Raw genomic sequence first — 117,597 nt, 5'->3', positions numbered from 1 at the left:
TCCCTCTAGTTTTGTCCACCTGCATTTTGGATTTCCTTCACAGGCTAACTGTACACTTTTCACAGTCCGATTCTTTTTGTACAGCAGAATAACTGTTTGGATATGTACACATATATTGTATTTAACTTATACTTTAACATATTTAACATATATTGGTCTACCAGCCATCGGGGGGAAGGGGTGGGGGGAAGGAGGGGAAAAATTGGAACAAAAGGTTTGGCAATTGTCAATGCTGAAAAATTACCCATTCATATATCTTGTAAATAAAAAGCTATAATAAAAAAAAGAAAAAAAAGTACCATCAATGTGTACTAGGTTAGTGATAGCTAGTACCAATATTATTATCTCTACAGTTTAGGAAGCCTCTCCAAAGAAGGTAAATTTTCACCTAAGGTTATCCAGCTAATGCTGAAACCAGGTTCCATATTCTTGCTACTATCACTAAGCTAGTACACATTGATGGTACTTTTGATGGCATTTTGGTTCATACCTAGTGATTAATTAGAACAATAAAGTGATATAGGCAAGACCAAACAAAAACATCACGTGGCCTTTGACTGCTAGATTGGGAGTCAGAGGACCTGGCTTTAAATCTCACTACTGCCATTTACTAACTATGTGACCTTGGATATATCAAATTGCCTCTTAAGGCCTATGTGTTCTCTAAAAAATGAGGGGGTCAGACTACATAACCTTTCCAAGGTTCATTCCATCCAGAAATGTATGATTCTGCATTTTTGTGTCTCTAAAGATAACTACATCAAAACATTTTGTACTTGCTAGTGACTTTAAAAATTACATCCCATCTCCCTTCAGGACACGAATCCCAGTACGGTAGATAATTTAGCCACACTACATATCTTTCTGTGAAAGTCTTTTATCTTCCTGGCAATTGAAACCTCGCAGAAGACCGGATTCTGCCAACAAGAGCAGTTTCCAATGTAATCATCCTTGCAACTGAGAATAGGGGTTAACTCTTTCTACCTAATAAATCAGTTCCAAGAGGCAGCAGTGAGGAATGTTTAGATCAATCCCAATTTCTTAGATCAAAATAAATTTTCACAAGACATAAAAAATGTTTGTTCATTCCTCCTAATAGGATCCTAAATGTGGGTGTCCGCTCCGAGAACATCTGTGGATAGCACAACTCCAGGGAACTTGGTGTCCGTTCTTCGCACAGCTCTGACGCCGAGAGTGACCTTGGCCTAGAAAAACTTGGAATTGGAGCCATCTCGGAAATTCCTCTCTCATTTTTTACTTCTGGCTAAGGCTTAAGCCATCTTCTAGGAGTAAATACACAGAACCTAGAAGAGGCTTTCAAACAGTCATTCTGTCTAATTTAAAAGGTTACCTGCTCTTCCTTAAAGTTATTTCTGTTCACCACTGGGGAATCTGTCTCTACCAGTACTTCTATATTTCCTTTCTCCTTTCCATTGACTAACACTCATTGGCCAGGTCTTCCAGATTTATTGCTAGGTGCTAATGACTTAGAGGAGACTGGTCTAGGGAAACCCTGAGTTTCTATGTCAAATCAGAAATTTCCCTCTATCTCCTTAGAACCTCAAGAAAACCAATATACATAAGAATAAATCCTGAAAGCAGAGATTTTCTCTTGAACAACACAAAGAATGTATTTAACTGCGAGGTTACAGCCGCATCCCTGTTTAGTTTGGGGGTAGTGGAAAGGACATTGGACTTGGAGTCAGCAAGAAATCTGGGTTTGAATATTGGAGTAGTCACTGACTGTGAGATCCTGAGAATGTCATTCCATCTCTTGGGTGATCTGTCTCCTCTGCAAGATGGAAAAGTTGAACTCATGATCACTAAGGTCCCTTCCAGCATGAAAACTGATCACTTAAGACCATGGAAATCTTGTATAGTGTCTTCCTTGCCGATGAAAACTTTTATTTTGGTTTATTTTGAAAACTGAGGACAAATCATTGAATGTATAAAGTGGGGCCTGATGTTAAAACAACAAAACCCCCAAACCCTCACCTCACTTAGCAGTTGCCCTTTTATGAAATCGTTCTCTAGAGTTTTTCAGAAAAAGGCCTTCTCACTAAAAAAACAAAAACAGTTTAAGCTTAGTCTTGTCTAAAGGTGGGTCCTATGAAATCAATCATCTTTTTTCAGTGCTGTGTTGTTTTTTCCCCTTACACAGAATGGAGAACCAAGGTCCTAACCTGGATAACTGGGGAGTGGGCAGCTGAGGAAGACCCCTTACTTTTATTAGGAGAGTGATGGGGACTGGATCTGTGATTTCATAGGAATAGATGACTCAGGTGTCAACTTCCTGTCCAAGGCAAGTTGTCATCACCTTCTTTGCAACTTAGAGTCTTAGTTACCTAGAACTATCAACAATGAAAGATGGAGTTGACCAAGAAATGTCTCCAAAGTGGGACTTCAGATCAGGTCTTCCTTGATTCAGGGTCAGCTCTACCCATTACACCTCATTACCTCTATTAAAATTATCAGAATAATTCAAGTGGGCTTCATAGATTACCAGAATAGCAGAGATTAGCACCTGAGTTTTCTTCCCCTTTGTTGAAAAGTGACCTGAGGGTCAGCTAGATGGTATAATGAGTAGAACACCCACCCTGGAGTCAGGGGCACCTGAGTTCAAATGGGATCTCAGATATTTAACACTTTCTAGCCGTGTGATCCTTGCTAAGTCACTTAACCCCAATTGCCTCACCAAAAAAAAAATTTTTAAGTGATCTGTATTCACTGTAGAACACTTTAAATCCTAATAATAATACTAGTTAATATTTATGCCACATGTTAAGATTTACAAAGCACTATATATATATATATATATATATATATATATATATATATATATATATAATGTCATTTGAGCCTAACAACAATACTGTGAGGTTGGTGCTATTATTAACATCATTTTACAGATGAGGAAACTGAGGCTGAGACAGGTTAAATGACTCCCAGTCACCTAGACTAGTAGTGTCTGAGTCAGGTTTTGAAGTCAGGTGTTCCTGATTCATACCCCAACGCTCTCTCTGGACACCAGAAGCATCAAACATAGCCCTTATGGGTCACATGCTTCTCCCAAGTGAGACCGGAATCAGATCAAAACATAACTGAAAAACATTTAACAAAATAAAATTTCAAAATACTAAACATAGATAATATTACATTTTAAAATTAAATCAACATGTGGGATTCAGAGAACCTTCTGGACCATTTAATGGCTTCCCTTTCTATTTGAGATTAACCACTGTACTCCACCACACTGTCTCTTCTTCCTGACTGCCTCCAGCAAAAAACTAACTGCATTTGATAAAGAAAAAAATTGCTCCATTTCACAATATTGTTAGATTTGTTAGCTAAATCGTTCCATTTCATCATCTACGCCCTAGCTTCTTAAACTGCCTATGACCCCCTATGGGATCTTATACTGAATGTGGGGTCATGAAATTCTGACTTCCTCAGTAAATGTTTGATTTGTGTATCTATTTTACCAGGGTCATGCAAAAATTTATCAGGCAAAAAGGGGTCATGAATGGAAAAAACTGAAGAAGCCCTGCTCTATGCCAAAGGATGGGCACTCGTTAATGTTTCCTTTGACCAACTCAGAGGCCTGGCTTGCCTTACATTCTGATCTTTTTATTTCTTCCTCCACCTCCTCCTCCTCCAGGGTACAAATGGTGATAAGGAGAGAGACTAGCAACATTTGCTGAAAGAAATATTATAAACTATCTTCTGGAGACCCTTGTAGAAACTGGAAAGGAATGGCCTAATTGGGGGGAGGCGGCATGTTTTTCTAAGAAGAACATTAGCTTTTCCCTGGCTCAAGACAAGCCTCTATAGACCCATAGCAACTGCCACCATTCTTTGCGTGTTTTCTAAAATGGCTTTGTCTGTTTAAAAGCAACCTGCAGAATGATAATGCGGGCATGCGGATGACTCTGTTTTAAGTGGTGCGCTTTTGATAGCTGGATGTGTGTGTGTTTCAGCAATGCTAATGCCTTTCAGATTTGTGAATTATAGGCACTTATGTGCATAATGAGCCTTGCTTCAGAGCTTCTGATTTTTAACCAGACTCACAGCTTTATATTCTTTTTTTAATTGACAAAAAACAGTTGGGCAGCACTATTCTAATGAAAGGAAATAGCCCTTAATTCAACATTGGCTTTATTGATTCAAATTTTTAAAAAAATTGAATCTTGGCTACAGGGGACATCTGTGGAGAGGCAGGAAACAGTTTTATCCTTTGTCTTTGCCTATACCTTAGAAACAGCTTATTTAACCCCTGATCCAATGAATTACTCGACAGAGATTCTTGTATTTGATTGAAATGTGTTGACACTTTTGGAAACTTTTCCTATCCTTTCCTGGCTTGAAGCCCCATTGTCACCCATTCTTGAAAAAGCTGGGGAGAAATTGAATCAATATAGGGCCATCTTAGAGTATTAGGGACGAGGAAGACTTAGGGATGGAATTCACCAAAGGAGAAATGGGATATTTTCCATCTGCATCTTACGCTCTTGGGCACAGACAGAACTGATATCTAGATGAAGACAAGATAGATAATGGTGAGGGGCAGGAAAACACCAATCCCTCGGTCATTTTGTGGACATCAAGTCATTCAATCAGTTTTATTTCGGTGGCTTAAATTGAGTTTTCTAGAGTTGTGTAGACATAGCCCAAGTGGTGGGGACTTAAAAATTCTCACCCACAAGGGGGAAATGAGAGATCACAGAGTGGCTCAACCCTTGAATGTGAACTCCAAATAGAAAAGCAGACATTTCAGTCTCTTCCTTCCAATGTTACAGATCTAATACACTATTTTTCATTTATTTTGAGTACAATGCTTAATAGATTTTAGCCTCATTTTTATTTTTCTCCATTAAAGAGAGCTAGTGTAAACTAGTAGAAAAGGCACTGGGGAGGAGCTTTAAAAGATCCAAGATCTAAGCAGGGATCCGTCATTGATTTGCCATGTGACCTTGATTAAGAACTTTGCTTCCGTTTCCTCCTCTGTAAAAAGATGGCTTGAACTTGGGAATTTACCAAAATCCCTTCCAGTTCTGACTCTGGGACTCTTTCAGCTTCATTTATAAATATGCCCCACGACTCAGAGTTGGTGATAGTGCCCTGAAGAACATCGAGTCATCTTGTGTGTGATGGGCCAAAGTGATATCATAACTAACATAAGCAAACTTTGGAGAAAATGTGTTTCTTGAGAAAACCTCCTAGCTATGTGACCCTAGGCAAGTCATTTACACTGTTTGCCTCAGTTTCCTCCTCTGTAAAATGAGCTGGAGAAGGAAATGGTAAAGTATTCAGGTATCTTTGGTAAGAAAACCCCAAATGGGATAACTAAGAGTCAGGTGAAATGACCGAACCGCAACAAAAATGGTGACAACAAAACATCAGCTCTTTGAGAGTAGGAATTTCTGTCTTTGTGTCCCACGTGATTAACAAAGTATCTGACACACTTAATATTTAACCTGTTAAACAATGAAGACTTCATTAAAGACATGGCCCCATAAAAGGTAGAACTATCTTTACTAGCATCACATTTGGGACCACAGTGTCTCCTTAATCATATATAAGTGAGTACTCTTGTAACTGGTGGCCTGTTGACATAAAAGCTGACTTTATGGCTTACACACACACACACACACACACGCACACACCCTTGAAAAGGGAGAGCAAACAGGTCTAGAAAAAAACAAAGCTGATGGTGGTTAGATGTGTACACAGTCTCATTCCCTGGAGGGAAGGGTGGGAGGTTCCAGGGTCCCTTAGGGGAGTCATGAGGCACCAGGAAGGGCAGTATCTAAAGTCAGCCTTAGAAGTCAGAGCTCCTGGGCCAAGAGGAAGGGCTTTGGAGATAAGGGATAAGGGAGAGGCTGAAATGCAGCAAAAAGAGAGTCCTATATTAGGAATATAAGTGATGGGGGTTAAACATGTCCCTTTTCCTGAGGGGCCCTGCTACCACAGAGTTGAATTATAAACCTGCAAAAACTATATAGGTAAACCCTGTGGCTAAGGTACCCCGTGTTTAAGTGAGCCTTCCCAGCAACCATAGGAAAACCTTTTATTTCTCATCTGGAAAATGGATATAATAATATGGGCAAAATCTATTTGCTTCTCAATGCCCCCCAGGGAACTCTCTGAGACTAAAAAGTACAAGATTTGCTGATCTGAAGAAGAGGAGTGAAATCCCAGGTTCAGACCCTCTCCCTGAAATACCCATAGGACATGTCTCACAGAAAGGTTATATATTATCATTCCTCTTTTATCTGTTCTGGGAAGCTTCCAGGGCTAACATCCTTCACCAGAAAATATCTTTTTACCTGTTGGGTTTTTTTTTCCTCCCACCCCAGCCATGGCCAAAATGAGTCCCAGGACTCGGTTGGCCCAGTTAGTAGGGATCTCAAAGGGTATCTCTGCAGATGTGAACAAGAATCCCTTCTCCAGCATTCTCAACTAGTCCAGTCTCTGAAGACTTCCAGAGAAAGGAAACTCCCTCCTTCCAGGGTAGTTCCTTCCACTTGGGGAGAGCACTAATCAAGAGAAGTTAACTATTATCGCTCTTGATGGACCAGACCTGGGAGACTTTTGACAGTGGATAGAATGCCGGTGGATAGAAGTCAGAACGAGCCGGGTTTAAATCTGGCCTCAGATGCTTACTAGTTGTGTGACCCTGGACAAGTCATACAATGCCCATTTGCCTCAGTTTCCTCACCTGTAAAATGGAGATAATACTATCATCTGTCTCACAGGATTGTCGTGAAAGTCAAATGAGTAAATAATTTTCAAGTGCTCAAAACAGTGCCTGGCACAGAGTAAGCCTTATATAAATGTTAGCAATTAAAGTCAGCTATATTCCCTATTATCTCAAGCAAAGAAAGTGAGGTAACCCTTGAAACACTTGAGCCTTATGCTATTCGATTAAGAGCTGTTTTTTTTGTTTCCATCCCCAACTTCCCTTTTTATCAACCATTTAAGAAAGAACCCTTGAAAAGTCTGGTTAAAACTCAGAGGTTCATTATAAGTAGCCATAATACTTGTAACATAAGCAAAGTTAAGTACCGTGAGGGATAACTTTTTTCCCTGACATGCATTGTTCTGGACTCCTTTGGCTCAGAGATACTCGGCAATTGATTATGGGAATTGCCAGTTAATTGATGCTTGGATAGTGGTTCCTTGTCTCATTCATTAGCTTTACTTCATTGGCACAAAGCCAAGGCTGCCAATGGTTGTTCTTTCAACTGAGATGGATGGTTTACAAGTGCTGGACTAGCTGAGCTTAGAGTCTCTATGAAGGATGGGGTTTTGTGTCGTCTTCTCTCACTCTCTGTCTGCCAGAGCTTCCTATTATTCCTTCCACCTCATGCCAATGGCACTTTGGGAGGATAGCTCTGTGCTATCGCAAGATCCCAAAGTACCTTCTGGTCATCAAAAAAGGTGTGCAATTTAGTTTACTGTTCAGACTCGGACATGTTTCATAGTCAACTATATATGGAGCATAGAATTGGAGGTGTTGGACCGGAAGGGACTTTAAGAGGTGATCAAGTCCCATTCGACATAGGGGAAATCTGAGGCCCGATGAATTGAAATGATTTGCCCAATGTCACATAAATAATAAGTACTTGGCAGATCTGGGATTTGAACCTGGGTCCTCTTTCCATTATTTCATCATATGTAGTGATCATTAATCAGAATGGACCAGTGCCTGGGTAACAAGAGATGACTCTTCCACTTTTTCACGCCATTTTGTTTTGTTTTTCCTCAAGTGTGGCTATTGTTCGGTCACGTCCAATTCTTTGTGACTCTGAGGTTTTTTCAGCAAAGATACTGGACTGGCTTGATGTTTCCTCCTCAGTTCATTTTACAGGCCAACAGGGTGAAGCGACTTGTCCAGGGTCACACGGTAAGGAAATGTCTGAGACCAGACTTCCTGACTCCAGGCCCAACACTATGCCATCTAGCGGCCCCTTATCTTTGTATAGTAGGGATTAATAAACTCCCTCCCAAAGTTGTTGTGAGAATCAAATGATCAGTATCTGTAGAGTGTTATACAAATGTTGACTGTTAGTATTATGAATATTATTAGTAGTAATAATAATAAATTAATGTAAACTTACTCTTAACAGCTTAGATCACATCCATACTCTTTCAGAAATGTGATCTAGTTACATTTTAGGGGTGGAAAAAGTCAGAGAATTACATATTTAGAATTGGAAGGAACCTCGAAGGTCATCTGATCTAACCTCCTTACTTTGCAAATTAAGGAACTTAGGCCCAGAAGGGGGAAACAATTTGCCTAAGACACAAAGTCTTCCGAATCTTGACTGATAAGTGGAAAGAAAATAATAGTACATTTTCTCTGGTTAAATCTTGCTTCTCTTAGCTGGAAAATGGGATAAGTTGCTAAATCTTGTCCTTTGGCTTCCTGAATGGGAAAGAGAAGACGAGGTAAACAACTATAGAGAACCAAGATGGAGAAAAGTAAAATTGGAGATAATCAGCAGAGGGAAGGCACCAGCATTCAGGGGGATCAGAAGGGTCTTCACAAAAAAAGTAAAGTTTTAACTGATATTTAAAGAAGGTAGGGAGACCAGGAGGAGAGAGGAGAATAGACCAGGTTGGGGGAACAGCCAAGGTCACTGAATCACAGAATATACCAAGAGCAGTCAAGACTACAGACTATGTGCTTTGTCATAGTTCCAGACACTGAGCTAGTAGCTGGGGAGAGAGGAGATACAGAAGTAAATAAGATACAACTCTAGTTATCGAGAAACCGAGAGTATTGTAGGGGAACTGATGACATGAGTCTTCCCTTGTATTAACAAAATGAAAAGTGTCATAAGATGTACAAGGTGCCATGGAGCTTCAGAAGAAGGAGAGAGAACTTCCAAATGGGAAAAGAAGGGAAAGTTTCATGTAGAAAGGAGTATCGGGGTCTCAGCTTGATACTTAGGATTTTAATAAGTAAGATGGGGGCAGGTCAAAAAGAGTTGCTATGAATATTTTGAGGTGTGTGTGTATTCAACCAGAATGGTTGAATCAGTTCACAGCTCCCACAAAGCATCAGTATCCCAATTTAATAACATTCCTTTCAACATTGATGATTGCTATCTTTTGTCATCTTTGCCAATTTGCCGGGTGTGAGATAAGACCTCAGAGTCATTTGCATTTGTGTTTTCTTATTACTAGTGATTTGGCAGATTTTTCTATATGGTTATAACCTCGGTTTCCCAGTAAGTCTGAGACAGGCTGCATGCTGACGCTTCAACATAGCTCTAGATCAGTAGAGAGAATGATGACGATTCGAGGCTGCTGTGCTTGAAGGAGGCAGACAGTGAGAGGCAATATGACTTCGATGGAAATCTTTGGTATAAGGTCACATGTGGTTTCTTAATGGGAGCTGGAGGTGGGGGTGAGGGAGAGAATCTGGGACTCAAAAGTTATAAAAAAAACAAATGGTAAACAGTGTTTTACATGTAACTGGGCAAAATATTAAATAAATAAATAAATAGATAGATAGATAGATAAATGAATGAATGAATGAATAAGAAAAATGAGAATTGGCATGAAAGCTTTGTGGGAGATGAGACATTTTTCTTTCTGTCTTTGAGAGGACAATGCATAGTGCCAAACATTCTCTTCAGGGGACCAACTCCAAAAAGGGAAAAGAGAAAGTGAGAATTGGGAAGTTTCAGACACATAGAGGAAGCCTGCTCTTCAACATGTCCCTGATTTCCAGCGTGCCTCCTTAGAGACTTCTGGGAATTTCTACTGGGGTGAGATGAGGCCCTCTTTCAGTTTGAGTTGACCTATCTCACTGGAGGTTTCATTCACTTGGGCATTTTAATCTGCTTCCTGTCTCTGGTTTCTCTTTGTTGTGTATTAAGCCTGTGCACATATTTTTGAGCTGTGTTCTCTGGCCTAGATATGATATAGCCATGCTATCCCCGCAGTATTTTATGGGGTGACGCACTGTATACTTTCATGTCGATTGCATGTATTACCATATACATTTGTTTTTTATTGTTTTCAGCAGTACTATAGATTGGTTACCTGGGATGCCAGGAAAATCACCTTTGTTGGGTGATTTTTTGGTAATTTTAAAAATGTTCTACTCAAATACCAAATGAGGAGGGAAGACACTGCCATATATACAGAAGACCATGAGAGAGAATTCAATATAAAACTATCAATTTCCATTTCAAGAAAACCTACACGATAAAAATTACACATTGTTTTCAGAGCTGCCCAGATTTTCCTTGCTTCCTTTTTATTCTGTTTTCCCTTTTCCCCCAAAGAAAGTCACAATGAAGCGTGACTATATATACATGAGTATCTATAAACATAAACATGTGTACACGTAAGACCATGCTATGCTTTTTTTCTCCTGTCTTCTATTTCTCTGAAGGTGGACAGCATCTTCTTTCATCAATCCAAGCCTTTCAGTAATTTTGTAAATCAACCAGTTCATCATTTTCTCCAGCACAACAATATTCCTTTCTGGATCCCAGCAGCATCTTCCTTCATGGGATCTTTGAGGTTAATTTGGGTATTTATAATAGTCATAGTAAGTTGCTCAAAGTTGTTTTTAAAACAATACTCCTGTTACTGCATACAGTATTCTCTTCATTCTGCTAATTTCTCTCTTCATTATTTTATGGAGGTTTCTCCATGGGTTTCTAAAATCACTGAGCTTATCATTTGTTATAGCACAGCAACACTCCATCATGAACATATACCATAATCTGTTTAGCCATTCCCTAATTGACGGGCATCCCCACAATTTCCAGGTTTTTTGCCACTACAAAGAGAACTGTTATAAATATTTTAGAACTTGTAGGTTCTTTTCCATTTTTCCTGATCTTCCTGCAACAGACCTAAAGTAGTAATTCCGGGTCAAAGGGGATAGGCAGTTTAATACATTCTTCTTGTTTTAAAGTAACAGCATGAGACGATCAGGTAGAGCCACGGTTAAGAAAGCACTAGACCTGGAGTCAGGTAGATCTGGGTTCAAATCCAGCCTCAGAGCCTTGCTAACAGTGGGACTCTGGATCAGTCACTTCACCTCTGCCTCAGTTTCCACAACTATAAAATGGAGGTAATAACAGCATCTCCCTTCCAAGGTTGTTCTGAGGATCAAATGAGATAATATTTGTAAAGTGCTTTGCAAACCTTCAGGTGCTATAGGAATGCTAAATATTAATGCATTGCTGCTTGTATTTTCGAAGTACAGCTAGGGATTTCAACCTTTCCCCAAGTGATTTTTGCCAAGAGACTGCAAAGTTTCAGCTTGAAGAATGTAACCCACATGTGGGACCTTTGGAGGTGAAAAGACATTTTTCATTATCTTTATGAGAATATATATATATATATATATGTATATATATATACATATATTACCAAGCATTTTTGAGGGCACAAACTCCAAGCAGTGGAGAGAGGCAGACATGCTGAAGATGTGTGTTGTTATTGTTTGTCCTTTGTTCTCAGAGAGGACCATGACATCAGAGACTGATGCTGTTATCTGCAAGTGAACTGGATTTATGGGGAGGGAGGGCCCTGTGAGGTCACCTACCTCACTTTCCCTTCCAGAGCCATCTGGGTCCAGTGACCAGTTAGAGATCAGAACAATTGGAGATGACCCTGGATGCAGTGGGAAACCTTGGCCTTTTTAAGCTAAAGTCTTCAACAAGAACATTCAACTTATCTCTGGGTAGGTAGCCCCCCTCCCATATACTGATACACAGCACCTACACCCTTGTGGCCTTGCGTACTTCATGTTGTCTCTGATGGGGCTAGAATAAGATCTCCATGTGTAGGGAAATCACAGCTCCTCCAAATGTCCTGCTTTTGAGCGTGTCTCTTTAAGGACTTCTGCTTGGATGAAACTGGAACCTCCATTAAAACCCTTTGGTACTGGCTAAGAAACAGAATAGTGGATCAGTGGAATAGGTTAGGTTCACAAGACACAATAGCCAATGACTATAGCAATCTGGTGTTTAATAAACCCAATGACCTCAGCTTCTGGGATTAGAAATCACTATTTGACAAAAATTGCTGGGAAAACTAGAAAACACTATGGCAGAAACCACAGCTTTGACCAACATCTAATACCCTATACCAAGATAAGGTCGAAATGGGTTCATGATTTAGACCTAAAAGCAAATTAGGAGACAAGGGATAGTCTATCTCTCAGATCTGTGGAGAAGGAAGGAATTTATGGCCAAAGAACCTGAGAACATTAGGAAGTAAAATTGGGACCTCTTTCTTGGTTTAATTTTGCTCCTAGCTGGAGAGACCATTCACTGTATATTTTCTGGTATATTCTAACCCTCATAACTTCTCTGGTTTCTACTTTCAAATTGCTTATATAAATGAGTTGACTCTCTATTCACTATCTATAATGGTCTTTTGTATAACTAGTACTTGATGGAAAGAAGTCAAACAGGGTAGTCTAAACTAAGGAATCAGGGAAGTGGTTTTTGGTTTTGAATCAAAATCATATCCCAATAAAAGCAATATTCAAGAGGGCAGAGAGATAGCACTGTAGGCCAATACCCTTCTCAGAAACTGGAAGAAAGAACACCCAAACTTGTAGCAGCCCTTCTATTGCTCCTCCTAAAGCAGGAATTTGCCTCGGAGAGGAGTGGACGCCATTCCAGAGATCTCCATCTAGACAACCCTTGCAGACATGAATACCTTATATACATACCTTACCTGGTTGTTGCTAGTTTGTCCTTCCTTAGGGAACTGTTGGTTCCTAATTTTTGATCATTCATCTATTGGAAGATGGGTTTTAGAGTAATATGTTTCTATGCATCTTGGACATCAGTATTGAGAGAGATAATTGATGTGAAGATTTCCCCCATAGTCAGTACCTGCTCCATTTCTTCTAGACTTATTGCTTTTTTTTTTTTTGCTCAAAGGCTTTTTAATTTTTTTGTAATCAAAATGGTCCATTTTACCTTTTATGGTAATCTCTCTCCCATGTTTGATTGTGAATTTCCTTCCTCCTTTCATTCTCTGAAATCTTTTAAATGCTCTAACTTTTAATATCAAATATTTTATATCTATTTGTACCTTCTTGTACCGCCTAGAATAAGTTACTTTTAGAAACCAAACTGCTTCACAAATTTTCTAGATAATTATCAGCCAGAGAGTTCTTTCCACAGAACTTTTTGTTCTTGGGTTGATCCAACTCTCGACACATTGATCATTCTTGGGTCTTAGTAATTGCGTCCTTGATCTACTTTTCTATTTTGTAATAAGTATCAAATACTTTTAATGATTGTTGCTTTTTTTCAGCCCCCAAAAAGCAGAATTATTTAATGTTTTTTTTAACAAAATAAGAAAAAACATAATAGAAAAAGAAAGACAGGAATGGAAATTAAAAAAGAAACATTGTCATGTGCCCGGCAGAACATCAGGGAAGATTCAAAATATTGTAACAGTAAATTTCCATTTCCAGGAAGCATATGTAATAACAGAAGAGATTAATTCACGAATGTCTGTCTTTCCTTTGCTTCCTTGTAGGGTTTTTTTTGGTTCTCTGCTGCATGTTTTTCACTTTTTTCCCCTTTCATTCCCTCCCCCACCTTCCCCAAGAAGGCTACAGTTAAGCATAGATACATACATACCCACATACATTCAGACATACACACACACATATATTTATTTATATACACATTTATTCACATGTAGACAAGCATCTAAAACAATATCAATATGACTGGCATAAAGGTAGATTTCTCTCTTGATTGAATCCTGTTTGACTTTGTCTAAGAGCAATGATTACTAGCCCTACTTTTTTTTTTTTCTAACAAATTCTACTCCTTAGCTTGCCTAGCTATTACTTAACCTCCCACACTACCCATGAATTCCTCCATTATCTTTTCCCTCTATCCTTTCCTTCCCTCTTTATCCCTTTCCCATTAATCTACATACCTTATCCCACTACCATGACTCTACATATCCTTCTGTACCCCACCTTACCCTTTATTCCTTGCCATTTATCTATACACCTTGTCCCACTGCCATAAATCTACACACGCTTCTATATCCCACCTTATCCTATTCCCTCTCCCCTTATTTCTCTATAGATTTTGGAGGGTGCTATTCCCTTCATGACATATATGTCTAATCTACTCTAATCTATTACATCTAATACATTTCTGATGTGAGTAGGTTTTCAGAACTATGAGTCCTCCTCCCCCACTCTAAGGCCCATGTTTATTCTTCCTCTGCACCTCATTTGTATAACATAATAACTATTCCTAACTTTCCAAGGCAGTTTCGCTTTTTGGAGTCTGATTATACTCAACTCCGCCCCTGATCTTTCTTTTGAGCTACCCAATTATTAATGTCAATCTTAAACATATGGTATCCATTTCCATGTAAAAATATAAACAACTTGTCCATATTAAGTTCCTTGAAATTAATCTTTGCTATTGGCTCTTACATGTCAAATTTCTTATTAAGTTTGGGTTTGCTTGAGACAAAGTCCTGAAAATCTGCAAGTTTGTGGAGTGTCCATTTTTTGTCATTCAATATTGTGGATAATTTTGCTGGATATGATATTTTGGGCCACAGATCTACTTCTCTTGATTACTGGAATATATGATTCTAGTACCTGTGATTTTTTTATTATGGCTACTGATAAATTCTGTACAATTCTAATTGTAGCTCCAGTATATTTGAATTTTTTTTTCTTGTAGCAAAATTTTCTCTTTGATCAGGAGATTTGAAATTTGGCAATAATATTCCTCTGTGTGTGTGTGTGTGTGTGTGTGTGTGTGTGTGTGTGTGTGCATGGGCTTTCCAAAGGATTACTTTGAGATAGTGATTGGTGGATTTTTTCTATTTCTACTTTCCCCTCATCTTCTACCACTCTAGGACATTTTTCTTAGATCATTTCTTGCATTATTGTGTCAAGGTTTGTTTTTGATTACAGCTTTAGGTAGTCCAATTATTCTTCTATTTTCTCTTCTTGATCTGTTCTCCAGATCTGTTGTTTTTCTTATAAGCTGTTTCACATTCTGCTCTATTTTTTCATTCTTTATCTTTTGTTTTGTTATTTATTTTTGGTCTCATATCTTCACTGGCTTCTCCTTGCCTAATTGTAATTTTCAAAGAATTATTTTCTTCTTTAAGACTTTTTATCTCTCCTTTTCTAGTTGGTTAACTATTTTTTATAATCTTCTTTTCTTGGATGGTTTTTATTTTTATATTTTAGTTTTTCCTCAATTTCTCTCCTTTGATTTTTAAAGTATATTTTTTAGTTCTTTTGTAAATTCTCTCTGGGCGGGTAACCATTTAACATTACTTTTTGGGGTAAAGGAGGTTTTTGTTGTTTTGTTTTGTTTTTTTTACTTCACTGTCCTCCTCTGAAGGTGACCCTGAATTTTCCCTATTCCCATAATAAGTTTCTATGGTTGGGTTCTTTCTTTGCCTGTTCATTACTTTTTAAAAATAAGAACTATTAGTGAAAGCCCCTCTAATCCTGGGTGGGGGGAGTTGGTGCCTCTGACTTCTCTTCAACTTTCCCTTCTGACCTGAAACCCCAAATCAAGACCTCCCCCTCCTGGAGGTGCCCACAGTCAGTGTTATCCCCATTTTCCTCTCCCCCTTCCCTGGTTCTACACTCACCAAGTGTGCTGGTTCCTTCTCATCCAGGGCCCCTTCTCTGCAGCTCAGCTGGGCCCGGCGTTCCTGATCAGCAGAAGCTCCCTCAGTCTGCAGAGACTCACACCCGAGACCCCACAGGCTGTCTCGGAGGTAAAAGTCCTCTGGTTTAGACTCCAGCCAAATCCAGCTCGCCCCAGGGTTCCCACTGACTGTTTCTGCGGAGTTAGCCTGAAGGTGTTTGCACTTCATGCTAATTAATCTCCGGCTTTCTTGGGGTTTTTTTTAGGGTTGTCCAGGGAGGACTGGAGTTCTACCCCAAGTCTTCTTTGTTTTTCACCTGTCTGTGTTCGCCCCGAGGCACAAATTTGTTCTGTTTGTGGGGGAAATCTGGAGAGCTTAAAATTTACTGATCTACTCCGCCATCTTCCCAGAATCCTCCACCATTGCTTTTTAATAGTTTCCGACAGAGTGATAACAATATTGCCTTGGCTCCTGCTTTTAATGTTATCGTTACCCTGGGGGGGTTCTCTAACATTTGTTCTAAAAATGAATGGTTTTTGTCAAGTTCTATGAAATAGATGTTTGCTAATTTGCTCCACACGAAATCTCTGGAGGCAGTGGGGAGCCCTATCTTGGTGCCACACCAGAAAAAGAATCCTTCTTTATAGAAAGACAGATGAATATCACAAGAGGGCCACGGAGAAGCCCAGACTTGACCATACAACCAACAAGGAACTCTCAGCATCCTCAGCAGCGAGGGAAGATGGACATCTCTTAATAGAAATAACTTCTTCATTTATCTGCTTCACACTAGAGAGTCTGCATCTGAGAGGATGAACAGAAACAGCAGCACTAGCCTGCCTTCGATCAGCTTGTGCTCCCACTTTCTCCTCTCTTCTTGAGCAGGGTGAAAGTCTCCTGATTCCTTCCAACCTCCTCCCTTCTTCCTGCCTGAGAAGCTTCCCAAAGCTACAGCGCCCCACTCTACCCCCCCAAATATTAATGTGCTAACTAAGGAATACAGTTCTAATTCAAGAACTATTAAAACAACTCTTCCTCTTCCCCTCCTGATTCTTTGGACCCCATGAGATCCTTTACCTCTCACTTTGTTCTCTCTACACACCATGTGAAAATTGCTGATGCCAAATTAACAATGCTAGCCTTGATTATCCCTTGTTGTCTGAAAGCATTTCTTTCTTTGAGCTTTTTCTTGCTATCTCTACTTTCTGGACTTTCTTCTTTTTCTTTTAGTTGTTGATGTTGGATTTTCAAAGTATGGTTTAACTCATTTTTGAAAGTCCTTTGAATTTTCTTACTTTTGCCTAGAAAACATTTTTAATGGATGATTAGTGTCATTTCTTTTTTAGGAAATGCTTTAGGGTATCAATTTTTTTCCTTCCATTTATCATAGTAGAGGAAAGGTCTTTTGTGATTCTGATTGGTTTTACTTGGTATATGAAGGCTTTCCCTTTGGATGATCGTAATAACTCCCATCTACAGTTTGGGGTCTCTGTTTGGGTTCCCAGCATACTTTGGTATGGTCAGCTTTCGAGTTCTGTCCGGCTAGCTTGTGTACAGGGGAAAGGGAACTGGGATTAGAGTCAAAAGACCTAGAGTCACATATTTTTTCTGTGACTTGCTACCCATGTGGCCTTGAGAAAATCCATCAATGCCTTTAAATGGGGATGGGGGAAAAACAGAGCCATAACTAGCCAGGGCTAGCTGAGGCTTTGACCCAAGCCTTTGGCAATGAGGAGGGTTGGGGTGGAGGCTTCTCCGTCACTTAGTAGCTCGGTGATCTTGGACAAGTTGTTCCCCATGGTGAGAAGATTCCTAGTTGTGGCTAGAGGAAGACTCTTTGGTGCTATTGACAAGGGAATGATTGTCCCCCAGTGTTTTGGAAAACAGACTTCTTTTTTCAGGATATCATTCAGTATTTGGGGTTTCAATTGTTAGGGACAAAGAAATACAGTCTGTGATGCGTGACAGAAGTAAAATCCAAAAGGGGGGAAAGCAGGGCAGGCAGGGGTGGATGAGGGTGGGCGTTCCCGCCTCTATTTTCTCTTCGAATTCTGAAAATTATTTGGAACGGAGAGAAGGCAGCCCAATGGAGCAGCTTTTCCTTCTCTGAATCCTGGACCACGTGCGTGCATTCCGTGGGCTCAAGCATATGTATTAATATGTGTTTGTGTGCCTGAATGCTGTCACATGTAAGGCAGAAAGACAGGGAAGCGAGTCACAAGTTGTCAGGGCTAAAAAATCCAGTTTTGTTTTCCCAGGGCCTCGGTGTGGGATGCCACCCCCATCCCCACCCTCAAGCCTAACCCCCTCTGTGCACCCTCATAATTCATCCGCCTACTGCTCCCAGTCCATCAGGTTCTGTCTTGACTGGGGCCTGCTCAGAGAGCTCAGTGTGTGCTGGATGAAGCCGAGGCTTCCACACGCTCCCCCTGCAAGACCGTGACCGCCGTGTCCTGACCCCGAGGACTGTAAGCAAATGTTTCTGGTTTACACTACTGCAGCAAATGTTTCTGGTTTACACTGCCGCATCTTTGCTCTTTGGCTGAGCAAAGCACAAAGGAAGCTCTTTCAGTACAGAGAAAGGAGGGTTGTGATATGTGGGAGAACAGAGAACAAAGGGCTCTCTCTATGAAGAGTTTCTGAGAGCTTGGAAACTCCAGCCCTAGATCAGTCTCAGAGGACAGGGCCAAGTGCAGGGGGATGGAGAACATGACTTCCTTGGGAACTGAGGGGAAAAGCCTCCTTCAGGATTCGCACCCCAAATCAAGGCTCTCACAGACAGGGCCAAGTACCTAAAAATCACTTCTCACAACTGTCTTGAAGTGGCCCGAACAACTTAGCCCGTAAGATTTTTAGTTGCAGGTTTGATGCAAACCACTTCAAAAGGAGGGTCCTCAACTAGAGATTGTCCTGCCTCACCCCAATTTCCCTTGTTTCGTTGATTGATCCATTCCTCGCCTGTCACCTTCTTAACCAACTGGGCCATTGAGGCCTTAGGCAAAGGTCCTTGAAAAGTAAGGCGATAGTGAGGGCAGGAGCTTTGGACAGAGAGTCTACCAAAAATGGGAAAAGGCCATCCTCGGTTGGGGAAGAGGTCAGAGGAGGAAGATGGGTGTCAGAGAGTCTTTGCCTTAACTAGATCTGTGAGACAAGCTCAGTCAACGGTTCCATGTAAGCCGAGGACACTCCTTCCGTTTGTTGCCGCCTGGCCAGAACTCTCACTGTGGAACCATGGGCCCCATCCCCCTGCTCGCCACCAAAAAAAGCCATCCCAAGCCACAATCGGGTCGTTCATCAGCCACAGTACGGATGAAGACATCGAACAAAACGATTCACTCAATTTCGTTTGATTGAGAACAATTTTAATTTATTTTCTTTAATTTTATAAAATTCACCTTGTAAGAAGGCTCTAATCATTTTATCCTTTATATATGTTAAAGTTGAAATTTTAAATCAGCAATGAAGAAGATACTTTCAGTTGATTAAATACTGTGTGGGGATATATAAATGTGTGTGGGGGGGTGTATACATATGAGGGAAGTTGAGGAAAGGTTGGTTATTAAGTTAAATCAAAAGAAAACTCAAGGCCTAGACTACTTTTACTTTCCTTATCTTGATTGGTTTCTTACTAAATCTTTTCCCTCCCCTCCCCCACACAGCTTATCTAATCTGGTTTGAAGAAATATTTTGTCCTTTTGAAGAGATCTCATATATCCATAAATGCTGCCGAAGCTACTTTGAAACAAAAAAAGAAAAAAAAGGAAGGAAGGAAGAAATCTCACACTGAGAGCTACAGTCCTGCATCAAAAACCCCAAATCCAAGTAGACCAAGAAAGAGAGAAGGGCCCAATATGCCCGAGCTGGCTGCCTGGCTTCCAGATGTTTCCAGATGTTGCCCTTTTGCCTTTAGAAAGGTATTTCATGTGACAGGGAGAGTCTGCCCTTCTGTTAAGCCATCTTTTTCTCTTCCCCACTTCCTTCTTCCTCCCTCTCTCAAACACCTTAGGACAGTACTAAATCACACCTTCCCTCCCCGGCTAGAAAGAATGAACAAGTTGATTCTGCAAATGGAGGTTGCCTTTGCACACCGCGGAAGGGCAGCTTAGCGATGCTCCTACTCAAAAGCCCTGCCTGTAGCCTTCCCTTTTGCACAGAGATGGCCATAATTCAATCGTACTCGGGATGGTTTCCGTCCCTTTTCCCGTCAAAGAAAAACCCCCTTACTCGTCAATTATTCTGCAGCTCTTTCAGGTGTAAGGTCAGAAGTGTAAAAAATGAGGAAAAAAATGGGAAATGTGACATTTCCTCTGGCCGGAACCAAATCAAGATCCTCAAGCCACCGATGGGTCACTAGACACACACCATCCCAGGGAAAGAGCACCATTGTGAAGGTATGACCAAGTGGAGGGTGTTGCACACGGCTGGTTAATGGGCAAGGGGGTGGGGAGGCATGCAGAGGCACGGAATCCAAAGAGTCAGCCTGGGTCTATAAGAGGGACATCTTAGGTTATACCGTCAGTCCGTTGCTCTCTCTGGATCACTCTCTCTCATGCAAACTGGCGTTCCTCTCTTACTCCTTGGAAACTACAGGCTTGCCTTGGGAGCTATTCTATTATCACGGTTATTTAGTGATAAGAGGCGAAGAGCTTAAAGTGGCTGGTTCCCTAGCAGTGTGCAAGGCCGACGGGCCCCTCGTCTACACGGATGCCGTAAGTGGGGTGGGATGAGTTAAGGCTTAAATATTCTATCATACCAGGGTCAATGCTCTCCTTTCATCGCTGAAAGGTCCTTGCTCTGACCCTCTTCTCCCAGCTGCGCTGCGCAGATTTGAGCAGATTTTCATGTTTACAGGGGCAATCCTCCCTTCTCAAATGGTAGTAAGAAGAGGAGAGAGTGCTCCATTATCCTGAATGAGGAGATCACTAGCCCCTATATAGGGTGATGAGAAAGTGCTCTCTCTCACTCTCTCTCTCTCGCTCTCTCTCTCTCCCTCTCTCTCTCTCCCTCTCTCTCCCTCTCTCTCCCTCCCTCTCTCTCTCTCCATCAATGGAAGGGCCTTGGTGATTCAAAGGCACCATCTGGTCCTTGGGAGATGCTTCAAAGTTGAACATTTCTTTGTGACAGGAAGTCCCTTTCTTTGCCATTTCCCATTTCTAGCAGGAAGATTTGGAAAGCCCCAAATGCTTAAAAGAGGTACAGAAGGGAGAGGACAGAAAATGGCCTCCAGCATCGAGTCTCTCCTTTCTTGTTATACTTGTTGATTATGAGGAGGGCCAGTCAGCGCTGAAGGCAGAGAGTTAAGATGGGAGATGCTGCATTGCCTGGCTGTGTGGTTAGAGCCCGGCTGTTAGAGAAAGAAAGGGGACTACGGGGAAGTGCAGGCCTGGACATTAGAACTTGGTGCCTCGGCCCATGAGTTTCAGGACAGCAAAGTTGTATGTGGCAGCGATCATGAAAGTGAGCTGTGGGGAGAGAGAGAGAGAGAGAGAGAGAGAGAGAGAGAGAGAGAGAGAGAGAGAGAGAATGAGAATGAATATGAATCATTGGGAAAACTCTCTGCTTTACCCAAAACAATGTGGCTCCTTTTTCCTGCAAACTTGGCTGGGATCTTCTCTGAGTCGCTGCCTTTAAATGGCCCAGTCCCATGTGTTCAAAGCATAGTGAAAGAACACTACACTCAGACCTGGCTCTTCTAAGAGGCTCAGCCCTCTGCTGTGTTACCATGAGCAAGTTGGGAGTGCTCAGAGGGCCTCATGAAATGGCTCGACCTCTTTCCTAGCCTTGTGGCACAAGCCCTAATCCTGATACTGGCGTTAGGGCCTGGTGGTCCCCACCGGCCAGGGCCCGCACATTCCCGAGGTGACATGGACCCGCTTCCTCTAAACTGTGAACCTGTGAGCTCCCCCAGACCTCCCCGCCTTCCTCCACATTCTCTTTCTCATTCCCATCTGCTTTTGCTGACCGATAGCACACAGCTCTCATTGTGTTCTAACAGCGTCTTACTAGGGCCCTCAATGCTCTTTCCTGCCTTCCGGCAAGTCCTCACCCAAGCTAGTCCAGGACATTTGCCAAGATAACGCAAAGGCTTAACTTACCAGGGAAACCAGGGTGGCTGCAGCCCCGATGAAGGCCGCAATAAACAGGTGGAAGGTCATTTGGAACTGTAAGGAAACAGCCAGCATTGAACACCAGGAAAGCAGCACAAGGATGGTCTGGTGTCGGCTCTCGTGTGCGTTCTGTATCCCCAACTACATGGGGACCTTTTTGAGGACATGCACTGAGCCTTCTTTGCTTTCCCCTGAGGAACATCCTAGGGTGCCCAACGTTGTCCCCAAATCCCTTCGTGCTCCCAACCCGGCAGCTCTTAGGCCACTCTGCAGTGCGCAGGAGCCCATTGCTGTCCCCCCTGGGGACCACCCCTTTTTCTCCTTCCTCTGAGTGTAGCATCTCTCTGTCTCCCAGCAGGGATTAAGAAGAAATTCTGAATTTTTTCTTAAAATAAAACAAAATCAAAATTCCTCAAAGAAAATTCGGGTTTGGTTTTGCAAAACCTGTGAACAAAACTGCAGAGCATGACAGCAGCAAGTTCCCTCGCTCCCCAAAGTGCTTCCCGTCTTTTCCCTCGTGCCATTTTGGCCCCAGCCTCCCTCAAGGACAGTGATTGCTTAGGTGCAAGGGGATTGGGGGAGAGGGGAAGGGAAATCAACTTAGCCCGAGCCTGGAGCAACTCAGATGAGCCCATGATGCCATTGCTGAGAACGCCCCGTGCCGACGGCCACAGGCGGGAGCCCTCGATGCCAGTAACCTCCATGGCCACTCACCTCCGCAGTTTTACAGATGGACAGAAGGTTGGAGCCGCACACCTTTCCGGGGAAAGCGTTCCAGGGGAGGACACCTGAGGGAGGCAAACACGGGTCACGGTCCATTCGATGGAGCTATGGGACCCAGAGAAAGTCTCCCACAGACATCGGTGAGTGCCCTGCCCCGCCCTAGACATGGACACATGCTCCCACAGAAGTCTCTAGGGCTTAGGGGCCTCCTTTGTTGTGGATATAGTCTTCAGCAGTAAGAGTGGGCTAGAAAAGTCCCATTATGTCCAAGGAAGCCCTACCCTAGAGGGAAAATTACTCAGGCTTCAATTTACTTGGGAAGGATGACAAAAAGATAACAAAGTTGCAGAAATGAATGTGCCTTCTGGAGCTGTTTTAATCAGCCTTAAACCCGGGTGGCCACGTTTCCCTGTCTTTCCTCATCCGTGCATCTGCCGCATAAGCTTCCTGGGGGGGGAGGGACTGTCTCGCTTTAGTATCTTAGACCTAGCAGATGCTAAATACCAGTTCAATTGTGCTTTCTCTGGTTTGTGATAAACTGAGTCAGATGGCCCATCATCCTCCTCGCCCTCGGGGACTGGCCCACCCAGCCACCCCGGGGTTTCGTCTTGACTGCCAGGCTGCGGTCTACTGGGTTCTACTTGCCATACATCCTGGCATCAGCACAGAGACTGCCTATGCTGGCTGAGGTCTTGCTGGGGAAGGCAATAGATTGGCAGGTTGTCCAGGTGTTGAAGTATATGTAGACGGGCACGGCGGAGCAGGCAAACACCAGCAGCCAGACAATTGTCAGGGCATAGGTGATGCCCACGAACTAGAAAAACAACCCAAATGACCGAGAAAAGGAGGTTACTGAGCAGAGGCACTCGCGAACAGGCTCGCGAGCCAGGAGATCCCTGAGTGGTGGGTGCCAGACACCCGAGATCTCCACCCATTGAAATGAAACAAGGTGATGTTATCTCCCTGGGGACCGTGAGTTAGAGAGGTTTGCAAGTTAGTTCCTGGGTAGAGAAGGTGCAAAAGCCCCAAAGCAGGACCCGAAAGAAAGCCGTGCTCCATCTCTCTCCCGCCTGAGGACGAGCCTGGAGACCGTTCCCAGTCAGGAACCCTCCTGGTCCCCAAACAGAACCCAAAGCCAATTGCACATCAAAGCTGGAGTTCACAGACAACTTTTCTGAGCCGAGAGCTGGCGGCTGGGGCGTAGCAGCTCCTTAGAGCATTGATGGAGAATGTGGGGACCCCCCCGACCATGGAGAACACGGGGACACCCCCCCCGGCCATGGAGAACATGGGTTCCAACCCTGGCCTTAGAGGGAGACTGTTACAGACTCTCAGGACTGAGCAATCTGCTCTAGTCCAACCCCTCTGAGGGCCTGAGAAACAGCCCGGGAGGCCAGAACTGCCCAGTTTCTGACACTCCTGCTAATCATTTCATCGCCACGATCCTTTCTTCAGTTAAATCGTGGGCGTGTCAGCACAATAACAGGTGTGAAACTGAGCCACTCTTGGGCCCTTGCTTCATTGAGCCTCTCCGAGAAAATGGCCTCTTAGCCTAGGAGGAAAAAGAGCATGCCAGCAGAAGACTCAGAAATATCTTGCTTGAGCAATCGCTTCCCAAGACCACCTCGTCCTTTTAGAAACTGATTTTGCCAGGGACTCGTGGGAAGAGAGGGCTGAAACGGCCCGGCACCGCGTTCTTCCGGACCCTCTTGCTCAGAGTGGCCACCCTCCCAGTCCTTGACAACCGGGTCTCCGCAGAGGGTCCGCTGTCAGGCTGGAACGCGGCCACTGACTCACCCCCACCCCTTGTTATTCCCAGAAAACCCTGATGATGATCACCTTGTCGGGATGTCCTAGCCATTTTCCCAAACAATGACACACCCTGTCCAAAGAGTGAGCTTGATGTTGGCCTCTGGAACCCCTCCCCTTCGGGCCCCCTGTTACCGTAGCGCTCAGGCCCTTGCCGCAGATGGTGGTCTTGTAGTCGCCAAAAATCTGTCGCACAGCCCCAGTGGTGTAAAAGCCCTCAGCCAACAGGAGGGCCCCATAAAGGAAGAAGAAAGAGGCGGTGCCGTAAATGACATACTGGAAGGCGTGGATCCTGGAACAACAGACAGGGAAGCGATGGGGGAGGAAAAGCCTCCTTAGGCAGGGTCCGGCTCCTCCCATGCAAAGCCAGCTCCGTGGTGACATGAAGAGATGCTCTTTGGAAGGATCCACATTTGCTCCCCATCCCCAGCAGAAAGGGGGGGAAGAAGGACAACATAGCCAGAGCGGCAGCGGCACCCCCCAGCTGCAGCCCACCGGCCATCCTCACTTAGCCTGTGTTTCTAAAGTGTCCGGGTGCTACTCCCCTCGTCTTAACCCTTTAGGGGTGCTGCCTCAAAAGGAGATGGCACAGGAGGTGAGCCAGATATGAAGAAAGGGGACAGAAGGAGCAGGTAGGTAGCTGACTCGCTATGATATCACCCAAAATAGACCCAAGGGAAGCTTGGGAGAAATGAGCTCCTTAGTCCCGGGCCTGAGCACAGCCAGGTGGCGAAGGGGGCATCAAGGGCAGCAGCCAATGTGCCTCCCCCGAGCCCATCATAACCTACCCTGATGGAAGGGCCAACTCAATCAACACTGCCCACAGCTAGCAGAAGTTAGACAGAAAATATGGAAGCAAACCAAAGGTAGGTGGGCAGCCCACTCTTGAGATTTCTTCCTCAGGAGGAGCTGGAAAGGTGGCAGCCCCTAGAGAGAAGGCTCAAGGGATCTTGTCTTGCTGAGCATCGAGTCCCTGATGGTCCAGCGGGGGCTAAATCTATCAGCCAGTTCCAGCCACAGTTGGGCTGGGGAAGAGGGGTACAGAGCAGATCTGGAGGAAGGACAAAGGGAAGGTACTTACACATTCATGAGATACTCATAGTCTTGGTAGTTTTTGGAAAAGTAGGTCTCGATCAACTTCTCTGTGCCGGTCAGTGCTTCATGTCCACAGCCACAGAACAGGGCAACCCCAAAGAAACACAGCCCCGTGGCCACCAGGGAAGCAAAGGGTGCCCCGACCATACATCTCGCACAACACTCTAACAAGCCTAGGAGAGAGGGGAGAAAAAGGTAAGGGTCTGGGGCAACCGGGATCATGCTGCCAAACCACCCCATCCTCTTACTCATAAACTCTACCGAGCAGCTATGTCGAGTCCCCAGGCTAGATCCTGGAAATCCCAGACTCGGTCAATGCTCTGGAATCACAAGAAACCCACATCCTGGTTTATCTCAGGCTGGAAAATAAGGTTGTGCCTTCTGTTTGAATACCAGCTGAACCAAGGGAGCAGATGAAGAATTCGGAAGAGCTTGGGAAGACCCACACGTGCTAAACCAAAACAAAGGAAATCGAACCCATGAAACAATATGCGGAACTTCAACTATATCAAGGAAAGCACTAAAAAAAGACATCCCAGCTTAGCTCAACTGGCTGCCCAATGACTCCAGAAGATGAATGAAGAAACAAAACTCCCGTTGAACTGCAGACCCAGAATAAGACAAGAGAAGTGACAACTTTTCCCCAAGTCCCCCCCAAAAAGCATCAAATACTAAAAAAGGAAACTATGCACAGAAAGAGCCTCAAGAAATCAAGATGAGCCTGGGGGAGGTTCAGTCTGCTCAGCCTCTCCTTTGGTTTCCCTTGGTTTCTTTGTCTACTCCAAGTATATCCTGCCCTCATAAAGCTTCCAGTCTAATTGGCGATTTCAAGTAGATCCCCAACAATACAAGGTGCTACATGAGTGGTACAAAGACTGTGGGAACTCTGAGTGAGTGGCTCAGTCCCTTTGGGCTCAATGGAGGAACTGGAATGTAAGCCGAGCCTGGAAAGGTGGGAGAGAAAAAGTGCCATTTGTGTTCCTGGAGATTTGTTCTCTCTGTGGTACAGAGAGGTAAATAACGGATGAAAGTTAGTGAGGTTTCGGAGAGGGGACTTGTTTCATCCATTAACTCCCTACTGTGTGTCAGGCACTGCTAGGCACATGGAACCCAAAAGCAAGCAGTCCCTGATTTTCAGAAGCTCCTACAGGGAGAGGGGACAGAATTCAATCCAAGGGCCATCTTTCTTCACACCCAGCCCTCTTTCTCCATCCATCCCTTCTCACCATCACGCACAGTTGGCATGGATTAGGGAGCCACATGAACCCAGAATGGCTTCACTCGGGATAATGTCTGCTCTCTTAGCTTAGGGAAACCAGGGAAGTTCAAGAAAGAGGAGATGACTATGAGGGGAAAAGACAGCACTGGCCAATGTGAATGGGATATCGCTCTCTCCGGGCCCAATGATTTCTCTAAATTTTGCATGGCTGCTTTGTTCCTTGTATCCTGGCTTGGCCAATCTCAGCGGCCAACAGACCACATTGCAGTCCTGTCCAAGCAGCTATAAAGAGACTTTATAAAGAAGGCAAGAAAGCATGAAATGCCTATCTGTGTCAAAGTAAATCTCCCAAACAAAGGGAAGCAGGTGTCTTGAAAAGACCAACAGTCCCTGATGGGGCTAAGCTTCCAACCAAGTCCCAACCAGAGCTAGTATGTGCATGTGACTCAATACAGGAAAGAGCTTGCTCCCTGCCACTGCCCTTGCCGTCCAGAGAGCTGTCGAAAAGAAGAGGCCAAGAAGAGGTCAGATGGGGAACCAAATGGCTGGAAAAGTCTCTGACCCACAGGGTCGGGACCTAAGATGGGCTTCCTCTTGATGGGACCCTGAAAGGCAGAAGGAAAGAACATGACTGGCTGCTCCTTCCCCCTACATCCAGAGGGGAGGGGAATCCATCTAAACACCATTTTCCAAGTCATATTTTGTAAAGCACGGAGTCAAGAAGAGCAAAGTTCAAACCAAGTTCCAAGTATTAGAGTACCTTGCGATTTCGAACAAATAAACCTGTCATGGATTCCTTTATAAAGCAAAGAAAACACATCTATTTGATCGACTTGAAGTGTTTATGTGAGGGATTTTCTTAAAATCACATTCTAGTAGGAAACTTCAGTGCAAATGTGAAAGTTGGTGGGATTGCCCTCCCTCACAGAACGAGCAAGGAATCATTGGGATCTTGGGAATGTCAGTAGTCCCAGGTGGGGCAAAGAATAGAGCGTGGCAGAGCTAAAATAGGCCTCTGACATCCCCGAGTCAAATGTCTTCAGTATAGAGAGGAACGGAGACTCAGAGAGTTAAACAGGTGAATTCTACTTCCTACCGCTCATCGGCCCTACAGCACTGGCTTGGACCTCAAAGTGTACTAAAGAGCAGGCTGTGCATGGCTAATGGGGAAATGTATTTTGCGTGACTTCGTATGCATAATGGGTATCATATTTCTTGCCCTCTCAATGAGTAGGGGAAGCTAGTGGAGGAAGAGGGAACATCTAAAACTGAAAATAAGAATTAGATTACATTTTTAAAAGTCAGATATGAATACAGAAGACTAGGCTATAAAACCCAACTCAAGCTGAAGTCATTACTCGTACTAGCAACAAAATCAGGTCCCTCGCTCTCTTCTCCTTGACTGCGGTGAGTGTGTCAGGATTGTGAAGATCGAATGAGATTACATGTGTAACGTCCTTTATAGAGCTGAAAGGGCTAAACACATGTGAGATTATCATCACCATTATCATCATCATTAATGGTGGGGATGGTGGTAGTAGTAGTAGGATTTCATCGGAGGATTCAGCCTCTGAGCAGTGACCCTTGCACCCGGCCCATTTGCTTGGGGCTAAGGGATGCTCTTTTTGTACCAATGTAAAAATAAAATGAAACACTTTTTTAAAAAAAACCCAATTCTTATCCCACTTCCCTGTGAGAGCTGTCATGGCCACCCCAGCTCCTAAGTCTCCCCCTTTTCAGGCTAAACATTCCCGGTTCATTTAACTGTTCAACCAATTCTTCCGTGGCCTGTATGCCCTCCCTACTCACCTCCTTTGGACATGATCTAGGTCATTAATGTCTCTTTTGAGACGTGGGATACAAAATTAACTACTACTGGGTCTGGACTGCGTCAGTCAACAGCTGCTGAGAATGGAGAGCAAGTTTAGTCAGTGAGAACTTTCCAAAAGAGAACTTTGACTGGCCCGGACCCTTATTTGCCCACACAATGTGGGAGAATGACAGAGAGATGGTGTCTCTTAGTACAATGACTCTTCTGCCTTTGGGAGCAAGGGAAGGTACGTCCTTATTCTTAAGTAATGCACAAGAAACAGCTATTCAAAAACGTGGAAACCCAACCAAGGAGAGACCCGGTCTGGTCATTAGCACTGGCATAAGGGACAGCATCAGGAGCCGCTGACAAATGAACAACAGCTCTTGCCACAAGCCATTTGCTCCGAGAGCCAGACTTCTCAGAGTGCACGACTAGCAGGTGTGCAAGGCCACAATCGGTGACTTGGGCTCCCAGGGTGAGAGGCCCCAAAGCACCCTTGGAAGCGACTGCGGAATTCACATGGGACTTTTTTTTTAAACGATTAAAGCAAAAAAAAAAAAAGTGAGTAAAACCAATCCCAGGCGGAAACGGGAGGCTCAATTACTCTACCAGCACTTATGACAGGCCCTCACTCGGGCTTGGAACTTAGAGCACGCCAACAGCCTCAATAGCCCTGCCCTAGTTATGTCCCCAAACCCCGGAGCCCAAATGGAAAATGCCAGGAATATGGGCACTAGAATACAGATTGTGATCCTCAGTCCCCTTACAGCTCAGGTGGCCATGGGCTTTCCTTGTGTACGCTTCTTAGATGAGATCCAATAGGCACAGGTCAGTATTTACAGGGTGGAAGCTCAGTCTGCTCTGCTCGTGTCTATGAGAGCCACATGTCCTCCACTTTAGACTCTTTTATAGTCAAGAACACTTTGGCCTTAAGAGCTTTCAGAAGAAATATTAGAAGATGTCAATTCCCCAGACATCTCCGAGTTACACAAGAAAACCTTTGACTACTGATGTACTTCGTGTACTATTATTCCCATTTTACAGATGAGGATACCGGCTCACAAGGGTAAAATAAGTGCAAAAAGGTCATTCAGCTAAGGAGAGATGGAATTTCCATCCAAGTCTTTCCCGATTCCCCATCTCCCACACTTTCCAGCACATGGGAACAGCTCAGGGCACAAAATGTCCTGACTTGAAGACGGGGACAACCATAATCGCATTACCCACATCCCAATGTCATTTGAGAAAAATCCTTTGCCAATTTTAGAGCCAGATTAAAATGTGTGACTCAAAACAACAATATTTGAAAAGTTTCTGACAAGAAGCCGTGAAGGAAATCAATGAGGTGTCTTGGCTCCCGCCCTCAAGGAGCCGATAGTCTTGGGAAGACATGGTGGTACAGTGGAAATAGTGTTAGGATTGGAGTCAGAACCACTGGATTCTGAACCTAACTCTGCACCCACTACCTACTCTGACTCAAGAGAAGTTTCCTCATCTGGAAAATGAGGGGGGTTGAACTTGGGGATCCCTGAGGTCCCTTCCAGCTCTAAGATTCTGTATTCTTGTGATCCTCTCTCTCCAGCTAGACTAAAACCTATGAAGACATCAGACAGTGGAAGACGGTCAAAAAGACTGGGCAGCTCAGTGCCGGCTGGGGATCGTTCCTGGGGAGCCCTCTGAGCTGGCTGGCCCGCTAGGTATAATTCAGAGTAAGCCGGTACTGGACCTGAACTACTTTCTCCTTGCTGTCCTGCACGGAAGTGGGAGGGCTGCTGCTCATAGCTACATTACCAGCTGATGTTTCCAGGGGCTTGGGAGCAGCTCCCAGACCCACGCCAACATACAAGGATGGGGTTCCACACGAAGCCATCGCCTTTACCCGAAGCTAACTTCCCAAGTCTTTGTTCCCCTCAGCAGATGGTGATTTAAGAAAGCATCAGAGGATGGAAAGACAAAGACAGCAAAAAGGAGCCTATGTAACTGCTAGCCCGTCCCTTTAGTCTGACAAAAGGGGAGACACAGGTACCCTAAACAGCACAGTTGGATCCATTAAGAGAGAAGCTCTCTCATTTTTAAGTTTCCGACATGGAAGCCGGCCTGTGCCCTTCACCCGGGGCCAACCTCAGACGGCCCTGTCAACAGAGCCCTCGCTGACAAGGGTTCCGGGTAACTGACGGGTCTGAGATGCTAGAGCAGCCGTGACTGGTACTGGGGACGGATGGTTGAGTGGGTTCTGGGAGTGACGTAACAAACAGCAGGAAGAGGCAGAGATAAACAATGAGCCTTGCTGCCAAGATGAGCCCAGTGGGACAAAGCCTTATCTGTGAGCGGGCTTCCTTCCCCATTCCATGTCTTCGCTCCTTCCTCCTCGGCTGCCTTTGCACCTCATTCGGGCTCCAGGGACCAAGAACTGAGACCTTCAAAGGCCATTTGCCGGGTGGGGATGGGGCCTGAGGAGAAAGTCTAGCAAGAACGTGAGGTTGGGGAATGAGCCTTGCCATTAGCTAGCTAGCTGAAGGGGCTTAGCCAAGTCCCTTCCTTTGTCTGGGGTCTTCTGATCTGTAAGTGAGGCAGGTGCACCAGGTGACCATCCACAACCCTGGAAGTTCTGCCATCTGACGACCACTAGAGAGAGGAACCCGTCTCCTTTGGGGCAGCAGCCTCTGGACCATTCTGCCATTGCTGGAGCACCACGGTTGGAAGGCGGAACGTGGTCCAACTCACGTGCTCTGGCACTGCCGACCCAGGAGACCCTGGCCAATGCCTCTTTCCTCCTCCGTAGGGAGGGAAGACGCACGCCATCCTTGGATCGGGCTCCAGTCCAATAAGGTTTGGGTCCGGGGTCCAAGTCCCCGCTCCCAGTCCCACCCTCCCCTGCCCCCCAAAAGTCTAGAAACATTGTCCTTCTGGCTGTCTAGCCCTTTTCTCTACCGCCTGCCTCAAGGCCACAGATGCAGGGAGTGAAAGGAACTTTCAAGAACATCCTTCTAGGTCACTTCTCTCATTCGGACGGGGAACCTGAAGCCTAGAGAGGGAATGACCTGCCCAAGATGCCATAAAGTGGGAACTGGCCCTGGGTCTTCTGCCTCTCATTCCAGGGCTCTTCCCATGCCTTCCCTGCCTCCTGGGATGAGAAGTCCCTCCTCCCCTGACCACTCCTTCTGGTGCCTATCCCAGAGCTCAGTGCTCATGTAACTTTGGTGGGCAGGAGGATAGAGAAGGGACAGAAAGGGCTCCTGAGAGCATAGTCTGCTGGTCAGGAACAGATCAACGTAAGAACACATTTGGTCCCTTTGCCATTCCCAGTTCCCTGATATCACTTGGGGAGACTCGGGGCTGCTGATGGGGCTGTTTGTACCCTGGTGGGCTGGGGTGTTGGCCTGAGACCTGAGCCTTCAGACACTCCTGCTGAGGCGCCCCCCCCGCCCCAACCATACACACACCGAAGCAACTCAAACTTCCTCCGTGGTAAACAGCAGCCCTTGGAGGGAAGCAGATGTCTGGTTACCAGGGTAACAGCCACTATTCTCAGACAAGCCTTTAGTCTTAAAGGCCGGACTCTGGGAGCCGAAGTTTTGTCGCTCCAAAGGGAGATTGGTTACCAATAAACACAGTCTGGCACTTCTCTGGCTCTCTTCTGCCCCGTGGTGCTCATCAGTCTCCCCCCAAGGCCAATCATCAGGACTTGCACTGATGTGGCTTTCTCAGGGGCCGGGACAGACGGACACGGCCCGGTAACGAGCTGCCTGGGATCCCAGCCCCAAGGGCCACCGGGAGGGGGCTTCTCAGATTCTACCTGTACCACGCCGGTGGTGGTTGATGAACGCGGCCCACCCCTGAGCTGGGTTCTGGGACGCCGTGCCTCTCCCCGTGGCCGCCCCGCTCTATCTGGGGCCGTCACCACTGCTGAAATCCAGAGCCAGCGCCTGCCTGGCAAGAAGCCACTGCGTCTTGCCCTGTTCGACTCCCCTGCTCACCCTCATCCCTTCCTATCTAGCCAGAGCCACTCGCCACTTCTCAGGCCCTCCTTTTCCCGGGCCCACGCAGCAAGTCCCGGGTTTCTCAGAAGCTCAGAAGTGGGATTCGAATCCAGGTCTTCCCCAACTCCAGCCTGATTCCCACCACACCACCGGGGCTGAACGGGCCCTTCTGGGTCATCTAAGTCAATCCCTTCACTTTCCAGCCAGGGGAAGCCAAAGCTGAGATCAGAGGCGAGAAGGGACCTTAGAAATGGGGCCATCCAAACTTCCTTTACAGGAGGTCATGAAACCCAAATAGTGACAGAACTGGGACTCCCCACTCCCCTGCCGGCCCGCTTTCTATTACATCCCACGACCCAAACGAGGCTCCAAAAGTGAGCCTGGGCACCGCAGAGAGTCCGACGGATGGAGCGCTCAGCCTGAAGTTAGGAAGGAGCTGATATCCAGTCTCGGACACTTACTAGCTGTGTGATCTTGGGCAACTCTTGTGCCACCTGCCTCAGTCTCCTCACCTGGAAGATGGGGGAAATGAAAGCATGTACCTCCCCGGGGCTCTTGTGAGGCTCCGAGAAGACCATATTTGGGAAGGGGCGCTTAGCCCGTGCCTGCCACCCCAGAGCCACCTGATTGAGGTCTGTTCCCATCCTGCGTGTGTACAGGAGTGGAGGCTGCTCTCTGGTGCGGATGCGCCCTTGCCTGGGAGGGAGTGAGCCACAGGGCAGCCCCCACGGGCTTCTCGAGGCTCCTTCGTCTGCCAAGCCAGGCAGCTGGGGCGCTGCCCACGGGCTCCCCAAGCCCAGTACCCAGCGGACCGTGCTCCTCGGTGAGGGAGGGGGACGAGGATGGGCCACCTCCGGGAAGGAGGGAGATGGAGGCGAAAGGATACGGACAGAGAGAGGACACGGACAGGCCCCTTGGCCAAAGTGCCTGGGAAGGGGGAGTGGATGCTGGGGGTGGGGTCCGGAAATGGGGAGTGATGGAGAAGCTCCCGGCGGCCCCCTCAGGGAAAGGTGCCGCTAACCTCCAAGAGCCAAAGTTCTGCTCCCCAGTCCCCGGAGCCCCCGTGCTCCGGACTGCCGGCCGCTGGCTGCCCAACTTCCTGCCAACTCACCCATGGCTCCGGACTCGGGACTCGGCCGCGACGGCTGCTTCTCTGCCCTCGGGGCTGCCTTGGCTCAGCGGGAAGAAGCGGCTGCTCTGCGCTCCTTCCTCCCTGCTTACTTTTGCACTCTGAGTATCTTTGTCCTCTTCTCCAGCAAAGAAAAGGGCTTTCTGATTGACAGCCAATCCCCTTAAAGGGACAGGCCTCCTTTCCTCCTCCTCTTCCTCCTCCCTCCTGCCCCCTCTCCTCCCCTTCCCCCCCCCACCCCGGGCTACTCCCTTCTGTTAGGACTCGCTGTGTCCTCGCCTCTCCCCCCATGGCTGCCAGCTTTGATTGTTTCCCTTTTGTTGCCAGCGTGATTTCCCACCGTGCTTTGGGAACGTCCAAAATTGGGGCTTAGGGGATGGCCGGGAAGGACGTCGTTTGGGGAGCCGGATGGCCAAAAGGAAGGGGGATGGCACCGGGGGAATGGGCTGGGTGGGGGTTCCGAGGACCAGGAGCTCCGATGCCCGGAGACCAAGAGCCAAACCCAGCAATCACTTAACGAGTAAACACCTACTGTGTGCCAACCCCGGCCACGTGCTGGGCAAGTAAAGGCAGAGGATGGGCAGAGCCTGGCCTCGAGCAGCTCCCGCTCTAATGAAAGCCCTGACCCAGGTAGGAGGAGAAAGGAAAAGGGGACCCCACTCAGCGTCTCAGAGACACGGACAGAAAGCAAAGAGGAGAAACTGAGGAAGCCCCACAGGGCCCTCAGAGCCTTCATTAAGCATCAACTAGGGCTAACACCGGCCCCGGAAAGGAGACAGTCCCTGCCCTCAAAGGGCTGACATTCTGGGGGGAAGGGGGCAGCGCCGGGCCACAGCCAGGGCAACACAAAGGTCTGTCCCGAGTCATGTGCCGGGCACAGGGAGAGCTTGAGCAACGGGAAGAACCAGGAAAATGGGAAGAATTGGGACCGGGCTCTAGAAGGTGAAGGGTGGCCCTTGAGCTAAGCTTTGAAAAGAACCAGGAAAACAAGGGGCGAAGGAGAGAAAGAGAACTCTGAATGGAAGGCACAAAGAGGAGAGACCAGGAGCAGTGAGGCAGGGCCGGGCTTGGGAGCTGGGGCTCAAGGAAGAGAGCCCTGGGCTGCGATTGGTCAGGAGAGACTTTGGAGCCAGACCCAAGTCCTGGAGACTAAACTGGGGAAGATTTGGTCCTGGAGGCCATAGGGAGCCACCGAAAGCTCTTGAGCAAGGGGTTGACACTTGCTTTAGAAACGGAAGCCTGGCATTTATTTGTGGAGGTCAGACTGGAGAAGGGAGAGGCTGGAGGAAGGGAGGCTACTGCAGTGATCTGGGTGAGAAGCCGGGGGATTCTGGGATAGAGTGGTGGCCCACAAGTGGAGAGAAGGGGGTGGATACCGAAGGGAGAGGGGATAGTGCTTGACAACAAACACTCTAGCCCCAGAGGGTGAGGGGGGGTCCTGGAGGGCTTAGTGGTCATCTCGGGAGTAGGTGGTCCTTAACGTGAGCTCCTCTTTTGTCTGGGAACCTTTCGAAAGCCTCCTCACCTTGGCCATTTCCGGGGTGGCCAGGTACATGCAGAGGCTGGCTGGGGAGGCCAGGTACGTGCAGAGGCTGGCTGGGGAGGCCAGGTACGTGCAGAGGCTGGCTGGGGACAGAAGGAGTCTGTGGGCCGGCCAGGGGAAGGAGGAGGTAGCGGCCCCCCGGGGTGCCGAGGGGACATTCTCTGGCTCCTTCCCTCCCCGCCCCGCGCTCACTGTTACTGCTGCTCTGATCTCATGACCACCCGGGGAAGTTCATGATGTTCTTCTCGCATTCTTGTTGGGAGTGGAATGAACTCTCCGGGGGCCGGGCCGGGCTGGCAGGGGCCCAGGAGGGCCGTGGCCTTGAAACAGACCGAGCTGGAAGGGACCTTGGACTGCAGCTGATCCACCCCTCTCATTTTACAGAGGGAGAAATTGAGGCCGGGGGGGGGAATCACTCACCCAAGCTTGCCTGCTTTGGAAAAGGCACATCTTTGGGTTTCGAGCTCGGTGTTCTGGTTCTGCTCCCGGCATCTCGCACACAGGCAGAGCCAGGAGTCCCGAGTCATCCCCAAAAGGCACTGGGGCTCATGAGCCTCGGCCCAGGCCTCTAGCCACCAACCAGATTCTACTGCTCGGGGAGAGTCCTGGGGTCCCAAGGAGCTTCCATTCTCTCCCGGGGGCCCGAGGGGCTCCCATTTTCTCCCGGGGAGGGGAGAGGATGTAAGCTGCACAGGAGTGTAGAGACGGTTCCGGAGAGGCATCCATTCAAATCCCGCCCTACCTAGCTGGGGCACCCCGGGTAGATGTTAGGTAACCTGTGCCAAGTTGCTCTGGTGGATTCGGATGGGGGGATGGCGGCTAGAAAGGGACAGGGTTCCCCAAAGCTGTGTCCAGACACAAAGGATCATCCCTTGGTCTCTCTCACTCTGAAAGTTCATAAAGAGTGCAGAGAGCAGCAGAGGGGGCTGGGACGAGGCCGCTTGGGAGAAGACGAGGCGGACGTCAGGAAGCGCCGCACCCGACTCCCCAGCCACGTTTCCCCGCCCCCCCCCCCAGCCATCGGCCCTCCCGCCCCGCTCCCCCTCGGCATCTCTGGCCTCTGAAGGCCCCGTGGATGCCAGAGGGTGGCCCCCTGTGTGTGCTCTGGATTTGGGACAGAAGGGGCCTCCCCCGGGCCCCGTGACGGCACAGCCGCAGAAACGCCAAGCCAGTGGAATGCGAGCGTGGGAGCTGGCAAGGGGGGCTCTTCCCGGCTTCCACACGGGGCTTCTCTCTGCCCCGACCACCTGAGATCCCTCTGGTGAGGCTCTCCAGAGCCCAGCTGGGCAACCCGGCACTGCCCAGGTATCCCTCCAGAGGGCAGTGCCAGCCTTCTCGGCAGCTGCTCGACGCCTGGAGCAGTGGGTGCCTCCGGAACAATGGAGGCTTGTGTCACAAGTGGTAAACACTTTGCTTCATGCAAAGCTGGGGCCAACTGATAGGATCTGGGCGCCCAGAAGAGCAGCTGCTGTTGGGGTGCACGCCTCTGTTCTGAGGAGCTCTCTTTCCACTGCTACCCCGTGGGAAGCCTCCGCCCTTACTCGGGGCTCCCAGCGGGCACGATCTCCCCACGGGGTCACGGGAGGCAGGCCCTCCTGGCCCACGGTGCTCGGCCCAGTGGCTGTTGCCACAAGGGTCCAGGAGAGGCGCTCTACCACTGTGAAGGCCCAGAAGCCTAATGGGGGACCCCGGGCTGCAGACACAGAGCTGAAAGGGCCCCTAGGGAGCATCAAGTCTAATCTCCTCTTTTGGCACAGAAGGAAACTGAGGCTCATAAAGTTTAAGTGACAAGCTCACACAAATTGTAAGTAGCAGAGGCAAGTCCAGAACCTGGCTCCCCAGGTTCTGGAGTCTGGAGGGAACCCTGATCTTAGCCGGGAGGAAATGTAAGTCTGTCATCACTGTTTGGGGAAAAACCTAGGAAATAGTTCTTGGACTGAGAATTATGGGAAGAGAGTTCTTTCTATGACTGTTCTAAACCTAGAGGCAGAGGCCTGGTCATCCAGCAATGTACTGTATGGGCACATCCTGTCCCGGGATCCTACGCCCTATGCCTCCTGGCCCTCCTGGCATGGGCCGGATTGGCTCTGCCTGATACCAGAGCAAAGGTTTCTGGGGGATGAGGAGGGGGCAGGATGTCTGTGAGGATGGAAACACAGGCTCTGGGAGCAGGGTGAGGTGAGAAAGTCAAGGGCACTGATGCTGGGGATGGAGCTGAAGGATAGCCCAAAGTCACATGAAGCTTTAGGAGAAGGGAAGGGGAAACTGATCAGAGAAGGGGAGACCGAGAAGAGAAGGGGAGACGTATCAGAGAAGACCAAGGAGAAAAAGGGAGACAGAGGAGAGAAGGGGAGACCGAGGAGAGAAGGAGAGACTGAGCAGAGAAGGGGATCAGAGAAAGGGGAGACTGAGGAGAGAAAGGGAGACCAAGGAAAGAAGTGGAGACCAAGGAGAAAAGGGGAGACCAAGGAGAGAAAGGGAGACCGAGGAGAGAAGGGGAGACTGATCAGGGAAGGGGAGACCGAGGAGAAAAAGGGGAGACTGAGGAAAGAAGGGGAGACCGAGAAGAGAAAGGGAGACCGAGGAGAGAAGGGGAGAATGATCAGAGAAAGGGGAGACCAAGGAGAGAAGGGGAGACCGATCAGGGAAGGGGACATTGATCAGAGAAAGGGAGACCGAGGAGAGAAGGGGAGACCGAGGAGAGAAGCAGAGACCAATCAGGGAAGAGGAGACCGAGGAGAGAAAGGGAGGCTGATCAGGGAAAGGGACATTGATCAGAGAAAGGGAGATCGAGGAGAGAAGGAGAAACCAAGCAGAGAAGCAGAGACTGATCAGGGAAGGGGAGACCAAGGAGAGAAGGGGAGACCGAGGAGAGAAGGAGACACCGAGCAGAGAAGCGGAGACCAATCAGGGAAAGGGAGACTGAGAAGAGAAAGGGGGGACCGAGGAGAGAAAGGGGAGACCAAAGAGAGAAGGGGAGATGGAGCAGAAGGGGAGACCAAGGAAAGAAGGGGAGACTGATCAGGGAAGGGGACATTGATCAGGGAAAGGGAGACAGAGGAGAGAAGGGGAGACTGAGTAGAGAAGGAGACACCAAGCAGAGAAGCAGAGACCAATCAGGGAAGGGGAGACTGAGAAGAGAAAGGGGAGACTGAGGAGAGAAGGGGAGAATGATCAGAGAAAGGGGAGACCAAGAAGAGAAGGGGAGACCAAGGAGAGAAGCAGAGACCAAAGAGAGAAGGGGAGACCGAGAAGAGAAGGGGAGACGGAGCAGAGAAGGGAAGACCAAGGAAAGAAGGGGAGACCGATCAGAGAAGCAGAGACCGAGGAGAGAAGGGGAGATGGAGCAGAGAAGCGGAGACCGAGGAGAAAAGGGGAGACGGATCAGGGAAGGGGACATTGATCAGAGAAAGGGAGACCAAGGAGAGAAGGGGACATGAAGCAGAGAAGGGAAGACCAAGGAAAGAAGGGGAGACTGATCAGAGAAGCAGAGACCGAGGAGAGAAGGGGAGACCGAGGAGAGAAGGGGAGCAATCAGGGAAGGGGAGACCAAGCAGATCCCTCAAAGCCCCCATGAGACTTGAGGGAATGGGCCCACCACTGCTCCCCCAGCCAGCGGCAGAGACGGGACACGATGCAACAGGGATCTCTGAATCTCAAAGGCTAAAGGCGGCCGACTCAACCCAACTGGTCCCCAGAGAGGTCTAGACCACGTGCCCACAGTCACGTGCCAAGTCAAAGACAGAAGCCGTTCTAACGGCCACAACATCTGCTCTGGGCCACCTCCGTGGGCTGCACAGAAGGGCCTGGAGTCAGAGAATGGCCAACAACAAGCCACCAGTCTTGTCCTGCCAGTTGCCAGGGACTATAAGCAGCCATTGTTTTCTCTTCTGGCTAGAAGCTGGCACTAGGTCTTCCCCTCCCAGACCCATATGGGCGCTTTGGCAAATCAGACCAGATTTTGGCTCAATCCTCCCCTAGCCCTTGGTCATTGAAAGGATGTGGCCTCAGGTAAACTGAGGTCCGGGGAAGACCTGCATTTAGGAAGGCCAAGGCCAACGGCCACATCGTATCCCAGCCATAGCCAATGTGGGCTTTCAACAGTGACCCCAGAAGAGGGAGGCTGGTGACCGTTCCGCCACGTGCCCACACTTGAACCCAGTTCCCTCGTGATGTCATGGGTCCCCTTGTAGAACAAAGGACAAAGACCACCAGCTACCGGATCTCAAGGCAACCCGATCCGCTTGCAGACGGCACCAATGGGGAGGGAGAAGAGGATTTTCCTAGCATTGTACCTTAGAACACAGGTCACGGGGGTCAGAGCTGCACAGGGCCCCAGATCACAAACCATTCCCTAACCCTCTCCCGTAAACATGCATTTCCAGTGGCGGTGGGTGAGCAGGGCTGTGACGGGTACTAAGAGGTCAAGAATGAATGTCAACCTCAAAGCTCACATACGAACTGGCAAACGGTCGGTGGGCGGCAGGAGTCATCCGTGTGCCCCCACACAAGCCATCTAGGCTACCAGCAGACGGCCACTTGGGCCGGGGTGGAGGCAGCCAAGCCGCCTGACTGCTCACCTGACCCTCGCCCCCAAGGTTTGTGACCTCTGCCCACCAGGGGCGTCCATCCCAGGGGTGGCAATCCCTGGCCCTTGTTAAGCAGGCCTGCCACGCATATCCTTCCCTGCTGTAGGAGAGGGCCTTAAAGGCCGGAGAGCCTACAGCTAACCTTCCTACCCAATGCTCTGGCAAGAAATCCTGGACCTTTGGGGTGGGAAACCCCAGAGAACACGGCCCCGCGGACAGGTGGTTTGGGGACGGAGCCTCGCTCAGACTCCACGCTTTTAAACAAGTGACCAAACTATGAAATTTCAATTAAAGTCTAGTAAAAAAATAAAATAAAAAGCAGTTGTATTCCTATCCAGGTCCATCCCCATCCACTATCCCTCATCCCCTACCCCAACCTACCCATGATTCCATGGGGGCAGGGAGTTTGTGGACTCTGGGTTAAGGAACGTTGCTCTAGACTACAATGGGAGGAGAATCTTAGCTAAAGATGTTTGAAAGGAGGGAACATTTTCCGGGCTGGCCTTTAAGACCCTGACGTTGGGGCTATTCTAGATCTAATGTTTGATAATTGAAGCAGGGCCTCAGCTTACCCCTGTATCGCACAGGCTTGGGGAGGGGCGTAAAACTCACAGAAACTGGGGCCCCCAAAGTGCACTGATGGGTCTCTAGTGGCTGTGACAGCCTGACCACAGTGTACAATGGGATGTTCTCAGTTCTTTGCTAGATTTTGATTTTGAGAACTAGGTCAGAGGCTGTTCCCCCTTTAGGGGACCCCATCTCTGGTGAGTTAATGAAGAGAAGGCAGGGAATGGGGGAATAGATAGTAAGCCCAGCCCTTGGCCCTTGGGCCTGCCCCCGAGATAGAGCCACCAGCTCCTAGATGGTAAAGCCCACTGAGTGGGCCCAGATCATCCCTCTCTTGGCCCCTCACCTCCTCAACTCTCAAGACCCTTCTCTGGGTGGAAGTGATGACTTCAAGGTCAAGTGTGGATCTCGGTGTCCCCACTTACAGGACGGCCTTTCCTTGTTCGCTATAGCTGGCCTTGCCAACTGGTACTGATTTTACTTGAGCGACACATCTTTGACAACCCTCTCCTCTGGGCCCACACGATCCTATCCTGATTCAGGCCTTTGTTGTCTCTCACCTGGATTACTGCAATGGCTTCCTCATTAGGCCTCCCTGCCTCAAGTGGCCCTTGTTTCCAACCCAACTGCCACACACCCACCCAAATGCTTTTCCTACAGCAGAGGAATGACCGTGCCACTCTTCACTCACTCTTTGGTGGTTCCCAAGTATCCCAAGGATCACCTGGGCCCTCTGCAGGTGAGAACACAACACCTTCCCCCGCTGACTTCCCGATCGGATTTTCCGAGACTTGCCTTCACACCAATAAATGTTTGTCAAGCTGAATTCACACGGTTTGTTCTAATCTGACCAAAAGGTTGACTGTTTCCTAATGGAAATGTCAAGGGCACCGAGCAACCTTCATGTACTTCCTCTTCACCTCCCCCTCACAGCTTCCTTCAAGGCACATTTCAGGAAGTACTTCCTCCCAAAGCTATTCCCCATCCCTACCTCCCCCTGCCCCAGTCCAAACCAGTTGTTAAGGCTTACTTCCTCCTGAAGTGACTCTATTCCTTTCAGGGAGGATAAGTGGCAACCCCCTTTCCCCCGTAGATTTGTGGTGGTGGTAGTGGAGTGCTTCCTTTTCCAAAAGACCCAATGGCATCATGGGTGCTGACTTGCCCATGAATTGGATTTAAAGAAGGCCGAGGAGCACCAAGCCCTCAGCCCCACTCTCCCTTCCACAACCAGCAAAGTCCACTCCAGTAAGACTGGCAGCAGCCCGGACATCCGGATGCTTTGAGCAGCTTGCATGTGTGGACCGAGTTCTAAAGGCCCCCCCACCCCTGCTTCACCCACCTCTGTGGCCACCCGTGGACCTGGGGGAGCCTTCATTTCAACCCGGTTTGGTCTGTCTCCTCAAAGGGTGACCGCTGTGCATCCTACGGCATCTTGGAGACACAGCTGAGAGTCGGGTGACGGGTGCCCCCGAGGCGGACGAGCGGCCCTCCCATCAGAGGTGCTGGTCCTTCCCATAAACCCTTGAGGGGAGCGATCCCCATGGTTCCATCTCGCTCCCCAGGTTCTCCACGGCCTCATCCTCCACTGGGTATCCACTTCTCCAACCCTACTGTGTGGGGGGCACTGAGTTGGGCCTTTGGCCAGGTGGAGAGCAGGGAGATTATCTCATGTTCCTTCAGAAGAGCCGAGCCTCCCTCCCGAGTACCGTGCGTGTCCCATCCGCCACCTCCTATGTTCTGGCTTTGTCCACCACCACCGCCATCCCTCTGCCCCACCCCCGGTGAGCCCGACAGAGCCGGAAACAGGGCACCTCAACACCTTGGGCTCTCTCTGAGACGTCCCCTCTGGCTACCTTTTTTCCTATTCCCTTTCCCACACCCCTTCAAGTCCTCGAAGGCAGGGGTTGTCCTGCTTGTTTTCTATGCCTCCTCGGTGCCCCCCACAGTGCCCAGTGTCCTATAAGCATTTAATTAAAAACAATAATAAGAAAGTGCTTAATGGCATGTGAGCAGCCTCCTGGAAGGCCTCTGGAGGCTGCCATGCTTGAAAGGCAGAGAATGGTGGTCTGAAGCTGGTTCTGCTGTTGAACCCCATGACCTCAGGGCCGGGAGGACAGTCCCGGCTTCCACATCATTCCCATCCAGTGAACATTCAAGCTTTGCATGTGACTGACAGGAGATACACTGAGGCTAATTTCCTAGAGGTTTATGGAGGGACCAAGCAGCCCAATCAGGCTGGGGGGGAGGGAAGAGGCAAGCTCAACTAGACCAGGCTCTGCTTATGAGGTGGAAGCAAGAAAGAGCCCCTTTGGGCCACTCCAACTCCTTTACCCTTAAATTGTCTCTGATGACTAGGAAATGGCTTTGACCTGCATCCAAACCCAGCGCCAGCCTCACCTTCCCTTTTCCCAACTGGGCAGCTGTTGCCCGAGTCCCTCCCCAGCCCTTCCTGAGGAGGAAGGAGTGGTCCTCCCAAAGGCCTGGCAGGAAGGCAGGGTGGGAGAAAACAGACGGGCGACTCACTAGCGCTGAGGTCTCGAGGAAAAGTTGGAGGAAATGGAGCTGATGGGCACCCACTGAGCCTTTAATGCACGTGGGCCCCAGGCTCCCCTGGGCTTGGGAGAATGGAGGACGAGCACCCAGGGCTCCTGGACTGGACAGACTTCTGATGTACTTCCCACAAAAATAAGCCTAGCTCCTCCCCTCCCCGAGCATCCTCCTTCTTCCTTCTCCCTCTCTCCCATCATCCTCCCCTTCCAGCCTGTACCACCTGCTGACTCCTAAGCCAAGGGAAAGAAGGGAGCCTTGGTGGGAGGAGAGCAGAGTGCCCACACCCCAAGGCCACAAGAGCTCCCACTGGTTGGACCCAAGGGGCTTTTCCCCAGGGACCCAACAGTCTGAGGAGACATTGGGAAAGGGCGTGGTGGCACGAACTCGGCCAGGGAACCAAGCCACGGCCTTATTTTTGGCAATCTGACCGAACTCGGCTTCTCCTTTTGTTATTTACAGACCTATTTCTGAGAAGGGTCAGTGAGTTCTAGCACAGAGAATTCTACCAAATGACAAAACCCTTAACGCTTACAACGCCCTCCGATGGCCACGGGAAGCAGGCAATGCAAGGATTATGCATTCCTTTCAGTCAGAAAAACCAAGGGTCGGAGAAAAAAGTGTCTGGCTCAGGCTCACACCATCAGAAGGCACACACATCCTAGGCAGGATTTGAACCTGTCCTGGTATCCGGTCCAATACTGCCTTTCATTGCAGAAACCCAGATGATGAGACAGTCTGAGCCCTATTGCCTGAGGCCCGGTTCCCTCAGAAATCTAGAGCCGGTCATGTAGTCTACATGTGGGGAAACTGAGACCCCTATGGTGGTAAATGTCATAGCTGGGATGGGAAGCACATGGGGTGAGGGACAGAGTGCTGGCTCTGGACTTAAGAGATGAAAGACCTGTTTCCTCTTCTGTAAAATGAGGTGATCGGGCTAGGGAGGCCACGGCTCCCGGCTCTAGCCCCTCAGAAACCTTGGCAGCCTCTCTCGGGCCACATGGGCTGGCAAAGTTTGTACCGGTGTCCTCGGGACCTGGAGGCCCATTCCTGGGGTGTCACAAAGTTTGCTTCAGAGGAAGCCGGAGGAAAACTTAGCCTTTGCTCAGGCAGTCCCCGGGCTGCGCAACAGGCCCCTCCCCTGGCCCCGGTGACTTACTTTTCTTGAAGGAAGACCTGGAAGAGTGGGGTCTGTGGACTCGAATGCTGGTGCGAGGCAAGGCCTCCCTGCCGCTGATGGGGGGATTGCCGGCCCTCCTCCTCCTCTCCGGCTTTGGATTGATCCTCATGTTTGGGGAGCAGTTAATCTGGACCTTGGACGTGGGCCCTGGAGCTCTAGGCAGGCTTGCACTCCTGGTACTCCCGCCCGGGCCGAAACACCTCTGTGCTCTCCCTCTGCTCTCCTGGCCCAGGTCCCTGGGTTTCTCCTCCCCCTGGTTCCTTCTGTGCCCTCCTTGCCAGCCCCACCTCTGATGGAGGGAGAATGAGTGGGTGGACAAAAATGCATCTGCCTGTGCACCGGCGCACTGCTTCCTGAAGGGCTGAGCTGGAGGGCCGGCCGGGAGAAGCACCTTGGGGACAAGGTGAAACCATGTACTTTCCCCGCTTCGGTGGCGGCATCTTAACCCCAGACTTGTGGAGCACAAATGGCCGAGAGGCTATTGCCGGAGGGGACTCGGGGTTCTCACAAGACCCAGCATCACAGATCAAAGGCTACGAGATGGCCGGCGGGGGGGGGGGGGGGGGGGGGGGGGCGGGGGGGGGGGGGGAGGATCCCATCTTCCTGTCCCCAAGAAGTCGCATCATCCTAGAGGCCGGCCTAGACCAGAGGGTCCCTCCAAAGATGGGGGGGGGCCAGTAGGGTCAAGATTGGTCAAGGTCGCTCTTGCGAACACTCCCCTAGAGTTAAGGGAAGGTGGTCCGGGAGGAAGACCAGCATTGGGCCATCCTCCACCCTACTTAGACCACAACTAAGAGCATGTGTAGCTCTGGGTGCCAGTCCAGGAGGGACATTCATCACCCACAGAGAGTTTAGAGGAGGGAGATCGGGACTTGGTTTATATTCCAGTGAAGGACCCCGCCACCACATCATATGACAATAGGCTCAAAGGCCTAGGGAAGAGAAGGCCCAGGGCAGACACAATGGCTGCCCTCCAGTATACCAAGAGCTGGCACACCAACAGGTTACTAGTGGGGCCCTTGTTCCTGTCTGGATTTTGCCGGCTGCCACCGAGGAGACCCCCCCCCAGAAATCCAGTGATTCAGTTCAGGGGGAGGAAGCCATCTGGCCAGGTAGGCACATTCAGGCTGGAGCCAGAGAAGACAGGGACCCACGGGGTGATCTAAAGGACTGTCCTGCAGAGAGCAGGGAAGCTGGGGGGCCAGAGGAGACACCGCCCCCCCCAGCTCAGGGTGGCCACATGGTTCTCGTCATCAGCTTCTCGGGCCTTCTGTGCTCTACCCTAGCAGCTCCCTGATGGGAGGGAGTGGGCATGTTTTGAACTGCCCCCCTGGGGGCCTGAGCAATGCTCCCAGCTTCTGGGCCACAGGAACCCTCAGAGCCCCTTCTATCGGGATGATCCCAATGGGACCAGGTAACAGTGTTTGCAACGTTGCTTATATTCTGGCAAAGGAAATCAAGGGCAGGGGGAGAGTATTACAGGGGCTGGGATGAGCACCTCCCTCCTGTCGCCTCCTGGGACACCCCCAGAACTCGCTAGCTTTGTGTCAGCTGCTCCTCCCAAGGCTGATTCATTGTCTCCAAATAGGTCCCCTCTGCTGCACACCAAGTGCCCGCTGCTGCTCTGGCCACCCTGTCTTTCTCAGGCAGCCTGGGCCGGGGGCCCAACTTTGAGCCCCACTCTCTCTAACCCAGAAGAAGGCCTGGGACCAAGTGAGGAGGAGCCCGGGCCACCACCAAAGAATGAGAGAGCGCTTGATCCGTGGACTGTAGGCCTGTTCTGGGAAGTGATCCAGAAAATGGAAGTCACCAACACCCACCTCTCCCCAAAGCAGAAAGAACAAATGATTCTTTCGTCCTGGCCACCTCTACCACCCTCCGCAGGCCCCATACATGAGAGACACAGAGACAGAGACAGAGAAAGAGACACAGTGAGACAGAAACAGATGCAGAAATGAGAGAGAGACACAGGCAGAGAGAAAGAGACACAGAGAGGAAAGACAGAAATAGAGAAAGAGGGAGACAGAGAAACAGAGAAGGCCCCTGTCCAGAAGAGAGTAACTAGTATGGGGAAGGGTCTGGATAGTCACTATCATGGAAGCAACTGGACACACTTAGCCTGAAGGAGGGGTGTGTGCATGCATGTGTGTGTGTATGTGCGCATGTGTGTGTGTGTGTGTGTGTGTGTGTGTGTGTGCGCGTCACAGGAAAGCAGCATCAATTATGTTGGGCCCCAGAGGGCCGGACTGGGAGCACAGGAGGGGGGTTCAGAGAGGCAGCTTTAGACTATATGTTGGCAACTTCCGGGCAATCAGAGCCATCCTAAGCAGGAATGAGAAGACATGGGGAGATGTGCATTCCTATGGGCTCAGGGGTATACATAAAGATCCCATTTGACAGATGTGGTCACCAAGGCTTAATGTGACTTAGAGAACTCAGAATCTCTGGCTCGCCGGGGCCAGTCTACACTCTTACCACTGTCAGCCTTGCTATTATAGTGTCCCGAGAACAGAAGTGATAAGAGGAAGGGCTGGAGGAACACAGTGGACAAAGGGACTCTTGCAGCTTAGAACACGCCTGTGGGTCTTCCCCGTTACAGCCATTTGCAGCGACACTCCCAGTATGGCCGATATCGCTGGGTACAGAGCTTACCCTCTAAAGCTTAACATGTCAAAAGGACGTGGAGGGGATTCGTAGGCAACAACACAGGGCCTCCCCTCGCAGGAGAAGATGGAGAGCTAGGATACGGCTGTGGGGAAAGGAGCCGAGCAGATGTGAGAAACCCCGGGGGGAGGGACAAGTAGTGCAGCCCCACCCCACACCCTGGGGAGGCCCTTTTTCTGGAATTGTGAAGGATTCTTCCACATCATTCACAATAGTTCCTTAACAAGGTAGAAAACTAGCCAAAGGTACTCGTCTGTTGCCTCACTGACCGTCGGGCCTCCATCCAATCCCAACGGAGTTGATCCATGAAGTTCCTGCCACTGAGCCACACCCTTGGATCTGGGCCTTTGGACGAAGGCTAGAGGAAGAGTCTGGGTAGAGAAAGGCCTGGGGGACTCGTACAGACTTAGTTCACCAGAGGGGAGTCCAATCAGGCACATGGCTCCTCTGGGGAGCCCTGTGCATCCAGGAACTGTGTAGCCCCAGAGACAAAGGGCAACTGAGACTGTGTCAAATGGAAGTACATCCGGGGTCAAGGTGAAAATGTTCAAGATAGCACCATGGAAGGTGTGTACCTGAGGTACCCAGGTGGTCCCGGACACTTGGGTGCTAAGGCTGGGGGACGGCAAGAGACACGGCTATGACGGTAACAAGAAGCAAATTAGACACATGGCCTTGCACTGGGACTGTGCAGCCGCACGGGGCTGAGGAAAAAAGGAGGGCAGAGAGCCGACCCTACTGACTCTTTCTCTTGGGGGGGCAATGAAGAGGCTAAGTCTGAAGGATTAGGCCGCTTTCCGGAAAGTAGAGCTCACCAGAGGATTGAGTTGCTTGCCTCTGGCACTGACTCCAGATTGTAGAGGGAGGGAGAGGGACAGTTACCATCCAGGAGGTTCAATAGGATTGGAGGATCCCATAGCTCCCTAGGATATGGGGTTTACCAGAGAACAAAGGGCAGTCGTCGCCACTATCTATGGTCTCGGGTGTGAGCCCACCGTGCTTGTCAGGTTAAAGAAAGCCTGTCCTACGCCTGACGTCTCGGCTTGACCAAGGCTCTCGTGTGGCTCAAAAGTCATGTGACGTTTTTGGTGAAGACCCAGGTCTATGTTACATTCTGATGTTCCTAAAGTAAAAACCCTGGAAAGAGTCAAAATCCTGGTTTTCTCAAGCAAAACCTGGTGGAACAAGGCCTGCACCATCAGGGAGGCCACATTGGCGTACAACATGTGCAGCTCCATCAACGAGAGGCTGCTCTGTGCCCTGAACACAAAACGTCCTCCTGGCCTCCAGTCCCAGCCTCCCTTTCCCCTGCCACTGAGTCAAAGGTTCTCAGACCCCTGTTCTCTGAGGGAGCCCAGTGTCTAATAGCTATCCCACTTCCCTTGGCGCTTCTTGGAGAAAGCAACACATTGCCCTAGGTTTCCTGAGTATTGGGCTCATCTTTCTCCCAAGTAAGGAAAGGAGGCAGCCCACCTCTCCCCCCCCCCCATCCCAGGAGGCTTCCTGGTATTTGCTTGTGGGGTCAGTTTTTGTACCCCCTGGATCTGTGAAGAGCAGGGTTCAAGTCCTGCCACTAGGACCAAGAGCAAGTCAGCTGCTGGCTCTGAGTCTCTATGATCAAGAGAATACTACGTGTAATCCATACTTCCCCGGGCCACTGCAAAAGCCACATAAAAGTGCCCCAGTGTGAGGTTCCCGGCAAACCTTCGAGTGCCGTGTAAATGTCAGCTCTGACTCATTTCCTTCCTGTATCTCCGGACACTCAGGGAGCGATTTCTCGGCCGTGGGTCTGTATTTTCCAGGACTCCCCATCTCTTTTGATAATAGGCTGCTTCTCCAGCAGCACCCGCTTAGCCTCTGTGGGCCGTAGAGAGGCTCCACTGCAGAAGGAAGGATCCTCAGGCCATTCCCAGAAGCTGGCGTAAGTCAGTAATCAGTCACTCCCAGTCTGTTCCCTCTGCTTTTGGGCCAGACTGCCACCCTCCTCTCTCTTTCCTCATCCTCCCTCCCTCCAGTTCCCCAGCCCAAGACTGGGAGCACAGAGCAGCCTGGCAAGTTGGCCCCAGACTTAGTGCGTCTCCTCAGGTCTCCAGACACTACAGCACCCCCGGCTGGATGTAGGCATTCCCTCTTTGGTGAAAGCGGGACAAGAACTAAGGAAACTGGGGTTAAAGGGGTCAAAGGGCTCGTCCAAAGTCATACGCTTGGCCCAAGCGCCCGGGGTGATGCCATCTGCCACAGGACACAGCTGAGGCCAGGTTCAAATAGGAAAAGAACTAGACCACGTTCTAGGAAGTGAAGCTCAGGTTCATTCTCCAAATGCTACCGAGCTGGACAAAGGGCAGGAAAATGGTGCCCAGAATGGACCAGATGGAGCCCTTTGGACTGTGGGGCACATAAACCACAGCAGATATCTTTACTTTTTTTTTCTTCTTCTCCTTCTTTTTTTTTTTTTTTTTTTTTTTTTTGCTGAGGCAATTGGGGTTAAGTGGCTTGTCCGGGTCACACAGCTAGGAAATGTTAAGTGTCTGAGGTCAAATTTGAACTCGGGTCCTCCTGCCTCCAGGGCTTGTGCTCTATCCACTGCGCCACCCAGCTGCCCCAGATATATTTACTTCTAAACCCAGAAGTTTGAACTCAGGCAGAAGCTGGACCCTAGTCCCAGAACATGTCCATGAGGCCATCCTTCAACAGAAATGCTCAAATGGCAGAGAGTGACGACAGAGAGAAGGGCCTTTGGTGGGTGCTTCCATTATCCCACTGCCCACCCATCCCTAGATGGGTGCAACATGGTATCCCACAGTCAAATTCTAGTAGCTTGAGGGAGAGCAAGGGAAATGGAAGCAGGACTGCTGCCAGGCAGTGAAGCCTGCCCGTGGCCTGCACAGGCCCAGACTTGTAGTTAATCCCCTGTTCTGGAAGCTCTTTGTGCCCAGGGACATGGGGAGCTCCCTCCGCCCAGAAACCCTCTGCTCTGGCTGCCTGATGGAGAAGCAAAGGCTGAAGGGAGGGGGATGCTGGATGTCGTGGACAGAGGCGAGCTGGGGGTTTCTTCCGGGTCATTCCCACAAACTATCCCTCAGGAGGACCCATCTCACTTCCCTCCATCCCTCCAAGGAATCTCTCTGGAAGAGGATGTACCCATCATCCCCAGGGGGAAGGCTGGGGAGCTCTGACAGCCAAGCTGGGGAGCAGCTGGGGCTCCCCATAATCTCTGTTTTGGTGCTTGGAGACTTTACTAAGGACGGGGGAGGAGGGAAAAGCCAACAGAATTCATCAGAACCAACCCCCAGAAACACTGAGAGGAGCAGCTCCCTAATCCTCCTCCCAGGGGAGGGGGGGTGGCTGCTCACCATGGCAACCAGCAAGCCTTCCACAGCCGCAGTCTGTCCTGCTGGGCATCTGAGCACCACTGAGGCGAGCTGCTCGGGCCGAGGTGCTTTCAATACTGGGCAAATTAAAGTGGCCCCGGGGAAGGGGAAGCCTGGAGGAGCGGGGGCAGAAAGGGGTTGTGGCAGCGTGGGTCTGGGACCCGCGGAGACAGGCTGGGGGAGGCGGCCGCAACCCCTGCCAAGAGCCAGCTCCCTGCTGTCCTCCCTGGTCTCCACCACCCCCCCCCCCGGCCTCCAGCGAGATTTCACAGGAATTCTTCTGGCTGTGTGGGCACAAGAGGCAGCTCAGAGCTGCCCAGAGTGCTTTTCTCCTTGTTTATTCACTAAGCAGGAAGAGACATCGAGAGCAACCTCCTGCACACGCTGTGGCCAGGTGCCCCTCACTGGCTCTCCTGGGAGCCCAGCCCTTTCTGGGGTGCAGAGACGGGTTCCCCAGGAAAAGCTCCCCCGGTCCCTGCCCATCCCCTTCACCCCAAGCCACTGGCCTAAGCCCTGGGGGTGTCCTGTCTGCCTGTACACAAAAGGACAGTGCCCTCCCTGGGCATGCGGCCATCTGCTGGGCTGGGCACCCCTCCAGATCAAATCAGAGGAGGAGGAGGGCCCCATCTGCTTCTTCTTAGTCCGGCAGATCCCGAGCTGCCACCGGAAAAAGACAGAGTGGGCTGGGGCTGCCGAGGCGCCCCGGGCACCGGCACACTGACTACCCAGATGCCCTCTGTTTGCTTCAGGAACCCAACTTTCTCTCTCAGATGGAGGAGAAATCCTGAGGAACTTTATGAGCAAGCATGGAGACTGACCTTGGGATTCGGGAGAGGAGGGGGTGTGCCAGGTCCCCCCTCCATTTTCAGTGCTCTGATGTCCGAAATTCCCCCATCAAAGCCTCTGTTGCTTTGGTCCCTGAAGAAAGGACAAGAGCCAGATCAACTCCCGCCTCGGAAGCTTACTAGCTGTGACCCCATGAGCACGACCTTTAAGCTCTCAGCTTAAACTATAAGACAGTGATACTCGTAGAGCCTTTTCTAGGAAAGCTGAGGCACAAATGAGATTATGTAGATGGTATCTTGAAAACTTTTGCATGGCTCTAAAGAGTTATAGAGAAACATAAAGTGTTATTACTCGATTATGATAAAAGCAAAAAGATTATTGGAAGGAATCATACAACAAGAGCCTGCAAAGAATGGGTGCAAAGATGCTGACTGCTGGGAGAAGGCACAAAAAGGAAGGGCCAGGTTCGCCAAAGCCAAACCCGGTTGCCTTCACTGAAGGGCTGGTGAAAGGGCACGGCCAATTTACATTCATTTAATCTTCAAGGACCCTTTGAGGAAGACAGAAGGATTGAAAATCATCTTGCTTCATCCTTTTGTTTGTTTAAAGGAAAGGTCAACATTTGTCAGGGTGAAGGAAAGCAGGGGAGAAATAAAAGAGACTGAGAAGTGGCCAATTAGATATTCCTAAAGCTAGGTCCTACCATGTTATTCCCCTGTCAAGAAGCATCAGTGATTCCCTATTGCCTCTTGGATAAAATACAAACTACTTCATTTTGCATTGAAGTGTTTTATAATATAGTTTGTGTGTGTGTGTGTGTGTGTGTGTGTGTGTGTGTGTGTGTATTTCCCATCCCTGTCCCCCACCTCAATGGAACATAAGCTCCTTGAGGAAAGCGACTGTTTTATTTTTGCCTCTGTATCGTCAACACTCAGCCTCATACATGTTAAGTGTCTAATAAATACTTCTTGTCTCTTCTCATCTCTCCCTCTCCTTCCTTGAAACTGACATGGAGCTGGGAAAATGCAAAGGGCCAAAGCACAAATCCAAACCAAGCCAGTGGCCAGTGACGCCACTGAAGGTCCAGCCAATCTTCTGGCCTTGAGCTCTAACCCACACTTTAAATCTGAGCCCCAATACCTCTAGAAGAGCCCATTCTCACACAGCAGCCATTTTCCCTTCAAATTCTGGAGTGTAGCATTAAAGAGGCCTGCCATTTCATTATTATCCTTTAGCTTGAGCCCAGAACAAGCCCATTTCTTGGGAACAGGGTCGGGAGAGTACCACAGGGGAAGCCGATCAGATTCCCATGATGATGAGAAATTCAGAAAACGGATAGGTTTACTTACAGGGAAAGTAACAGGATTACTTTCTGCTGTCAATCCCCAAAGAGATGATTGGCCTAATTGGAAACTAGTATGGCAGAAACTAGACACTGACCAACACCTAACATCCTATACCAAGATAAGGTCAAAACGAGCTCATGATTCAGATATAAAGGGCGATACTATAAGCAAATTAGGAGAACGAGGGATAGTCTACCTCTCAGATCCGTAGAGAAAGAAGGAATTCATGGCCAAAGAAGAACTAGAGAATATCATGACATGCAAAATGGATCAAAAAGGTTTTGTACAAACAAAACTAATGCAGCCAAGATTAGAACAGAAGCAGAAAACTGAGAAAAAATGTTACACCCAAGAGTTCTGATAAAGGCCTTATTTCGAAAATATATAGAGAACTGAGTCACATTTATAAGAATACAAGTATTCTTAAACGGATTAATGGTCAAAGGATATGAACAGACAATTTTCAGACAAAGAAATGAGAACCATTTCTAATCATATAAAAAGGCTCTAAATCACTATGGATCAGAGAAATGCAAATTAAAACAACTCTCAGGTTAAGACGACAGGAAGAGAGAATGTTGAATATAGGAAGGGATGTGAGAAAACTGGGACATTAATACATTGTTGGTGGAGTTGTGAACCTATCCAACCATTCTGGAGAGCAATTTAGACTATGCCCAAAGGGCTATCAAACTGTGCATCCCCTTTGATCCAGCAGTGTCTCTAGTGGGCTTATATCCCAAAGAGATCATAAAGGAGGGAAAGGGACCCATATGTGCAGAAACGTTTGTGGCAGCCCTTATTGTAGTGGCAGAGACTGGAAACTGAGTGGCTGCCCATCATTTGGAGAATGGCTGAATACGTTATGATACATGAATGTTATAGTTCTGTAAGAAATGGCCTGCAGGATGATTTCCGAGAGGCCTGGAGAGACTTACAGGAACTGAGGCTGAGGGAAGTGAACAGAACCAGGAGATCATTGTACACAGCAACAACAAGACTATATGATGATCAATTCTGACAGACGTGGCTCTTTTCAACAATAAGGCAATTCAGGCCAATTCCAATAGATTGATGATGGAGAGAGCCATCTGCAGCCAGAGAGAGGACTGTGGGAAGTGAGTGTGGATCACGACCTAGCATTTTCACCTTTTTTGTTGTTGTTTTCTTGCTAGTTTTTTCTTTCTCAATTTTTTTTTTCATTTTTGGTCTGATTTTTCTTGAGCAACATGATAAATGTGGAAATAGAAGAATTACACGTGTTTAACATAAATTGGATTACTTGCTGTGCAGGGAAGGATGGGGGGAAGGAAGGGAAACAATTTGAAACAAGATTTGGCAAGGATAAATGCTGAAAACTATCTTTGCATGTATTTGGAATAAAAAGTTATTACTTAAAAAAAAAAGCTGATTCTCTCACACAGCGGGAATAAGATGTCCAGACTTTTTGGAACCATCTACATTCTAAATTGATTTGATGAGCTATGTGATAAATTAGTTGGGCTCAGTAACTGAGGGCCCTTGCAGCTCTAATTCTAGGAGTCCTTGATTTCACAGTTCGTTTGGGGCACCAAGACCGGACTAGAAGATGCTGGCTGATGGGCTATGTCCCTGAAGCCATTTCTAAGGGGCAGCCCTTTTGATTCCTGCCTGCTTTCTAGCAGTTGCTTCCTTTTCTCCCATCAGTATAAGCTCTCCACTTACTTTCTTTTTCCTTGCTTCAATTTGGCCCCCTCTCTTCCAGTTCTTTTGCAAAACAGCTAGCAAGAACTCTCATTTACAGACCCCTCGGACTTTATGGCAGGATTGTACCCTATTCCCCCCAAATTTGGCTCCACCTGTTGGCTTCAGCCTGGCCCCAGGTCCTTGAGATTGGGTCAAGAACATTACAGAACTTTCTAGTCTAGGAGTGGCTCAGAGGCCTGTAGGCTGCCTTCTAGCTGACCCAGAATCCCAGACATAACTTCTCTCCGAGGGTTCACCCAGTCTTCATGTGGAACCTTCTGCTAAAAGGAGCCCTCTTTTCTCCTGAGGCAGCCCCTTCGACTTTCACAGTCATAACTGTAAAGAAAGTTCTAATGTCAAGTTGAAAGGTGCTGCTCTGCTGGACACTCTCCAGTTTACCAAATGTTCCCTCCCTAGGTCTGGAAAGCCTGTCAGCCCCCACTGTAGCTGAATGGCTGCCTCATCTCGCTCTGGACCAGAAGCATCCCAAAATTTGGAACGCAATGTGTTAAACTACAATAGGACCCAGCTAACGTGAGTACATGGGCTTCTGAGTCAGGATGCACCCACACATATGCGTTAGCGACCTCTGTGTCTACCTGAGTTCGCCCACCATGGCTCTGAATTCATACTGAGCTTGCCATCCATGAAAACTCGTAATACTTTTTCAGATTTGGGGGAGGGGGAGAATGTGCAAAGGGCAGAAATGTCTGACTGGGAAGGGACTTAGAGTCTGCTTAGGGAAGGCCTTGAATTCCAGGCTGAGAAATCTGTATTTGCTCCTTGAGATAACGGAGCCACTACCAGTTTTCAAGCCAAGGAAGAGACGGCGTCAGCTTTGAGTCTTAGGAAGGCTAGCTCTATGTATGCTTAGAGAACGGATTCAGGACAGAGACTGGACACAGGGAGGTCAATTAGAAACTTATTACGATGCGGAACAGCGAAGTCCGATATTGTGACTGGACAAAGGGCTGAGGACGAGCCTGAGATTGTGAACCTGGCTGACTCGGAAGCCAGGGGGATGCTCAAGAAAAATAGGCAAGCTTGTTGGGACGGGGGAAGGCGACAAGGTTTGCTCTGGATACCAACAGTCCCATTGCCCCTGCCCCTCACAAGCATGAGTTTAAGAGCAGCTAAGAGTGGGGTTGGCTCATCCTAAGCCCATCCCAGTTATTGAGCTCCAACTCAGGCCCCTCTCTATCGCTAGCAGGCTGCTTGCACCCTTTTGCTATGGACGTACCAGTCTGTCCATACTCTCATCCTTGAGCAGCCAGTTTCCTCATCCGCACAATGGGAGAGATAAGCTGGCCATACTTGGCAGGCGGTGTTAGAAGGAGGACTTGAGGCTTTTGGATGCCCAGAGGCCTGCCATAAAAGGTGCCATCTAAGAATCAGCCTCCTCTGCACTACTGGGGAGGGCACTCTGGGCTCAGATGCTGTACAAGCAAGAAAGTTGCTACTGTGAGTTGCTTTTCCCCTGTGGCGCCTGAATGAGGCCCAACAACACATGTTGCCTCCTCCTCCCTCCATCTGTCTTCTTTCCCCTTTGAGCTCGCCTTGTCTTGGAAAAGGCCAGAGGATAAAAGGAGCATCCAGCTGACAATGCCAAAAGGCTGCCGACCTGGGGAGAGAGCGATCGCTCCTCTATGGAGCCAAAGCCTACGCGGTACTGGGCACCGACTGCTCGGCAGCCCAAGGAGGCAGCAAGCGGACCTCGCTTGCTGCTCGCTGGAGAGACTCTGACTGGCCTCTCTCTGGACACAGTTAGAAACCGCTCCTTACTCTTTCCCCACACACACACACACACACACTCAGAAGACACAGCCATTCGTTCTTATTTTCACTTATTTTCACTGTCAAGGGACTCTTTGCTGAAAGAACGTTTTCTGGGTTTCCATCTTTGAATTATTTATCTTTGCTGCCTGAAGTCCCTGGGTGGAACTAGGCTGCCCTTCCAAGTCGGAGATAGAGAAGTGACAAAAGAGGGTCAATTCGGCAAAACGTTTTTGAAGTATCTACACCGGCGAAGGCCCTGCACTGGCTGCTGGACAGAGGCACACTTGGAGTCGGTATTCTGACTCAGACATTTACTGAGTGGCATGGCCCTGAGCAAGTCCCTTTGCTCTAGGAGCCTCAGTTTCCCCCTTTGTAAAAATAAGAACGTGGTAATGCTTAGATGTCCCGTGACGGTATGAGAACCAAACAAGTTACAGGATGCCGAGTGTTTCATAGAGCTTAAAGGACTCAATCTGTTTAGACTGTTGGGATGGCTGTTGTCTAGGCCTTAGAGAATTTTGCCTTGAGCATCCAGAAACCCTTAAACTGGTTCCCTTCCTCCCCACCTCCATTTTACTTTCTCTTCTTAAATCAAGTTTTAGCTGGTTCTGAACACTGGAAGTCAAGCCCTCCTCCACTCCACCTTCCCACTGAGCCTCTCTCCTTGACGGGTCAATGACTCCCGGAAATACTGTGGAAAGGGCTTCCTGACTTGGCTAGGAGTCCCTTCACCAGGAACCATCGCAGAGGGCTTTCCTGCTAAAGAACTGACCTTACCTTAAGATGAATCATGGGGAAGGGCGGGCTCTTCAAGGTCAGTTACTCAAATCCCTTCATTTTACTGGATGAGAAACTGAAGAAACAAGACGATGGATTTACTTGAGATCATGCAACTCTTTTGCACAGAAGAGAAGGTGCTGCTTGGGCCTAGGGGATGATCCCAGCTTACCTTTCTTGACCTAGAAGGAAGAGGAAATGTCCTTTGTCGGGCTTTGTCAAGATCTGCCCAGTACCCATTCACCCTCCTCTCTAAAATGGACACAGGAAACATCAGGCTCATTAGGTAAGGCTTGTGGGTATCAGGGCATACATAACAAACCAATGCAGACCAAATCCTAAAGGCATGCCCTGGGCTCCACTTCTGCAAACTCCAACTGGGAACCAAGTTCTGGCCAGAGACTACCATAGCAGAGAAATGGGTGAGTGATGGTAAGAGAAAATAAATAATTGATTGATTAAAAAGAGCTTATGACATTATCATGGCAACCAGCTTCAATGCACTCAACCTCCCAAGGCCCCTAGCACCTGCTCCATTTCTAAAAGGGAGATTTCTCCAAAAGGGGATATTTCTCCAAACAGGGAGACTTCTCCAAAGGGGGAGATTTCCTACTTCCTAGTTTTTAGTTTCAATAAAGGTGCTAATTTTATTTCATTTGTTCTTAATGTGGCAATGGCAATTTCGCCTTCCCTCTCCTCCTCCCTTCTGTTCTCTCTTCTTCCTTTCCTTTCTCCTCTTCTCCCCTCTATCTCCCTCCCCTGCTCCTCTTCTCCTATTTCCACCCACCTCTCTCTGATCCCCTTCTGAGGGAACACGGGGCTCTCAAACAGCATCTCTGGATGCTCTCTCAGTACTGACTTTGAAGAACAAGTGAACCTTAAGACTTTGTTCCGTGTGGGCTTTTCTGCAGCTTGGAGAAAAATGGTCCCAGGTAACTATCCAAATCCTTGTTATCTGAGAAAATTCAGGTTATTAAACAGCTGGGTTCACCCAATTTTCCTCCTCTTCCTTTCTCATTTTTATTATCACTGTGAGGAAAATGTATACCTAGGGTGCAAGGGAGATCTTAGGGACGCACAGCTTCGCAAGTTTAGAGCTGAGAGGAAAATCTGTGGTGATTTAATTGACCTCTCTCGCTTTCCAGAGGAGGGCACTGAGGTCAAGAGTAATTCAATGACTTTTCCAAGATCACCTACACAGTAAATATCAGAAAAGGATTCCAACTCAAGTTACTGACTCCCAGTCTCTTCACTGTACCCATCATGTCCTTCCCTTCTATTAATATCAGTAGAAAGTGACTTCACTAGTATGTCATTGGGCAGTATGTAACTCTTTTTGAAGGAATGTTGTCTAGCAAAGGTTGGCTTTTTGCTGGGAATTGTCTTACGTGCAATTACAATATATTAATATATATTTTTACAAAGCTGAAATCAATCAGGGAAAAGTTAAGGTAGCTCTCATAAAAGTAATACACGGTGATCCAAAGGAGCCACGACCCATCTGGTGCCACTCTGAAAAGACAGGAACCGTTGGACGTAACTGAGCTGAGTGGCCTCGTGGACAGGGAGAGCCAGAATATCAAAGGAGAAATTAACAAAATTGAAAGTAAGAAAGTCATTGAACTGATTGTTGGAGGGGATGTGAGAAAACTGGGACACTGATGCATTGTGAATGAATCCAACCATTCTGGAGAGTAGTTTGGAACTATGCTCAAAAAGTTATCAAACTGTGCATATCCTTTGATCCAGCAGTGTTACTACTGGGCTTATATCCAAAAGAGATACTAAAGAAGGGAAAGGGACCTGTATGTGCACGAATGTTTGTGGCAGCCCTTTTTGTAGTGGCTAGAAACTAGAAACTGAGTGGATGTCCATCAGTTGGAGAACGGCCGAATAAATTGTGGTATATGAATATTATGGAATATTACTGTTCTGTAAGAAATGACCAACAGGATGATTTCAGAAAGGCCTGGAGAGACTTACACGAACTGATGCTGAGTGAAATGAGCAGGACCAGGAGATCATTATATACTTCAACAACAATACTATATGATGACCAGTTCTGATGGACCAGGCCATCCTCAGCAACGAGATCAACCAAATCATTTCTAATGGAGCAGTAATGAACTGAACTAGCTATACCCAGAAAAAGAACTCTGGGAGATGACTAAAAACCATTACATTGAATTCCCAATCCCTATATTTATGCACACCTGCATTTTTGATTTCCTTCACAAGCTAATTGTACAATATTTCAGAGTCTGATTTTTTGTACAGCAAAATAACGTTTTGGTCATGTATACTTATTGTGTATCTAATTTATATTTTAATGTATTTAACATCTACTGGTCATCCTGCCATCTAGGGGAGGGGGTGGGGGAGTAAGAGGTAAAAACTTGGAACAAGGGGTTTGGCAACTGTTAATGCTGTAAAGTTACCCATGCATATAACCGTGAATAAAAGGCTATTAAATAAAAAAAAAAAGAAAAAAAAGAAAGTCATTGAACTAAAAAATAAAACTAGGAGCTGGTTATAGGAGGAAATAGATAAACTATTGGTCAATTTGATTTTTTTAAGAAAGAAAAAACCAAATTACCAGTATCAAAAATGAAAAGGGTGAACCAAGCCAATTCATCACCAATGAAGATGAAATTAAAGCAATTGTTAGGAACTAGTTTGTCTAATTATATACTAATAAATCTAAAAATCTAAGTGAAATGGATGAATATTTACAAAAATATAAATTGTCCACATTAACAGAAGAGAAAATAGAATACTTCAACCACTCTATCTTGCAGGGAGAGGGTAATGAACAAGTTGTCAGTGAATTCTCTTTAAAAAATCCCCAGGGCCAGATGAGTTCACAAGTGAACTCTATCAAACATCTAAAGAACAATCGATTCCAGTACTATATAAAGTATTTAGAAAATTAGGCAAAGAAGGAGTATTACCAAATTCTTAAGACACAAATATTATGCTGAGGAAAGAGCAACCAGGAAGAGCAAAAAAAGAGAAAGAAAACTATAGACCAATCTCCTTAATCAATATTGATGAGAAAATTTAAAAATGAAATATCAGCAAGGAGATTACAACAATATGTCACAAAAATCATATACTATGACCAGGTAGGATTTATGGCAGGAATCCAGGGCTGGCTCCATATTATGAAAACTATCAGTACAACTTACCACATCAATAAGAAAGCCAACAGAAATTATACGATCATCTCCACAGATGCAGAAAAAACTCCTGTCAAAATTCAACACTCATTCCTACTAAAGAATGCCCCAAAGCATAGGAATAAATGGAACTTTCCTTAAAATGATAGAATATATACCTAAAACCATTAGCAAGCATTATCTGTAACAGGAATAAATAAACTAAAAGCCTTCTCATTAAAAACAAGAGTGAAGCAAGGATGCTCATTATCACCAGTATTATTCAATATTATACACAAAATAATAGTTTATAGCAATTAAAGAAAAAAGAAATCAAAGAAATTAAAATAAGCAAATTCATTCTGTAGACGATACAAATGTATACCTAGAGAATCCTAGAAAATCAACTAAAAAAACTAGTTGAAATAATTAACAACTTTAGCAAAATTGCAGTTTATAAAACAAATAAATCCGCATAAATCATCAGCATTTCTATATATTACCAACAAAGTCCCACAACAAGAGCTAGAAAGCGAAATTTCATTTAAAATAATTATAGACCATATAAGATAGTCGGGATTATACATGCTAAGACAAACTCGATTACAAAACGGTTTTCACACAAAGTCAGATCTGAACAATTGGAAAAAATATTATTTGCTTATGAGTAGGCTAAACCAATGTAATAAAAATCCCAATTCTACTTAATTAACTTGTTCAGTGCCATACCAATCATATTACCAAAAATTATTTTATAGTGCTAGAAAAAATAACAAAATTCATCTAGAAGAAAAAAAGGTCAAGAATATCAGGGAAATACATGAAAATAAAAATGTGAAGAAAGGTGACCTACCTATACCAGATCTCAAATGGTATTACAAAATAACAATCATTGAAACGATCTGGTAAAGTGGGGGAACAGTGATACCATAAAAATCTAATGTTTGATAGAGGTAAAGTTGTAAGCATTTGGGACAATAACTCACGATTTGACAAAAACTGCTGCAAAAACTGGAAACTGATTTGGCAGAAACTACAGACCCGCATCTCATACTATGGTGATAAGATAAGATGAAAATGGCTACGTGATTTAGACATAAAGAGTGGTAACATATCCAAATTAGGGGAACATAGGAAAATGTACCTGTCTGATCTATGGATAAGGGAAGAGTCCATGACCAAACAAGAGATAAAGTATATTTTGAGATGGAAAATGGAGATTTTTGGTTCCATCAAATTAAAAAGGGTTTGTACAAATAAAATCAATATAGCCAAGATTGGAAAGCAAGCAGAAAACGGGGAGGGGATGGGGGAGGGAATTTCTAGAGCAAATTTCTCTAATATGTCAGTTCTCAAATATATAGAAAATCATGCTGAATTTATAAGAAGAAAAGTCATTCTCTAATTGATAAATGGTTAAAGGATATGAACAAGCAGTTTTCAGATGAAGAAATCAAAGCTATCCTATTTTAAAAAATAAAAAGGAAAAGGAGCGATGTGCACCAAAAACTATTTACAGAAGCTCTTTCAGTGGAGGCAAAGAATTGGAAATTGAGGGTATATCCATCAATCAGGGAATACCTGGACAAATTATGCTTGTGATGAAATATTAATGAGTTGTAAGAAATAATGAGCTTTAGCTGTGTGACCATGGGCAAGTCACTTGCTATCCACTTCCAGAGTAAAACCTGGTGGAGAGTCTGAATGTAGACTGAAGCACCCTTTTTTTTTTACTTTATTTTTCTTGGGGTTTTTTTTTGTGTTTTCTTATACAATATGACTAATACAGAAATGTTTTACACGACTGTACATGTATAACTTATATCAAATTGCCTGCCTTCTCCATGGGGGTGGGAAGGAAAGAAAGAATCTGGAACTCAAAATTTTAAAAAATGAATTTTTACACGTAATTGCAAAAAAATATTTAAAACCAGGGGGAAAGAATGTAATACACAATGTAATAAGAATTCATGCCAAACATATTTCAGCATTAGCCATCGATATATATATATTTTTAAAAGAAAAACCAGTACACAGATCTGAAGCTGAGAACCCCTACACTTAACAGTGTAATCATTAAATCAAAGAATGGCGCTTTCTTTTCCACGGGTGTAGCCGGGCGGCCGCCTGAGTATTTGATCCAAGTGAATCACCTGACAAACCGTTCTAGGCTGCTATCTCTAGTGAAAGGGTGCCAAAGTTGAACAGCATCAAGCTAGGTATGGAACAGGCCAGAATAAAGCTGACCAGTGAATTGAGCATGGGTCCAGATGCTGAAAAGTTTTCCATTTTCTCTCTCGGTATTTAGCTAGGGGGAGAGGTGAACAGCCTAGCAGAGGGTTGACGGCCCTGGGTTCTTTATCTCCTTCTTTCCCACTGGGTCCTAAGGGCATCCCCCAAACCAAACCTAAGGAGCTACCTCAAAGATCTTGGGGGGCTAACTTCCACAGAGATGACAGAGGCTTCTCCTTTTCTCGTGCCTCTCTCATTCAAGTCGTCCCCTGGGGTGAGGGGAGAACCCTGGGGTCTGCCAACGCAGCTCTAGCTTTGTCAGAATCTGCTGAGTGTGAAGGTCCTAAGGACAAGTCTGATGAGAGACTGGAAATCTATGATCCACAGACCAATCTAGCTAGGAGAAAGCACAGCCACAGAAAGTCATATGTCAAGGGATGAGGGTTTTTTTTTCAGCCACACCAACTCATGCAAACTGTCTACTAAGGTGTGCAGGTTTGGGCACCTGACTCAAAGCCTCCCCAATTTTCATTGGGGATTTCAACATGGATTTTGGGAGGAATTACAGTATACGTTAGACCTCGTAAATGTTTAGTCATCCTGGATTGCAGATGGGAGGAAAGACATGGTGAGCACTGCAGAAATCCTTCAGATCTGCATCTGCAGATGGTATGCCATCATCATTGCCCCTCAGAAGTGAGCTGACGTGGCCACCCTCCAAATACGATGGCAAGCGTCTCACCACAGTGATGAGGGCCTCCTACCAGTCTCCGTGGGGACAAGGAAATGCTCTGAGAGGGGAACAGTCATTAGTTGACTAAGAGTACTGTGAAAATCCGGCTAGAAAAGGTTCTTTCGGGTCAGTAGAAAGCCAATGGCAAGTCTCAGTTTCACACTGTGATCCAATCGATTTGATTAACCTAAGCCGATTCCCTCCTGGAACACCAATTCTCTTTAGCTCTGATTAATACCCTCTCAGGGACATCATCATGGTTGGAGACTTGTCTGGTTTATTTTAGTCTCTTTGGGCCTCTTCAGGTTTCTGCCCACTGCTGTTTGGTTTTAAATGAAGCCTCAGAAAACTCTTGGCCAAAATCTCAGCTATCAGAAAAAAAGAGACTGTGAGTTTTGCATTCTATTCTCTTGGGATAATCAAGCTGCCATTTTGAATGCTTTCTAAAGTGATCTTCAGAAAAGCAGGTTACCTTTGCTCCAGGAAGACGGCTTCTTTCAATGACGGAGTAGGCAAGAAATTGTCCCTTTTAATTCTGTCCTGATCAGCCCACATCTGGAGTTCTATGGTCAGTGCTGGACACATCATACATAGGAAAGTCACTGTCAGACCATGGCGAGTGCGGAAGAGGGCAATCAGGATGGGAGAGAGGACCATAGACAATGCCAAAGGACGATCAGTCTGGAGAAGAGAATAATTGGACAGAGGTAAAGAGAGGATAATGATCTTTGAGCATCTGAAGAAATGTGGAAGATGGGCTCTGGTTGGCCCCACAAGGTCCTGGATGATGGCCTCTGTTATCCCTCTGAGGATGGTTCCATTAAAGCTGATAACCCAACAAGGGAGAGTGGAAATGTGATGCCATGGAACTCAAGACTTAATGAAAGAGAGGGAAATGTAGCAGCAAGCCCCCCAGGGAATTCAGGATAGTATTTAAGAGGTGTCCTAAAGTGAAATGGCTGCTCTACTAGCTAACTGGTGCCCCCTCACCAGGAGTCTTCCAGCAGAGACTACATGACTACTTGGCAGTTGGGGGGGAGAAACAGGGAGATTCCTTCAAATGTTGATTATTAAAAAGTTTCAGAATGGGGTGGGGATTTCACTAATGAACTAGTCTTCTTCCCCCTTTCCTGATCATATTCACAAAAATAAAGCTGATGCTCTGGGGCCCATTTAATTGGCAAAGATAACTATATTTCCCCCAAAAGTAAAGATAAAATTCAATTCTGGTGGGACAGAGGTATATTGTTCCATTGCACACCATACAATGTACATGATTACACTATGGAACTGTGAATGGGTGCATTTATTTTAAAAAGTAATTCAATAATATAATGTATAAAAAGAGTCACACAATTGTTGATACCCTTGAACAGAGAGATTGCACTATAAGCACTACGTCCTAAGGCTGTTATTCAAAGCAGGGAAAGATCTATCTTTATAAAAGTATCTATAAGACTAAAAATCATCGGGAATAACCCAATGTGTCTAACAATTGTGGCCTGGCTGAGTTGTGATATGCAAATATAATGAAATGTTATTGCACCATAAGCTTTGGCAAATATGGAGACTACAAAGAGACATGGAAGATATAACAAGTGACGCAGAGTTTTAAAAAAGGCAAAATCAGTAAAAGATGTACGCTTAATATAGGCAGAAATGATTATCTGGAGGAGGAGAGCCAAGACTCATGGATCATACCAGGTGGCAACTCATTCCCATGGGTAAAGACCAACAATTCCTTCATAACCCATAGATTCGAAGATGTGCCTGGGACACTTAGATTAAGCAACTTCCTCCTAGTCACACAGCTAGTAGGTGATGTTATGAGCATGGCTTAACACCAAAAGAATTCTCTTACTGTAAGGCTGATCCTCTGCCTATCATAGTAGGCTGCCTTTCCTTATAATACTGATCAATAAAACAATAAGATTTTTGAAAAGGCTATTAAAGGAAATAAGAAATACTATCTCTTTGTGAAAGTAGATATACACAGTTTTTCCAATTATAAGAAATTTGGACTTTATATGTTTCTGATTTTATTTAAATAGTTTTTGTTATTAGAATTCTCTCTCTCTTCATATTACCTGGAATTACTTATCTCGGCACATAGTGCATCACCACAGTAGGATGCAAACTCCTGGAAGGCAGGGACCATGTTGTTTCATCTTTGCCCTTCTCTCCCCAACAACTACATAGTGCCTAATAGAGTAGGTAGATATGTAAGTGTCTGCTGAATTGAATAAGTTACTATTTGGAAAACACACACACACACACACACACACACTTTAAATCAAAAAGACTTCAGGAGTCTGGTTTCCTCGGCTTAAAGTTATGCAACTCTAGACTTCATAGGCTTAATCCAAACCCCTAATTTTACAGTTGAGGAAACTGAGACCCAGTGAGTTAGATCACATACTCAAGGTCACAAAAGTAACACAGAACACAGTCAGGCTTTCCCCCACCATCTCATGCTCCATTGCCCCAATACAAGATTCGATTTAACCTTGATGCTTTACTAGAAGCTATCCAGTTCAAGTGAGAACAGCAAGACCACTGGCAGTTTTCAATCAGTATAGCATTTGCTTCATTCTAAACCCTCCCTGAGTTGTGGCTGATTCTACTGGGCTTGCAGTTGTTAAACACCACCTGCCTTTGACTCAGCAGTGGACACGCTCCTGTGGTAGGTGGGGGTAGGAAGCACAGCAGGAAGGAAATGTGAAGGTTACAAAAAGAAACTGATGCTAGGCAAGAAAAAGTCAAAAGTTCTCAAAGCCACACTATTTTAGTCTCTGTAGATGACATTGCTGACAGTGCATGAGTCTATGACAGAAGAGGCTGGTGTGTGACCTGTCCAGAACAGAGGTAGTCTGTCGTCAGACGAACTTTTCTAGTGATTTTTTTTTCCTGCGGGGCCCGACACGGACGATGAATCATTTTTTCTGGGTCACAGCTAGTATGATTTCTCAAAAGCAGCCCACCCAGAATTGGTTACATTTGGCATCTTCCCTAAAAATTAATTTGCTGGGAGGGCAATGTGGGTGACTGACTTTGGCCAAATATAGGGAGTTGAGGCAATGACTGCAAATCAAATAACAATTTTCAGGGGCACTGAGTGTGGAAAAGACTGTTCGGCCTGTATCAGTCTCCTCAGTCCCATCCACACACCCAGCTAGAAAATGATCACTGACAGCCACATCCTCAAACGCAAAGGGCAGCATTGGTGCGTGTGTTTGTGCTTGTGCATGCTCCAATGTGCAGACTCGGTAAACACCGTAATTATGCAAGATGAAGTCAGTGAATCTTTTATTGCTTTACATAATATACATGTATAAACATCAGAGGAAGTAAGCATGATGGATGGATGGATGGATGAATGGATGGATGGCCTGTCTTGGAGTCAAGATCATCTAGATTCAAGTCCTACTTCTAAAAGTTATTGGCTATGTGTCCATGGTAAGTTACTTAAACACTCAGTGTCCCAGACGATTCTCTAAAACCATAGGGAAGGGAATAACGGTTTGATAAGTACTTATTCTGTGCCAGACACTGTGCTAAGTACTCTACAAATATTATCCTGGATAATCTTCACAACAAGTAGCCATTTTTATACTCATTTTACAAGGTAGACAGAGGTTAAATGACTGCCTGGAGTCAAACAGAAAGTTCTGAGACTGGATTTGAACTTGGTGCTCCAATCACTGTGCCATCCAGCTGCTTCTATGTTACAAAGGAGATGTTTACCTGTATTGGGAGGAGTTGGCACACTGAAAGTTTCCTATACTGATGAAATCACAATTCTGGACGCACGCACGCACGCACACACACACACACACACACACACACACACACACACCAATTGTATATAACCTTGACCTCATTATCTGATCACAGAACAGAAATGACTTGGTGTTCCCCCAAGCTACGCCAATCTAGCCAAGCAATTAGCAGTTCACCAGAGATTCTTCCTGCAGAGGGTAAATTTTTCAGCTATAGCAATCCATGGAATATGGAGAGGTCGTAATCTGTGCATGGAAAGACTGTCTGTAGCAATAAAATCATAGCTCTTTCAAGGTGACCCAATGAATTCTGCACAATTTGCTCAATGTACCTTACACTACATACATAATGCAAGACACAACATCTCTAATATGTATGTAGTTCGCTAAACTTCACATGGCAGCATCATGGTAGCAAAGTACCCAGAATCACAAGATCTCTAAGTTGAAGACTTCAGAGATCATCTAGCCAAGCCCGTACCCGAACAAGAAATTCTGCTACCACATATTTAACAAATGGCCATCCAGCTTCTCTGAAAAACTCCAGTGAAGGGGAACCTGCTGCCTCTGCAAGGAATCTATTCCACTCTTCGACTGCTGTAATTGCTGGGATTTTTTTTCCATACATTGATCTGAAATCTGACTCTCTGCAACTTCCACCTAGTGCCCTATTGGAGTGTTTACTCCAATAAGTGCCATTTCTGCAGCTCTTTAAGGTTTCCAAAACATTTTATATAAATGATCTCATTTGAACTTCACAGCTAAGTGCTACAGGTATTATAACCCCCATTTCACAGGAAAAGAAACTGAGAGCATGGGAAACTAAGTTATTTGCCCTAGTTTTTGAGAAAGGATTTGAGTCCCAAGTTTTACACGGCTGCACATCCAAGGCTTTACTTCTGTTGCTGGCAGGCTCTATATATCTCCAGGGTATGGCTGCAGGGTTGGGGTGGGGGTGGCGGACTGGGGTGCAGAAAGTAAAGGAAAGAAAAGAAATGGGACCAACCTGAGACTTCATTATTTTACACCTTCTTTTCAGCACCCCCACCGCTGTCCAGTGCTGAACCAGAGGCAGAGCCTCCAGTTCTTCTCAAACCCTGGTGCTGTCCAAATGCTGAAAGCTGCTTCTTCCAATTAACCTTCCCAGATGGGTCTCCCTGCTAGACAGCCCCCTGAGTTTTGGACACACACACACACACACACACACACACACACACCAATCTGTCCCCATGAGCTGAGCAGTCTCATTGTAAACTCATTCCTCTTAGCTTCTGTCAGCTCCAACTCCAGCTGAGATTGGGGCTGTGAAAATGGGTACCCTACACTTCAGCACCCCCTTTAAATACAGCCTTATTTATAGACTTAAGCATTTGCTTATTCCACCTCAAACTCCCCTGGCCAGCTACAGAAAGACCCTGTCTTAGAGAGCAGCCAATGTCCTTTAAGGTTTCAAATGACCCCAAAAAGGAAAATCCACACACAGCAAAAAGCAGCAGGCTTACCCCTCAGAGATGGGCCTTCACCAGCCTGCTCCTAGTCAGCAGATTCAAGAGAAGGCATTTACCTCTCCACCCCACCCCCAAGCTTCTGAAGAAGTAGCTAATCACATCATCGTTTCCCCAAGCTGGGGAGCCAGGAAGCAGAGGGGGGCCATTTGGATTCCTCAAGATTCCTCTAAAGCTATAGCTGCATTTCAGAAATCCCTCAGTGTCTCACGCACTCCAATAACTGACGACTTTATGGAGGTGTTGCTCCACCCTACAGGAAAGCAGAAGGGCAGAAGAAATCAGTCTCCCATTGGGTTTTAAACAATAGACAATCCAATCCAGTAGCTGCTGAGTTGCCTGTGAAATCAAACACTAATTTGAAGCTGTCAGACTGGGACTCCTGAAGTTACTTTTACAGGGGTGTGAACTTCAGCGGGCTTTCATGTGAAAGATCCTAGTGAAATCTGGCATCTATCAAAGGGTGTTTAATCTTTATTTATTGACTCGGTGGTACTCGCATGTGAAAACAATCGTTCTCATCCTGAAAATACTTGTTAAATTGTAACACAAATACACACAGCCTCCTCACTGAGACTCAGTCAGCTTGGGGTAAATGGAGCAGCCCACAGTATGACAGAAAGGACTTGAAGATAAACTTCTGCTTTAATAGTAACACTGGATTACTAAAGGTTGTCAGAGAATTGCCAGAATTTTGACATGGACCGAGAGCTTTTTTAATTAAGCTCTGAGAGTCTGTCTTATGGTATTATGGAAATGGACTATTCAAACTAAACTATCTTTTTAACCTCTTGTTGGCTATTGATAATTGCTGCAGTGCTCACCTGCTCTTCTCCCCTTAGAGCTTATGTTTCCACACTCTTAGGAAAACTTTACTAATCAACCTCATATTTATTTATTATTTCACATATTCCAAAATGCTTTGCAGACATTAACTCAATAGAGCCTGACAACAATTCTGTGTTAACCCCTTTTCTAGATGAGGAATCGGAGGTTTAGAGGAATGAGTTTCTTTCCCCAGGGTCACACAGTCAAGACTCAAACCCAGGTTTTCCAATTTCAAGTTCAATGATCTTCCCATTACACTACACCGTATTGTCCTTCCAACCGGAAACATGTCCTTTACTGTAGCCTTAAGTTGTCCACATAAGGAACTGATGGGAAATTGTGTGTTCTCCCACAGGGCTGACTCTCCTATGCTTAGGAACTTTGGCATTCCAGAGGAACAAAGAGGAAATTCTCTAACTTATTTCTTTGAGGGCCTGGGACCCAATGGAGTGATCCGAAATGCCTTCTCTCTGCTTCTGGGGCAAGTCTCTTCACCTTCTGGACCTCAGTTTCCTCCTCTGCAAAATGAGGGAATTGGACTGGGTGCCCTCCCAATTCCTTCCTGAGATCCCATGCACTGAACTCCCTATGGCATCGGCAACAGTCATGAGCAGGAATCGGCTTGGTTTGTTCAGTCCATCCTCTCCTTGGGCCTGGTTCTTAGGCCTGCAGGCTTCCGTGCACGCTTCTCTAACTTATTTCAGGCTACTAAGAGAAGGATTTGACTCGTTGAGGGTTGTTGGGATGTTCTAGTGCTACCTCTAACAACATACTGCCCTTGTGATCCTGGGTAGATCACTTAACCTCTCGGTACCCTGGGCAACTATTCAAGACTATAAGTCACTGGGAAGATTTGGCATGTATTGGTAGACAGGACATCCTTACCTGAAAGTTCCCCACACCACTGAAACCTCGGGTCCAGCTCAGATCCTCACCATTCCTCATGGTCCTAATTTAAAGGAGGGAGGCAGAGATGCAAGTGAGAACTTGAGAATCGTAGTGTTTGAATCGAACACGTCCTTAGAGAGCCTCCACTCCTTTGTCAGATTTAAAAAGTGAGACTCGAAGGATCCTTCTAAGGTCACGCTAGTTAATGGCAAATGTTTGGCAGCCTCAATTTGGGGTAAAAAAGGAATAAAGGAGCTGCTAAGTCTCCAGGAAGAAAGCTCAAGGCAAATGGGTCTGAGAAGGACAAAAACAGGAAAAAAGGCAAAGGAGGCACCAGGACCTCATGGATCTCTTTCAAGCAGAAAAGATAAAGCCAAACCTCAAGTTCCTATAGGAGTTGGGTCATGGCTGCCTGGCAGTCACCCTTTGGGAGATGGAGTGTGGTGCCCTGACCCTGCTGGACAAAGCTTGTGTTGGGCATTGAGATCAACAGAGTTGAGAGGTGATGGCAGCGGGAAGGCTACAAAAAAGAAGGGCTGAAAAGGAAGACTACACATCATTCAAGAAGCCACGAGAAATTAAAAAGTCCATATAAGCTGGGGCGGGGGGGAAGAGAGAGAAAGGGGAGAGGAGACAGAAAGAGAGAGACGGAGACAGAGATACAGAGGAATAGACACTTACAGAGACAGAGATACAGAGAGACACAGAGAGAGAGACAGAGAGATTCAGGCAGTGAGAAAGAGCAAGATTTACAAGGGTAAAATCAGCTCCTTCTCCAAGGGGCTGATTAACTCTGGCCCTGACCTGCCACCTCCTCTCAGCCATGAAGCTGTCAAGAGGAAAATGCCCAGTGACTCGTCTCCTTCATCCTCCTTGTCTCCTCTCCCTCCTTCTCCCCCACCTTCCTTCACTTTTAAATCATTAGGACTTGACTCTTCTGCCTCTGTTTGGCTCCAGGCTAAATGAAAGCTGAAGAGAAAGGGGGGAATAAACAAGCTTGTTTGGCTTTCTCAGGGCTGGAGAGTTAGAGACTGGGCTGAGACACCTACCACACCTCCCTAAGCTGAGCCTTGGCAGTCCAAGCTCCTCCCCAACACAATGACATGCTCTGAACCCCACTCCAGCTGCTGGCTACTGTGCCTTTAAATTGCTGCTTCCAGAGGGTGCATATGGGGGGAGGTAGGAGGGAGGGGAAAATCTTCCTCCCAATCTCCCTTGTCTCTCCCCTCTAAGACTCTCCAGGGTTCGGAGAGGGCTCGCCACCGAAAGAGGGTCCCTTTCAGCTTCCCAGCCGGCCGGGGCCCTCCCTCCACAGCCTGGGAGTCCGAGGCATCGAAGGAGACTCATCCATGACACGATTATCTAAACGGGGACAGTTGTAGCCCCCGACGAGTGAGGACAGAGAAGAAAAGGAGAAAAACAAGGAGAAGAAAAGAAGGAAGAGAGAAGAAGGGGAGAGAGAATACCACGTCTCTGGGCTGGGGAGCCAGGCTATGTGCAGGCAGCCCAAGTTGGAGGAGGGCTTCTGACTTTTGACGTTCCCTGTGGGGTTGCCCTCTTGCCTCTGAAGCAAGGGAAGAAGGGAAGGGCATCAGTTCCTCTAAGGAATGAAAACTCTCACTCCTGGAACCCTCTCCTTCCTCTTCTTCTGGACCCTCCAAGAGCAGGTCCTACCCAGGTGAGCAGAACACGGGCTAGAGCATGTGGCTGCATGAATTATAAAACCCCCTAACCCGGTCGCACCGGAGGTTGCATCTCTGAGGGATGTGGCCCGGGGGCCCTGGGATCTCCTGGGCCCCGTGCTTTTGTCTAAGCGCATGGGAAGCTGAGAGGCTGATGGCTCCCTAAGGAATGGGAGCCCGAAACCCCAACAAGGACGAGCCAGCTCCTGAGTGGGATGGTAACTGTCTAGGAAGCTACCGCATTTGACTGGGAAACTTGGCTGTAACCCCGGCTAGTCAGGGCAGTGAGGGTGCTCTCGGACGTCTCCCCTCAGCCTCTCCTCTCACACTCAGACATCTACGTAGCAATACTCCCTAAAGACAAAACACAATCACATAGACCGGATGGGCAAAGGAAGCCCTCCCTTCACCAAGGGACAGGTTTGCCAAAAGCCTACATTTGGGGAAGCCTAAAATGAAAAAAACGTACAACCCCTCGGCCTGGAGACCACCTGTACATGACTGAGTACTGTCCCTTGGGTCGAGATAAATAGGGCTCGCCTCCTGGGAGGCGACAAAATACTTCCCAGCCTCTCCTAGTAAGTATCCTTGCTCACCCTCGCCCCCTCCCTGCACAATGGGTGTCGGGTAAGGTTGGAAGAAACTCTGTGCTGTTAGATGAGCAGCAAAAAAGGGATGTGACTGGGGGAGAGTAGACTGAAAGGTACCACCAAAGGCACACAGGGGCAGGAGCAGTCTTCCCCCAAACCCCAATCCATGCTCTCCACTGCTATGACTGGGCCTCCTTGGAGATCCTTCCCCCCCAACACGTCTGCTGGCCCTTCAGGCAGCCGGGAAACGTGGAAGAGCCCGCTTCCCAAGTGTGTGAATCAGGAGCATCCCGGCTCCCAGCCTTGCTCCCTCCAGTGAGGAGCTGGCAGTTTCCAAAACTAAGACTCCAGCTTCCTTGTGAAGCTATATTTAGAAATATAGAAAGTCATATTTGGCACCGAGACCATTAGAGGTCGTTTCGTATACCCCCCTTCTATTTACACATGGAGGGAAAGTGAAGCCCCGACTGGGCAAAGGACTCGTCCAGGGTCACACAGCCAGCTGCCGTAGCACTCCCCTCACGTGAGTATAGGCTTCAGTTCTGCTACTTCCTAATTTTGCTCCACAGCAGGGACTTTCTAGGAATAAAGGCGACCGGAACGCCTTAGTGACACCGAATGCCTGCCTCTGATGAGCACTGGGCCTCCCTGCCCAATTCCAAGACTTATGCAGCAAGAAAACTGAGAGATAGAACACAAGTTCATCCTGCTAACAGCGTCAGGAACACCTCAGTCTGAAGCTAATGGGGAAGGTGACTTGGGGCCACTTTGTAACTCTGGTGCAGAGGAAGGGTCCAGCTCAGTGTTCATGGGTAGGGGGGTAGCCATCACTTGGCAACAGCACCTGAGAAGAAAATGGGGACCTACTTCTGCTTGGTTCTCACCTCCACCTTCTTCCCTTGGTTTGCAGAACACGGCTCTGGCCATCTGCTTCGGCCACCTTGGCCCTCACTCCAGCAGTCGGGTGTGAAGGGGTGGAGGCGGGGTCTAGACTTTTCTCACCTGGAGTAGGGGGGTACAGAGAAAAAGAGGTGGGAGCTTCAGAAAGGGCAAGACATTAACCTCACCCTCTCGTGCATCTTGCTGTACCCCAAGCTGATGACTAGAGTCCGGTGCTGTTAGGTGCTGTGAGGTGCCAGATGGACAGGGGTGAGGAGCTGTTGGCTTTGAGAAGCTGGGGCCCAGGAAAATGGCCAGTCCTCAGGACCCCCAGTCCCCGCCCTCCTTGCCACTGTGGTGATGGTGAGAAGATACTACTAGCTGCCTTGAAGGAAGCCCCCAAAGTGGCTAGCTGGGTGGCTTCCCATCTGCTGCCCAACCCCTTTGTACCTGAAGGTTTGGCTAAGCCCATGGACGTTACTGAGAGGCAATATGGCACAGTGAGTAAAGCGCTGGGTCCAAAGCCAAGGAGAGCCGGGTTCAGAGCCCACTTTAGATATTTACTAGTTTTGTGGTCCCAGGAAACTCTCGGTAGGTCTCTGAGTTTCATTTCTCCCCTCAGTAAAATGAGGGAATGGACTCGCTGGCCATTAAGGTCTCTCTAGATGTAAATCTCCGCTACTATTCTATCTTCAGTGGCAGGAATACGGGCAGATTAAGGGGCTTGCAATGCAATGCAAAGGAAAGGAGGCCTCCTAGAATGTGTGTTAGATAGAGGAAGTGCCAGGTCCCCAGAGCAGCTGCTAGCACTGGCATCAGCCCCAGGCTGGAATGGAAGAGAACGCAAGGTAGGGATGCACAGAGCTGGGGCGCCATCCTAGTGGGAAACAAGGCAGAAAGGAACCGAAGCTCTGTTACTGAACAGCCAAGCTCTAGACTGACTGGTGCCCCCAATGGGCTCTAGCTGACAAAGCAGAGCTGCTCTCTGCCTCACCACCCCCAAGATACTTGGGTGCAAACGGCCAGTTGGGTGGCTTGTCCAGATGCTTTAGATTCTGACTCCCAGGTCCCATCTGATTCTGCCATCTGGATATGCCCAATCCAAGAGGCCTAGGCCAGAGGTTCTATTCAAGCCCAAACTGCTGGGGCTTAAAAAATTACCTAATAGGATATCCGATGGGGCTAGCCACCCCTGGCAATTCTGCATTTTCTGTCTGATTCTGACCCCTCAGTCTCCACATGGAAACTGTCCAGGGGATCTTTGGGAAGCCCCCGCCCTTAGGCTGGAAGAATGAGTTGGAAGGGATCGGAGAGGTCACCTCATTTCCTTACCTCGGCTTCTGCCCAAGTCCTGAGGTCAAGACAACAAGCCACTCCATGCTCAGGAAGGAGGCCCACTCCACTTAATTAGTGGAAAGTGTTTCTAGACAAGCAGCTTAAGTTTACCTCTGAGCAGGCAGCTTCTTTCCATTCCCGCTCCTGACTCAGACCCCAAGCCAGTCCTTCAGATATTTAAAAGTAGCCACCATGCCTCCTCCAAATCTGCTCTAAGATAAATGCCCCCAAGCTCTTTAACATAACCTAATGTGACAGGGTCTCCAGAACACAGGATGCCGGACCCATGTCCTGGGCAACCTTTGCTTACCAACATCCTTCCTTAAGTAACAAAGTTGGAAGGAAAGGACGGTTTAAGAGGAAACAGTAGCTCAGTTTGGGACACGTCCCAGTGACGTCTCCAACTCAACATCAGCATTTGGAGTCATGAGATCCGAACTCAAGAGAGAGATTAGGGCCGGATAGATGGATTTCGGAACCATCTGTGTAGAGATAATTGCACTCCTGGGAGTGCACATGAGCTCACTAAGGGAAACAATACAGAGGGAAGAGAAGAGGGCCTAGGACTGAGCCTTAGGGAACACCCACATGTGCGGGAAGGAGAAAGATAATCAACCAAGGAATGAGCACAAGAAGCCACGGTGAGGCAGGCAGGAGAATCAGATGAGATCCATAGTCAGGAAACCAAAGGAGCAAGCACATCCAGGAGGCAGAGACGCTTAACAGCGTCCAAACTTGCAGAAAGGTCAAAGAGGAGGACTGCTGCTGTTGTGTAATTCGGGGTTGTGGGCCACCCTGGGGCAAACAGTTGCAGGCGAGGGATGGTTAGAAGCTAAGTTCTGAGAAATTGAGCCAATGGGCAAGGAAATGGAGAAGCATGTTGTTATGAGTGAAGTAGGCCTTTTCTTTGCACGATCCCAAAGCATTTGCAAGTGAGATTCTACTCTCTCTAGGTTGCAAGCCGAGGGACGTCAGCCATTCACGAGGGGGAAGGCTGAGTAGAAGGAAGAGGGTGGGGGAAGAAATATTTAGCCACCGGTTTGCAATCTCCCCTCACTAGGTTGGTTTCGGGGAAAGAGGAAGTCAAATCTGCCTCCAAGAACATTCCTCAGCCCATGTCACCCTCTGACTTCCTGGACAAGCTCATGGGAAGAACTTCCGGATACGATGCTAGGATTCGGCCCAATTTTAAAGGTAATTTGCCTTTGGTTCTTACAGGAAGCCTGGGGACACACTAGCACCCGACCCGCACCTCTGTTTTCTAGCAACATTAAAGGGAATGATGGGAAAGGTAGTAAAACTGGGCTCCTCTGTCTATCCTTGCTCTTACAAGCCCAATGCTGCCATCAGTTCCCTCTGGACTCAGCCAATTATTGCCATCTTCCCCAATCCTTTCCAATCCCCATCACTGCCCCCAGCCTTAACTTCCCTCACTTGGCTCTCTATATGCTTGTGGAAGAAGGCCAAGGAGGGCAAAGGAGAAGAGTAAAGGAAACAGGAAAGAGGAGAGGGAGAGGGAGAGGGAGCTCATTGGCTGACTCCACTGTCCCTTAAAGGATCCAGTAATGACACTGTGGTTGGTATCCTCAGGGCCACCTGTGAATGTGACTTGCAACATCTTTATCAACAGCTTCAGTTCTGTCACAGAAACCACAATGGTAAGTAATAGCCGCAAGTGCCAGGACTCCCCATCCTCCAGCTCCCAATCCCCCGACACTACAAGGGATGCCCCCAACCCACTCACTGGCTTTCTCCTTCCTACTGTGATACCAAGGCAAGAAACTACTTTCCACCATCATACACTCTCAACTGAAAGCAGCCAGAACAATCATCTAATCCATTACTTGCCAAAGACAGGGACACACCCCCCCCTTAGATGTCAAGTTTTTCTTCTTTCTCTGACTTCATGGCCGGGAGCACAGGCTCTTTAACAAGACTGGTCTGTGGATCCCCCAAATTGAAACCTTACTATTCAAATCCTCAACGTCCGAAGGTCCTATGGCAGGAGGTAGACATTATAGACCCTCATATGTCTGAGCAGCAGGGGCCAGAGATTCAGTGGCCCAGCTCAGCTCAGGCCAGCCTCTTTCTCCAGTGGAAAAGAACCACTTTCCTGATGCTCTGAGCACACTTCCACGTACAGACTCCACTGTTCTTTAGAGGTATGAGGGTGCCTCGAGCTGAACCAGGAAAGCCATGTCAGGGTGTCCCAGCTGCATTTGACACGACTGCTTCTTCCCCTTCCTTTCCCCCCCAAGGATTACAGAGTGAATGTCTTCCTCCGGCAGCAGTGGAACGACCCCCGCCTAGCGTATCTGGAATACCCAGATGATTCCCTGGACTTAGATCCTTCCATGCTCGACTCCATCTGGAAGCCAGACCTATTCTTTGCCAATGAGAAGGGTGCCAATTTCCACGAAGTGACCACTGACAACAAGTTGCTTCGGATCTTCAAGAATGGAAGTGTGCTCTATAGTATCAGGTGTGGGCCACGGTGGAAAAGGGAGCCCTTGGGGAAAGAGAGAAGCATGGACCATGAGGAAAATGAAAGATCAGCCATTTCTTTTTGTGTGTGTCTGGAGTTGGTCAGTTGAGGCTGTTGGCTTGAAGCTGGATGGGAAATATGGTGTGAGGATGGTTGTACCAACATCACTGTCACTCCTCATCCATCAGGGTGACATACACAAGCCAAAGGCAAGAAGGTCTACCAGGGAGGCAGAGGGGGAAATGATATTGTTTTTCTCTCCCTGCTAGACCCAGAGTCAGAAAAATCTGTGTTCAAATCTGGCCTCTGACATTTCCTAGTCAGGTGACTACTAGTCAGCCTCAATTTCCTCATCTGTAAAATAAGAATCATACCTGTAGCATTTACTTTGCAAGATTGTCATTAGACTTAAGTGACACAATAGATCATAGGGCCCTTTACAGACTTGAAATCGCTCTGTCAATATTCATAATCATTATTATGTCTGGTTCTGTCAGGCTAACTCTGGTCTTGTCCTGCCCGATGGACCTCAAGAACTTCCCCATGGACATCCAGACGTGCACAATGCAGCTGGAAAGCTGTGAGTACTTGTGGACTAAAGAGGTACAATTAGGAGGGTGGCCCTAAGTATCTCTCCATCAGCCTGCTGTGGGCTCAAAATTCCACCATAGGCAACTCTTAAGATTAAAGTACCAGAGCCCCTTGCAAATACAAACGTAGTCTTCTGAGAAAGAGGCTTGGGAAGACCTGAATAAACATTCCCCCAGTGAACCGTGACCTCAGGAAGGGAGGCCAAAGTCTAGCGCCTAGGGTTCTGACCAGTCCTGCTGGGGCGTGGTAGTAGGGGAACTCACTTAAAGAGCAAGGGGGAGAGGCAAACCCCAATTGCACTTGCTTACAACTGTACTTTGGTCTGCCCTATACCTCTGATGTTACTACATATGACCTCAAAGTCAAACCTATCTCATTTCGATCACACATCTAGGATCCAAAGCACTGCCAAATATGTGAGCTGCCTGTGTGTGCTCATTGTGCCCACGTGCCTCTAAAAGCACAAAGGTTGTGCCTATATACCCAATGTGGTGAGGCTTTCTATATGGCATGGTCACACACAGGCTATTCCCATGGCCAAATGTGCCAGGCTGCACATCTGGGCCTTGTTTGGAGTAAACTGGATCCCTGAGGGTGGTGGACTTTGGGAAATCCTAGCTCGGGAGCTGATCCTACAGAGTTTGCGTACACTCCTTGCCACACATGCTCATTCAGCCAGATTCCAGGATATCCAGGAGGCGCCCATCTGTTCTCTTTGACATCCTTTCAAAGAGATAGCTATTATCTGGGCACCTCTCTGGGATGGAGAGGCCAAGTTGAAGAGCTGGATGTTGGTAGCTTTCTCCTCCGGGGGTCCTAGATGTCAGATGGGAGAGCTTCCCTGAAAAGCCTGCCGCAATGAGTGAGAAATGCCTTGCGCTCACGCCTTGTGCAGTGTCAGCCAGGGCAGCATCTTTAATGGTCACATCCACGATGTGCGCACACGCGTACACACACAAACACACACATACACACACACACACACACAGTGAGACCCTGACCCTCTCTGTCTCTTCTCTTTCAGTTGGTTACACTATGAATGACCTTGTGTTTGAGTGGCTGGAAGATGCCCCAGCTGTGCAAGTGGCTGAGGGGCTGACTCTGCCCCAGTTTATCCTGCGGGATGAAAAGGATCTTGGCTACTGCACCAAATATTACAACACAGGTAAAGCCCGGAACCCTTCATTAGTTCTGAACCATAGGCCTGGGCCTGCTCACTGCTGAGCCGCAGAGACTAGTCCACCTTGTTCTGGGGATCAATAGAATGAGAGGGATACAAGTGATGTGTCAGTGACTTAGAGTCAGAGTCTGTGCTACGCTGAAGGCAAGGGATCGGTTCTTTCCAGCAGAAAGGTTAGGACTGCGCCACCCTCCCATCACTGCCAACTGTCTCCTCCTGATGGCTCCTTAACTGAGCCCTAAGGTATAAATCTCAGAGCTGGAATAAAAAAGCACCTCCAACCAGGCACATAAGAGTTTCGAGAGGGAAAATGGAAAAGAGGGAGGTCCCCAACTCAGGGAAGAACACAGTGATTCATTGTAGAAAGCTCTCCTTTCCAGAATCCAACATAAAATAAGGCAAGGAAAACCTGGAAGAATCTGGGATCAAAAAAATCCAAGAGCTAAAGGGATGAATGGCCAGAGCCCAAGGAAAGAAGTCTCCATTCCAGAAAAGAGATAGGATTGGCAAGAGCATCTGGCACTGCCCGGGGACAGGAGAGTCCTGGCCACGTCTCTGCCAGAGCTGAAGAACAAACAGTGATCTCCCACCTCCTAGTCCATTCAGTCAACCATACCTTCCCCCGGGAGCTGCTCTGCAAACTGCCACACAATTAAATTAAGTCAATTTTCAAAGCAAACAAAGAAAAACTAACAACCGAGGGAATGTGTGAGGTTCCTATGCTATGAGATTTGTGTCCCAGTGAGCCAGCTAGTGCTGAGCACAGCCAGCTCTCATTGGGTGCCCTTCCTCATACGGGCAAACAGGACCGGGAAGCTCTAAGCTCCGCAGAGATGCCAGGTTTCCCCCTGCATCTGGTACTGGAACGGCACTGTCTTTAATGGCCTGGCTTCTTCAGTGCCCCCTAGGGTAACTGGCATCGCCTTGGGGAGTAGGCGGCCAACGAGCATTTATTAAGACGTTATCATGTGAGAAGTAGCACTTAATGGAATTTTGGCTGTATTTATTTCATTCCAGTTTGATTCATTTTAATTGTTTAAAACTTAAGTTTGTCGAGCAGTAGATATTACTCGTTTAATTGATGATATATTTCAGTTTAGCCAAGGAAGGTTATTATATGTGGATGTAAATAGAGATTTGGTGTCAAAGAAGGAGAAGGAGAAGAAGAGGAGGAGGAGGAGGAGGAGGAAGATGAAGAGGAGGAGGAGGAGGAAGAGGAGGAGAAACAAGAGGAAGAGGAGGAGGAGGAGGAGGAAGAGGAAGAGGAGAAAGAGGAGGAAGAGGAAGAAGAGGAGGAGGAGAAAGAAGAAGTAAGCTACTAGGTACCAGGAGCTGGGTTAAAAAAACAGGGACCAGAGAAAGGCAAAAACAAGGTTCCTGTCCTCAAAGAGCCCACAGTCTAATGGGAGAGACAAGGCACAAACAGCTACACACAAAGATAGATCCAATATAAATGAGAGATTATCCAAGAAGGAAAGATTCTAGGAAGAGGACAGGAAGCCAAGAGGCAGAGGTGAGGAGAGAGAATGTTCCAGACAGAGGAGACAGCCTCCAAAGAGGCATGGAGGCTGCAGATGCAGTGATGGAGGCTACAGATGCAGGGATGGAGGCTGGAGATGCAGGGATGAGAGTAAAGAGCAGCAAGGAGCTAAGTATTAGGGGACCAAAACATGTGGAGGAGAAGAAAATTTCAGAAGACTGAAAAGGTAGGAAGGGCTTAAGTTGGGAAGAGCTTTCAAAGCCAAACAGGATTTTCTATTTGAAACTGGGAGACAGAGAGAACCACAGGACAGGTTAAGTGGGATGGGGATGAGAGGGGCGATGATCAGATTTATGTCTGGATTTCTTTCACTCTGGCAGCTACGTGGAGGAAGGATTTGAATAGGAAGAGACTTGAGACAGAGAAACCAGTTGGGCAATTGTTGCGATACTCCAGGCATGAGATGCAGATGGCAGATGTGACAACAGGTTGGATAGTGGTGGAAGTGAAGACGAAGAGTCAGGGTGACACTGAGGTTGTGAACATGGGTGACTGGGAGAACGGGATAATAGAGTAATATAAAGCCATGAGGAGCAATCGGGAAGTGGAGGAGAGGGGAAGACTGAAGAGAAAGATGATGAGGTCCGTCTTAGACAAATTGAATTTGAGATTCCAAGGAGAAACTGGTGACGTGAGATAGGAGGATAGGAAAGAGATTAAGATTGGATTTTGAGACACGGACATCACTGCACAGAGATGATAATGGCATCCACATGGGCTGATGTGATCACCAACTGCTTAGTGTAGAGGGAGAAAAAAAGAGGGCCCAGGACAAAGCCTCATAGGAGCCCCACCGTTAGTTGGCATAACTAAGATGAACACTCAGCAAAGACACTGAGGAATGGTCAGACTGGGAGGAGAAGTGGGGTCAAAAAAAAAAACCTAGCAGGAAAGCAGAGAGCATCTGGGAGGAAACGCTGATTGCCAGTGTCAAAGGCTGAAGAGATACATGAACTAAAGCTGACTGAAGTGGGTAGGACCAAGATAACCAAGCAACAAGATGATGCGATGATCAACTCTGATGGACGTGACTCTTGCCAACAATGAGGCGATTCAGGCCAGTTCTAATAGTCTTGTGATGGAGAGAGTCATCTGCACCCAGAGAGAGGGATGTGGGAACTGACTGTGGATCACAACATATTTTCACTTTTTGTTGTTATTTGGTTGCTTTTTTGTTTTTTCTCATTTTTTTCCTCTTTGATCTGATTTTTCCTGTGCAGCACGATAATTGTGGAAACATGTATAGAAGAACTGCCCATGTCTAACCTATATTGAATTACTTGCAGTCTGGGGGGGAGCGGGAGGGAGAAATATTTGGAACACAAGGTTTTGCAAGGGTGAATGTTGAAAACTCTTTGCATGTATTTGGAAAATGAAAAGTTATTATTTTTTTAAAAGGCTGAAGAGAGGTCAAGAAAGATGAAAATTCATTAGATTTGGCAATTAATAAATCACTGGTAACTTTATAGAGAGAATATCAACGAAAAATGAGGAGAGAAGGTGGATTTTAGAGGGTTTAGAAGATAGGGAGGGGAGTCAAAGTGGATGTAGCAACAATAGATGGCTTTCTTTTTACAGGAATTAAGCTAAGAAGAAGAGAAACAAAACAGGAGCTAGGGAAGGTGGTCAGGTCAAGTGAGGATTTTTTAAGAATGGAAGAGAAATCAACAGGTTAGTAGGCATCGGAGAAGGATTCAATAAATGGAGAGAGATTCAGAATAAAAGAGAAAGAGAGAGAGTGATGGTAGGGTGTTGGAATCTTTACAAACTGTTAAGCCATTGGAGTTGATAGAGACAATAATTATCTAATTTGGCATGGTTCAACATGATTGATTTGATCTTAGAAGGAGTTATTTTGGGCCAGAACTTGAAACAAGGTACTAAGTACAAGTGATAGAAACGATGCTTGTGCTCACACCTTTAGAGAGCTCATAAGTATCTAAGTACTCAATGAAGTTCACACATTTGGGAGAGTTCAGGGTTTAGAAAGAGATATCCGAATTCACACTTCCCTTAGGGCCAGAGAGCACTCTGGGAGATAACCCAGAATCTCACTCTCTCCAGAAGGAGGAGTTAACCTTTGGGAGATCATATGTATACAGGAAGCTCTTAGAATTTGAGAGAGTTTTCTTGGGAACATTGACTGGGATCGGAGAGGAGCAATCTGGAAGGAATTTCTCTGGAACATTGACTGGGGTCGGAGAGGAACACTCTGGGAGGAAGCCCACAAGCCCTATCTTTGAGACAAGAGATTCATTGCATCTTCTACCTTGGTGCTGGTTGGAGGCTGAAGAAAGCAAAGGCAGAAGCCAAGGACAAAGCTGCAAGATCTCTTGGAACCAAGCAGAGAGATATGCCTGAGCTAACCGGGATATATTGAAGGACACAATAAAATATCTGAACTTTTATCACCTGGCTGTGTTTTGGAAAAAGAACACCAACATTAGGGGGATCTGCTAGAAAAGAGAGGAGGGCATTGGATGAAGGATGGAAAAGGGCCACCTCTTCACAAGAGAAGGATGGTGAAGGAATAGTGAAGAAAGATGCTGGGTAATATAGAACGAGGAGAAAGGGGAAAGAGAGAGTTCTCATAAGATGGTCTTAGGGAAATACGAACAAAGGTTTTTGGCTGAGAGGATGAGAAGAGTGACAGGAGGGGACCGAGAAAGGACAAAAAGGTTTGGAAAACTATAGTCAGTGGGGTAGCAAGTCGAATACAGAAGAAGTGGCTTTCGGCAATGAGGGCCCAATTGAGATTATGTAACATAAATTTATAACGGACCCAATCAGCATAGCTTATTACTGTCTACATCTCTCTTCAACAGGTGGCAAAAAGGATTCCACTAGTCCCGAAATGGCATTTAGTAAGTGCTTAGTAGGTGCCAGGCCCTGACTTCTTGGAGGATTCCAGGTCACCCCTGTGAGGATGAGTATTTAGGGAGACTGAGGCAGAAGACACAGAATTGTGAAGGTCTCAGTCATACCATACCAATGTCAGCCATGGATGTAAGCACTGGCCCGTAGGCCTAGGACCTAAATCAGCTCAGTGTGGCCACTCTTCCCTGATCTATTTGTCAGCCACGGGAGGGAGACAGAGATAGTGTGGGAGTTACCAGGTTGAGTCTGTCCCAAAGAGAGACAAGGCTACTGCCAATCAGCTGTGTGCCAGAGGGGGCATCTGGGGCTAATTGTTTCTTTTTTTGGCAGGAAAATTTACCTGCATAGAGGTGAAGTTCCACTTGGAGCGCCAGATGGGCTACTATTTGATCCAAATGTACATCCCTAGTCTGCTCATCGTCATCCTGTCCTGGGTCTCTTTCTGGATCAACATGGACGCCGCCCCTGCCCGGGTGGGCTTAGGTATCACGACGGTATTGACGATGACGACCCAGAGTTCAGGCTCCCGGGCTTCTTTACCTAAGGTGAAGGAACACATTGTAACATCATTTTTACACAAGATATTTCTCAGCTAGCTCACGCTCTTATGCTGATCACGGTCAAATTCAACTTAATCCAGTTCTAATGAACAAACATTTACTAAGGATTTATCTAATATGTGCATGAGGTAATTTGATGTAGTAGATAGAGGGCCAACCTGAGAGGCAGGAAGATCAGATCCAAGTCCTACCTCTGAGACATACTGGCTGTGTGACCCTAGACATATTATTTGGGCAATGATGTCAAACTTAAATAGAAACCGATTCCTGTTGGTTTCATAGTCACTTAGAAAACCACCAATTCACATTTTCTATGTTGAATTATATTTTTATTCTCTGTTAAACATTTCCCAATCACATTTGAATGTGGTTCAGGCTGCGCTTGGGAGTTTAGCCGGAGGTTTGCTACCTCTGCTCCAAATCTCTAAGTGCCAGAAGTGTTCATCTACATTGCTAGAAAGAGCTTCCCTAGACCAATGAGATCCTAGGGCAAGGCAACGACAGATAGGTATGTGTACAGTCCCATGTTTGGCGGGAGGGGATGTGGGGGGAGGCAGGGGGCACTACTTCGGATTAAAAGTGCTAAAAAGTTAGGTAGCAGAGAAGTTCAATGCTTGGGATCTTCCTGGTCCAGTCAAAGGAGAAAATTGCAGACATTAGAGGATCTCTGATTTTTATTCCTAGAAAAGACCTCAGAATTCATCGCATCCAAACCACTTGTACTATACCTCTAAAGAAGCTAAGACCTAGAGATGGGCAGTCACACCTTACAAGCTAAAGCATTAGACCTAAAAGATTCCAATGATTACTATAGGCTTTGGAGTCACCTTTAATTAATTTCTCAGTCCCATTTCTCTGAGTCAAACCATATTCCAAACAGATTATCCAAGTCCTGAGGTTCTGCTGGAACACTGTGGTCATAAATTTTGCTCAAAGGAAGTGGGTCTCTAGCTAGGCCTTGGAACACTTTTTGGCACCCAAATGTTTATTCTCACAGGGCTTGTCGAAATGAGATTTATGTTGATGGTTAGAAAGACCAAGAGTAAACCTGGTGGCTCGATCAGGGAGCTTATTCTTGCACCTGTGTATAAATACAAGATCTGGGCTCTTCCTAGTCCCTGGCTTTCCAAAGTTCAGAGAGAAATTATCAGGGAGGTTAAAATGGAAGGCAAGGAGTGAGGAAATCCACAGGGACCTCAGTCAGTGACATTCTTTGATGATCATAGAAACTTAGTCCATGGAAACGTTCCCTTGATTAATATAGGTAGAGGGAGCTCTGATATTTGAAAAAAAGAAAAGTATGGACCTACTCTATGGGCCTAACACCGTCAAGTATATGCCCTGGTGATTTTGCAAAATAAATAAACAAAAGGTCTTAGATAGAGGAAGTGAAAGGATAGAAATATTTACTGGCCTTCCTGAACAGCTTCAGACTGAGTCATACAGAGCCCCAAATTAAAGAAATGGGAAAGAGGTAGAGAGAAGACAGATGTCAGCTGGACCCAGTCGGTCAAGCCGGAGGTGATAGGAGTGACATAGTTGTTGGTGCTGCTGAGGCAAACAAGCCGCTACTCAGACATCTGTAGCCTGCCCCACATCCCGTTAGTTTTCTGGACGGAAAAGCATAGTAACAATATAGCATAATTATTAGGGAAATCGGGGGCAGAGATTTGTGGAGAGGGGAAAAGAGGCTAGGTTGTTCTAGGAAGAAATCAGACACGGAGAACACACTGTTCTCTTCTGTGTTTCTTGGGTTGTTTCACTGTTGAGGTTGAAAGAGTGAACTAAGGAAAAGTGCTGCAGTTTCTACCTCAGGCTTGCCAAAAGAACTCCCTTTTCCGGTCCCCTCCTGTGAACATACACAATCCATCTGCTCTCAGAAACCACTTACTTTGTTTTCTCATTTGGAAGGAAATGGCTTTTTCTTCTTCTACTACTTCAGTTTTGCAGCATCTGGCACTTCTTGGTCAGATTCTAATGGCTTTTTGTTGGCTCTGTTGGCCACAGAGAAAGCCGCAAATGTGTACCCTAACCCAAAAGAATGAGGAGCCCCTCTGAGCCTTTTCTTCAGATCATTCCTGATGTGGCTTGGGAAGGACAGAGCCATGACCTCTCCCCGGGGACTTTTGTTTTGAATGAAAGGACTTGGGAGGAAGATAGAGGGAAATGTGAAAGCTGCTCTAATGTGAGGGAATCCCAGTGCCCTTCTTAAGGAAAAGGAGAGGGAATTTGCTCCCGGGATTCTTCCAATCATAGTCATTGGTGAGAATATCAGAAGTCCTGGGATGTGTCTCCTCCCCCCACCCTCAGAGTCAGAGAGCTGACACAGGGGACTGAGTCAATGAAGGAGAGGGGCAGGTAGCCTAGTATCTAGGCGATGACTCTGAGAATCAGAAAGTTTTATCTGTAAATGTACAGGGATGTAAATATAGAGAAGAAGGATTCCCCCCCCCCAATGGCACAGAGAAAAGCAGATGTTCTTGAGCGTGCAACAAAATAAACGAAGGAACCAGGGCTGGGAGAAGATGAGATACAAAAGGAGAACGGTGCATCAGAAGTACAGAGGAGCCAGGGTATTGGGTATCAGCAACTCTAGATCTGAGCTGAGCACAAGAGTGTATGAAGCGCCTTTCTTTCTAAGACTTCCCGGCACTTCCCAGATCTTGCCCAACACTAGCTCATTATTTAACCTCCATCAGCATTGACTGAGGCCCCAGAGCGGTGCATGGCACTAGGATTAACTGCTGGTGACATCAGACAACATTGTTACCTTTTAATAGATGGAAAAGTAGAGATAAAGTAAGATGTTAGGCTAAATTTTCGAATGGGATCTTGAGTTTTGTGCTTTAGCTTCATTGACTAGAGTGTATAATAAGTCAGGTGAAGGGATGGGAAATAAGTCCAGAAAGGCAGGATAAAGCCAAACTATGAAATGGTTTAGGCACCAGACTAAAGAGTTTATATTTGATCCCAGAGGCCAAAGAGAGCCACTGAAAATTCTTGAGCAAAGGAGTGACATAGTAAGATCTGTGCTTTACGAAGGTTGGTTTTTTTTGTTTGTTTCCCATAATAGTTGGGAGACTGCCTAAAGGAGTTTCAGGTTACTAAAGGCTGGGGAAACCACACAGTAGGACCAAGGTTAGCAAGAGGCAGGATGGTGCTGTAGAAAGAAGACCGGCTCTGGACTCAAAGGTTGTTGTTCTTCAGTTACTTCAGTCGTGTCTGATTCCCTGTGACCCAATTTGGGGTTTTCTAGTCAGAGATCCTAGAGTGTTTTGCCATTTCCCTCTCTAAATCATTTTACAGATAAGGAAAAGGAGGCACACAGGGTGAAGGGACGTGCCCTGGGTCACACAGTCTGCTCCAGATCTAGTGCTCTATCCACTGCACCACCTAGTTACACCAAACCGAGATGTTTTTTCCTCTTAGAGAACTTTTTTTTCTCTTTTTTTTTCTTAGAGAACTTCTAATGGTAGAGATGAAGTGTCAGACACTAGAAATATTGGTGGCTTTCACTGAAATTCATAGAAATCATTATTGCCTATCTGTAGTCCATGATCTTCTTCTTCCCCAGGGAGAGTGAATGAGCCCCAGATAATCAGCTAATTCAATTCAATGAGGCACATTTCTGATGCACCTACTATGTGCTAAGCACCATACTAGGCTCTGGAAATACAAAACCAAATTGAAAAATAATCCCTGTCTTTGAAGAATTTGCATTCTATGGAGGAGGGAGAGGGATTGAGCAGGGGTATAGATAAATAAATAAACATAAAACTGATGCAAATAGCTTGCAGTGGAAAGGAAAGGGACTAACATTTGGGAGAAGCGATCAGAGAAGACCTCTTATAGGAATTAACTTCAGCTGAGTCTTGAAAAGAGGGATCCCAAGGGACAAAAGTAAGAAGTGAGTGCAAAAGGTACAGACGTATTGGGGGATGGGAGTGGAAATGTCACCTATGGGTAACATCAGATGACCAGGTTTGGCTGGAATATAAAATTTGGGAGAGGGAGTAAAATGTAATCAGTTTGGAAACATAGGTCTTTTTAAAATGCTAAAGGGATCATTGCATCCTAGAAGTAATAGGGAGCCACTAAAACTTCTTGAGGGACAGAGAGATATGATCAGCCGCAATTTCTTATGGAGGAAAAAGATGAGGAATGGAGCCTGGCTAGGAAAAAGCCTAGCATGGTACCTTCCACATAGCAAGTGCCTACTAATTATTGAAAGGGGAAAAGAAAGAGAAGGAGGTAGATCGGGAGGAAGAAGTGAAAGAGAAAATTAGAGAAAAATCAAGTGAAGTGGTCGATTAAGAGAACAGATTAAACTAGATAATCTCCAGGTCCTTTCCAACCTCAATGTTCTATGACTCTGCGAGCTTTGTGATGGGGGTAGAAACATAAGACTAGGAGGTGGGATTCTTGTCCTGCTTGAAACTAAGCAGCTATGTGGCCTGAAGTAAGCCATTCCCTTTGGTGAGTCTTGATACGAGAGAGATGACTTCCATGATTAGCTCTCCGTTTCCTTATCCATAAGATGGGGGTCCCAATGTACCCCCAAAGAGCTACTGTGGGACCAGATGAAAGCCCGGATATTCGGTGCTTTGAAAATGGAAAGCATCATGATGTTATTTGGTGATGCTCTCAGTTAAGAAAAAGGCAGTAGGAACAAAGGGAAATAGAAGGAAGAGAGATGGACAATCCCCTGGGCAGCCATATGTGTCTTTCCAATCAAGAATTCAACTAGGGAGCTGGAGGATAGCTCAGGGGAGGGGACGGGAGAGGGAGGGAAGGGGACCGCAGGGAATCCCAATGGATGCCTCAGTTGGTGTTGCAGGTGTCCTACGTGAAGGCGATTGATATCTGGATGGCAGTCTGTCTGCTGTTTGTCTTTGCTGCCCTGCTGGAATACGCCGCCGTGAACTTTGTCTCCCGCCAACATAAGGAGTTCATACGCCTTCGAAGGAGGCAGAGGCGCCAGCATATGGTGAGTATTTCCATTTGCAAGTCAGCATGCCCTCCTCCACTAGCTCTGTCCTCTTCTTGTGACTTATTTCCTCCAGTTTCTGATGCTTTCTTATCCACACTAGGGTCCCGGAGATTAGTTGGGGGGGTTTCTAACTGGAAGGAGCCAGTCATTTTAGCATCAGCTCTCTCTGACTCTGGTCAAAAGAGACAACTTCCTCCCTCCTTTAACGTCTGGCAGACCCAGCAGTGGGACAGGATGCTCCGACCTTGTATTTGGCCAAAGTGGGGACGGCCTCACATTCAAACGGCTTATTAACCTGGGGCTACAAGCAGTAATGTTTAGTGGAAAGAACACCAGGGTGGAAATCGTGAGATTTCCGATCTGGGCCCGACCTCAACCCAATAGCAGATGGATCCTGGACAAGTGACCATGTCTCTAACTTGTTTCTTTTAGCACTACAATACTTTTCAAGGTTGGTAGGAGGATTGAACTAGAAAATGTAATACAAAAACTTGTAAGGTTTTCTTCCTAGTATGTCATGCTGCCCCCATGTGATTGTGCAGCTTATGGTCGTTCACTCCCCCCACTCCCCCCCACCCCCGGTCCACTGGGGTGCCCCGGTTGCCGTAGGCAATAGCTACTGGGTGGCAATTCAAGGGCCAAAAAAGCATGTTTCGAGGTGAAATGTTGCCGGAGGGACTCTATGATCCCCTTGGGTCTACACTCTGCCAACTTGCCCTGCTCCGGATAAAAGCTTTCATTATGAAGCCTAGAGGAGGAACAGGAACAGTTCGATTAGGAATATTTTCTGGCATTTCTGTTCTTTGTTCCCTTTTCTCTCAAGAAAGAAAAAAGTTTCCACCTGGGAGAACCAAGAGATGGACTGTGTTGTCATGACAACGGAGATGGCCTCTCTCCATCCCCTCTCTGGAAAGAGGCACTTGTGATCACCTGACAATCCAGTCCCCCTTTCCCCCCTCCCTGCCCCAGAGCCAGGGTGTTGGGGAGGGAAAGGATTGTGTTGTCATGACAACAGAGTTGGTCTCTCTTCTCTACTTTTAGAGAAGAGAGTGTAGTCATGTTGTTATGACAACAGATGTGTTCCTGAGACACTCTTCTGGAAAGGAAGTGCAAAATGATGAACAAAAGAAAGAACCCTAGTTGTTTTGTGCTATGGGCTGATTGCCTGGTGCAGAGGGCCAAAAAGATTTGCTCTGTTCAGAACCAGTAGCCTGCTAAGAGCCACTTAACTAGGCTAAGAGCTCACAGCTTCTCGCTCCGCCTGATCTAGAGGCCTTACAATCTGAGGTAACAAAGCCACAGATGATCCCTGGAGTTCAAGTGGCCAGTTAAGGATTCCAGGCTCTGGCTCAAATCTCTGAGGACAAAGGAGGCTCAGCCTGAGCCAAATTCCTTCCCCTCCGGCCCCGAATTCCTTCCTCCCTCTCCTCCCCTCGCCGAGCCTGCTCTGGCCTCTGCTAGGCCCAAGGAGCTCAAACGCTGAAACTCGAGTTCCTAATGGCTGACCCTGGTTTGGGATTCACAGAAGACAATCCCCTGTCTCTTAGCCTTTCTCTTGGACCATTTCACAGTGCTCATCCTCTCTTTCCTCCATTATCAGAGCCCTGGGTGGGGCGGCCTCTAGTGGTCAAATCCATTTTGGCATCTCTCCATAATTCACTACAGCTAGAAGATTATGAATCCACCTCCTCATTTTTCAGAGAAGGAAACTGAGGCCCAGGGAGGGCAAGGGGCTTGATCAAGATCACACAAACAGTAACACATCTATGATTGGAAACTAGGTCTTGACTCTAAATCCACTGTCAGCTGGAATTTGAAACCGGGTTTTCCTGTTTCCGGGTGAATCAATCAAGGGACATTACTTGCTTATTAGGTCGAGGAGCAGGCCTAGTGCACTCTGGGATACACAAAAAAATTAAACAGTCTGTGGGCCTCCTCAAGGAGCTGGGGATGATGGAAAAGAATCAGCATTTATTAAGTACCTACTATGTGCCAGGGACACTTTACAAACATTATCTCATTTGCTCCTTATGACCCTGAGGGGGTTGCATTTTATAGTGAGGAAACTGAGGCACAAAGGTGAAATGACTTGCTTAGGAGCACACAGCTAGAAAGTGTCTGAGTACACTTTTGAATTCGGGTCTACCTGACTCAAGCACTCTGTGCAGTATGGCGTCACCTAGTGCTGCTGCATTCTAAGCACCAAGCTCTTTCTAGCACATCATATTTCCTTTTGTAATTTTCAATTCCAGATAAGTTCACCCCCAACTTTTAGAACTTCCCATGCCAAGCCCTGCTCCCGTAGGAAGACCTAGAGTGGACTAATAAAAGGCCAGACAAGGAAGATGGTGGCGGCAGCCCTCCCTTAGGCCTCCATCTCTCTCATTGAAGCCATTTCTTCCATAAAATGGGAAGCATCTGGCAGAGCACTGCGCCACTCCGCTGTCCTGTCTTTGTTCGCTCCCCAACTGCTGGAACGAAACGGGGATGAGCATTGAGCGAGCAAACTAGCCTGGAATCCCTTTGGTGCAGACTAGCCCGCACCCCATGACGTGGCCTGCCGGAGCCTGGCTCCCCTCTGAAGCGCCAACTCCAGCCTCAGGCAAGGCGCTATCAACTCCTTTCTGCCCTCTCCTTTTTTTGGTGTCATCTCCAACTATTCCCGCTGCCAGGTACCTCAAGCCGCCCTTCCCAACAAATGGCCCTGATGAGGTCATGCCATTTGTCCCACTGAACAAATGAGCTAGCAGCCATAAAACGGCCTTGAACCTTGGGCCCAAGACCCCAGGGGAAAAAAATCAGGCAGGCAGGCAGGGCCTGGAGTGTGTGACTAAAGGTAAAGACGGTAACAAACAGCACCAAGGCCAGAGGGCTGGGCTTCCTGCTCTGGGGCAGCTCAAAGCAGGTGTGACTTTTCTGTCCTTGTCCTCTTCAGCCATGGTATACCTTTAGTAGGCTGCTAAAACGGAAGCCCTTTGAGGCAGGACTTGTCTTTGTATTCTCAGATCCTGGCACAGGGCCTGGCACAGTAGGAACAGTGGTTGCTGAATTGAATTATGGTTATAAAATGGTCTGTTCCTGAAGCCGGATGGAACTAGCAAGGGGTGTGTTGTGCATGGTGCCGGGCTGTCCCGGCACATCGTGCCCCTGTGACATCCATCAATGGCCTTTGATTCCTTCAAAAATCAAGGAGACTCACCTCTTTCAGGAAGCCCCTCTGGATAAACTCTAAATTCCCAGCATCCACTCTTGCTCTGTAGTTGCTTGCTTACTTTTAAGCTGCTTTCTGGCTTGTCTCTTTTAAAAGGCAATGAATTCCTCAAGAAGATCGATAATGTCCATATTTCGGGGATCTCTCTGCTCCCCTAATGCCTAATGACAACAGCTCAGATTTATATAGTGCCTTAAGGTCAACAAAACATTATATATATACTACCTCATTCACCTTCACAACAATTCTATGGAGTAACAATTAGTTATTATTCCTATTCTACAGATGGGGAAACTAGAGTTTAGGGAAGTCACTTGGCTTGCTGACATCCCCATGGCTAGAAAGCCTCCCCTGTCCTCTTTCTGCTCACCTAAGAAAAACATCGGTAAGTTCATCAGAGAATTAGGCTTTTCGTGAAGAGAAATCTAGTTGGAAGCCATAAGGGACGTTTATCACTCTACAGTCCCCAAACTGTCAACCTCCCCCAGAGCCTTGGTCCAGTAAGGCCTGGTTCCTCTCTCCCCACTTCCCACTTACCTTTCCAGTGCCTCCTTCCCTCCATTCCCAGTAGCAGCAGCTCACTGTCTTCTCCCCCTCTTTTCACTTGTACCCCACCCATACCCTAACACACACATACATGAGAGAGAAAGGAGAGAGAGAGAGAAGGAGAAAAAGAGGAGAGAGAAGGAAAAGAAACAGAAAGAGACAGAGAGAGACAGACAGAATGAGAAAGAGGGAGAGAAGAGATAAAAGAAGAGAGGAGAAAGAGAAAGAAAGAGAAAGAGAAAGAAGAGAGAGGGGAGAGATAAATATAGAGAGAAGAGAGAAGGAGAGAGAGAGCAAGAGAGAGGAGACAGGGAAGGAGAGAGAGAGAGAGAAATAGAAAGGAGAGAGGGGGAAGAAAGATAAAGAGAAATAGATAGAAAGAGAGGAGAAAGAGGAGAGAGAAGGAGAGAGAAACAGAGAAAGAGGAGAGAAAAGAGATAAATAGAGAGAGAAGGGGAGAGAGAGAAAAGGAGAGAGGAGACAGAGAGGAGAGGGGGGAGAGAGAGAGAGACAAAAACAGGAGAGAAAAATAGAAAGAAAAGAGAAGAGAAAGAGAAAGAGAAGTAGATAGAAAGAGAGGAGAGAGAGAGGAGAGGAAGAGAAGTAGATAGAAAGAGAGGAGAGGAAGAGAAGGAGAGAGTCAGGGAGATAGAAATAAAGAACAAAAGAGGAGAGAGAGAGAGAGAAGGACAGAAAGAGAGAGGGGAGACAGAGAAGGAGAGAGAGAAAAAAAGAAAGAAGGAGAGAAAGAAGACACAGAGAGAAGACAGCAGTAGAGAGAGAGAAGGAAATAGAAAGAAAGAGGAGAGAGAAAGAACAAAAGAGAGAAGAAGAGAGAGAGCAAGAGAGAGGAGAGGAGAGAAAGAGAGAAAAGGAAATAGAAAAAAGAAAAGGAGAGAGTGAGGAGAAAGAGAAACAGAAAGTGGAGAGAGAACAGAGAGAGAGAAGAGAGAAATATATAGAAAAAGAGAAAGAAAGAGAAATAGAGAGAGAAGGAGAGAGTAAGAAAGAGAAGAAGAGAGAGGAGAGAGAGAAGATAGGAGACAGAAGGAGAGAGAGAAGACAGAGGAGAGAAAGAAGGAAATACAAAGAGAAAAGGAGAGTGAGGAGAAAGAGAGAAACAGAAAGAGAAGAGAAAGAACAGAGAAATAGAGAGAGGAGAGAAATATATAAAGAGGAGAGAGAAAAACAAAAAGAAAGCGCAGAGAGAAAAATAGAGAAGGAGAGAGGAAGAGAAAGAGAGAAGGAAATAGAAAAAAGGAGAGAAAGAGGAGAAAGAGAACAGAGAGAGGAGAGAGAACAGAGAGAAGAGAAATATATAGAAAAAGAGAAGGAAAGAGAGAAATAGAGAGAGGAGGAGAGAAACAGAGAAAGAGCACAGAGGAGAGAGAATATAAGAAAAAAGGAGAGAGAAAAAGAGAGAGAAGGAGAGAGAGTAAGAGAAAGAGAAGAGAGAGGAGAGAAAGAAGATAGGAGACACAGGGGAAAGAGAGAAAAGAGAGGAGAAAGAAGGAAATTGAAAGAGAAAAGGAGAGAGTGAGAAGAAAGAGAGAAACAGAGAAAGAGGAGAGAGAACAGAGAGAGGAGAGAGAAAAAACAGAGAAAGAAGGAAAGAGAAAAATAGAGAGAGGAAAGAAAAAGAGAAGTAGATAGAAGAGAAAGAGAAAAAGAGATAGAAGAGATAGAGAGAGTGAAAGAAAAAAGGAGAGAGAGAGAGGGATGGAGGGAGGAAGGAGAGCAGGAGACAGAGAAAGAAAAAGAGGAGAGAAAAGAAGATAGAGAGAGAAAGAGGAGAGTGAGAGACAGAGACAGAGAAAGCAAAAAAGGGGAGCATATTCACTTTTTCTCTTTTCCTCCTTCCTCGCTGACATATAGCCATCAGATCTGGGACTTTGGCTCAGATTCTCAGGCCTCATCCTGTCTCCCACCTCCGAGGGTACAGGGGCAAGGGCAAGACTCCCATGGGCACATTCTGGGATCCATTCCCACCATTTACCTGCGAGAACACAAGAGGAAATAATCAACTTTAAAGAAATAGCTCAAGCCCAGACCAGGAACACTGAGCCGGGCTTTTTCTCCTTCAGGCCCATGCCGGGCCTCTTGTGGCAACTCTCACTCTTGCAGGGCATGAACGAAGGGACCAGTCCCGAATCATTTACTTCTTTCTTAACCTGCCAACGAATCTGAAGAGATCCAGGGTTTCTGGACCTCAGTTTCCACACCCCTAAAATGAGAATCAACATTATGTCCATTGTAGGAATAACGTAAGGCTTTACTGGAGCAAGCTATAAAGTGCTGGGGGGCCTTTGGAAGCAAAGTGCTACAGAAATTCAGGCAGTCTGGTATTCCTCAAGGGATTACTGTAGGAAACAAAAATATCTCCCTACCTTACCCCTGGAGGACAGAGTCTGAGTACCATATGACAACTCAGTAATCATGCAGATATTTTCTAGATTTTCTTGAAGTAGGCTCTGGCCTGATCATGTCATACTCCCTTCCCCAAGAACTTTCAATGGCTCCCCGTTAACCCTGGAAAGAAACAGACTCCTCAGCCTGGCATTTCAAACCCCTCGTCACATAGCTCCAAGCCGATTCCATATAACTTCCCTTATTATGCTCTACACTCCAGGCAAACCAGACCTCGTGTGGTTCACTGAACTCAGCACATTTTTCCACGAGTATCTCTCTCCTTTGCTTTTAAACAGAGAAACCTGAAGGTCATGTAACCTTTTCGGCACCCCCCAGGGTCATAGGATGGCAGATGACTAGCTGGAAGGGACCCTAGAACCCATCTAGTCCAAACTCCTTAATCGATATTATGAAGAAACTCAGAGCCAGAAAAGGAAAGTGACTTGCCCAGTGTCATAGAGAGAAAATGACAGAACCAGGATTTAACCCCAGAGTCAGTAAGTGATCTTGTCACTTCTCCATAGTGAACATCAACCATTGGACCGGCTTTATGTAATACAGCTTATTGAGACATGTAAGACTGTGCTCCCTCTCTTCCCCTCCCAGACATTTGGGCTTGACAAGTGCTTGTGTCAGCTTTTTGAAGTTTTTCTGCCTCAATCGATCAACCAACATGTATTAAGAATCTGCTACGTGCCCAATACTGGGCCAAGCTCAGACTGGCAGTACACATTTCTTACTCCTTTCATTTACTCATACATTTGGAGTTGAAAGGGCTATAGGAGACCATCTGGTTCAGATATACACACACACACACACACTCACTCACTCACATCCCTTTTACTGTTAGAAAACTGAGGCCCAGATTTGCCCAATGTCCTACTGGTAGTCCAAACATCCAGGATGTGAATTCAGGGCCTCTGACTCCCAATTCACCATCACTGCCACTACAGCATGCTAGCCTCTAGCAAGCAGATCGAGAGTCTCCCCCTATGGTGCCCCCTCTCCTAGTCACCCGATTTGCTGCTGTGTCTACTCTGCCATGAGCCGGAAAGCAGACAATCAAACCTGGTACAAGTATCTCTGTTTGGCAATGAGAGTTATTGAGGTCTTGAGTGAGGGACTGAGTGTTTCTACTTCAAGTGGAATGAATGAGCATAATGATAAGTGGAACGCTAAGTGCACAGACCCTGGGAACCTCCTTTTAGCTGATGCCGTGGATCAGTTCAGCGCTCCCTGCCAAATCTGTGGCAGCCTTCCAGAGCGTTAAGGTTACGTGAGAATTCTATTGTGGGGATTTTATCAATACCGTGGTCATGTCCATAATGACACGGGCATCATGGCCAGGAGTCCAATCATGTTAACAGGCTATGTATCAGGGAGGCTGGGACCCGTCCGCAAGAATTAACTGGCATCCATCTGGAACTACCCAATTGGCCCCACTGAGTTTACTGGCTGACCATCTGGGAGCGGGCAAATCCCTTAGGTATAGGAGGCTCATGGGAACACAGAGCAGTCAGAGAGGGGACCTGACGGTCCAACTTTGCCTTATCCCACAGATGAAGAAACTGCAGCCCACAATCAACACCCAGCAAGTGTCTGAGATAGGATTTGAACCCAAAGCCAAGACCCCCACCCATGCTGCCTTCCCTTTGAGCTTTGGTTTTTAGGTAGAGCGAACCAGCAAGCCCCCAGACCAGGGAGAATTCTCCTTCCTTTCTGGGCCAGTAAGTCATCAAAACCAAGATCTCAAAAGCCTAAATGTTTCCTAAGTGACCTCATCTGATAGGTTGCATTGCTCTGCTTATCACAAATCAGAGCAATTTGGAGATTTCTTTTACTTTCAGACATCCTTCAAAGCGACTTGACATTCCTGTTCATTCTGAATGTCCCCAAGTAGCTCTTGGCGAATACTGTGATGATTATTATTAATTTTGTGAGGGAAGACCCTGTGAATGGGAGTATAACCTAAGACTCTACTTGTGACGGATAAATGTGTGTGACCTGACCTGAGGAACAATCCGCACATCCTGGTCTCTGTCCCTAGTGTGATCTCAAACTCTTGTCTGCATTTTCTCACTTGCTCCTGCAGGAGGAAGAGGTCATCCGAGAGAGTCGATTCTATTTCCGGGGCTATGGCCTGGGCCACTGCCTGCAGGTCAGGGATGGAGGTCCCATGGAAGGCCCAGGTATTTATAGCACCTCACCCCCAGTCCCTCTCCTGAGGGAGGGGGAGACGGTACGGAAGCATTACGTGGACAGGGCCAAACGAATTGATACCATCTCCCGTGCGATCTTCCCTTTCACGTTCCTCATCTTCAATATCTTTTACTGGGTTGTCTACAAAGTTCTGCGATCAGAGGACATCCACCAAGCGCCATGATAAGAGCAGGGGACTCCCGAGGAAGCCTCCAGGAAGGGAGTGAGGCTGTCACCCTCCTTCGGCCTGCATCAGAACTTGGACAGTTCTTGACCTCCCATCCAGAGTACCCAACTTCCAGCCTCCCAGCTACATGGGTGTATGTTGCTGTTGCATGGGGACAAAAGTGGCTGTACTTCTAGAGAAGGCTTATGTATTCAAATCCAACCAAGCTCCGACCTCACTCATGCTGTTCTAAAGTTAGGGTCTGCCATTTTCCTGGGGCTTCTTTCTCTTCCAAACACTCATCTTCCAACACTCCATTAAGGGGGTTACTCAGGTCCCTGATGCTAAAATCTATAGGTTTGGTTATTTCAGCCCAGTCTACTTTCACTCCAGCATGACCTCATAGGGATACTGTGCCCTCTTTTCTTATCACCTGAATGTGGAGCATCCTACCCATTCGAAAGCATGGAAACTAACAGTGTGTCCATCCATATTTGCTGCCCTTCATGGCCAAACACACACACACACACACACACACACACACACACACACACATATATTCAAAGGAGCAGAAAGTCTCTGAGGCTATAGGAGGCAGGGAAGCTGACCGTCCTTCCACGGCCCATTCAGCACAGAGTATGACTGGAAAGCTTTGCATCGAACTAGGGGAATCAGCTGAGAGGTTTTCACAAGCATTAGAGAACCCGATACTGGGCATGAACGGGGGAGAGGGCCTTTAGACTTCTGGAAAAATCAGATCTTGACAAGCCAGAGAGACCTCATCATTTAACACTCCTGAGGTCTCCTAGTCCTGGGAACCCTTGGCTGTTCCCGAAGGCCTTTATCCCTTAAGAACCCAGCACAGTGGTGATAGCTTGGGGTTGCCTAAAAAGTGATGCTATGCTTTGAAAGGAACTGCTTGATCTTACACAGTGGCCCTCGGAACCTTGCCTAAGAAACCAGGCCTGAACCACTGTGTGCCTGAAGTTCTAGGAATTGTGGGAAATAGATACCATCCTTGGATAGTTCTGTGTTTGCTTTTTTCCTTCCAAACCCCAGACTCTTTGATATCCAGAACTCTCCTCCCTTGTGCCGACTTCACCAAAAGATGCACCTGGCCTCTTGGCTGCTGACTTCATCTCCTGCTGTTGGTGATGAGTTAAGACCTTGAGATCATGCACTCCTTTTGGCAATTAGTTCACAGCAATACTCCAGCCCTGTCCTGGGCAGAGAGATGGTCAAGGCTCCCAAGCAGGAAGAGAATGCAATGGTTGCCAAGCTGCGCCAATAGGATCATGTCAACCTGCAGGAATAAGAGCACTCGGAGGTCCCCTGATCTAGTGGCCATGCTTCCTATTTTCTGCCTCCCAACACACACACACACATACACACACACACACTGAAGTATACAGAGTTATATTTCTGCTGCCTCCCTATCAGCCCACATGGTAGCATGGGTCCAGCATCTTGGAGTCTACAACACGTGCAAAACTGTGAGCTGATTATCATGGGAAGTGCTAAGACACTGGCTGGAAGAGGTGAGCTTGATAAATCTTCCTTGTCATTTTTTGGGCGTAATCGATTGGGTTTTTTGGCACACCACATATACCCTCTCTTTACTACCATGTTCGATTTCCAAAGTCAATAAACCTCAAAGTCAAACCCAGTGCCGGGCTCCCATTCTCCCCTGGTCCAATCAGGTTGTCTGTTTCTTTCCATGTGGTGCTACAGGGGCCTCTCCTCCAGCATGGCAGCAAGTCGTGGGGGCTAGAGTTCTGGAGTTGGTTGGGGTATGGAAGACCTGAATTTGAATCCTACTACACTAGCTCTGTGACTACGGGCAAGTTGCTTAGCTCCTCTTAGCCTTAGTTTCCCCATCTGTAATGTGGAGATAAAAATAAACCCTAGTTTCCAAGCTGTCCCGAAGAACGACTGGGGTCATTTTTGCCAGGCACTCAGAAAACACTAAAGTGAGCTATTATTATCCCTTCTCTCAGTTCTATGCCATCAAGGGTGACCGGCTCAGAACTCCCGGGCAGTGGATGAGCCATCAGATTTCTACTCTGGCATATAATGGCCAATGAGCCAGTAGGAAGGAGTTGAATGAGGGGGTAGAGAAGCAGTTTTCCCCTTTCTGCCCAGGTAGTGGAAGTCAATGAGACCACACAAGGAAAATCTCTTTTGAAAAGACTCGGAGATCACCCCCCTTTGACAATCTTCACCATGGGTCCGATGGGGTGTCAGGCTGCCACAGCCCGAGGGCACGGGGAGGGGAGAGGCACTATGGAGATGAGCCGATTCAACAGAGCAGTACTTGTTAGAGATCTGGTCCAGATGGGCCAACTGCACAAATCTGCCCTGTTGGAAGTCTTGGAGAACAATGCTCTGGAGACAGCAATAGCCCCGAGCCATGGCGCCTGCCCAACTGGGAACCGGCTCGGGCAATCAGCTGGTACTAGAAGGCCAGAGAAGTCAAAGTACAGGCCACCAGAATGACCCAAGGGAGTTAACAAAGTGACACAGAGGCTAGCCTCCCTCGGAGGGCACTTGGGGAGGGAGTAGAGAACAAACGATCGCAATTGTTCCACTCACACTAGATCAGCTCCACCACCACCCCCCTCTCCTTCACCCAGAAGCACTCTAGAGGAGACACATGGTGGAAGAATCTAGGCCATATGGCTTTTACTCCCCTCCCCCACCACATGCCCCTCCACACACAAACTGAAGTTTTCCACGGTTCCTTGGGGCTTTTCCTCCTCTTTGGGCAAATCTGACACCTGGCTCTCAGGTCTAGCACACTGTCCTTGGATGCCCTCACTTTCCCAGTCACTACATACCCAGATGAATTGGCAGAAGTGATTCGAGAGACCTCCGTGAGGTCAGTTTCCTCACCACCCATGTACATGCAATACCGACTCCTCGGAAGGGAGCACACACAGAAAAGCTGAGTTTTAAAAGAACGCATTTTTAAAGAGGGAAAAAACTTCCTACGCTAATAAAGTGGTTATGTTTTCATTAATTCAATGTTAATATTTAATGCAAGTTTAATATTTCATATGTTTTTCCTTCCCCAGAGAGGGTTTGACTCTTTCGATTGCTCGAACTTGCAGCCTCTAAATCTCCTCCCCAGATGCCCTCAGTCCTTCTTTTCACCCTCCTTCCCCTTGCTCTGCTCCAAGTAGGTCTTCCTCATCCAGAGTCCCAGTGCTGTCAAGGGAAACTTCTTAAGTGGGAGACAACTCGAGGACTGAAAGCTACTGCTTCTTACCTCCAGCTCCACTCAAGTCTAGTCAACTAACTCAACAAGACTAAGGTGAGAAGCCAAATGCAGGCTCCAGGAGATGCCCCACCCTTGCTAAATCACTTAAAGGCCAAAATCCTGCCCAGAAGTGGCTATTCTAACTGCCCGAAGACTCGGGTCCTACAATGCCTGAGCTTGTCTGTCCCCGATGTCACTCCAAAGACACTGGAGGTCCTTAATTTGTGTTTCAGTCTAGGTTCACTCTGGAGTAGAGGCCTACTCAAGCTGATGACAGATAGAGAAGTCAGCCTCAGCAGCCTCCAAAGCATTCATAAAGCAAGTGCTTGGAGCCCTGCCTTAATGGACCAGACCTATTCTGTGAGCTTTCTGATGGCAGGAATTGTCTTGTATATTTTATACCCCTCCTTCCCACGGTTCTGATGACAGGGTTTGGACATAATGAACATTCAATTATTTTAACTGAAGGAACACTGAATGTGTTCATTTCTGTTAAATGAATCCTTCTCTTCTCTCCCTCCCCTACTTTCAGTCAGATGCCTTTTCAGGAATGAATATATATATATATATATATATATATATATATATATGTAGGATATAATAAAATCATATGCAAAAAGGCTGAGAGTCAAACACTTCAAGGAAAAGAATAACTTTTTGCTAAGATCTCAATGGCATGCAAAACAATTTTCCTTCCGTACCCCAAATCAAGCAAAACCACAATCATTTTGGCAATGATAATTGAGCTCAGTACCAGAAAGAAATTCTGGAAATTCAACCAGCTGCCTCCACCCCCCTCCCCAGTACCTTACAGACTGTTCACACTGTAGAGGAATCAAGCCATAAAGCATTAGCAATTTGGCTGGTTTTCACCTGCCTTAAAGCAGCTTCTAACTTGGGAGCTGATATACTTTTGCCTTTAAGACAAAAACTCATCGCAGTCATTTTGGTACGTTTTGTCCAAATGTGTTAGGACTGAAATCTAGACCATACCACGAAAGATCACTTTCCATACAGGAACAATGTGTTCCCAGAGCTGTATCACCTCAGAACCAGCTGGTGGCTTTTTGTGGGCCCCTCACAGCCACTGTTCTCACCAAGCCACCTTTTCTCTAGAAGGCTGCAGGCCATGTGAAGCAGACCCTCCCCCTACCACCAGTTCTCAGTATATATACTACAGTGGTCAGAAGTCTTGGGGTCTCATTTAGTGAGATGGCCCCAACCTATTAAAAAGGCTCTTTGGGGGTTTGAACAGCTTCTATCCACATGTGGCCCATGCTCAATACAACCAAACTCTGCTGATAAAGCCTCTGTTCCCTGCATGTCTTCTCTCCTGTGCCTTAGTATTCCATGGACTCTTGGGTCGCTATTTCTGATAAATAAAAGATACCAGTAGTCACCTGATTGACCTAAGGCTGAGGCTGCTTCTTTAAGGTGACCCTTTAACTTGGCCACTGTCTCCAATAACTCCTTATCACCTCCATAATCAAATAGAAAATTTGTGGTTTGGCATTCAAGCCTTCACAACATGGTGTGCACTTCTACCTTGCTTTCCCCCACATGCTCTGCCATCCAGTGACAAGGCCTCATTGGCGTTTCGTACACGAGATGCCTTTTCACTGGCAGTCCTGGAACTCTCTCCTTCTTCATCTCTGCTCCCTGGCTTCCCTCAGGTCCCACCTCAAATCCTGTCTTCTACAGAAAGCTTTTCTGAATCCTCCTTAATGCTTGCGTCTTCCTCTCCTCGATTCTTTCCAATTTATCCCGTTTGTGTGTAGTTGTTTGCTTGGCATCTCCCCCATTGGACTCAAGCTCTTCAAGGGTAGGTACCATCTTTTGCCTTGCCTTGTATCCCCAGAGCTTAACACAGTGCCTGGCTCAAGTAGGCCCTTAAATGCTTATAGACTAAGTGATTTGTGAGAAGGGAGGGTTACCCAACACCCCAGAGAACAAATGCCAAAACCAGGTTTTCAGTTAACACTGGTCTAGACCCATCTCCTTGGGCAAGGATGGCCACGGTGACTAATTGTTCTGGAGATCTGCTTTGGGACTATGAGTCTTCTTGGGGGTTATGCACTCTGTTTCAGCTCTCTTGAGGAAGGACGGTGAAGTTCCTCCTTTATTCATTAAGAAATGAAGTTAACATTCTTCCTCATTCTTTAGAAGTCTCTTGCTTCTTCTCACAGATATTTAACATAGGCCTACTTCAGGGTCCAATTTGGAACTTTCAGGAACCCTTTCCCAAGCCCAACTCCGATGATACTTTTTCACTCGTATTAGTGTCATTTTCCAATAACTCCTCAATACCTTGTTTCCTCTGGAAACTGAGTGGCTGCCCATCAATTGGGGAACGGCTAAATAAGTCATGATATACGAATGTAACGAAATATTAGTATTCTAAAAGAAATGATGAGCGGGCTGATTTCAAAAAAGTCTGAAAAGACTTACAGGAGTGAAACAAGCAGAACCAAGAGAACATCGTACACACGGTTAACAACAAGATTATGTGATGTTCAACTGTGATGGACTTGGCTCTTCTCAACAATTGGTGATTCAAGGCAATCCCAATAGACTTGGGATGGAAAATGCCATCCACATCCTGGGAAAGAACTACAGAGCCTATATGGATCAAAGCATAGTATTTTCACTTTTTTGATTTTTTTTTCCTTTCTCATGGTTTTTTCCCCTTTTGAGCTGATTATTTCTGCACAACATGACAAATGTGGAAATATCTTTAAAAGAGTTGTCCATATTTAACCTAGGCCATACTACCTGCTGTCTTGGGGAAGAAAAAGATAGGGAGGGAGGGAGAAAAATGTGGAACACAAAGTCTGAGAAAAATGAATGTTGAACATATTTAACATGCCAGCTAGGGGAGGGGGTGGGGGGAAGGAGGGGAAAATTTGGAACAAAAGGTTATTCAATGTTGGGAAAATTACCCATGTGCATGCTTTGTAAATAAAAAGCTTTAATAAAAAAAAATGAATGTTGAAAACTATCTTTACAGTAGTTGGAAAAATAAAATACTATTGAAAAGATTTTAAAATACGTAACAAAGTAATACAGTTAAAAACACACTGACCATGTCTGATAACACTTGTTTGTATTCCATATCTATAATCCTGAGGGCTTTGCTAAGAGGAGAAGGATTGTATCAGCATCTATCTTCTGGAATCAAGGTTGTATGTATTGTTCTGTTTACTTTGCTCTGCAACAGCTCAAACACAATTTCACAAGTACTTTACATTTGTCAAGTGAAGAATGAGCTATTCCCCAATTGCTGGGCAGCCACTGCTTCCCCTTTTTTAGCTACTATGAAAAATGTTATTATAAATATTTGTGTGTGTGTGTATACACACACACACACACACACACATATATATATACACACATACATACACACATGAGTCCTTTCCTTCAGTTCTTAACCTCCTTGGAATATATGCTCACTAGTGATATTGCTGGGATAAAGGGTATGTACTTTTGTGACTTTTCTAATATAATTCTAAATTGCTTTCCACAATGGCTGGACGAATTGCCAGTATCGCTAACAATGCGTTAGAGCGTCTGCCTTGGGGGGGAAGGTTACCCCCTTTGTGATTTCCCCATGTGCTGCCTTCCCAGAAACTCAGAGAACAAATGCCAGATCCAAGAGCTCAATTAATAGCTAAAATACCATAATATAATGCTTACTATGTACCAGAAACCATTCTAAGTACTTGACAATTATTATCTCATCTGATGGTCCAAATGACTCTGCTTAGACAAGGATATCATTTCCATGTCTGTCCCCTTTTCAGATGTTAACTTTGCCCTAGAATGAGTTTAAGGAATTGTTGCTATTGGAAGTCCCTTTACAAATACTCAAACCACCTACCAACCAGTGACCCCACAATTAGAAGGCATGATGGTAAGGTATCAATAAGGAAGAAGAAATACTTTCATTCACAACCTGTCCAGGATAGCATGAGTTACAGGTTGATAGGTAGATTGTCCAAAGGCAAAGACCTTCTGCAGGCTCCCCAGGATGTCCTACCTGGGATTCAGACCAAGGCAACCAAACCAAAGTGGCAGGAGGTATAAGGGGAGGAATTTGGCACAGGGAGAAGAAGGAAATCATTGCAAGCCTGCCCAGAGTCCACAGACAGAATGCCAAGCCTTAATCTTACCCCTAATTCCACTGCATTCATATATCACAGTTTGCTGAGCCACTCCCCATCCGACAGGCAGCCACAAGCAAACCGAATGAGCTGGGATGCAGATGAGAGAGAAAATGAAGTAGAGAGGGGGGAAAGGATGGTACGGTGAGAATTCTTGGTCAGGTAGAGGTTGGACAGGATGGTCTCTGATACCCCTTCCAACCTGGATGCTATGACATGGCTCAAGGTCTTTGGTTCTGGAGGCATTCATGGGTATCCTTTGTGTTTGGAGGGAAAGCTGACCGTGTGTTCTTTGGCAGTTTGCCTGATCGTGATCAATGAAGAGGATGGATTTTGTAAGTGACTAGGCTTAAGGTTGGAAATGCTTTCTCTGATGAGGTATTCCTAAACATTTCCCTCACATTACACTCCTTTAAATGGCTTCTCACTGCCTGCAGAATCAAGCTAACACTTCTAAACTTGCCAGTAAATGTCCTGGACAATATGGCTCCACCCTACTGATTTAACTGAATCTCCCCCCATTCAGCAAAGCATGCCATCTCTTCCATCTAGACTTCTCTAATCACTATCTAACGAACAGTCCTTGCTTATTAAGCTCCTTCTGTCTTTATGGCTTTATCTCTGGCCTGTGTCTTTCCTTCTCTCTATAACTCCAAATCTTGCCTTTTCTTCAAAGCCTGTCTTAAATCTTCTTTTTTTAAATCAAATGTTTTACCAATAATTCAACATTTGCCATCTATACTACCAGCTAACGTTACCTACAAACCATTGACACTTAAATTCATTTTCATGTCTACATGATAATTTCAGTCATTTCCTAAATCCTCATCAGGATTCTTCATTTATCCATTCAAAATATTCTTTTCATTCTATTTTCTTTTCCTCTTATCCATCCAGTGGTACCTACTGTGTATCCTGTATCTCTGGCTATGCTTTTTTAAAAATTACATCATTTCATAAAAATTTCTTTTTCATTAGAGTATTCCACCATCTCAGTGCATGCCCCATAAACTGTATGACCTTATTGAGAGACATTCTATTGATTTCTAGATTTTTTTTTTTTGGCAAGTTCAAGCAAGACCACATGAAAATTTATGGAAAGAGAAAGGGGTTTTTTTGGTTCTTAACAATGACTCTATATGTGTCCAACAGTGGAATTACTGGATCAAAGGTTATAATTAGTTGGACGAGCTTTACCATGTACTGTCAGATGGAAACTACCCCAAGAGATTCTACAAACTTGTAATTCCAACAACAGTGAATGAATGTACCTGTTCCTCCATACCAACACCACCCCAAGCCAGAGTTGAATTTCCTTCCTTTCAATTGCACCCAATTTGATGGGTGCAAAGTTGTACCTCACACTTGTTTTAAGATACATTTCTTGGATCAGCCCAGGCCCAAATAATCTCTTCCTTCTCTAAAATCCTAGAGCACTGTACCCCCTTCATTGATCATTGATTGTGTTCTGTGCTGTGTTATTATCTTTCCACACACACCTATCTCATCTCACCAACCAGACTGTTAGGTCCATGAGGATAGGAAATGTGTTACACTTCTGTGTCATACCTATCACAGTGCCAAGCACACACACATATGTGTACACACACACACACACACACACACACACACACACACTAAGAGTATCACAAAAGAGGAAAGAATTCATTAAATGTTGGTAAACCACTCAGTAAGGCACTTGGTAAATGAGTGAACAAGACCCCAGAATCAAATCTGGCTCAGTTTAATGACGAGAGAGGGAAGACCAATGTTTTTCTCAAGACATTTTTGCTACTTTGTACCCGAAGACCTGGGAATTCAAAATGATATTTCTTTCCCACTGGTTGCAGCTTCTTCCCACCCTTCTAACTCCTCCCTTATCCTGCTCCCCGCCTCAACCCCCTCATTGTCTCCCTTCCGCGCTGGTCGGGAGCCAGGATTAGAAAATGGTCCAGCTGTCCCCAGTGACTTACGCCAGCCTGGACTGCTCTGCAGTGCCACGAAGGGCCAGGACTTTTGTTTACAGCTGGTATCAGGGAGAGGCAGAGAGCACAGCTGACAGCCCCACTATGGAGCAAATATCAATCTCCCTCTGTCCTCCCAGCCAAGTTTCACAAACCAGCTCTATTGAGGACTGGCCTGCACCCGCCTGGGGCCCCACCAACCTTCCATTTACAGCTTTGGCCTGGGAGCTGCCGGGTAAATCGCTGCTTTGTACCTCTTAGGAACCTCCCTTCCTCTCTCTCCCATGTACCCAGACTCTATCCTTTCCTCAAACAGTATTTCTTCCTCAAACCTCGGCCCGTTAGAGGAAATGTCTTCTTCTAGTTCTCAGCTCCCTAACCCTGTTACACCTATCCCCAAGGAATGTCTGAAGGAATCCCATTCTTCCGTCCCCAGACTAATAATTCAGAGGGGGTCGGGGGGGAGAAAGAAAAAAATCAGTATTATAACTGAAGATGGCCGGGTTTCCCTGGCCTTGTAATCTCTCATTTCGGTGCTTTCATTCATCCACAGTGCTCCTGGTGCTGACCTCTCCCTCTTGAGCATCACTATCAAAGAAATGTAAATTAAAACAAGTTAGAGGTATCCTTTCAGCCCCATGGGCAGCCTTGACATCCTTTCTGATATTCTGGGCCCCTTGGGCAGTCAGGTGGGAGAAGCCTATTGAATCCTACACAGAACTGTGTTAAGTGCATCAAATAAAATAGATAGGATTACAAAGGAAATTAATTTTACTGAAATATAGTTACTAAAACTTTTTTTTTTTACAAATAAACTCATGGACAGGTTAAGGTTAAGAAGCTCTTCTCCACTGGGTCTTCTCTCCAATGTATATTTGTTACCTTGAACGCTTAAAATGGAAGCTAAAGACCCTTTTGCCCACATTTGGGAAAAACTGGCAGTGAGCATATTTGGAGACACTTCCTCGTAAGCACTGGGTGGTGCCATAATAAGCCAAAGATGAAATGATCTGTTTTCTGCCAGTCTCAAGAGACAGGACTTGACATGTTAACCCAGGGAATAGGGGAGCTGGGGCCATAGGTTATGTATCACAGGTTACAAGATGATGATGAATAAAGCTCTGTTTTTGAAATCGCATCAGTGAGGTGCCAGTGTGGCCTATACCAGAACAAAGGCTTCATCATGGAGACAAAGAAGAGTCGAGTTTCAAATAAATATACCTTTTCTAGAGAAATTCACACTTTATTGAGGAAGTACAAGATGGAAAAAGGAGTTATCCAACTTCCTTCCCCCATCTTCTATGGTTCTGTCACCAAAGTATCAAAGATCTTCACAAATCATTTCACAGACAGGGAAACTAAGGCACAGAGATGGTAGCTAACTTTTCCAAAGCCACTTGGCTACTTAGGGCTAGAATCAGGACTAGAAGTTGGCTCCTGAGACCCTTTCCAGTCCCAAACTCTTTCCATTACATAACATATAGCTTCTCTTGATGTGCAACAATTCACTTACATCAGTGCATTATAGTTCTTGGAAATATAAACTAACTCTACCTTAGTAGAAAGGAGACAAATTATATTGTTATGCCTGTGTTACAGAAGGGGAAACAAAGGCATCACACAGGGCCTTTGCTACATTAGAGTCCAGTTAGCCATTTGCTCCCCCTCTGATTTCATGTCGCAGAAGTGACAGAGGACGCTGGCACCCCTCTTTCTACATTTGGGGTGGCCGGAGGGCCCTGGTGTTAGTTAGAGAGGCCCGCAGAGTCTCCAAGGAGACAGAAGTTGTATTTAACGTAATCACTCTCCCTCCTTCCCATCTACCAGGGCTACAAGAGCACCGTGTAATGTCCCATAAACTAGCCTCACTCTGCCTTCCCACACTCAGCCCAGCCCCGCTGGGGTGACCTGATGTTAGCCTGATAAATAGCACGGCCATTCCTAAAGCATTCCCAGAGTTATACCTATTTCCTTTCCATTTCTTTGACATCTCAAATCTCCACAAGTGCAGGTAACCATGACAACCACCAATCTGCCAGAGAGAAGATGCAGCCTGGCGCCACCATCCAAAAAAAAAAAAATCACATTTACTTATTTTCTCTTAGCGCCTGCTGGATCTCTGGAAGTCGACACGTTCCTGACAATTTGAGAGGTTCTATACCCAATCAGCTCATCTCTCACCTACACAACACCAGAGATTGCAACAAATCCAGCTGTCCTACCAATTTGTATCCCTGGCCAGGGCCCTCTCATTTGGAGAATGGGGTGGGGAAGGGGAGCTGCATCACAGAGTCCCAGTCTCATGCATTCAATAAGAATTTATGAAGTAGCAACTGCAAAGTGGAAACCCATTTTGCTCACCACTGGCAATATGAAAAAGCAAAAAAAAAAAAAAAAAAAAAAAAAAAAAAAAAAAAAAAAAAAACCAAGAATCCTCGCTCTCCCAGAGCTCAAGTTTTGCTGGGAGAAGGGAACGACAATTAGAGTTGATGGCAATATTCTGAGCTTTAGTAAAAGTAAAATGTGGCACTTGGTTCCAGCCCAATTGAAAGATGCAAGAGAAATTAGAATAATGTGACCACTTTGAGGATTCCTCGTACACACTAATTGGGACTGAGCCGTCCACAGATCTCTAGAGGGAAGACTACTTGAGGAGAGAACATTAACAATTAGAGGAATCAGGAAAAGGCTCCCCATGAGAGGAAGGGCTTGAGTCAGTTAAAGATTCCAGAAGGCAGAAGGTTTCAAAAAGGCCAGCTTGCATAAAGGCAGAATCCACAGAAAAGAAGGTCAAATGTGGAAAACAACAAATAGGCCAACAGGTTGCAAGGTAGGCTACATGAAGGGAAATCATGTGAAATAAGTCTGAAAAGGTAGGCTGGAGGCAGACTATGAAGAAATGTCAACAACAAGCTGAAGTGTCTGTATTTGATCCCAGAAAGTAGGGAGCCACTAAATGTTCCTGAGCAAGGAAATAAACTGGTCAGTCACATTCTTCATATAGATTACTCTGGGTATTATACTTGTAGAGGACACACCGGAGAGCACAGGGACAGACGATGTTTTTCTTAATGCAGTCTAAGCTTGCTTTCCTAAGTGTTACATCAATCTAAAATCCCATAACCCTTTTGTTCCTATCACACTACCAACTCAGTCTATAGTCTGCTAAACCTTCCTAATCTTGTTCCAAAACTTGGGAAGTTTTTCTGGGAACTTGGAAGACTTTACATTCATCCCCACTAAATTTCATCAAGCAATCCTCTAAGTCCACAAGTTATACAATGTATACACACACATCTAAATATGTACATATATATATATGTGCATATATATAAAGATAGATTTGTCTTATTAGAGCCATACTAGGCTAACCTTTGACCCTGGCATGGCATATTTAAATCCGAGTGACCAAAGCGAGGGTATTAAAGTGCCTGATTCCTAATAGGAATTCCCAATCTCAGGTAGCTACAACATACTAAATTTGCTGTTCTTTAGAGGTCCTCTGGACCTACATCCTGCTGCCTCTCAGAGAGTCAAAAGTCTGCATATTATCAAAAATAAGTTGATTCTGCCCTGGGAACTCTTTCCTAGTAGGTCTCACCAGTGTTTAGTTACAGAAGGTGAAAGGAAGGATGTTTTGGGTTTCAGGATCCTTTAGTTATTTTAGCAATAGAAACCACATAGGGCGAGCAACCATTTGGAAATGGCTGTAGAAACACAGGCCATTTACATTTATCCCCATTCCATTTACATATCCCCACAAGGGGCTTGCTCTATCCTGCCCCTCTAGTCTGATCTGAAATACAAGGATAACGAGCATGATCTAATGTGGGCTTTTTAAAAAGAATTAATTCTTTAAAATGAGTCATTATTTCCAATCACTCTAATTATATGTAGTAACCAATGTAACTTTTCCATCTTTCCAAGTTACCTCTATACACACACACACACACACACACACACACACACACACAGCCTATGTAAATTTACAGCCATCCAGCCACTAGCTAAACTTACTCTCTGCCCATCAAAGAATATCAATCCCAGGACATCTCTGGAAAAGGCCATGGAAATACATGAATACAAGCACTCAGACAGGACAGAAAAAAGATGGCGCCAAGAGTAGTGGCCACTCACTCACTGGTTGGCACAGCAGGAGTTGCTTTCCTAAGTGTCCCATCAGATTTTAGGATCATGGATGAGGGCTTTGAATGGAAAGCTTAAAGTCTATATAACTAATATCCGAGATAGACTAAAGGCAGTTTTTCCTTGTCCCTCCTGAACTTTCTCTGAGGCCATTTACCCGGTCAGCTCACCCAGAAATGAACAATCCAAAGAACAGTATCTCCTATCTCCTTTCTGAATTAGCCAAAATTTTGCCTTAAATGTAAACCTTGCACCCAGATATAACTTCCAAGTGGCTTCACAAAGCCACCACAGCTCTGGGGACACTCTTCTCCTAATTCACAAGATCATGGAATCACAGATTGAGAGCGAGGAACCCCTCAGTAAAGGGATGGATGGAACACTTGGGGCCTAAAACTGCTGTGACATATTCATGGTCACATAAGTTGTATAAAAAAGCAGGTTGGGATCTCTGACCTAAGGGGAGATGGGGTAGGGAATGAGCAAAGTAAAAGGCCTGGGACCACTTTGGTTTTCTAAACATCTGTTTCATTATATCTCACTCCATCCCACCCACTTCCTTTCCCTTGGGGATGCGTCCATTCCTTTTTCTGATTTGACTAATTAAAGGTAGTTTTTTGTGGAGTTGGAAGAGAGGGTTTCAAATCTGATATAGCGAGATCCCCTAGATTCTAGGAAGCACAGTTGAATAGAGAAAGTGAAAGATACCTCTCATTCCAACCTAGAACATCCATGTCTGAATTTAATTAAGTAAACATTATTTATTAAGCAGCTACTAGGAGTCAGGCACTCTGCTAAATGCTAGGGATACAGAAAGGGGCAAAACACAGTCCTTGCATTCAAGAAGCTTACAATCTAATGGGGGAGACAACATATAAATCACTAATCCTAGAGCAAGCTCTGGACAAAATATATTGGACATAATTAACTGAGGGAAAACACTAGAGTTAGGAAGGCTTCCTATCGAAGGTGGGCAATTATTTGGGACTTAAAGGAAACTAGGGAAGTCTATAGTCGAGCAGAAGAAGGAGAGCAATGCAGGCATGGGAAACAGCCAGAGAAAATGCCTAGAACCAAGAGACAAGCTTTTTGTTCACGGAACAACCAGAAGGCCAGTATCACAGTGAATTGAAGAGTATGGGACATGTCATGGAGTAAGGTGTAAAAAAACTAGAAAGGGAGGAGGGGGCTAGGTCATGAAAGGCTTTGAATGACGGAGCATTTTGTATTTCATCCTGAAAGTAACAGGAAGCAACTAGTGTTTTTTGAGTAGAAGGGTAACAGGGTTGAACCTATACTCTAGCAAAATCAATTGGTCGTTGAATGGAGAAAGGACTGAAGTGGAGAGAGACTTGAGGCAGACTATTGCAGTAGTTCAGGCATGAGGTCAAGAGAGCCTAGGCCAGAGTGCTGACAGTGCCCAGAGGAGGCATGGGGGCATATTAAAGAGATGCTGCAAAGGAGAAATCAGCAAACCTTGGCAACAGCTTGGATATGAGGGGAGGAGGTAAGATACAGTGAGGAGGTGATAATGACATCTAGATTGCTAGCCTGAGGGACTAGGAAGATGGTGTTGCCCTTTATAATAATAGAGAAGCAGGGGGATAGGGAGAAAGACAATAAGTTCTCTTTCAAACATGTTGAGTTTAAGATGTCCACAGGTCAATTTAAGATATCTGAAATGCTCTTGGAGAAGGGAGACTGGAACTTAGCAGAGCTGGACAGATCGATCTGAGAGTCATCAGCATAGACATAGTCATTAAATTCATGAGAGTTGATGAGACCACCAAGTAAGTAGAATGGAGGGAAAAGAGGCCTGTGGGATACCTGAGGTTAGTGGATATGAAGAGACAGAGAAGGAACAGTCAGATAAATAATATGAAAACCAGGAGCATTTCAAGGAGTAATCAGTGGTGCCAAAAGCTGCAGAGGGCTCAAAGAGAACAAGGACTGAGAAAAAAACCACTGGATTTGACAACGAAGAGACCGTGGGTCACTTTGGAAAAGAGCAGTTTCAGTGGAATGATAAGGTCAGAAACCCAACTGAAAGGGGTTAAGAAGAGAATAGAAGGAGAAAAAGTAGCAGAAGCCATCTGAGTGAAAGGAGATGAAGAAGAGGCCAGAAGAGAGAGTTCATGGCAAATTTACATTAAGATCCAGGCCTCTTACAAGTCTAGAGGTAATCAGAAAGCCATCTTTCTGTATCAGAGTCTGTCATTCACCCACAGGATAGAGCTGCCAGGTTGCATACTGGGAATTATGCAAATGAGACAGGCACCCAAGAAATGTGTTGCTGTATATGAATCTAACACGGTTAAAGGCATCGATTGACAGTCCTGCTGACTAGAGACAAAAATTAATTCTCCAAACATGTCCGGTTTGGGCCACTAGCGAGGGGGAAACTGTCCAAACTTCTTGCCTCGGGCCTAACCTGGACAAAAAAGACAAGAGTACAGCATGTGGCATTAAAGGACTCTGGAAAGCATACATCAGCAATCAAGATTAATATGAAATTCATGGGAGAAGGACGAGCCATCAGCCTTCCTACTGTCTGTCAGATTAACAATGAAGTGGGAGAGGGACAAAGAAAAGGAATGGCAGCAGTTTTATACAGCACAATCCTCCAGAGACTAGCTAAAGAACCTCTACTCCTAGGCTGAACTATAAAATTAAAATGAAATGTTTGCATTTCTATTTTTTAAGAAGAAAAACAAGGAAGGAAAACAGGAGAGACCTGAACCAAAGGAGGTAGGAATTCTAAGCAGGTCATTTGCCTAATGCAGAATGAAATGTAAATTGTTTTCTCTTAATGAGCCAAATCAGATCTCATCCCACCTCCCCCAACTCATGGAGGGAGGGGGAAATCACTCAGTGACCAGTCTTAACTGAAAATGAGATTCTCCTTTTCTAAAGCCCCTGGCTCCATGCTGACAGATTCCCCTCCAAAGTGCACTGGTTCTTTCTCATTCTAGTTTTTGTCTACGAGCAACCATCTCCTCCAAGAGAAAATGTTTATTGTTCTTTAGAGCTCAACAAGAGCATAGGGAAAATGGGTGCCAATCTTCTGAGACTTGAAGCTGCTCTCTGAACTACTAGCTAACACAAGTAACCAACATCTGAACTACCAACTAGAGGCAATACACTGGGTGGAGGGGAGAGGAAGAGAAGGGAATTCAGGTTCCAATCCTTCACTTTGTTGGGTGATCATGGGCATCACCTCTTTGAGCTTCAGATAACTCACACTAAACATAGAAAGGGCAACTCCAATCTCTGTTATTTCATATCAGGGAATGATCTCCACCAAAGAAGAGTACAACCATCTTAATCTAATCTGGGGACCCTGAAACCATATGGGAACATCATCCAGTTTCCAAGTTCAAAGAGATCTCAAAAGTCAACTAGTCCAATCTCTCCTTAAAGCAGGACTATCATTTCATAATATTCCAAGGGAGTCATCTAGCCTTCTCTGGACCCTCTCCAATAATTAGGAACTCACCCACTTCAAGAAACAACCATTTGGGGACAGCATTAATTGGTTTTAAAAATGCCTTCTTCTGGGTAAGAAAGAAAGAAAAAACCCTACAATATATTAACATAATGGGCTATTATCATGTAATAAAAAATCACAAAAGAGAAAATCAGAAAAACATGGGATTATGAATATGAACCTATACAAAGTGAAATAGAACCAGAAGAAGAAGAATCAAAATACAACAATGAGCACTGAATGGTAGTTGAACACAGAATTAGCTATAAAAAAATCCATCAAAACAATGAAGGCTTTGGGGAACAGAAAATGAAACAGAAAGGGGGGGGAGGAACTAAGCCACAAAAGACAGAATAGTATATACTTTGTCAGTTACAGTCACTGTACTGGTTGTTTTTGCTTAACTGTTTTTCTTGGTTACAAGGGAGAAATGGGATGTGTGTGAAATAATTGATGTAAAGGCAAAAAAAAGTTTCAATAAAACAAGTTCTTTCTTCTATTATTCTGAAATTACCAAAATAGAAAGGAGAAAACCTTCTGGTTTTTAGCTGAATTGCAGTCAGTGAAAATAATGATTGAGAATAATGATCCTTGGGAACTAGTTGTTTCATGGGGTTGCAAAACCTAAGTTTCAGCCTGAGAAAAAATACATCATTTCCATCATCAAAGGGTATGTGCCTACGAGTGAGTACCACACCAAGTGAGATGAAAAGGAATAGTCCCTGCTGCCCTAGAAGACCAGTTTTTCAATATGAATAAGCACTTACTATACTTCTAAGCACCTGATCCTGAGTTAGCTGGTCAAATTAGCGTCTATCATGGAGTAGGTATTGTGTCAGTCTAGTAGATAAAGAAAAGTTACGTAAGCCATGGTTCCGGCCTTCATGAAGGAGAATGACAAATTCAGCTTCATAAGTGGACCACACGTACTCATTGCAATGATGAATAGAACATGACTAGAAGAAAACTAACTAGAAAGAGTTATGCACTCACATTCTGTTATGAAAAATTCGTTTTCTTTTGGAGTTAGAGGGAGGGAAGAAAGTTGGTTATCTAATGAATGACTTTCTTGGGATCCCATAGATAAGATGGGAGGGGAAATCATGGACCTGGTAGCACTGACTAGGGTCTGACACTCAGAATACATGGACAGCTAACAGAAATCCATGAGCTCACAAATTACTTCCCAAGCAGTTAATCATGTGGTCAAAGGATATGAACAAATAGGTCTCTCTCAAAAGAATTTCAAACTATTAACAACCAGATGAAAGAACCAGGTGGTATAGTGGATAGGATGCTAGAGTTAGAGTCTGGACAGCCTGGGTTAGAACTCTGCCTCATACTCTTGGCAAGTCACTTAACCTTTCTCTGCCTCAGTTTCCTCATCTGCAAAATGAGAATAAATGCACTTACCTCCTAGGGTCGCTGTGACAATTAAATGAGCTAATGTATGGAAATGCTTTATAAATCTTAAAGTGATCTAGAAACTGTTAGCTATTATTAAAATAATCTTCCTCGCTCTTTTACAGAGGTGGGGGACCAGGGGATGAAATACTGTATACAACAGTGGGTTTTTGGGCTAGTTTGGCTCATTTAATGGGGCTTTCTTCTTTTCTTATAAGGGATGACTCTCTGGAAAGGGATAGGTCGTAGTAGGCCATATCGGCTCACCATCTCTAACAGATGTAGACAGTAAATCCATGCCCATGCTGGCTTACCAACTCCCTAATAATTGTAAAGACATACTGGGTAAAAATCAGCATAATCTTGATAAAGAATGCTTGCAAAAGGATCAAGATACTTAAGTATACTATAAGTAATATAATATTACCCCTCAACAATGAATTAAGGACATACTTGAAGTAAATGCATTAGTATGATCATTTCTGCTACTCTGTTTCGACAAGTACTTTGGTCTTGAGAAAACATCGCAGCTATTTACAATTCTGTTGATGTCAATGAGCATCCCAACTAGGTTACTTACAGTTCTGTGTCGATAAGTATCTGAAATATCAAAGTATGGAATACACATTAACTCTGGAGGGATAATGATGTCAACTGAAGGGAGCTAATGCAATAACCTTAGTCTAAGTGGGGTATATTTAAAACTGGCATTTCAGATTAATAAAGGAAAACTGTAAAGTATATCTCTCGCCTGGCCTTGGGTATTCACACTCTCGTTTTTCACTGGAGTTAACTCCAACAGATGGCGCCCCAACAGGGACCTTTAGATGTACTGGCAGGAGAGCACCCTCTTGCAGCTCACAATAAGGTAAGGGGGGGAAATAAATTACATGAGAAGTAAGATAAAGTGAGGAAGAGATGATCACCAAAAAGAATTTATCACTAGAAATAATTTATCACCAGGCTGACATGAGGAATAAGATATAAATATGAGATATGGAATATATCAGATACCATATTAAAATATATATATATGATCAAATTTATAAGATTGCTCCTTGTCCAGCTGATATCAATAGAGTGCACATATTGAATTGGAATAGGGCAAAATCAATCAGGTAGCAAGGACAGAGTATTATCTGAAAGTATTAAAAAATAAAAAAGAAAGAAAGAAAATTAGTTAAAGAAAAAGGATTGGTAATTACCATAGGACAGTTCAAAGAATTTTTGGAGTCTGTGGAAATATGCTGTCCTTGGTTTCCTCAAGAGGGAATGATTTAGAAAAATGGGATATGGTAGGAAAACAGAAAGGGGAATATTTCAAAGAGGGAACAACTGATTTGGAAAAATGAGATATAGTAGGAAAACAGATAGGGGAATATTTCAAAGAAAAAGGACCAGAGGCTCTTCAATTAACAGTATTTTCTATTTGGAATATTTTGAAAATGTCTTCGACCATCAGAGACAGTTCCCTTAACTACAAAAATCCTTAAAGTAGATTTTCTACCAAGTACTCTGGAGGAAGAAGAAATGACCAAAACTAAAGAACATTTAAATGCTAATAAAAAGGGAGGATCAGCACAACTGTCAACTCTCTCACCCCCTCCCCTCCTCCCACCTCCTTGTCCAAATCCCTCACATAAACATAGATCTAAGGAAAGCAAAATTCTTATGAACCCAGAGGGCTAGTTCAGGAGGCAATTAAGAGAGCCCAGGAAAGAGGAGCTATCCCTTTAGAAATGCAATTAGCCTTTCCAGTTTTGAAGCTCCTGATCCTAATAATCCAGCTCAAATTAGAAGAGAATATCAATTTAAATCTGACAAGGACCTAATATGACTTTTGCTGAGGCAACTTAAATTTTATTGAAACGACTTGCCTTTGAAAAATGCTTATGTGGATTGTAAAAAAAAAAAAAATTACCTGGGGGAAAAATGAAAATGACTTTAGTAGAAATGATTCAAAGGTATCAGAATATTGAGACTTCTACTTTCCAAGTGGCTACATTAAATCAGGAAAATTTACTATCTAAAATTTTTTCAAATTCTCATAGATGCTTTAATTATGGACAATTGGGTAACCTGAGAAAAAATTGTATTATTCAAAAGGTTACACTTCATTGCAATTCAGCAGATAAACCTCTGGCCTTAAATGCAAAATGCAGAAAGGGCAGACATTGGGCTTCTGAATATCACTTTCAGAATGATAGAGAAGGTTATCTGATAGCTGGAAACCATTCCCAGGACTAGCCCCAGCAAAGTCAAACTCCAGGCACTTATTTTCCCCCAAGCTGTGACTGCAAACAAAATAAGTTAAATCCTACTTTTTTTGACAGTACTTAAGATCTAATGCATGCTAGAAGTGCCAGGCCTGATTTGTCCCTCTCGGTGTCACATGGAATTATAAATAATATAGAATATAT

General features: G+C 46.3%; 2 protein-coding genes and 1 long non-coding RNA gene across 4 annotated transcripts; 1 reads left to right on the top strand and 2 right to left on the bottom strand.

Moving 5' to 3' along the window:
• Window positions 1–19,070: 19,070 nt before the first annotated feature.
• PLP1 (proteolipid protein 1) lies at window positions 19,071–33,679 on the bottom strand. 2 transcript variants are annotated; one of them, XM_023507146.2, is made up of 7 exons: window positions 33,506–33,679; window positions 25,369–25,555; window positions 24,318–24,579; window positions 23,124–23,292; window positions 22,470–22,543; window positions 21,744–21,809; window positions 19,071–21,110 (listed from the first exon to the last, which is right to left on the bottom strand). In XM_023507146.2, exons 1-7 carry the CDS (start codon window positions 33,507–33,509, stop codon window positions 21,039–21,041), a joined length of 834 nt encoding a protein of 277 aa, XP_023362914.1. In that variant the 5' UTR covers window positions 33,510–33,679; the 3' UTR covers window positions 19,071–21,038. The 2 variants fall into 2 exon arrangements, with proteins under 2 accessions (XP_023362914.1, XP_023362915.1); XM_023507147.2 differs by having other exon boundaries at window positions 24,423–24,579.
• A 35,838-nt stretch (window positions 33,680–69,517) lies between these two features.
• LOC116420256 lies at window positions 69,518–91,594 on the bottom strand. Its single transcript, XR_004230557.1, has 4 exons — window positions 91,426–91,594; window positions 83,017–83,216; window positions 72,674–72,791; window positions 69,518–69,578 (listed from the first exon to the last, which is right to left on the bottom strand). It is a non-coding gene; the product is annotated as an uncharacterized LOC116420256 (long non-coding RNA).
• Window positions 70,888–97,268, top strand: LOC100931967. The gene is made up of 9 exons (XM_023507145.2): window positions 70,888–71,195; window positions 75,064–75,197; window positions 75,594–75,661; window positions 76,262–76,485; window positions 76,986–77,068; window positions 78,104–78,244; window positions 83,007–83,221; window positions 88,074–88,223; window positions 96,485–97,268. Exons 1-9 carry the CDS (start codon window positions 71,125–71,127, stop codon window positions 96,773–96,775), a joined length of 1,377 nt encoding a protein of 458 aa, XP_023362913.1. The 5' UTR covers window positions 70,888–71,124; the 3' UTR covers window positions 96,776–97,268.
• Window positions 97,269–117,597: the final 20,329 nt, after the last annotated feature.

This window comes from Sarcophilus harrisii, chromosome X, assembly GCF_902635505.1.
Source record: "Sarcophilus harrisii chromosome X, mSarHar1.11, whole genome shotgun sequence".
NCBI lineage: Eukaryota > Metazoa > Chordata > Mammalia > Dasyuromorphia > Dasyuridae > Sarcophilus > Sarcophilus harrisii.
The sequence above is the reverse complement of the archived record's forward strand: the minus strand, read 5'-3'. Positions and strand labels throughout refer to the sequence as shown.

Bases quoted from the DNA above. Each gene is read 5' to 3' on its own strand.
- PLP1 (XM_023507146.2), bottom strand. The intron at 24,580-25,368 runs GTAAGTACCTTC...CTGTTGTTCCAG, and splicing joins TATGAGTATCTCATGAATGT to GATCCACGCCTTCCAGTATG. The intron at 23,293-24,317 runs GTGATCATCATC...TTGTTTTTCTAG, and splicing joins GGCTAGGACATCCCGACAAG to TTCGTGGGCATCACCTATGC.
- LOC100931967 (XM_023507145.2), top strand. From the start codon at position 71,125: ATGAAAACTCTCACTCCTGGAACCCTCTCCTTCCTCTTCTTCTGGACC. The intron at 76,486-76,985 runs GTGTGGGCCACG...TGGTTCTGTCAG, and splicing joins AGTGTGCTCTATAGTATCAG to GCTAACTCTGGTCTTGTCCT. The intron at 77,069-78,103 runs GTGAGTACTTGT...CTTCTCTTTCAG, and splicing joins CACAATGCAGCTGGAAAGCT to TTGGTTACACTATGAATGAC.